The 139,931-nt window shown below is 42.6% G+C and overlaps 2 protein-coding genes and 1 long non-coding RNA gene across 6 annotated transcripts; 2 read left to right on the top strand and 1 right to left on the bottom strand.

The window, feature by feature from the left end:
* The first annotated feature begins 3,944 nt into the window (after positions 1–3,944).
* RIPK4 (receptor interacting serine/threonine kinase 4) lies at positions 3,945–27,104 on the top strand. Of its 2 annotated transcripts, none has more exons than XM_009560917.2 (8): positions 3,945–4,181; positions 12,109–12,400; positions 20,061–20,209; positions 21,004–21,053; positions 22,120–22,278; positions 23,253–23,359; positions 23,879–24,131; positions 24,976–27,104. In XM_009560917.2, exons 1-8 carry the CDS (start codon positions 3,994–3,996, stop codon positions 26,145–26,147), a joined length of 2,370 nt encoding a protein of 789 aa, XP_009559212.2. In that variant the 5' UTR covers positions 3,945–3,993; the 3' UTR covers positions 26,148–27,104. The 2 variants fall into 2 exon arrangements, with proteins under 2 accessions (XP_009559212.2, XP_053907544.1); XM_054051569.1 differs by lacking the exon at positions 3,945–4,181 and adding an exon at positions 7,327–7,473 and having other exon boundaries at positions 24,976–27,102.
* A 253-nt stretch (positions 27,105–27,357) lies between these two features.
* On the bottom strand, positions 27,358–75,681 carry LOC128849486 (uncharacterized). Of its 3 annotated transcripts, none has more exons than XR_008447412.1 (4): positions 75,546–75,681; positions 30,346–33,130; positions 29,446–29,492; positions 27,358–29,346 (listed from the first exon to the last, which is right to left on the bottom strand). It is a non-coding gene; the product is annotated as an uncharacterized LOC128849486 (long non-coding RNA). The 3 variants fall into 3 exon arrangements; XR_008447411.1 differs by lacking the exon at positions 75,546–75,681 and adding an exon at positions 68,797–68,997; XR_008447413.1 differs by lacking the exon at positions 75,546–75,681 and adding an exon at positions 68,797–68,997 and having other exon boundaries at positions 29,801–33,130.
* A 21,892-nt stretch (positions 75,682–97,573) lies between these two features.
* TMPRSS2 (transmembrane serine protease 2) lies at positions 97,574–118,251 on the top strand. The gene is made up of 15 exons (XM_054056029.1): positions 97,574–97,791; positions 103,585–103,742; positions 104,845–105,000; positions 105,841–106,033; positions 106,343–106,426; positions 107,775–107,894; positions 109,175–109,304; positions 110,343–110,453; positions 111,295–111,338; positions 112,063–112,237; positions 113,827–114,002; positions 115,019–115,114; positions 115,989–116,131; positions 116,692–116,844; positions 117,044–118,251. Exons 3-15 carry the CDS (start codon positions 104,986–104,988, stop codon positions 117,053–117,055), a joined length of 1,452 nt encoding a protein of 483 aa, XP_053912004.1. The 5' UTR covers positions 97,574–97,791; positions 103,585–103,742; positions 104,845–104,985; the 3' UTR covers positions 117,056–118,251.
* The last annotated feature ends 21,680 nt before the right edge of the window (positions 118,252–139,931 follow it).

Raw genomic sequence — 139,931 nt, forward strand, 5'->3', positions numbered from 1 at the left:
TTGCCATCTGCTATCTGATCACAGAACATAGAAGCAAAACATTTTGGCTCCAACATACAGCACAAAGGCATCCTACAACCTAGTAAATCTTCAGGTTCGTTAGCTTCAAACATCCCAAGCAACCCTTTAGAAGGATTCCATTCTAAAAGAAAAGGCATTAAACCCTGTTCTCTGAAAGGACTGAGAAATACTGCAGGACAATGAGGCAGAGTAAGAAGAGAGGGTTTTTTAGTCCTGCCCCTGCTAAGGGGTTATAGAAAACTGGTTACTTTGCCTCAAGAAGATACACTATGTTGGTTTCACATAATTTGTTCTCAATAAACCTAGTATTGAGTGTTGTTTGCCAGCCTGAGAAACTCTTAGCATGTTTTATTTATTGATTCACTTTCGGTCAGGAGCCTGACTGCTCTGGAATTCCCTTGCTACCTTCTCTTTCTGCCTCATGAAGACAAGCTCTTTTGGTGCTCTTTTCTAGCCTTCCTGCACTTACCAACTAAAAGCTCAGAGGCTGGGTAGCCACATTTAAGCGCCTTAAATGTGAATTCTATTTAGGCCTATCCCTTTTGAAAGCACTGAAGTAATTGAAATTCTCTTAGATGAGCTCTTTTCATGTTCTGTCATGAGCTCTCACTCCTTTGTTGCTGATGTTTGTTGAATTAATTCTCAAATTCTCCCAACAGTGTGGGTAGGAGGTTTACAATCTCCTTGCTTAAACTCAACTGTCAACTAAGTGCAAGTTGGGTTTTGTCTAACTCATGTAGTTTTACAACTTTCACCATCTTCCCAATACAACAGGAATTTGAATGACAATTTATTGCAAGTGGAATAAAAATACCTCTTGTGCTATTTTGCTTTTGGAACCAAAAGTTGTGCACACCTCCAGAAGATAGATTGCAAGGTCCTGGTTCTCCAAATCGCTTCAACTTAAGCAAAGCTACTTGAGAACATGACAGTCTCTCCAGTCTCTCTTCAGCCACAGCTGAAGTCCCAAATGAAAGCAAGAAACAAGTCAGGACAATAAGCAGGAGGAGGTCAGATAGAAGTGCACCGTTGGGTTACTTGGGTAGCCTCTATACACAGCTACTTCTTGTTCATGTATGTTCTCACTCAGAGTAAGCAGTTGTTTACTTTATTCTGGAGTAAATTAAGCAGAAACAAGTCCATGTAGAATGAAGTCCTGAGAACAGCCTTGGTGTCCCGTGTCTTTTGAAAGTAACTAAGTGTTTCTATAGGTTCTTTTTAAAATGGAGCTTTGTAAAGACAAGGGTGACTACTGCTGTTATCCTAGCTTTAAAATACATTGTCCTCTATCTCTTGCCCAACTCACCAGATTAAAAGGTCATACACTTACTGCGTAGAACAATCAGCTTGAGTCTGATATTCATTATAACAAACACGAGCTTTATTAACCTTTAGACATGTGATAGGTGTGAAGGTCGTGATGCAGGTTGGAATAGCCTCTTTACTGTCACGTCACCTACCAAAGGTTGCAGACTCCTTCCTTTCAATGGCAGCATTTCAGTATTAAGGTAAGACTTTTATCCATTGGTGTGAGTCCTACATGCAATTAGATCCATGAGAGGAATTGGGCACTGAAATCTGCCATTGGGGTCATCAAAGCTCCTAATCCCAGGGGCAATTAAAAAACAGAGATGTATCAGTTCTTGGCAGTACAGTTTTCCCAGAGCCTAAAAATTCTTCCTTCGGAGCTGTGTCCAGACAGATTCCGGCCTCTACTTCCTGTAGCAGGCTGGCCTGAGTGTCTCTGACCTGAGCAGGATGCACAGGTGAAAGGCTCATCCTCCTTCGCTAAAGGGATGAGAAAGGAATCATAGACTCATAATCATAGAATGGTTTGGGCTGGAAGGGACCTCAAAGACCACCCAGTTCCAACCTCCTGCCATGGGCAAGGACACGTTCCACTGGATTATGTTGCTCAAATCCTCATCCAACCTGGCCTTGAACACCTCCAGGGATGGAGCATCCATGACTTCCCTAGGCAACCTGTTCCAGTGCCTCACCACCCTAACTGTAAAAACTTCCTTCCTAAGAGCGAACCAAAATGTCCCCTTTTTCAGCTTAAAACCGTTCCTCCTTGTCCTATCACTGTCCTTCCCTTTATTTAACAGCTAACTTTGTCACAGCTCGACAGTGTGTACAGTGCTTCCCTTCTGCCCGAGAAGCTCTGGACGTGCCTGCTGCACCCCACTGCTAGGCTTCGGGGCTGCTGCGATCCAGGAGCTGCCCTGCTCCCTGGAATGGGACCTTGCAGGGTGCCTGGGAGAGAAGACATCCTGCCTGGCTAGGGGTAGGACACAGGATGGGACTGCCCTTTGTAGAATCCTAGAATCAGACTAGACTTTGTAGACTCAGAATCATAGAATGGTTTGAATTGGAAGGGACCTTAAAGATTAACCAGTTCCACTCCCTCTGCGATGGGCAGGGACATCTCCCACCAGATCAGGCTGCTCAAAGCCCCATCCAGCCTGGCCTTGAACACCTCCAGGGATGGGGCATCCACAGCTTCCCTGGGCAACCTATGCCAGTTCCTCACCACTCTCACGGTGAAGAAATTCTTCCTAATGTCTAGTCTAAATCTGCCCCTCTCCAGTTTACACCCATTGCCCCTCATCCTATCACTACAAGCCTTTGTAAACTGTCCCTCCCCAGCTTTCCTGCAGCCCCTGTCAGGTACTGGAAGGCCGCGCTATAAGATCTCCGCAGAGCCTTCTCTTTTCCAGCCTGAACAACCCCAACTCTCTCAGCTTGTCCTTGTATGGGAGGTACTCCAGCCCTCTGATCAACTTTGTAGCCCTCCTCTGGTCCTGTTCCAACAGCTCCATATCCTTCTTATGCTGAGGATTCCAGAACTGGACACAACACTCCAGATGAGGTCTCACAAGAGAGGAATAGAGGGGCCGAATCACCTCCTTTGACCTGCTGGCCACACTTCTTTTGATGCAGCCCAGGATACAGTTGGCCTTCTAGGCTGCAAGCACACATTGCTGGCTCATGTTAAGCTCTTCATCAACCAGCACCCCCAAATCCTTCTCTGCAGCGCTGCTCTCAATCACATCACTGGTTTCAGTTTAAAACCATTCCCCCTTGTCCTACAGGCCTTACAGGTCCTGCTAAAAGATTTTTCCCCATCCTTCTTATATGCCCCCTTTAAGTATTCAAAGAATCATAGAATCACCAGATTGGAAAACACATCTTGGATCATTGAGTCCAACCATTCCTATCTGCCACTAAACCATGTCCCTGAGCACCTCGTCTACCCGTCTTTTAAATATCTCCAGGGATGGTGACTCCACCACCTCCCTGGGCAGCCTCTGCCAGTGCCTCATGAACCTTTCTGGGAAAATTTTTTTCCTGATATCCAGTCTGAATCTCCCCTGGCGCAGCTTGAGGCCATTCCCCTTGTCCTGTCCCCTGTCACTTGGGAGAAGAGGCCAGCTCCCTCCTCTCCACAACCTCCTTTCAGGTAGTTGTAGAGAGCAATGAGGTCTCCCCTCAGCCTCCTCTTCTCCAGGCTAAACAACCCGTTCCCTCAGCCGCTCCTCTTGTTTTCGAGCCCCTTCACCAGCTTCGTTGCTCTTCTCTGGACACGCTCCAGGGCCTCAATGTCTTTCTCACAGCGAGGGGCCCAGGGCTGAACACAGCACTCGAGGTGCGGCCCCTCCAGTGCCGAGCACAGGGGCAGAATCACCCCCCTGGACCCTCTGGCCACGCCGTTTGCTACAAGGTCCTAATTAGCGTCTCCCCGGCAGAGGTGTGGGGAGAGGCAAGGGCTGAGCCCCCCGCCTTGCCCCCGCCCCGGGGACAGCCCAGGAGGTGTCTGTGCAGGTCCCCCCGGAGGCACCGCTCTGTCCCCGGGGCGGTGCGGGGGGCGTGCCCGTCCCAGGAAGTGACGGCGCACCTGTCCCCCCCCCGCACACCTGACTCAGCCGCGCGGGCGGCGCCGCAGCCGGGAGCAGCCGGAGCCGCAGCAGCATGAGCGCCGCTCGGGAAGGCGGCTCCCCCTGGGCCATGGGGCTGCTGAAAACCTTCGAGGAGAGCGAGTTCAGCAGCTGGGAGAAGATCGGCTCCGGAGGGTTCGGGCAGGTGTACAAAGTGCGACACCTCCACTGGAAGACCTGGCTCGCCATCAAGTGTTCGCCCAGTCTCCATGTGGACGAGAAGTAAGGGGAGACGGGGATGGGAAGGGAGGGTTGGGATGCGGCTCTCCCCGCAGCAGAGAAACTCTCTGGGTGACCTGGAGCCCTCCGTCTGCGGGAGTCATGGGAAGATTTTCCAGGACCTGAAGGGGCTGCAGGAAAACTGGGGAGGGACTGTTTACAGAGGGTTGTAGTGATAGGACAAGGGGCAGTGGCACTAGACTGGAGAGGGGCAGATTTAGACTAGACATTAGGAAGAATTTCTTCACCGTGAGAGTGGTGAGGCACTGGCACAGGTTGCCCACGGAAGTTGTGGATGCCCCATCCCTGGAGGTGTTCAGGGCTAGGTTGGATGGGGCCTTGGGCAGCCTGATCCAGTGGTTCATGTCCCTGCCTATCACAGTGGGTTGGAACTGGATGATCTTTAAGGTCCCTTCCAACCCAAACCATTCTGTGATTCTATGATTCTAAGACTGAGGGCTCCCCTTCCACAGCCCTGGCCTGCTGTCAGGTCCTTGGGGATGTCTTTGAGAAACAAACGCAGTGATACAGAGTTAACAGATCTTGAGAGGGTGCATGAAATGAAGAAACCAACCCAGCCCCACGCCAAGAGCGCTGTAGCTGCCGCCTGTCTCGCTGCCCTGTATAGCAACAGCAGCGACAGGGAAGAAGGTCTGGCTAAATGCAGCAAAGAGGGCTGCACGGTTAAATATTCCCACGGTAAACGTGACATTTGTCACACTTATAGGAAGCCCAGACCAACACCTTTAGTTATATCGTACATAATGGCGCTGGCCTCTCTCAAAGAATAAGCTACATCGCTTGGCAGCTGGGAAAGAGCCACCACTCGACTGCGCTGTAGATCTTGCCTATTCCCTGAGATCCATTCGGAAAGCATTTTTGCCCTGCCCTGGTCGAGTGTGTATTGGCTTGTGCTAAAGTGCTACGCCTGCTGCAGCTCCAAAGGTCGTTGCAGTCAGTCGCGAACGGGAAATGTAGGAGAACTGGAATGGGATCCGGGGGTTTCTCAGGCCTGCTATGTCTCACTCCTGTCAGTTCCCACACCGTGAGAAAAGCCAGCCCTTTAGCCGGCGTTTGCAGATGCATTTGTTGTGACACCTGTTTGGTAGGTGCTGGCGGGGTGAGCAGTAGGCTCGGCGTGGGGGACATTGGGGTGCAGGCATTGCAGATGTGGACGTGCTGTCTTTTGGGACTGAGTGCTGAAAGGAGACTTGCTGGAAAATAGATTCTCCAACTTCAGTTCAGGGTCAGAGCTTCTCCCTGCATATGCCCAAGATGAGTCCTCACTGGGTAGTCCAGTTTGGGACTGTATTTTATTGTAGGTAAAGATACCACATGGTGAGAAACTCCTTCCAGATCATCTGCCCTCTGTAGATATCTGTGCCCCATGGTGGAGGGTGGTCAGCTACACTGTACTCACACGGTCTCTGTGTGGTGGGGGGTTGTCGAGTGCAGCTCTTCTGGGAGCAGAGGGCTGTCAGATACATCCTAGAAGTATTTCTAGTAGTGATTTCCCAGCAGGTCAGCATCTGTGCGGAGGGAGATGAATATGGCTAAGTTGTGTTCGTGGAGTTTTCCAGCTCCACCTGGGTCTGCAGTATCTCAGCCAACTCATAAGCTGATTCTGCAGTTCATTTTTTTGAGATGTGGGTTTGTTCAGTAACAAAGGTTTCCTTTGTTGCAGTTCCTGCAGGAGGAGGGAGATAAGTTGGGCCAAGATTTAAAACATTTGTGAGCCCATCTTCTACAAGATGACTAGGGCAGTGAGACATCTTGCCCATTATCTGAATTGCTGACTTTGCTGTAGGCATGGCTTATATAGCATAGCAAATAAGATAAAAATGTTCATCCTTTAAAAGGGGGGAAGGAAGGTTTAAGGTATGCATAAGGTAACTGCTGTCTGGGAGTAAAAGGGATAAGACCTCAAAATTGCCAAGTGTTTCATTGGGTTAACCCGCAAACCCTCCTACCGTTAAAACTTCGAAGCAAATTTCAGACTTGATGCTTATTGAGGCCCTATCAAAACTGCATTGTAGCTGACTAATTTTGCCATTTAAATTAAAGCATCTCTTAAAAAATATGATAGAAAATTTGTTATACTTTTCATTTGCAGAATGCATTTAGAAATTTACTCAGAAGTTTTCGGTCAGAGACAAAGGATGCTGCCACCTACTGTAACAAAGACAATTAATTTTGAGAGCTGCTACCAAATCTCTATATTAATATTTCCAATAAACAGTAGAGAACTGACTGTCCCTCAGTTGCTATGAAGTGTGTATATACTGGAGAGACTACACAAACATGCAGTGCCGTAAACAAAAATGCTTTGAGAATTTGAGATCTTTGTGGGCACAGGGCTCCTGCAGCTCCTGGTTAATTTACATAATTCAGTCCTTGAAACACTAATTTGTTAGTTTTACTGCAGAATTTATTCTTCAGGTGTTTAAGAGAATCATTAATTAGAAGCTGAAGGGTCCCTGGCCTTTGAAAAGTCTATTTCAGCAAAATTAAAGCTAAGATGAATATGTATATTCTTCTTTGGTTCTAGGCTGCTCTACCAAACCCCTTTCAGTAGATGGTAACACTGCCACCCCACCACTAAAGAGACTTTTCACCTGAAACTTTTCTTAGAAAAGTTGTGCTGTTCTAATGTTGGAATGGGGGTCACAGACAAAATAAAACACTATCTCTTTAGTTCACAGGTTGAAACAAGCCTATGTAATTAGATTGTTAATCCAGGAGATTAACGTGACTAGCTGTGTCTTGGAACCCTGAGAAGCAGTAGAGTTAGAAGAATTACCTGTGGTATCAGAAACATTAAATGAAAAAGAGGGCATTTTTCATTTGTTTGCTTCGTACGGCATTAAAACCTCATTTGTGCAACCTTGTCACAGAGGTGGTGATACTCTGGAGCCTCTCTTATTGTGTTTCTGCAGACAGTAAGAGATTTGAAGTAATTCCCTTGGCAATTATCACCATTTAGAGCCAAGTGGTCTTAAGCAGAAGGAAAACTAAATGTGCAGTCAGAAGTGGTTTTACCTTAAAGTCCAAGCCCTCTCAGGCAATCGAGCCAAATTCCATTCCTATCTCCTTATTTGCGCCTACTTTCTGTCTCCTGAGATCACATTTCCCATGTGTGACTCAAGATGGGGAGGTTCAATGGAAGCCTGAAAGAAAGTGTGTGACCCAGAAAGGTGGATGGGAATCTCCCCCAGGACTCACAGTGGAGAGTGCAAAGTCTCTTCTCCTTACCCTTGTTGGCCAGGATGGAAGCATGGACTGAAGAAAAAGGATGGTGAGCTCAGAGAGTACAACCTGAAGGCCTTTGTGGATTTCTTATAGGTGAACATAAATGTACTGAATGTTAAGGATTATGAGCGATGTTAACGGTTCACAGAGAGGACCTTTCGCTGGAGGCTGTAGCCAGTGGGGCTGGCTACAGGGTGTGGAGGTGGAAAGGTCTGCCTTTTTAATTGGAAAAACTGAAAATGAACAGAGTCTTCATATACCTCTCCATGCAGGTCCTGGATTTGGGAATGGAGTAGAATGTAGAAATTTAGGATGTTTTAGAAATGCCTTGCTCTTAGCAAATTCTGTATTATTTAGGTGACAGAGGTGAATGTATGTTTGTTCTGGTGGTTTCTGGATGAGTAGGTAGAACTTAATGCTCGCCTTGTGCTCCCTAAAGAGCAGAGGTGAGCCTAGCTGCCTGGATAACCCGTAGTCCTCTTGTATCAGGGAAATACAGCAGAGGTCTGTTAGCAGGGCTAAGACCTGTGTTAACCTGAAAGAAGGGATTTTCTTCCTTCCCTTCCCCACCCCTAACGTATTCTGCCATGTAGTGTTTTTTTCTTCTTGTTCATATTCTTTTCTTAGAGTGAAGGTTATTAAAGAGTAGAGGTCACTGTATGCTGTTAAACATCTGCTGTAATGTGTGCAGGATTTCCTGAAAAAATCGGTGTTGTATTTTTGTGGGTCCCATCTGCACCACCAGCGGTTTGTAAAGAGAGAACTTGCATTCCTCATTGCTCAGAAGCATGGCTCTGCAGGGCAGGATCTCTCTCCCCTGGGTTTGGAGAAGCCTGGCTGCTCTGCTTCTGGAGCTGGTTCACACAAATGGCCCCGTTACTAGTTTCAGGGCTATCTGAGTTTCTCTGAAGTAACATTAACTGCTCTGTCTCAGACTCCTTAAAAGAACTGTGGTGGGAGAATATAAAACTGCAAGGACTTTTTTGTGCTTTTAAAGTTGTACTTTTATAACGCAGTATTATCTTTAGGGCATAAAGATTGGATACATGCAAATGCATATATAGTTATAATTCTTGCTGTTCTTGTGGCAGGGTTTGTGGTACAAAGGTTGGGTCCTGGTCCCTGGGGGTGAGGCAGTATGAAGGAGTAAGTCCCTTGTGTCTCCAAGAGAATCCAAAGAATGCAGCCCTGTCTATTTGGGGGTCTGACTTTGAGTGGCAGCAGAAAGCTGGTTTGGGGATGTCTGAGATCCCCCATTTTTGTAATATTTCCAATGCCTTTGAAAATGGCTGATCTGTCATGGGCTTTCTCACTACAGAGATGCTGTTTGGCACTGAACCTAGATCTGAATATCTTGATGCATGTATCCCTGTCCCCTAATACTTGGTAAAGTGTATGCACCCTATTATTTACACGACCTCAGTGTCCCGTGTGCAAGCTTTTTCTTTTATTTTCATTTTTTAAAGAAATTTTTATTCCCATCATGTTCTGATACAGTGCTTGAGGGGGAGGGGAATGGAGCCAAAGTGCTTAGACAAGATAATTCTGATTCTGTAATTGTAAAGGTGTTGAATAACAAACTCCATTATAACAGAGACTAGTCTCATGCCTCTTGACTGAGGAACCTCAAATGGAGCTTTTCTTTTCCTCTGTTTCGGAGGGTGGTGTTTCTTGGTGATACAGCAGAATAATTTCTAAGTACTAGGAGTAAATGAGCAGCATACCACCCTGTTTCCTTTGATCTGTTAAATGTGAACTTAAAGGAGACCTACAGCATCCTTTCTTGCAGCCTTGGCACTTGGGTTTTGAGGTGATGGGTGCGTTGAGTACACCTGAGACTGTGCTGAGTGCCAGTAGCACCTTGGCTAAGGGCAAAGGAAAGGGAAAGACCTTTCATCTTTGACTGATGGAGATCTTGCTTTAATGAGCTGTTTGTGTTAGTACTTAATGCAAGTACGATCCAGCATTTGGCTAATGAGTTGTACTTTGTTTCTTTATTTCTTTTGTCTTCATTCCTTTTCTGTTTTCTGAAGGTGACAAGGTCCTATATTTGAAAACTGACATATCTTGCTAGCTATACCACCGGTGGATTCAGTTTTGAAGCTCTGGGCATGGGAAGATGCTAAAGGTGGCAATTGTCATACGAGGGTTTTATTTAAACAGGCAAATTAGATGAAGGGCACTTGCCTGTTAATTAGTCAGTTAATTCAGTCAGCTAACTAGATCTAGTCTAAGCAGAAAAGAAAGCTTTTAAAATTTTGTTGAAACTAGAAATTCTCTCTCCATTGGGGAAAGTGCCCCATTTTGAGCAGCTGATGCCTGTGATTCTGGTGGTGCTTTCTGAGGCTATTGTTAACCCAGGAACCTCCTCCCCAGGAGTCTAGTGGTTCTTGTTAGGCTTTAGGTGTTGCTGGGTTCTTGCCTTGCCTTGGAGGGCTCAGACAGCTATTTTACATCCCTGACTCCAGAGCTCAGCCCGCCGAAGCCTGGTGAATTATGCTGGCTATGCATGTGGCTTAGGGGCAAGGAGTTGGTTGTGTTATTCATAGGCGCTCCCTTCCAGCGTGCCAAAGAGCAAACTAGGTACTTGTCTACAAAGGCAATTATTTCACAAGAAAGTTGCTTTAGGGAGCAGCAGGAGCCAACATGGTTAACAGAGAAAAGATTTCCCATATCTTTTTTTTTTTTTTTTTCCTCCCAGCATGTACCTCCCTCTTAAACTTTTTCAGCCTGATCATGCCTCTCAGATAGGTCTGATTCTTCTTGCTAGGCTAGACTCACCCCTAATGTGAAATGTTAACTGCATGGGGTTATTGCAGGCTGCTGCTGCTGGTGAGGAACAAGCAGCAGACTGCATTCCCAGCCTTGTCTGGACAAACATCAAATCTGCACTTCCTGCAGCAGGTGAAGCAGATGGAAAAGGGATGAGGTCGCAAGAGTGTCCTAATGTGGAGTCTAAGGGCTCCACAGCACCTGAAATTGGTCCTCCATGGGAGTGCTGAGGGTACCTTGCAGGCTGTGTTTCATAATGAGTGGTGCATGTTGACCCCTTGGTCATCCAGACATTGAGGTCGGGGAGACACACACTTGAAGGGGAGACTTCACTGTGCTAGGATTGGACTTGGCATTTGCTTTTGAGGATCAAAGAGTGCTTCTAGTTGCGATTTAAAAAAAAATCAGCAGTCTGATTGAGGCGATAGAGGCTCCCACAGTGGCAACTGGCACCACTTGTTAGTGGCACATGGCACAAACTGTGATTGGGTCAGGATTGGTCCCAGGGTGTTTTCCAGCTCTCAGGGACTGGCAAAGGAGGCAGGCGACAGAGCTTTCTGCCTTGCAGAGTGCATGAGCATCCTTCTTCTGATTAGTTGTTGTGGCTGCTGTGAATGTGCTTGCTTAATTTTAAATATAAACCCTGATGTCTTGCAGGAGAGCGGGTCATCTCAGATTGCCGTCATGGGGTGAGGGAAGTGTCAAAACAATGTGTTTTTTTCTTTTAAAGTAGGACTCTGTTTACCAGGGTTCTGCATTAAAACTTTGTCCTATTTCTTCAGGTACTGTTCTCTGTTTAATAGTATACACATCTTGGGGACATTACAAGAGCTGTCATGTAATAAGAGAGGGTCTGTTCAGGAAATATTATCTATCTGACCTCCCCATGTCCTCTTTTGCGAATTGGTGGGTGGCAGCAACAGTGATACATCATCACCTGTGGCCCAGAGCCACTCTAGTTACATCCTATTGTCACTAATAATATAGTTTTTGACAGACTGGAGGGGTTTTTTTACCTATTATGTGTGGCTCCTCTTTGTGAGTGCAGTCCACCTGGGGAGAGGACCCTTGTTTCAGCTTTACAACTCAGTGCCCAGTGGGACCTGACTGAAGGCAAGGCCACGTGTGAGATGCAGAAGGAGGGCATAGCAATTAAGGGTCTTGACCTGGGAGGCTGCAGCTTGGACTTGAGTAATGCTTAGCACTCTGCGGGGTCAGGCTAAAGTGACCTGTCAACAACCCATGGGTGCTCATTACATGTGCCAGTTCTGGGCCTGTTACATCACTGAAAATGGAGTGCTGGGAATTTTCAGGATCTCCTGGAGCCGAGTGAGCATAGTGTTGGAGTTGCCAAATCAGGGTTCTGAGAACAAGCAGACTCTTGCTGTGTCCCCCAGCTACAGCTTGCTCCCCTTCATGGCCAGGGATTCCTCTCCTAAGGCCTGGGTCTGCCTACTGGCAGTCTGTGCCAGCAGTGCGGCTGAAGCAATACTGTCTCTGCTCACTCCTGATTAATGCAGTCTTATGACTCACAAAACATTAATGACTTTAGCCCAAGGAGTTACAGTGGTGGTAAATGTGGGTACTACATGTATCGTCCTCATTTTGAGCAGCGCAGCATAAACATCAAAGTGGGAAGTTGGGCTGTATGCTAGGGGTATTTGTGCTGTTGAAGTGTACACCTTGCCTGTGGTTCAGTAGCTCAGAGCTGCCTACCATTAGAAGCATAAAACAAAGTTAAGAGATGTGGAAATGTGCCTGGAATACAGGCTGGTGAGATGTAGCATGGTTCAGCCAGACAGTGATCTCAAAGTGTCTTGTTCGGTTTCATAGGAAATTATGTATTTTATGCATTTTTGCAGAGGGAAGAAACAGCTACTCCATCCTTCATCTGTCCTCTTTTACCTAGGGAGCGCATGGAATTATTGGAAGAAGCTAGGAAGATGGAAATGGCAAAGTTTCGCTACATCCTTCCTGTTTATGGCATCTGTAAAGAGCCAGTTGGCTTGGTTATGGAATACATGGAAACAGGATCTCTGGAAAAGCTCCTGGCTTCTGAACCTCTGCCCTGGGAATTGCGCTTCCGCATCATCCATGAGACGGCTGTGGGGATGAACTTCTTGCACTGCATGTCCCCTCCACTGCTCCACCTGGACCTCAAGCCTGCAAACATCCTGCTTGATGCCCACTACCATGTCAAGGTATGCATTGGGCACTCTGCCAGGGACCTACCTTTTGATATCCTTGCATGGCCCCTGCCTAACTCAAAGGCCTGAGAGAAATCAGCAGCATTCCTTCTGAATTAGAAAAACGCTTAACTCAACACCTCTGGCCCCCAAACTTGTCTACCTAATTTATGGACCGTTTTGGTACATAAGTAGAGGGAGTGAGGGAGTTCGTGAGAACTCTCATAAAGTTTTATAGAAGGATGCTAGTTTTGCGACCTGATGGGTCTTGCTATAAATTTTCTTGTAGCAGAGTCATGTGATGTGGCAGACTAGAACAGGAAGAAAAAAGTAGTGTGAACCTCTAAATCATCTATGGTGCTTCTACAGCTTCCAGTGGTGACTTTGTTCAGTCTAGGTCCTCCTGGTTTTGTAATAAATACTCAAATCTCATTTATGGCAGGAGTCCAGAGAAGCCTTCCTAGAGGCAACTAATTTTCTTCTTTTATTTGGTCAGAGCATATGCAGTGAAAAATTGTCTCTGTCCTGGCTGTGTATGCATTCCAGAGGTCACTTAGGGCAGTATTTGTAGCTGTATCAGCATGAAATTCTTTTTGTTATCCATTTCCAGAGCAAGCTAGCAAACTTGCTGGCCTTCTCTCTTTATCTGTTTTGACAGCTGGACTGAAGAGCTTGTGCTTGCTTTCTGATCCTTCCTTTTGGAGAGGAAGGAGATTGAAGTACATATTGTTCCTGATTTTCTTTTTTATTTTATTTTTTTTCCAAATCAGTGGTCAGACTCTTAACCGTAGAACTGCAGGATTAATCATGCTGGCTTGCTGATAAAACTCAGTACAAGTAGTCATAGTTTTTTTTATCAGTGCCATCATCTCTCTGCTCCCTGTTTTCCTGTCCCACTCCAAATGGCCAAATGGCATTGGTCTTGCTGTAGCATTCTAAAATTAAAGTTTTTGTTAAATGAAAACATCTCTCCTGAGGTTATGAGAGAGTTGGAGCCATCATAGGTGTGTGCCTCTCATGAAATCACACCTGTGACACTCAGCTTTTTCACTAGACCTCTTAGTGTTCTATTTCTTAGAAGGATTTTGTTTGTGATATAGGAAACTTCTAAATGTGGTTCATGCTGTTATGACCAGAACATCAGGACCTGAACTGTTGCAAGTATATTCTCACGCATTGGTGGCGAGAGGCCTTTGCTAAGTATTTATTTACCTAAAGTTTATGCTTGCTTGCATAACTTCTTAAATTCCTAATTCTTGACTCATCCATGAGCCAAGATATGAAGGCTGTATTTTTCTCACTGCTTCAGGAGATTGAAATGCTGCCTGATATTCTGCCTGCTATATAGCCTGTGTCTGGGTGGTGATGCAATACAAGGGGGCAAAGTGTAGAATTTACAAAAAAAAAATAAATGTTTCTGGTAAGGTTGTTGCTGACATCCATAAACTGTTGCTCCTGGCTGTGCGTATGAAACACATGAAGGTCTTCAGATCCTTTCCATTAAGTCCAGAAGAGAATGGTTTCATCAAAACCTTTTTCCAGCCAGCGGTCTTTTACACCTGCAGGCATCTTGGAAACCTTTCCAAGGAGCAAAGCAGACATAGAAACCTATATGCAAAATAAGAGATGTACCTATTCTGTGAGGCGCCTCCACTTTAAAACTGTGGCCCCAAACCTTCTTTTTGTGTGATATGAAACTTTTAATTAAATTTCAGACCCTGCAGCTTGATTTAATGTGCATTTTCTTGCTGGAGGGCTAATGGAGCTGATGATTGAAGTGTTTTTGCGTTTTAAATGTTAGCATTAATTTAGTAGGTGACCTGTCCCACATAGAATCCTAAAGTGAGTGAAGAGATATTGCAGACTGCAAAAGAAGTGTTTGGAGGTAGGGACAACTCTTATAAACTGTTTGCCCTTGAGCCAGGAAACAGACGGTCTTCCAGTGGAGCACATTAGAAATGCTTCTGTGCCGTATTCCTAGTTAAATGGAAACACCCTTCTTTTACGAGCACAATGCTTACTGTAAAAACCCCAAGTAAGGATGATGACTAATGCAGTAAGTAGTGTTGTACAGAACTTATCATCAAATGGGTGCCTCCATATCATAAAGACATCTCCTGCGTATTACATAAGTGTGTGCTGAATTTTGTTCTTGAGAGGATAATTAAGAAGATGGGATTAGTCTGAGCACTGAGCAAGGCTATAGATAGACAGATATTAACTTTTTCAAAGGCATGTTGGGAGATTCCTAGGTGATTTTAAATATATGTATATTATATGTACAATGCAATGTAAGGCTTTGCTATTTTTTGAAGCATGGACGCATGCACCCATGCATGCCTCTTCCCTTACTGGTGGTAGAACTTCGTACTGACAGGAACTTCAGCAGGGAGCTCCGTTCTCTGCCGTGTCCTGCTCCATCTTGGTTGCCTTAAACACTGGTTAACCTGGGGAGAATTATTCCATACCCAGGCAGGCTTTGCTGGCAGGGAGCAGCCTGCATTTTTTTTTTCCTTAATGTCAACCTATTACTTCTATTTGTACCAACAAGATCCTTCTTGCCTCTTTCTCCAGTGTTCCATATATGCAGCCTTCCAGTACTTACTGGCTGTCTGACATCTAAATTGTTGCTTGACTGGACAATGTCTTATGAGCTGCTTCAGCTCTCCTGCCCTCTGTAAGCATTCTGCATGTCTCCCCTGAGCTCCCTGTGATGTGGCAATCCCTTGCAGGGAGCTGGTGCTGGGGAAGCAATGCCACATTCCAACACTACCCTTGCCTGCTGTTAGTTTGCTGGTTCCCTGCTCTGATCTGATCTCTCCCTAGGGCCCTCGTTAGGAGAATGCACTCCCCTCTCCTGATGCAGTAATCTCATATGCTAGCTTGTTGTCAGCTATCATGCCCACGTTCCATCTTTTGCCGTGTCCCAGGTTTCCTATCTTCAATATCTCATGGTTAAGAGTGTTATTTTTTGGTCAGGTATTTAAAATGAAGTCAGCCTGCAACTTAAAACCTCTAGGCAAAAGCCTTATTTGTAAGTTTTTGTTTCTGTTACTATCCAGCCTGGTTTTTGCAGCTCCTCATCTTGTCATATATATGTGTATATATACACACATGTGCCTGTATACATGCGTGGGTATACATACGTACACAGAGGCAAATCCCACCAGTTATTTTTTATCTCACAGATTTTGTTTTTGAAGATCTTGAAGCGGGATGAGCTGGTCTGAGCTGTGCACTTTAAGCTCCTTGAAGTTGCTTTTATCCCCTCCTCCTCCGTGTTTCAGTTTAAACCAGTGTGAAAAGTGAAGTTTGCTACTGTGTTGTGCTGCACTGATGGTCTTACATAGGTGGCCGCTGTAGTCTTCGCCTTTATTTGCTTTGGCTGAAGAAGAGGCTGCAGAATTTCTAAGTGTGGAGTTAGAAACCTACTCAGACACAAATTAATTTATCAGAAAGCCTAATGTAGGTTGTTAACTGTAGGTCAAAGTAATACCCAGAGGCCAGGCTTGGTAAAGAGCTGTTGTCTCTTTTTATTAGACTACCTGATGTAGTTAACACAGACACTTTTTTTCTTTTTTTTTTTGATTAGCTGCAAATGATCTCCTCTTGTTAGAAATAAGAACAGGCTTTTTTTTGTGTGTGTCCTTTTCCCTGTTTCCCGTGCTCCTGATCACTCCTGTTGGGCAGTTGTTACATGACTTTTTTTTTAATTCCAACCAACAAAACTCATTTTCAGCTGGATCAGTTCTCTAATTGATCTAATTATGGTGGCACTGGGGAGGGAACAAGACCATCCCTGTTACAGAAACGCAAATTTATGATGGATTAAAATGAATGTTTGACGGCTGCTTTGGTTTCTGCTGCTTTCAAAGACAGTGTTAGAAGCATCACACCTTGAAGCATCACACTTTTGAGGAGTTAAGTTTTTAGGGCAGGTGGGAAAAGGATGGAAATACAGTTTGTTTCAGAAATACTTCTTTTAGTAGCTAATGGAAGTGTGTTTGTGAACCTTGAAGTAAAGGAAGATGTTTGAAGTGCAGGTGCTTGTTGTTTCTACACTTATTCCTAATTTTTAGTAGTCCAAACCTGTGACCCATGTAAGTCTCTTAAAAAAAAATTCTAGCATTTCAGAAAGAACAAAATTGAAACAACAGTCTTTTTCCCCTGCTCCCAGAAAAACAGACAAGACCACTGAGCACCCAAAAACCCAACTGAAAAATGTGGTGGTACTCTTAATATCTAAGTGCACAGAGACTTTGGACAGAGGCAAATACGAGATGTGCCAGCAGAGATTAAAAATTAATCTCATAGCATTGTTACCTCTTTGATGAAGAAAATCTTTTGGTGAGCTCGGTCCCCGAGTCCATTGCAGTGGGTTCTTGAGTCTTACTTGCAGAGAAATAACATGCAGCATCAGAAGCTAAATGCACACTTCAGGGTGACCTCTCAGGAATTACCAATGAAAGCACTCTCCAAGCACTAATATTGTTCCTGGGAGCTAGATCCCTGCGGTGTTTAGGAATAGCTGACTTTAGTAACTGTTGTAGTTACATGCGTGTATGTACAAGTTTTTGGGTTTTTTTTAAAAAAGAGTTCAAAATATAACTTCATAAACTCAAAGCACCTAAAACTTTGCAAGGGAGTGGTTTTTACAAACTTGAATGGAAACACTGACCAATGACAGAAGCAGAGAGGGGCTTGTGTAGACAGTATGCTCAATTTAAAACAAGCCAAACTAAAAAAAAAAAAAAGAAAAGGAAAAAAAGATGATCTTCAGATCTTGGAATCTCTTAGTAAAGTAAGTGTTACTGGGAAGTGGGCAGGAAAGCATAAGCAGCTCCCCTCCCCTCTTTCTACTCGTGTTTGTTCTCATGCAGACCTTTAAAGAGCAGAGACTAAGCGAGCTGTCTGAACACGAACAATCCCACTGTCTGCGTGGGCTTTGGCCAATGTTTTTTCCCTTCTTCCTACCTCTTTGCCGCGTGTTTTGCATGAAACAGTCTGTCGCCTCCATGTCTCCTCTTAACTCTGCTGATATTACATATGCTTTTGAAGGATAGTAGGACCCACTTGAAATAACTGATGTGAAGAGTGAGATTATGGGTTCTGTCAGATTGTGGGGCAGGACAGATCCTGGGGTGGGCTGCAGGGGCTAGCGGGGATGTGGAGGAAGAAGGTGGGGAGAGGTTCTCCACTTTCACTACCTTGGAGGAAGAAGTGGGAAAGGTTCTCCACTTTCACTACCTTCACCAGCAAAGGTTCTTTGTATTGCAGAACTAGGTACCTGGCAAGCAATTTAAAGGCAAAATAGGTAAGTTAAATGACTGTATCTTCCACCCACTGCACAGTTCCCACTGATGTTTAAAGAAACCGCAGGACTAAATACACCATGCAGTGTGGAAAATTTACCCTAAAGGAACTACTAAAAGCCACAAAATGCTGTCTGCAGAATCTTATGATTCTGTTGCAGCCTGGAAGATAACAATTCGTCAATTTCCAGTGCTTTCTGCAGAATTTGTTACGATTTAAACTCTGCTCTACAGATGGATTTCCTAATAATAGGTAGAAAACCTAGTCCTTCACAGTACGTAGTGTCAAGTTCACAAGGTAAGGTTCTTCCTAGCCTGAGAGGGAGGCATATGATGTTCCTTAGCTGTCTGTTGGTTTGTAGGCTGCAACTGAAACCTTTTCTATCTAGTGTGCTTAGCCTTCTGTCTTAGCCCCTAGCCTTAGATTCACATAACATAGCTGGTGGCTCTTTATGCAGGAGTGTCACTGTGCTGTCTGTATTCATCTGTATTTCTTAACTTACACAGTAGGAAACCTGGTATTGTTTAGACAAAGAGGAAAGTGTATTACTTTAATTATGCCTGCATGCTATATGGATTTCTTGAGGTGTGTACAAGCCTCTGCTTCACATTAATCAAAGGATAGCAGTGCTTTGCCAAGTTGGATCTGTTCAGACTTGCAGCAGTCTGTTCATTTATTAACCTGTCACCACTGGCTTGTGTGATGTTTGGGTTGTGCTTTTGTTCTCCTGTGGAGCATTAAGTGCCCCAAACTCATGCAGCACTTCCTGGGGTGGAAAATTCAGCTCTTCCCAGGGTAAGCAGGCTTGGAAACCTGGGTTTCTTGACTACTTACTGCTTTGCTGGTCTCCAGTGCTTGTCTTGCTCAGGCGGCCAACGCTCTCCTTCTGAGAATGTAGCCCTACAAGCATGAGGAACTATTCTTCCAGATGGCTTTGCTTTTTGCCCTTATCCTCACATTACCGTACGGATTTAAGATGCAGACAGACAACAGGTTGGCTATACCCGTGTACTAGGATACAAGACTTTTTCAGCTCTTAAGAAAGCTTCTCTAGAGATCTTTGTCTCTGGAAGAAGTTCTTCCTGAAGCTGTGTGGGTTGCTTTGTTCGTTTTATGTCAAAAGGAGTTTCCTAGCATTTGAAGACTGATGGCTGTGTAGTCTGCCTGTTTTCCAGGAGACTGAAGCTGGCAGTAGTTTTCTCCCTTTCCAATAATGGTTTCATGTTATGACTAGCTTTATGGTATCTTTAGACAGAAGCTTCTGAAAGTGTAAAGTTTGAGCCTGTTTAAAAAAAAAAACAACTTTTTTTTTAGTTATGCTTGTTGTTTTTGGGGAGAACTTACTCGAAGGAGAAGCTATAAAGATCAAAAAGATGCTAGGGTAATGAGTCATTGAAAAACCTGGGCATTTATTAGATAAAAAGAATGTATAAGTCTGTTGTGAGGAGGAAATCTTATGTAACATGTAGACACAAATCAGTCAGCTGAGTGGTCCTAAAAAGCTTTGCTTTCAATTTCCACATAGCATTATAGACATTTTTGACCAGTGGGAAAATAAGTAAGACAAAGGAAATTCCTTGTTTATCTGTTTGCTTGATGATTGGTATGCCTTTGAGAGCAAATGAATGCATATTTGTTTGACACTTCAAATTAAAGTGGAGGTGTATTTTCCTTTCTATAAACTTGCTGTCACTTGTCTTGTTCATTTCAGCTGTGTTCAGTGCGTCACTGCACCAACTTGCCATATCTCCTAGTTGCCAAAAAGAATTCCCTGTGTGGGTTTTTGATGTGTGTGTGTGTGTGTTTTGCTTTGAGTTTGGTTTTTTATAACACTTGGTGCCTCTGGTGTTTGGCTCAGTACTTGTTGGCATGATCAGTATAACAGAGATATCTGAGAGAGCAGTTGTCGTTCACTCATCGTAGAGCTCATGGTCTGAAAACAGGTTCTCAAAATACTTGAACATAGCATGCAACATGAGGTTACACGGGGAAAGGGCTGGCAGGACCAATAATTATGTTAGAGTAGTTTGCACTAGCTAAATTTGGCAGTTTTAAATTACAATAAATTGTCTTGACTCTTTGTTGTGTTTGCTATGTAATGGGATAACATGCTGCTGCCTGCAAAAAAACACTTGCTTTTTGTTCTTTTTTAACTTAGCCATGAAGAAAAGCATGCCATAATATAAGGCTTCCAGAGAGAGATGTTTTCTTAGCTTAGTATTTCTCAATGGCAGCTTGCTATATTTTCTTGGGTCATCCTGTTACATCTATCATTCTTTACAGAAATTTTCGTGTTAGTGCCTCCGAAGTCTAATGGCAGTATGCACTTCTCTTACCCTCTTCCTCCTCCACTTTTTCACAGATTTCCGACTTTGGGCTTGCAAAGTGCAATGGCTTGTCCCATTCCCATGACATCAGCATGGACGGCTTGTGTGGAACAATTGCTTACCTTCCTCCAGAGCGCATTAAAGAGAAAAACAGGTGTTTTGACACGAAACATGATGTGTACAGGTCAGTTAACTATGAAAACACTTACAAGCACTTAAAGTAGTACTGTAAAATGAGCCCTCTTTTTCTGGTTATAAAACCTAATTGTGTGTGAAACCCCTAAATCTGCTTTGAGCCTTGTCTTGCAAAGGCTCAGATTTGCTTTGCTGTTTTCTACGTTTTTATAGGATAGAGGCTTTTTAGCAAACTGCAGACGATCCTGTGTCTTGTGAGTTATCACTCCAAGTAACGCTTATTTGTTAGCAGCTTGAATGGGAGGCACTCTGCCCACCTTTAATTTCCCCATCAAAAGGTACATCCTGACCTAGTTCTTGAGTTGGACAAAATTCTTATTTATCTTCAGTTGATTTAATCACTAGGCCTTTGGTTCTTCTTTCATGGTAAGGTTATTAGGAAAAGGAAAGCTGTAGATTAGAAGATATGTCATATTCTGAACGGAGTGCATTTTTTTAAAGTCGTATTGTAGGATAGAAGTATTAAATAAAATCCACAGTAATGCTTCACTGCTCCCTTATTTTGTTGGTATGGAGTAGTTTGTAAATGTTACCAAGAACTCAGCAGCCTCCAGCAAGTTTCTTATGTTTGGTGCCTCAGGTTCTTTCCTGCAACAACTAGAATTTCAAATAGCGATTCTTGGCTGCCTCTTGCTGTGTAGGCAGATGCAGAAGTGAAGGACAAGGAAAGGGAACTTAGGAAAATAAATTATACTTCTGTGAGGTTTTGGCTTTTTTGTTGTTAGTTTACTTTGGTTTTTTAAAGCTTTTCTATAAGTAACTATTTTTTGCATTTATTTGTAGCTTTGCCATTGTGGTTTGGGGAGTTCTTACACAGAAGAAGCCCTTTGCAGGTAAGTTTGATATATATATAGTGGGTTGTGTTGGATTTTTTTTGCTTTCTCCCATTGATATGCGCACTTCCTGCCCCACCAGCCCTGGATTACATGCATGTCCTCCAAATTTCTATAGTCTTGTGTGGTAGACACTTCTAAGCTTTCAAATTCTGATCACAAATATTAAGTCCTCTTTTGTCCTACATCATGAAAGCAGAACACATACTGCCACGGGGCGGGGGCTCATCTGCACCTTTTTGCTTCTGCTGGAGTCTGCTGTACAGATGCAGATTAGTGTGTGGCTTGTGCAGACTTCTGACATGTTTGCAGCCAACGAGGAACAGTGCAGAGCAATGCCAACTGGCAGGCAACTGTGCTGTTTTCAGAAACAGCTTCCCTGTAGAGAGGTTCTGTAGTTTATTTGTAGATTGTGGGTAAAGATTTGTTCTTAAAAAAAAAACCAAAAAAGCAAAACAGCTGTGAGAATAAGCCTTGTTCTACCCCACAGTAAATATACTAATCAACAGGCAGCTATTTATTCTCTATGACTTTTCCTGTGTGTATGACTAGCCTATGCGTAGCAAACATGTGTGAACAAGTTCCAGTCTACTATTAATACCTCTCCAAGTGAGAGAGCCCATTTAGCCCAACGGTTGACTTCATAGTCAAGAGCCACTTGATTGTGTTCTTCCTTCACCTTTATGAAGAGTTCAGGTCCCTGCTCTAAACAAAAGCTGTGGTTCAGTTTTCTTACAGCAGATATCCAAAGAGAGGTAGCAAAGAAATGTTTGAGGTTTTTTTTTCCTTTGCTTCTGTGTCTTTTAAGGGTAGAAAAAGAGCACAGTCACTCTCTGACAATTGTTTTTAACGGATATGTGGGAAGTAGGTGTTACAGCATTGATGAATGTACTATGGGAGAATAAGACCATTTCTTTCTCCCTGTTCATATAAGAAAGAACTCTAAATCTAGAAAAAAAAATGCATGAAAACATATTTTCAGCCTAATACACTGTTAATAATCTTAGACAAAACCAAATTGTTCATTTTGCTGGGATATTTTAATTTGTGTGCTTTTTCTTTACAGAAGAAAACAACATTTTACATATTATGGTTAAAGTAGTTAAAGGCCACCGCCCAGAGCTACCTGCTGTTTCCAAATCCAGACCTCATTCATGTAATAACTTGATCAAACTGATGCAAAAATGTTGGCAAGATGATCCTGGTGAACGGCCAACATTTCAAGGTAAGATTTCCTCGTAACTTGGCTGCCCATTTATTCTTTTATGAGTCACGTTATTGCTCAGGACTCTGTTAATCCTTGGGGTAAATGCTGTGAACTTTTGTGACAGAATAAATAGAGCACATTGTAAGGTAAAGGCAATGATGGAGGCCACTTTTTCACTTGTGGAGGAAGGGATTATCTGGGGACAAGTCTGACCATGACAGTGTTATGTAAACATGTAAGCAATAAGACCTGTACTGAACCAAATTGATGAGCGAAAGCAGACAGGGAAGTTGGGATCATTTTGGGTTATAGGGTTTAATTCCACAAAAAAAGTCGATCCCTTTAGCCAGAACTTACATTTGTTTCTGGTTGTGTGTATCAGGGCATAATGCGAAGCTGGAGTTTTCAGTGCGATTTTCACTATACCGAAGCGTTGAAGGCCCTGGCTCTTGATATTTAGAGTTGTATGCTGAGAAACTGGAGAACAGTTTTTGTTGTCAGTTTTCTGCCAATAAGAGGCAGTTCTGGTTAAAGGCTTGAATTCACCCAAAGCACCTGTTATGAATTTAAATGTGCAGAAGGATCTAGCAAGTGGTATCTCCAGGTAGCTTCATTTAACATTAATGGGAGAGATTTGCCTCTTCCCTCTTTTCCTGCCCAAACAAGGTATGGGGACTGTGAGAGAAGAGGGATCCCATCTTTTTAAAAACGTATGTCTAAATCTGCCAGCAGCAGACTGGTTCCCATTTCACGTTTCTGCAGCATAGCCACCATATAACATGAGTCTGGTCTGCATGTCAGCCCTATGCGCTCTTTGCTTAGCCACACACTTGCACCTGCTGATGAGGTGCTACATGGAGTAGTCAAAATTGGAGTCCTCCTCCCACAATATCTCAAAGCTGTTAAGATCTAATGATGGAGAAAGGCAGCAGGACACCTCAGAAGAGTCTCCTATTAAAAAAACAAAACCCCCTCTCTTGCTTTCTTCAAAGAAATCACTTCAGAAACAGAAGCCCTTTGTGAGAAACCAGAAGATGAAACAAAAGAAATGATAACTCGGGACTTGGACACCAAGAATTCCTCGGAGCAGCAGTCTGAGGTATTTTTCTTTTCCACCTCATGTTCAAGTGCACCAGGTTTTGAGAGGAACAGGTTCCTCTGTGACCTTTAGCTTCCCAAGCAACTTTCTTTTTGCTGCTTTTGAGCACCTTCCTGCCTGGTAGAAGTGGGTCTTCAAAGGACTGGAATGCAAAAGTGACAGCGGATGTTTGGGTGTACTCAGGAAAACCTAGCATGGGCCTTAGACTCTTGAGGGAGAGCAGGACAGTTAGGAAATAACGGCTGGAACTATGTTGGTGTGACTGATCTTAAAAAGCACTGTAGGCAGAAGAGCCATGTAGCTTTAGTGGCTGTGTAAATACTGTGGAAAGCTGCTGTCCTGCATCTGAAAATGCAGGAGACCGAAAATTTTCAGAGACCTTTTTCATAGGTTTCATTTATTAAGAACAATGCTTCAAGGTTGCCTGCTAACTAGCAAACTTACTCTTCTTCCTGCAGGGCCTCATTCTCCATTTTTTTTTATTGACCATTCTAAAATGCTTGTGTGCTTCTCTTGAAGGGAATGTCTGCGTTGTACACACCAAAACAGGAGCCTGCTCTACCATCAGTTAAGGATTACAGCCTCTCAGAGTTGTTGTCTCAGCTGGATTCAGGGATCTCACAGACTATGGAAGGCCCTGAGGATCTCAGTCGCAGCTCTTCTGAGTCGAAACTTGCTGCCAGTGACAAGCGGCTTTCAGGAGTTTCATCTGTAGATTCAGCTTTTTCATCCAGAGGCTCCCTTTCCCTCTCCTTTGAAAGGGAGAGTTCAGGTAATGGTTCCATTTTTCTTTTTGTTTAGTGGGTTTTTTTTGTTTTGGATTGTGTTTTTTTGTAGTTGTTTGGACTGGATATGGGACTTGGTGTGTTAGAGAGTGGTCATATAAAGAAAAGCATTCTGGAAATCACTGTTAGCTTTACTTTCATTTGCCATCAGTACTACAGATTTCTTTACTAGAGCTAGTTATTTTAAAAAAAAATTTTAAAAAGTGGTAGTTCCCAAACATGATCTAGTGAGAAATAATAAATCATGTTTACTTTTGGAAAGAAGTGACCTGAATTCTCATCAAAGCAATTACAGAATCAATCATGTAAAGGTTTGTTGGAAGGGAGGTCACGTAGTCCAGTGTCTTGCTCAAAGCAGGACTAATGCCAATGGCCAGTCAGGTCAGTTGAGTTTGTGGCTTTTTCAGTTATACGAAGCCCAAGTCTGAGCACCATTTTTATCTATTTTTTTGTAAATTACTCAAGCCACTTTCTGAGTAGCCCCCATGAACGCTGTAATAAAGACCTCCCCTGCTGTGCATATACCCCTCTGTTTTCAGTCCAGTGCTGCAAAAATAGACCTCTGTTTTCCAGTTAGGCAAACAATGATTAGTACAGAGAGGACAGACACAGCATCCTTTGTTCTTCATTTGACAAGAAAGGGAATAAGTGCAAGCAGGCTCCAAATCTGACCTGAAATTTTACAGAAACCACTGCAGGGTGGGGAGGAGTGTGAGGATGCATGTGGATTTCCTTGCGGTCAAGTCATTGTTGGCAACACCAGATAGGCTAGCCATGGGCAAGTGAGGTTTGACAGGTGTCAGAATTGTGATGGTGTCTTTTTCCATCTAGATATTGGTACTACAGACATACAGAAGAGGAAATTAACAGAGGCCATTTTATCTGGAGATACTAGCAAACTGATGAAGATCCTCCAGCCTCAGGATGTTGATATTGTTTTAGATGGGAACTCCAGCCTTTTGCACTTGGCTGTTGAAGCTGGTCAAGAAGAATGTGTCAAATGGCTCCTCCTGTACAATGCTAACCCTAACCTCACCAACAAGAAAGGATCCACCCCACTTCACATAGCCATTGAGAAGAAATTTAAAAGCATTGTGGAGCTGATTATGGCAAGGAAAATCAATGTTAATGCTAAAGATGAGGATCAGTGGACTGCTCTTCACTTTGCTGCCCAAAACGGGGATGATTTCAGCACCAAAATGCTGCTTGATAAGAATGCATCCTTAAACGAGGTAGATTTTGAAGGCAGAGCTCCCATCCACATAGCCTGTCAGTATGGCCAAGAGACTATTGTGCGGATCCTGCTGAGAAGAGGTGTTAATGTGAACATCAAAGGAAAGGATGACTGGGTGCCACTGCATTATGCTGCCTGGCAAGGTCATCTCCCTATTGTAAAGCTTCTGGCCAAACAGCGGGGTGCAAATGTGAATGTGCAGACTGTGGATGGAAGAACCTCACTACACTTGGCTGCTCAACGAGGACATTACCGCGTTGCTCGCCTTCTCATCGATCTCGAGTCGGATGTCAACATACAGAATGCACTCTTGCAGACTGCTCTCCACATAGCTGCTGAAACTGGCCACACAAGCACGTCGAGGCTGCTCCTTAAACATGGTGCAGACATTGAGGCAGCAACAGCAGAAGGATACACTGCTCTGCATTTGTCATCTCGCAGCGGCCATTTAGCAACAACAAAGTTGCTCATCGATGAAGGGGCAAGTGTTGTAGCCAGAGGACCTTTAAATAGGACACCATTACATCTTGCTGCAGAAAACGGGCACTCTGAAGTAGTAGAAGAGCTTGTTAGTTCAGAAAATGTTAAAGTTTCTGACAGCGAAGGTTTGACAGCTCTTCATTTAGCTGCACAAGGAGGGCATACAAAAACAGTCGAGGTTCTTCTGAAGCATGGGGTGTACACAGACATGCAAAGATCCACATGTCAGGCCTTGCTACAGCTTGCTCCAAGCAGTAATAGCTCAGCTACTGTGTTAAGTGAGACTTAAGCAAAAGATACAGAACTTGCTTCCTTTTTGCCTGGTGTGAAGGCTGCTGGAGCTTGAGTCATGTGGGCCTTCTCCAGTTGTGCAGTGACCTGCTCGTCAGGGGTGTCAGCTGTTGGACTGAAGGGTGCAGTCAGCAGAAGTGACTTGTGTTTAAGTGCTCAAGTAAGACTTCACATAGACTAAGGGCAGTTGTAAGGCTAAAAGCTGGAGTCTGCCATGCCACCGTCTGTATCAGTCATTCTGCGTGTGCCTGCCCTGTCTGTATATTGACATTCCCTTCCCAAGGATGTTGAGAGAGAAGAATGCAATGTGTGGGTTCCCCCCTGCTTTTTTTAATGTGCCAAACTAATTTAAGAACTAACATTCTGCTTTTTCGTTTTCCAAAAAAAAAAAAAAAAAAGTAGATTCCTGGTTGCCGTGATCTATATTTGGGCTGAAAGCTTCCAGCGTAAAATAAACACAACACAAATCTGCTTGAGATTAACGCAAGAGATGATGAAAGGGCTATTTAAGATATAGTTAATCACATTTCAGTGTCAGAAAGTACTCTGTTTACTGGAGACATTGATTACAGATTTCTATGTACTCAAAATTTATGAGTCAGTCTTATTCACAAGGCAGGATCCCAAAAACACATGAGCAGAAGTAAAAGCTTAACAGTGGTATCTTCATATACAGTACCATCTTATAAGTATTCTAAGATCAATAAGCTGAACTAGGTACTTAGTGGTTTGTCTTAAATGAAACAGTCAAAAGCTAAAATTCATACTGGACTATAACTGGATGGTATGTTCTAACACCATTATACCAATTTGCAAAACTATGTTTGGACGGACTTGATGACTAGACTAATATACTGTGTATATAATATTTCTACCTGTTGTATGCTTTTTTCTACTGAAGAAAATAGATTGCTTAGAGTGGGTATGTTTTAATACACCTTTTAATTTCACATGTTTTGAAGTTCAAATGTGATGTTATTAATAAAAGATTGGGTTCCATATCTGTCTGTATTTTTTAGTTGCTAAAGCAACTGAAAACCCACTGACCAGCAGCAGCACACAACACAATTTTAATGTCTTTTATGGTGTTGAAGCCTGAACCGTTGACATGCAAGGCTGTCTTCAGTTTTACATTCCCCCTAACTTTTACATGGAAAGTAAAGATCTTGAATGAATTGGAGGTGTTATTTACAGAGTAAATTTATAGAATAAATCCCCACATAGCCCAGCCTTTATGGGCGTAACAAGTTGCTGTCTAGCTGGGGATGTGTTCCTCGTATGCTGTAGCTGTTCAGGGAGTTTAGTTTTTCTCCCCATCCTGAAGCCAAGTCAAATGCTTTTGCCTTTTCCCTGTTGACTGCTGGGCTGCTGCCTGGGCAGGTACCTCACCTCTCCTTGGTGGTGTGTTCCTACTCTGCATGCCACAGCGCTAGCAGCAGCGCTAGCTTTGCTCCCACTTCTTCTGGCAGGAAAGCTACTCCTGCTCGAGACCTTTTTTGCACAGACCTGATGGCAGAGATATGAATGCTAGTGCTACCTCAGTGTGTGCTTTTCGGAGTCAAAGTGCCCCTGTTGGAATTTAGCTCTATGAAAGTCAATACTTTCTTAAAAACAAAAAATCAGAGCCCTGTTATTGGAGATGGCAGTGGCTGAAGGTGATAACCCAAAGAGGAAGGGTGCTTGCAGAACGGGCAGGGGTCCTGCTGCTGTTTAATGCTGTTCCTGGCTCCAAGTAGGTATACCTCTTATGCAGCTGTGTGGAACTCCCCTAGTTCAGTTTCTTGAATTTCCAGACAGTTCACTGACTGCCTAATGAAACTGTATTAAAAGATAAATGGTAAAGCCATGCTTATGCCAAAATATGGAGGTTACAAAGCAATATACGTTTTCACAGTGTATGGCAGTCACGGCAAGCTTCCTAAAGGTGCTGACAATGAAACTTCTCATTAAACAAAACTGTAATTTTCTTACTGCTTCCTTCAACATCTTTTGAGACCAAAAACGTTGTCAGGTTTCATTAAGCTGTACTTAATCAGTCTCTCTTCATAGCAAATTCAACCGCAGACCACTTAGTCTCTCAAGTCCTGTGCCACTGATTAAACACTTGGCCTAGCCTAGCACACAACATACCCTTCTATTTCAAAGTTTTCCAAACACTGAGATTTGGGATACTTTCCAGTGGTATTTGCCTGAACTGTAGAAGACCTGTAAGACCAGGTAAAGCTGTCTTGTGCCTCCTAACAGGGGAGATGCATGCCAGCTAGGCAAGGGGAAAGTATGCTTATAAAATGATTTTAAAACAGCTCAAGCACTGCTTCACCAGTAAATTCATTCAGTGCCTAATAATAATGGCACATTAGCGTCTAATTAAACATTAGGCCACAGTGATGAGTCCTTATTTTCCATGCAGTCTTTCACAATAACATAGGAGGCAACACAACAGGCACTGGAGGAAAAAAAAAACCAACTCAAAAATGACAAAGGGATTGCATGATATTCTGCCAGCAGTGGAGTGGGTATTTGTCCCTGTGAACCAGCCTTTCTTGAGGGCAGGAGGGGTGAATGAGGGCTGCTAATTTAGCACTAAGGCAACAATTATGATTACTGTTCTGTAAAGGTCTCCTGCAGGTGACTTTCCTGGTCAGCTGCATGCTGCTGAAGTCCCGTCTGAACTGCTGCTTTGAAGCTTACAGGCATTTCTTTGCCTCTAGCTAATCTTAACTATGTTATTTTAAAAAATACCTGAAAAATATACAGAACAACCTAATGGCAATGTCACACTTTGTTGCTACTTCCCCCCCCAAAAAAAAGCCTCTAACACAAGAAAAAAGAAATCCCCAGACCCTACGATAAATGGCACACTCAGTATCACTTGACTGCTTTTCCCTAGCTGAGTTGGCAGGTTAAACTCAGCTGCCCAAGTCTGAAAGGAAATTTGTTCCCCACACCACTTTCTGACAGCTTCCTTCCCTAGACTTTAGCTCATGCCATGATGGAAACCAAGGCAACACTGTGAACCAGCTTCTAAGCCGCAGGCTCTGCCCTCTCACCAGCCAGCTCCAGCACCCACAAAACTCCCTAAAATATGCACAACCCCCTGCATACCTGGGAAGTGGGTGTGAGAGGTGGTGTGAAGGCACTGAGGGCTCCAAGGAGCTGAGCCTTGCTTCAGGTCCCCCATGCTGCCCAACTGCTCCCTGGGAGAAGAAAGGGTTATGAGACAAACATAAGCTCTGCTTGCTTGCCTCCAACATTGGTTCGAGTTTGCTTGCAGGATTCCTGCATACATCACTCACCTGCTTCCTTAGGGCTTCTGACTATGGCCCCAGGTGGCTATTTCAGCCTAAGGAGTAACAAAGGCAGAAGAAAAAAAAAAGATACAGTGAAACAGTATTAGGGACCATAAGCTTCACCTTTTCATCTCTAGACGTGATTTTTCAAGCAGGTCTATGTCTGCAGTACTGTAGTCTGGGTTTCTGCCAGCAGACACTGGTGCTGGCTCCCCGTGCAGGAGCCCCAGCTGCAGGGAAGGTGCCTCACACCATCCTCATTCCTCGCTCCTCCATCCCAGCCTCCAGGGGATAACGCAGCCCCTGATGCATTACCTGTCTTCCCAACAGTTTGTTCCCAGCACCCAGTAGCTTTATTTACCTGCTACTTAGCATGAGGCGCTGCAGTGCCGTGTTTCTACAGGTCTTGAGAAGACTCGACAGGCCTGTGGTTCAAACATGCTAGGCAGCGAGGGGAGAGAATTGCTGGGTGATTGCAAAGAGGCCCGGAGGCAAACCTCAACCCTTTCATTCCTGCCTCCTCTCTTGCACCACCTTGGCTCTACACAACAAGGTTGTAAGAAAAACAAGGCGTGTGGGAGCTGCTCTGCGAGGTCTCCTTTAGCAGAGAGGTCTGGAGGGGAACACATCTGCTCTCCTCCATGCTCTTTTAACCCCAGGCTGTGTGGTGTAACGTGCAGTCCTCCCTGAAAACGCAGAGAAAGCCTTTGGGTGCTGTGGTGCTCTGCTGCTGAGTTGCAAACCTGCATTACCTCCCTGTCTACCCCTGGGCCCAGCAGCTGACCTGATCCTGCCACCCCTGCACCTTGGGGATCCAGCCAGGACCCCAGCTGCCTTTCCTCTTCCCTCCCCATCTCAGATAGGGAGGGCTTTCTTAAAACGGTGTTGATTTTGAAGGAGACTCACACAAGCAACAAAGAGAGTGCTGGGCTTCTTCACATGCCAGTCCTGCAGCCAGCGGCTTGAGATGATAAGGTGTCAGGAGCACTTATCCCATCCTGCTCCTTGGCCAAAGCCACCTCCACACGCGCCCAGGTCTCTGCCTGAAGCCTTCAACTGCTTTTGCCACACTAGCTCAGTACATATTGTGTATTGGCACTACTCCGCTCCTCTTCCTCTCCCTGCTTTTGGGGCGCACTTGAAGCCGGCGGCTGTGACAAAACGCTGAACACCAGCACTCCTGTCACCAACCCAAGCAAGGGAGAGGTTCACAACCCAAAGTGAGTGCTGATTAAACAGAGCAGCGTAACAGCACAGGAAGCTCTTTCAAGAGGCGAGGCAGCAGCAGGCAGATCCCAACATGTTGGGCTCTTGCAGTTGCTCGGCGGCTGAGCATCAGGGACTGCTGGCAGCATGTTGCAGCATGGCTGTTGCTGGGAAGAACTTGCTCCTGCACCAGGAATGTCCTGAGCTTTGTAGGGAACCACATGGCAGGCATTTGAGCAAAACCAGGGTTTAAAATCACTGCTGCCACCACCTTATCTTCCTTGTGCTTTCAAAATGCCATGGGGGAGGCTTCAGGCTTTTCTCTGCAGTTATGTAGAGCGAAGACCATTTGAAAGCTAACAAAGAGCAACCAAGAATCTTCACAGATACATCTTGCTCCGTGAGGCTCAAGTAGAAACATGCAGAAGATAGGTACTGCAGCTGTGGCAATGGCAAGGGAAAAGTTGCTCTACACTCTTCCCTGGAAGAGCAGAGAAGGGCCTGTTTGCAGGCACGGCTCCCTGGGGCAAGTTCTGCCCCATGGGCAGAGAGTTACCCTTGACCACAGCAGGAATAAGGGCCCACAGGCTGCAGACTCACAACACGCACGAGAGACAAATTTGCCTGACGAGTCCCCCCCAGTCTTCGTCACCTGATCAGATCAGAGGAAATAAATGCTGGCAGATCCAGTTTTCATAGGAGGTCACACCCTGACTCTGCCTCAATAGGGACCAGGTCCAATACATTTCCTTTTTATCTATCTAAATATAATTGCTTTTCTTAGACCACTGACAGGCAAAACATGCCAAGTCCTGTGCTGCCATTACCGATTTCTGCCACGTGTTTTAAAACCCTTGGTGAGGCTGGTTTTGTCCAAGTATCGTCTTGCTCTTTGCAAAGATGCTTAGGTAGGGGCATCATAGGAGGTTAAACAGCCCACAGTTATAGTAGACACTGGGAACACTTATTACAGAAGCTATATCCAAAGGGACATGTGCGGTGGAGTTTAGACATTTGCAAAATTGAAGTCCAGAAGTCTGCATGTGGTGATGATGAAGGCTGATTTCAGCCTAACCTGAAGTCCTTCTGCCAGCCTCTGGAGCTCACAAAAATCTCCAACATTTTCCTTTAAAATAAATAAAAAAATAAATAAATTTAAAGTCTAATCAGCAGCAGTCCATCCCAGTTTGAGGATTATGTTAGATGCTTCAGAAAAGCCTTTATTCCCCAACATCTTCACACTTGATTCCAGTTCCTGAACTCAGCAGCATCCCTGTGCTTGGCACAGCTAGAGTGCAACTTGTATAGTACCCTAAGTGGGAGATACCAGGATTTCTCCTCCTGTTGAAGCTCCTTTTCTTTTTTGACACAGAGACACACAAGTCTGTGCCCTAATTGATCTTCTCTGCAGGGAGCAGTAGGGAAAAAGAGGAGAAGGAAGCTGCACTGCACGGCTGCTGCTACAGCGGTAGCTATGGCCTGGGGGAACAGAGCAGCACAGGGCCACTGACCACTGAAGAGCAGCCAGGACTTCCTGTTTCCACTTGATCTAAACCCAGATTTGGATGGTGGTTTATTAAGTACAGGTGGTGCTGCTCCATTGCTCTCCAAGTCAAAGCACTTTCAGGACCACCCATGTTCTTCCCTCGCCCTTTGGGCTCCTGACACATTTCTCAGCGCACCAATTGTCAGGGAAGAAGTTGGCTTTAGTGCAGCAAACCAGCGCAGACACAGTCAAGCTTTCTGGCCACAGCTACAACCTGCAGCATGTATCACCTTCCCTTTTACCACGGCAGTGTCTTCTCTTCTGAATGGGTCCCAGCTCTGAGACACTTTCAAAGCAAAAATCTTTGCAGAGTTGGAAATGAGCAGCTCATTTCTCATTCTTGGCTCTGGCAGCTTTGGGGAAAGAGAGAGGTACAGAACTGCTCCTGGCATTCCTTTCCCGGTGCCACGGCAGTGCTAAGGATATGGCCCAGGACGTGCTTTCAGCAGAGCATCCCTTTGTCTTCCTCCTCGTGGGCCTGCTGGGAACTAGGCTGCTCCCCAGCAGCCCTTTGCCCTGAGCGGTGAGCAAATCCAGGCAGTTTGCACAGCATGTGCCGGCACGCACCACGGTACAGGTAGCTCCAGCTAACTGCCGCCTGCATTTCCACTGCAGGAGTCTCCTGCCCAGACAAGGCTGGCTGAGGTTTTCCAGATGGCTTTCTGTCAGGGAGGCAGTATTACAGATGCCACTGGACTTTCTCCGTTCGTTTCTGCCCCATTAGTAACCAAAACAACTGCTCCGGCCTTAATTCAGGGTAAAGCCCATTGGTGAAGGCAGCAGTAATTAGCTGTGCTGGCAGCACACTCAGCAAAGCAAAATGGCTAGGTAGTCATCACATCCCATAGCCAGACAGTGCCAGTGGGGAAGTCGAGGAGTCCCTGATCCCCTCCTCCCTTCCTCTGCGCTTTCCTTGACTGTCGATCAATTGCTCCCTTCCTAGAGGAATTAAAAGAAAAAATAAACTTAAAGGCTAACAAACGCAGAGGAACACACAGGCTTCTTCCCGTTAGTGGAGATGTGTGCCTGAATGGGGGAATCCCACTTCCCCCACTACTGGGGTGCATGCTGGCAGCCAAAAGGTGAAGTGGGGCTGGCTTGGGGTCAGGCAGAGGGTACAGCTCTCTAGTGACAGCACAGCTAGCCAAGCTCACCCTCAGAGGAAGACTGCTCTGTTATGTGCTGTTTTGGAGGCTGTGGGATTGTGCCAGTTCCCAGTCAGAGTCTCTCCGGGGTGGAATGAGTCTAGGAAAAGCTGCTCTGGGGGATGCTGTCATTCCCTTAACAACAGCAACCCACCTACAAGGGAGTTTTACGCATCTAATTCCCATTAAAACCAGAGGGATACTGATCTAAGTGACTTGGCTGGTGTTGTACTTGATGCCTGCAGGCATCTGGGATTGCTCCTTCAGATGCTATCTCCTGTGCTCCCTCCTGCCTCATGCAGGGGCCAGGTTGGGGGAATGCACTAGGACACCCTGCAGTTTTCCTTCAACTAACAGCCCTGTGAACGTGTTAAGGCACCCAGGAAAAGCCCCACAGTGCTTAAAGGCAGACTTGTTTCTGTGTTAGTTTACCAGAACTGTGCTCCGAGTTGTGCCATGAAGAGCCCTCATGCACACCAGCAATGTGTCCCCTTTGGAAGCGCAGTGGCAGAGTGCTCCCTCAGCCCCTCTGCTCAACCGCTCTGAAGCAGACGGTGTCACAGGCTGGCATGAGCATCACAACGAAGTGGCACAGCTTATGGGAGAAAGACCCGATCTGGTGATCAGCCCTGTGGCAAACACACAGCAACCCTGGCTGCTCCTGCATCCCTGCTGCTGTTTGCGAGCAATTAACAGGGACGTGGGACAGGGTGAGGCTGGGTGAGGTCGGAGGCCAGAGGCAATAAGGATGGGATGTCAAGCTATTTTGGCTTTTTAATGTGGCTCTTTCTTAACTGTGATCACAGGGATGGTTGGGTGCCCATGCATGTGTACCTACCTACACAGGCACACGCGCTTGCCTACCTGCACAAGCAGCCTTATAGGCGCACACGTGCCTGCTCTCTGCCTGCACACACACAGGCATGTGTCTTCACACACACTTTCACAAATGCAATATTCATTTCTTATTTTCATGGTAAAAAGTAGCCACTTTTCAAGGCAGGGAGCTCTCAGACAACCCAACTCACCCTTGTCCAAACCACAAGCAGGGTTTTAATTCTTCGTTTTCGGAAACAGACCACAAAAAATACAAAGGAGATCGCAGTAATGCATCGCTGCTTGTGCGCTGCTTTGCTAATATAATCCCACTGACCACTCAGTACCAGAGCAGTTTACAACTTTCCCCTTTCGCTACTGCATCCCAGGTTCCTATGGTCTATCAGGACATCCAGATGGCTAAAAGCTGCCTCAGGGCATATCCGATGAGGCTGGCTACAAGTTTGAGTAAGACACATCACAGCACTCCTGCAACCCTGTAATCCACTCCTGTGATATACTGCTGCTGTCAGGAAGAAATCAAATCCCAGCTGCAGAAGAAATAGGAAGAAACACCCACTCATTGAGCCACGAACACTGGTACATTTGTTCCCATTCAGGTATTCCCAGCCCAGTAAACACCATATGGATCAAGCTAGCTTTCATGAAATTCAGTGTTTTGCTTCAGAGTTTCCCATATTAAACGATGAAGGAAGAATCAAAACATAATCCTGCTTTAAGCAGCTAGGAAATAAAGAGTTCCTAAGGAAAATGCCTTTCACATCCTAGTCAGTCATCACATTGTTCACATTGCCTGTAATATATATGTAAATATCTCCAGAATCCTACACTGTTCTTAAAAGTTACCCTTTTTAAAAAAAGTATTTCATGGAATCACAGAATGTCCTGAGTTGGAAGAGACCCATAAGGATCGAGTCCAACTTCTGTCCCTGCACAGGACAATACCGTAATTCACACTGTGTGTCTGAGGGCCTTAACCAAATGCTTCTTGAATATTGTTAGGCTTGGTGCCATGACTGCTTCCCTGGGGAGCCTGTTCTAGTGTCCCACAGCCCTCTGAACGAAGGACCTTTTCCTAACATCCAACCTAAATCTCTCCTGGCACATCTTCCTGCTATTTCCTCAGGTCCCGTTTATGCATACATAAATATTTTATGTATATAAATATTATATTCATATATATATGTATGCATACTTATATATGTGAAAAACCTTGAAAGCATGTATTTGATCAGTCTAAAGACATGCTGCCTTTGGATTCTGCTTCTGCCTTCTGTTGTGGCAGAGTAAGTTGTCTTCTAGCAGCCACATGAGATATGGGATACAAACTCCATAGTTATTTATTGACAACAGCTCCAAACCCATCCCATCCTAACAATCCAAAGCCAAACCCAGCAGCAGTGACTTGGGTTCAAAACGGTACATGCAGCTGCAGCTGCTGCTCCTGCATCACCAAAAACTGGAGGAGCTGGAGTAACTTATTTACTTTAGACATTATATCTTTGCAGTCGTGTGCTCCTCCACATGTACCCCAGCTGCCTTCTTCAACATATTTTTTAAAAACTGTCTCTGCTGTTGCAGTCATAGCCTCAGGTTGACACTAAAGGGCAGCCTTTGTCCCAGAGAGAAGGTATTTACCAAGTATTTCTTACATCCATTGCAGACTTATGCATACCTACACAGAGTCAGTGGTCAGTCTCAGTGCTAGACTCTTTTTACAAGCAGCAATGTATCCAAAGCTCCTCCTGCCCTTTTGCTTGTTCCCCAAGCTCTGTTTGTTTTCCTGGGTTTGCTTCAGGTCCTAAATACATTCCACACTAACAAAATTTACTGGAAACCAAGATGCAAGGGGCAAAAATTTCCAATCAGGGAGATCATGGCCCCCGACAAAGCTAGGTTATTTATCTCAGCTAAAAATGTCCCCTTGCCCTGTCCCAATATCTGGTGTGTGCTGAAGTCTCCATATTGAGCCCTGACTACTCCCCACTTGCCATACAGGGAGAGGCAGCTGCACCCTATCAGCATGTCAGAGGATTATGACTTCCTTGAAGATCTCCCGACTGGTTTTAATTACCTTACTTGATCAGATATCGAAGCTCCTCTGCCAATAGTAGGTGAAAGGAGCAGTCCCAGATGGGGACAAAATGAGTTCCTGGACAAGGCTGTCACTGAGCCTCCAGGCAGTGCTGCCTGCAAGAGGAGCAAGCCCCAGCACCTTAATTTCTGGAGACGCCTGTTTTGTGGAAAGCAGCAGGTCAGCCCTTGCAAGATGCTGGGCTTTGGGAGCAGCTCTGCTGCTCCTCGCAAGAGGATGGAAGGTGGGCGAGACAGAGGAGGAAAGTCATTGCTGTTGCTGTTGGAGCTGCCAGAAGCCCAGAGCCAGCCTCAGGTTTTGGGTTTCCCCCCTGCCTCATGCTTTTAACTCCTTAATGACCTTTCCGAAAAAACAACCCGATCCTCCTATTTTGCCCAAAAGGCTTTTGGCCAACAGTAGTGAAATTAACATGTCAGTACAAATATGTCTGTTGCCAGCAGAATTGTGACATGGTTAATATGTAATGAGGTATTAATATTATATTATGACATACTTAAGATCACCAGGTTTCCACTGAATATGTAATTGTTGAGGAGAAGCCAAGAAATAATCCTTTAACTATGCATTAAATTTAGTCCTATTTGGTATCCCATCCCTCACTCAAGCCTATGAAAGAGCCTAGGCCAGGAAGCTATCCTTGTTCCTAACCAGAAATGGTCACATACAGCAGTGATATTTGTCCAACATATAATCAAATAAGAAGTTTTGAGTCTCTCCAAGGAATGTCTGCTGCAAAACAGAGCCCACTTTGTGCCTAGGTTACATTAGATGACATTCCCTTGTCTTAAAAGGTCTGTGAACATGTCTGTCCTCCCTTATCTTGATGTCACTCTTGACTGCAAACTTAACCCAGCAGATTTAAAGACAGCTCCTAGATGCCTACAATTGCTTGTTCTGGAAAGCAGCAAGTGCCGGGAGTGCTGCCACCACAGGGTGACTTGGCTGTGCCTTCTGGTGTGTAGGTGTGCCTACAGCTCCCACACATGCCAACAGCCCAATCTGCCCTTCTTTTCCCTATATCATCGAATCATAGAATTATAGAATGGCTTGGGTTGGAAGGGACCTCAAAGATCATCCAGTTCCCACCCCCTGTGATGGGCAGGGACACCTCCCGCTAGATCAGGCTGCCCAAGGCCCAGTCCAGCCTGGCCTTGAACACCTCTAGGGATGAGGCCGCCACAGCTTCCCTGGGCAACCTGTGCCAGTGCCTCACCACCCTCATGGTGAAGAAATTCCTCCTTATATGTAGTCTAAACTTGCCCCTAACCAACTTGTAGGCATTCGCCCTTGTCTTATCACTACATGCCTCTGTAAGAATTCCCTCCCGAGCTTTCTTGTACACCCCCTTCAGGCACTGGAAGGTCACTGTAAGGTGTCTTCGGAGCCTTCTCTTCTCCAGGGTGAACAACCCAAACTCTCTTAGTATGTCCTCCTATGGGAGGTGCTCCAGCCCTCTGATCATCCTTGTAGCCTTCCTCTGGACCTGTTCCAACAGTTCCATTTCCGTCTTACACTGAGGATTCTAAAACTGGATGCAATACTCCAGATGAGGTCTCACAAGAGAGGAACAGAAGGGCAGAATCACCTCCCTTGACCTGCTGCCCATGCTTCTTTTGATGCAGTCCAGGATATGGTTGGCCTTCTGACTTGCGAACGCACATTGACGGCTCATGTTGAGCTTCTCATCAACCAGCACTGCAAGTCCTTCTCTGCAGGGCTGCTCTCAATCACATCATCCCACATTCCTGTATTGCAACGGCGGATTGCCCTGACCCAGGTGCAGGACCTTGCACTTGGCCTTATTGAGCCTTATGAGATTCACACAGGCCCCCTTCTCCAGCTTGTTCAGGTCCCTCTGGGTGACATCCCATCCTGCCGGTGTGGCAACTACACCACTCACCTTGGTGTCATCTGCAAACTTGCTGAGGGTGCACTTGATCTCACTGTCTGTATCATTGACAAAGATATTAAATAGCACTGGTCCCAGTATGGACCGCTGAGGGACACCACTTGTCACAGATATCTTATCTGGACATCAAGCTGTTGACCACTGCTCTCTCAATATGACCTTTGAGCCAATTTCTTATTCACTGAACAGTCCATCCATCAAATCAATATCTCTCCAATTTAGGGAGAAGGATCTTGTTGGGGACCGTGTCAGAGGCCTTACAGAAGTCCGGATAGATCACATCTGTTGGTTTTGCTGTGTCCACTGCTGTGGTTACCCCATCATAGAAAGCCACTAGGTTGGTCATACAGGACTTGCCCCTGGTGAAGGCATGCTTCCAGCTGCCCCTGGAAGAGTGTTTAAGCCTGCTATCTTCATCTCCTGGTCCTCTTCTGGGTCTTGCCCTTTGAGTTGTCGGTGACTGAACACAGGTGAAACCTCAATGACTCATGGGGGCAGAGGACAATGAACACAAGGGGTGTTTCAGCCCCTGGTGCAGGTTTTTCCTCCCCCCTGTATCCTGCAGGGCGGTGTGCTCTGAGGATTGGAGGCATTAAGTGTCTGTTGCTCCAGAGAAGATGTTGCAGCATTTTGCAGGAGTACAGCTGCCAACAACCTCTGTAACTCAGTTTACCTGTAACTCAGCCCAGTCACTGCAGTATTCCCTCCTTCTCCGTGCGGACTTTCTCCTTTTCTTCTCTGCCACCTATGATGAAGGTACCCACAGATCCTTCCTTTACTTCCTCCTGCCATGTCTGGGCCAGGTTATTAAGGAACTCGCTCTAGCAGCAGTGAAATGGGGTGACACACTGGAAACATTAATTCAATGAAAAATAAAGCAAACAACTCCTGAAACAGAAATGTGGAGGAGGAAGAGAAGAGGGAAAAAAAAATCCAGCAAGCAGCTGGGAGAGAAAAGCACATTGTGGAATTATGCAGCATCTCTGTAACAAAATCAGTTATTCAACTCCCTGTGAGGGCACCTATTTTCATTAGTCATAGGGTATTAATTACACAAGTCAGGGGGTTTTTTTGAGTCTTTGAGATTACAGCTCAACATCTGCAGCAGGTAGCTCAGCAGTGCTTTGCTGCCTCCACTGCCCCCAACACAGCCTATTCAATTTTCTCCTCCTATCTAATTATGACAATTACTTTCTTTATTTCCCTTTACTTCCATTGTTTGAGTGGCTATTACAGCTTTAATGTTCTCTCTTGTAACAAAGTTATTCTCTGCAAAGACCCCACCCAAGATGGCACCATGATATCAAGCCGGTATCAGGTAACAGCACTGCAGCTGAAATCAGCTCTCCACCAGGTGTTTTTCTGACAGCTCCTAAGAAAAAGGAGTTTGTGGGTTTGTTTTGTTTTCCTCTGATGGCTGCATCTCTCTGTAGTCCGCTCTTCCATGCCTTCCTGCTCAGCACGTGTTGGATGAACATGGATGTGTGGTCTCAGGCATTTTTTTCCAGAAGTGACAGGTGTCGTGGGGAAGGGCTTGACCAGCTGCCTGAGCACAGCATTCCAGGTCATCAAAGCTGAAATCCATGGCACCAACTGTCTAAATATCTCTAAGGACTTGTTGCCTACAGCCCTCCTGCAGCAGGACCAGGCAGGCACTGCCTCATGGGCTCCCTTCCCACACATCCCAGATTACAATGCAGGGGCATGGATGCAAACCACAGCAGGTAATGTGCTTATTAATTAATTACTGAGAGTGCCAACAAAGAACCAAATGAACGCATTTGCAACTGCTGAAATACCAAGTCAGAGACTAATAAAATAGGGGGAATAAGGCTAGGCAGGAACACTCGATCACAGTTACTTAGGTTATTCATTAAATATGAATTTTCCTAGCCAGGTGAGATGTAGCAGACCCAGCTTTAGGTCTCTAATACGCTGCGTGTAAAAGCTTCCTCAGCAGTCAGTGGAGAGAAAAAGAAGAAAGCACAGAGGTTTGTTTGTTTATTTATTTATTTATTTATTGATCCATCCCACCTTCCTTGGACACCAGCCTATGTCTCTGGGTGAGCTGAGTGCCCTGCACTGACCAGAGCAGGAGAGCAGACTGCCCAGGCTAACCCTGGCAAACCAGGCCAGCCAAAGTAAGGAAAGCCGAATCCCACCGAGGCTACCTTGTTGTTAAAACAGTCCCAGGAAAGGCTTGACAAACCTGATTGCCTTCTACAACAAAGTAACTTGCTCGGTTGATGTAAGGTGAGTGGTGGATGATGTCTAGGTGGATTTCTCCAAGGCTTTTGATATAGTTACTCATAGCCTCCTCCTAGAGAAACTAATGCATAACGATCTAGACAGGGGATTTGTGTGGTGGGTTGGGAACTGGCTGACAGGTCAACCCAAAAAGGGGTGATAAACAGCTTCTTTTCAAACTGGCAACCTGTCACAAGTGAGGTCCCCCAGGAGTCAATATTGGGCCCAATGCTGTTTAATATCTTCATAAGTGATCCGGATGATGCGACCAAGTGTACCTCGATGAATTTTGCTGATGATACCAAACTGAATAAGGAAATGGACACTTTGGAATTGAGAGCCACCCTGCAGGAAGGCCTTGATAGGCTGCAAGAGTGGGCTAAAAAGAACCTTATAAATTCAACAAGGACAAGTGTAAGGTCTCACACCTAGGAAAATAAAATCCAGGAGTGCAGCACAGATTGGATGTACCTGGCTGGGGGGAGTTTCTGTGGAAAGGAACAGTGGGAGTCCTAGTGGCCAACAAGCTCAGTATGAGTGAGCAGTGTGCTGGTGCAGGAAAGAAAGCCAACAGGATGCTGGGTTGCCTCAAGGACATCACCAGCAGAGATAAAGAAGTTGTTATCTCACTCTACTCAGCACTTTTCAGGCCATATCTAGAATACTGAGTTCAGTTTCAGCCCCCGCTATAGAAAAAATATGTGGAAAGGCTAAAAGAACTGGGTTTGCTCAGTCTTCAGAAAAGGCTTAGGGGAGATGTTATCACCATATTATGGTATTTAAAGGGTGGCTACAAAGAACATGGAGACTCCCTTTTTACAAGGAGTCATATGGAAAAACAAGAGGTAAGTGGGTACAAGTCAGTCCTCAGAAGATTCTGACTGGGCAGAAGAGGAAAATTTCTTAAATCAAAATAATCAGCCATTGAAATAACCGACCCAGGGAAGTGGTATACTCCCTAACATTGGACATTTTTAAGATTCAGCTGGACAGAATTCAGAATTGTCTAGACCATGCTTCTGCCAAGAAAGGTTGGACCACATGATCCTTGAAGTCCCTTCCAACCTGATATTCTATTATCCTATGAAGATGATCGGGGGTACATGGGCAAGGAGGCGGGTTTCTGAAGGTGTGTAGATAATTCTGAAATTGGCTGAGGGTGCCTAAATGTAGAGAAGGTCATGGCTAGAGGGATAGGTTGAATGATCTTTTGGTATAGGTGGGTCTGAGGAAGTTCAGAACTGAATTAAATGCAGCCTGAAGACAGGGGACAAGGCAAGGTGCCAGCGGGGATTATCAGCATGTGCTTTGCATTGGGCTATTCTGCAAAGGCCAGAGACAGGGTTAAGAACCACAGGATTGAAAGAAATTACCTGAACAATGTTGCCTAGAAGGTGAATGCAAATAACACAGCTATTCCCATTCATCCTAGACAAAGATAATTCATCCAGTGTTTCTGGCACCAGTCTCACATTTAGTGATCAGCCAAGCTTGCCACTCACTTCTCTTCACAATGAGGATATCTTATGCTTTTCTGAGACCTAACATCTGTCTTGCCTCTGGCTAGGCCACAATTCCTTCCATCTTTACACTGCAGTTTCTTGTACAATAAGTGCAAACAAAGATACCTGTTCAATGAGTTGAATCTGGCCTAGAATAATCAGAGAATAATCAACACTGAACTCACATCAGGAAGCACTGGCTCTCATTTTAGCCTTACAGAAAAATCTCACCCCACTTCTGAGCAAATCAAAGCCAATTTGCCTCCACAAGATGCAACCCTTATCTTAGCCAGACAGGCTTTGCAGATACTAATATCAAGCTCTTCAGCTTCTGCTGTTAACTCTCCAGTCCCGTGATGCTCATCTGAACCTAAATGAACTCTTTTGCCTCAGATGATACAAACTCTTACATGAGTTTTACGGGACTTCAAGAAACAATGAGAAATTACAGCTCTTTGTGAAATGGTGTGATTCCTAACCATGGGCTTGACATCTTTACTTACAGATCCTGAGCTGGTACAAAATGAAAGAGGACTTTCACCCACATGGTAGCTATGCTGCTTTTAAACATGTAGTAGGATCCAACAGAACAGTGCACAAAGCCCAAGGTAAATTAAGCCCATGCTAAGCCAAACCCTAATTATCACGCCTTCTGCCTTGTTTTTTTTCAAATGCACCTTAGCTAACCAAAGATCAATGTTTTCCCTCAGGTTACCACCCTTACTTTTACTTGTTTAGCCTTGGGAACATGCACATAGTAACCTACACAGTTTTTTAGACCCTTCCCTTTCCATGTGGCCCCTCAGACACAGGAACTACAAACCCCCACCCACATGGCACCAGCAGTAATCAAAGCCCAAAAGCATTGGAAATGCTCTAGATAGCTTAGGGCAGGGCCAGGAATTCAATCAACAGGAGCTGAGAAGTTTCCTGTTTTACCATGAGGTAAATCCAAGGGCCAGGAATAAGAGTCTGCACTGTCCTCAAGGGCATAATTGTTTTTCATAAGATGAGCTCCCAGAGGTCCTGTGCTAAGATGAAGGCCAGGATTAGGAATAGAAGGATTTGAGGAGGAGGACTGGCATTAAAAAGAACAAATGACTTCTGGACTCTTTTGGGATGAGGCAGGGACTCCTACATATGTGTCTATGGGCACACATTTTATGTTTGGATTGGAAGATCCTGTTTTCTGCTGTAATTGTCCCAGAGGGAAGGCAGGATGGGAGCTGGACGGGAGCTCTTCTCACCATCTAAGTGAGCACTATCTGGCCAAACTCAGCATCAGTTCCACCTGCAGGGCCTTCCCAGCTCCAGCAGCACATCTTTTTCAGGCCATGCTGACTCTACCCCAGCCTGATGCCAACATGCAGCTCCAGCAACTGGTGTCTCCTAACCATCTTTTGGCAAACAGCAGCTACCCACCAGTGCCAGCAGTGCTTTATTACATATCAAAGGAGGAGGACTGGGCAGGATTAGGGATCAAAACAATGCAGAACTTAGTCTGCTTCTGGATGATTCAATGCTTCCAGGCTAGGATTAGAGATGGTGCCAGTGGAAGCCAATAGCTCCTGCTTTTTTTTCTGGGGCAGGGAGACTATGCTGGGATACAACTCCATGGCATGGTAGTTTTTAAATATAGGGTTGGTACTTTGGCCCAAACTCTACGCCAAATGATAAATCCTACAGATTTGCATAAATACTGGTGTCAAGTCTGGAGGGCTTCTACGTTAACTGTGAGGCATCTGTGGTTCTCCTGGATATACAATAGCAGAAGCAAATAACTTAATAGGTCTGTTGTGAGTAAAGCCTGCTTCAGAGACTGGAGTTGAAGTCCTTATTAAGAAAACCAAAGGATGAAGAGCTAAGCCGATTTACACATTTTGCAGCACCTCCCAAGGTAGAACAACTGCTGCTGGTAATAGCAGCAAGAATCTCCTCATTTGTTTTGGGGCACAAATTGTTCTCCAGGGGAACATAGGCAAGCCTAGGACTGGACTTAATATTAGGAAAAGAGACAACAGGGACTGAAGACCTCTTTATTGTTTTCTCTTAAGCTTGGAGCATTACAGTGGATGCTGCCCTGGCAGGTTACTGATATGTTCAGAGCTCAGTGCCTGGCTCGTGCTCTGGGTCGTTCAGAGTGTTGTGGTCAGCACTCAAGCACTGGAATGGAATGAACAATCTTTTCGCTTAGGCTTAGGAGGTCCACATGGGTTATTTCAGGTTTGCACCAGCAGAGTCACCTGCCTTCAGCAGGCTACCTAGCACTATCTTTGCTCCTCAGCTCTAGCATGCTGAACCATCTAGGCATAAACCCCCCCTCGACTCCAATGGCACCACCCAGCCAGGCTTTTTGCCTCTTGCTCCTACTTCCTTTTTTACTCTATGCTATTCTGCAGCCCGATGTGTCCTGAGACTCACTAGACAAGACTATATCATATGCAGAGAACAGAGACAAATCATTGGGGAAATTGCTTGGAAGCTATAACTTTCAGATTCCACACACTGTCATTCCCCCCACCCTCCCCCTTCCCTAGTAGCAGATGTTAGCCTAGATGATCTCTCTGAATTTTCCATTTCCAATTAATTCATTTCATAAGTCTACCTTTTCTTTTAAGTTAAAAAGAAGAGAAAGCTTCTATTAGTAAGATTATTGTTACCTATTAGATTTGGAGAACCTCTTTTGACTCTTGGAACAATTGCCCTTCTGCTTCAGGTTAGCATTATTGGAAAGGCTGTTGAAGCACATGCCTAACGTGAAGCAATACGAGCTATGGTTTATAAATTAACATTTTATTGCAGTAATCTTTCACAAGATGTAGCTCTGCCTCATTTATGTACCCCTTTCCACCTTAATGTGCAAATGTAATGCTCATGAATTTTAATAGATATTGGCAATGTTCACTGGAGTGAGACCAGACTCTTTTCACTGGCCACAAACACACTATGATGGCACTAACATTTTTTCCTACCCTGCTCATTTTTTGATCCTGGCTTCTTATTTAATAACAGACCAGGCTATGAATACATTGACTCATCTCTTGTTTTTTCAAAATAGTGAGAAGTTTTATTTATTTTTTTAATCAGTAACTACTTGAGAGAAAGGAATGCCTCACAAGATAAAGGCATTTAATTAGTTTGTTTGCTGGTAGGAAAAATATGTAGGTGGATGTGGGCTAAATGCCAAGCCAAAGTGGTCTGGCTCTACTGACAGTTCAGCAAAAGAAAAAGATTAGACGTCATGGAAAAATTACTCCCTGAACAGGAAAAGCTGGACACGGCACATATTTCTGTTCATGATCTAGCTTTGTAACAGTAAAAAGAACCACTAGCATTAGCTAACAGAACATCCTTAGGGTGTAAAAGGGCTACAAAACAATAGAAGTGTAACCAAATCGGAGCACTTAGCCAATGACACAAGATTTCTTTCAAATACCTCATTTTTCATTATTGTTATTAAGTTTGTTGTAGCAAAAGTGCGTATTCCCTCATGTCCCCCAGACTGCACGAAGGCCAACACATCTGCATTGTTTAAGGGTACTGTGATTTGGCTACACTATGTACCTTTCAGAGCAGACTCAGACATCATGCTACTTTGATTTATAATTCAGAGTGTGCTACAAAGCAGAATACCTTTTGTAACCAGGTTAGCAAACAAACAGCACTATATCAGCCATCCTAATCTTGATTTTAATGCTTTTCACATTCCTGTGGATGAGAAACACTCAAGATACAACGTGCTGGAATCCCAAAACACAAACAAACTCAGAGAGCCCATAGCAGAGCACAAGCCTACTTAGGGTTTGACCATTCTTGCTGACGGCCACATTTGCACTGCAACTGAACATCCATTGTACTCTGTTCACAAATGGATCCTTTTGCTCTACTGCTGCCAAGGGGTTGCCTACACTTGAGTTTGTGCCACATTCTGAACCAGGAGTGTACCTGCCTTTGCAGGGCTCCTCTCCAGGGACTGCAGGGCATTTCAGACAAGGCTTTCCAGCTGGCTGCTACATTAGGAAAGTCTACCAGTGTGTTTTGGATACAGTATCTTATTGCCAGTCATCCTTTAACCTTTAGACTTTTGCCCCAGATAACAACCAACCAGCTCCATACCTTTCCTGAAATCCACGATTCTTATCATAGTGACCTGGCTTATTTTATGATCAATTAACTCCCACCCTTAGACTTTTAAATCAGTTTCTGTGAACCAGGTCAGGTACTGAAATAGCCAGTCCATTATTGACTGCATCCCATTTCTGATATGAGTTGTTTCTACTGTGTTGGAGGAACCTAGTCTCTTCTCCAAGAGACCTTTAGAAGAGGGAGATGTTTGTTTACCTCAAGGTCCCACCCCTCAGGCAGTCATGATAGCTGCCTTTAAAAGAAAGTCATCTCCATCCTTTCCCATACTGTAGGGGTCTGTTACAGACCCGCCTATGATATTAACCTGATTTTTCCATTTTATAATTGGAGGGTTTGTGCGCATGACTGCATGATTGTTTGTAAGAAACTCCATGAGACAGCTTCTTCACAGCCACCCACCACTCAATCCAGCTGTGTGCTTAGGACAAGCTTGTACACAAGTCTCCATAACAAATCGAGTCCAATGGGAGAAATCTAGTATTAAAGAGCAGACCTGACATTTCCAGTAGCTGCTAGTGATGGCACAGGGACATGATGAATGAGAGAGGACAGAAATATGAACAGAGAACAGGAACTTACATCATGCCAAAGACTGAAGCATGAACAGATCAGAAGTTAAAAGAAATTCACAGGTGGATGGGTGGTCTGCTCCCTAACCATCAGAGACAATCTGTATTCTTCCAGAGGATCTTCCCTTGCACACACTTCTATCATTACAACTTCCACTTCCCCCACACCCCAGCAAGGCTTCCAGCTTGTGCCCTTACGCAACTCCAATTTCCTTGGGAGACAGGCAGGGAACTCTACCTAAGTAGACAGCAACTGTCTCAGCACTTCTTGCTGCTGAGCCAGTAACACCAAAGGCAATGCCCATACCACAGGCTAAAAGGGTGCAACTGCTGCCTGGGAAGCCACAGCCTGGGCATCAGCGGCAGCTTCTGTCCCTTAGCACAGCACCAGCAATCTTCCATGCTCCCAGGCAGGGTTTGCAACTTGTTATTTTATCCCATATTGTCATTGCATCAGGACTGGAGTCAGACACTTTAAACCTCAGCTGGTTACTTTTCCTTTCTAGGATGTCAAAGGCTGGGGGTTGGGGGTGTGTAAGAACAAGATTAGCTCCGAATTTTCGCCTCCAAGAGAAATTAAGCCCTACGTTAATAAATGTGTATTTTAGCCAATCCTGCCCTGTAGAACGCGGCTAAAGGCAACAAGTTCTACTACACAAGCCCTCCACATGGCTTGGCCAGCTGCTGTCCTCCCAAGGAACAAGGGCTCCTCTGAGTTAATGTATTCCTTCATATTTTGCATCATCTTCCCTAGGTCACATCCCCTCTGGCAGGATGACACAACTGTCATGTTGCAACATGCTACCTGTACACACACCGGTATGGACCTCTTTCCTCTCCTGCCATTACCCTCCCCAAACTGATGAACTTCTCCCTCTACTACAACTACAGCTAATTTTCACCAGGGAACATACCTGTGCATGTACAGCTCCCATCACACATGACTAGAGCCGAATTGTTTCCTTGCTAGACTGATTCTTTAGCACAGAAGTGGGAAACCTCCATCCAAAAGACAACATCCCTGGCACAGCCAGGTACCCTGTGAAGTCCCATGTCTGTTCCCCATTCCTTCTGCTAACCTTTTTTCCAGTCTCTATTTCCAACCCTTTGTCCCAAAGGATGCTCTGGGACTCCTGCTTCCTAGCTTCACACGGGTCAATGCCCGGTTCCAGGCAGCTCAGTGCCACAGCATAGCTGGACTGCCCCAAGCTTGGCAATCTGAAGAAATCTGATACTGTGGGGTGGGAAGTGTTGGGCAAGAAGGGCACACAGCCCACTTACTGTAGCTATGTTCATATCACAGGTCTGTGGGTACTGTACAGGGCAGGTTTGTGCAATAAAGAAAGAGATTGGTGTGTGCTACTACAAGAGTTACTGTTACAGTACCCAAGAGCCCTCTGTGGCCCCCGGTAAGGAAAAGGTTTCTCTCCCTTCCACTTTAGTTTCTGTGCTTTCCATAGTCAGCCCAGCTTAAACTTCACTGAACACACGTGCAGTATTTAGACATGTGATTAAGCCTTTGTAGACTGCACCAGACACACACCACCTTATGTGAAAAATGTAGGAATTAATGTATTTTTTAAATATGGAACAGTCTCCAGCATCAATTAAACACTTAAAGTAAAAGGTATGCATGAAGAACTGGGCAAACAGTTCTTCAAAGAATATGAATTTCTGGTTAAGTTAAAAAAAAAAAGAATCAAGAGGGAAAGCCTCAAAAAAGTTTCCATTATGTAAAATCATATTTTTATCTTGAAGAACCTTAATTAAACAAACTGGATGACTAGATGTAGGAAATTAACAGAGAGAAAGGAAGAGTCAAAAAGCGGGAGGAAACATTAAAGAGAACATGTTTCTGTTTGCCATTATACAAAGCTGGATATATATCAAAAGTTCCAACTAAAAATGAAACAGGAATGAGGATTTCATTTTTTTTTAAATGCATATTGACATGAGTATAAATTCTGAGCAAATTAGTTTTGCCCATAAGATAACCACCCCGAACCCACTGCAAAAAATGTAAACCGCAGCTCCTCACATCTTCATTCAACATTTTTCCTCTTCCTCCCCATCAAAAATGTGGAGGAGAATGGTGAATTTCCTGGCCAGAAGAGACGTGGGCACTGTTTTAAATGTATAAGGAAGATCAGTTGGAGGTGCACTGCTGATGGAATGAGAGAGGTGAGAAGACATGAAAATATATCCCTTGAGAAAGAAAAACTGACAAGTAAAAAGAAGAATACTGTGAAACAGGAAGCTGACTTAACAGCCTGTGAGCAATGATGAATGTTTTCAATGCCTCACACTTACACTAGCAAGTTCACACTCAACTTTCAATCCTGTCTCTCTCTCTCAAGCTGAAAAAGGAGTCAGCTGATGACCTGCATATGTACCTTCCTGTAGAGTTCACTTGGGAGTAACATCATTTACTTATCAGAATATTTATTTAGATACCAAGTAATAAGCCTGTCATGTAAGTAGGTCAAAGGCATATGTATTGATCCCAAAATATCCCCTCCACAAGACTTTACAGTTAAATATTGATATATAGGAAAGAATCTAGATGTGGTATATTTTTCATTCCTTAAGTTGCATCCAGTGATTTTCATCCTTTATATCACTTTCTCACTGTCATTCAGGTATACTTTTTTTTTGCAGCTCATCTTTTGTATTTTAAGGCAGCTTGATTTCTCTTGTCTGTTCATACGTTGGTTGAAGACAAGACTCTGTATTATCCTCTGTTTCCTACAGATATTCAGTGGAGGGCTGTGCTGCATCCACTGACTGGCAGACAACAAAAACCTTCTTCCCATCCACTGCAGATAGGCAAAGAGCATGATGTGAGCCCACTCCCCTACATGTACCCAGCCTGGGTTTTGAGGAAGAAAAAGAAGACAGAGAGAAAAGCAGCTATCATGAGGACAGAGCACAATGGCACTTGGAGAAGATGGTTCATTTCAAAATTTTGCAGAACAGGGCCAGTTTGGGTGCCAAGCTCTTTGAAGCAAGGGTCAGCTTTACGGGATCGCCTTTCACAAAGCCAAGTATAGAGAGGGAGAGGAATCCTGAGCCACAATTCAATCGCATCAGAAATCCACAATACCACCAACAGTGGCTCAATAAAACCCCTTAACACCAACAGAAATATCTCCAAGTTCCACCTTGCTCCAGGTCTGGGTGGGAATGGTAGCAGCGGGCAGCCCTGCTGTCTCTGCATGCACATGTGTGCATGCACACAGACGCTGATTCGTCATCAAATGTGTGTGAGCAGTTCTCACCAAGGACAGCTTATCAGCAAGACAGCTATGAGAAAATGATAAAGACCAATATAATTACACCTGCTCATCTCACTGCTGGGCAAATATTGTGAGAGTCATGTTGAGGAGGGCCAAGCCCCTTAAAATTCATCCAAAGTCATCCTGCATCTCTCAGGATCTGAAAAACCAGACACATATACTAAATAAACCTGACTAAAACATCTGAGGGAAGATTCTTCTATTAAAAGAAGAAAAAAAAATACATTTTAATAGAAGCAAGACATGGTTTGATATATGTGTTTTCAAGAAAGAGACTAAACAAAATTTTGGGTTAACAAAATAAAATTAATGTTTTTTTATAAGGCAATTTTTTGTTATTGTTTTCTGTGTTCTCTCTATTAAAATATGTTTACCTGTTTAAAAGTAAAGCTAAGATATCTATAGTATCAAAATGAAAGTAATCTGGGAAATTCTCATTAGGAATAACTGCGTTTTATTTTGCAAAAAAATGTAGACCCCTTGTACCCACACAGGATTTAAATACTGGTCTTCAGAACAGAGGTACTAATTTCTCAGGAGCTCCACGACTAAATACATGCTTTCCCTGACTAAGTTTAATGGTAACTCCTGTAATAAAGGCAAGAGCCAGAAAAAGATACCTTCCCTCAAGAAGAGAGGGAAATCTCTAACTCATACTTGCTTGGAAAAGAGTTAAAGATAAAAAGATCTTTCCACAGTGTCATATTCCTTAGAGTGGACAGAACCCATCAAAAAAGTACACAGAAAAATCGTGTAACACATATACAAAACAATCTCTCACTTTCCCACAGAGAAAATTGGCTATTGGGTGTTTTCATCTCCAAGTCATTACATCCAAACCACTCATATGATAAACTTCAGCTAATTAGATCCCAGTCTCCCAGGTTTTACTCCTTGAATATCATTTCAAATTTACATGACAACACCAAAAGCTCCTCTACACCAACAGCTTAATTTGCTGTCACTGATCGCCCCACTGCCACTTTAATCAGATAGGCTGCAGTGTCAGAGACCCACTGAATTAGCTACCTGTGGTGTAATCTTGGGTGCGTAACACTGCGTTTTATATTAATAAAGGCTGATATCACGATGATGCACTCCTGAGGCAGATAGGCGATGCTGAAATGAGTGGAGTGATGAAGAACCCCACCCTTTCCATATATACTTGTTAATGACTGGTTTCCCTTAATAAGTGTCTTCTAAAGGACAGGCCTTTTCCTTCCCAGCAGCCATACATAATACCCACATAAGCATAAATGGAGACATTTCCTTCCAAAGAGTTGCTATTAAACAATATCAAAAGGTATATCTCCATCAAGCCAGGGGCACATAAAGAGAAAACCAATATTAAGCATAAGAAAACAAAATCAGAGCAGGAACTCTCCTGTCTGTGGACTGGACAGCCCTCATAGACAAGACATACTTCTTCAAAGGCTATTTCTTCTCAGAAGAGGGGGTGGAAAATGGCTTATGCTCTGACCCTGCACCTCCTTGGGTTCACAGCATCTTAGTGCAATCCCATCATCATTACTTATTTCATGAACTGGGCTGGACAATAAGGAGCAGCAGCTGGGCTGTAAGTCCTTCTGCCCTCAGAGCTGCCTCACTGCAGACACCAACCTGCAGTAGAGAGGCAGAGCACAGAAAGGGACAAACAGCCACAGCTGCATCTCCCAGAGCTCTTCTCCTGCCACCCTTGGTCCGACACCTAATGCTCACAAGCAATAAAGGAATCAAGGAGAAAATCTGCACATTTTATGTCTTTATCATTAATTTCTTGCTAACTGGCCTAGAAGTCCACTTTGCAGCCTGCTTTTACTGTAAATCAAACATTTTTTTCTTTTTTTTCTTCGCTGTTGCCACAGAGCATGACATTTTCTCTCAGGCCTCTTCCTCTCCTTTTTGCTGTGCTAGCTTGCATTTAAGCTAATTGGAGAGAGATCATCAGCCAAGTGAAGTAAGGTCTGGGAACAGCTGTGTGTCATATCTCTCCTTCTGTCTATATGATAAAGCTGGGTGGAGCCCAGGGAGGAAAAGAGCAGAGGGGACCTGGCATGAAAGATCCATGAGGGAAACTCACAGTATGGGAGGGGGTGAGATAAATGCAGCTCCTTGCCCAGTGTGGTGAATGAAGAGCAATGGGAGGATAACAAGAGTTCCTGGTATACAAACTAGGCACGCAGTGCATCTCTGCAGAGAGAGAGCAGAGTCAGGGGAGAGGGCTGCAGGGGTCTGAAAGTTCCTGAAATAGAGGGAACAGCATGACACAGTTCATGCCTAGCAGTGGTCATACAACTGACATTCAGGACTACCCAGGCTACTAAAAGAACTGTAGTCATAACAGAGTCCTACCCCTCAAGAAAGAAAAGCACCCATCATCTCCTTCCATCTGTATATAAAAAAGTTTGGTCCAGTTCCTGAAAGCTGACTCACAATAAGGGGGCCAGATCAACCCCAGGGACCCCAAGAGAGACCAATAAGGCTCAGGATAGGCTCTGAAGGTGGCCCTTGAGGAGTAACACTGATTTGTGGAGACATGAATGAAGAGCCTGATACATTCCTGCAGATCAGATGCAGATGAAAGGACTCAAGCTGGAGACAGAGGGCACCAGGGCAGTGAAGAAGCCCTTCTGCAAATGAACTAAAGCATCCAGAAACTGCACAGCTCTACCATTAATGATCTTGAGTGAGCAGAGGAAGAGCTACAGGTGCACACAAGCCTCAAGCCTCAAACCTGTACAAACAGAGCAAGACATACACTTGCCTCCAGGAGACTGCAACACGAGGCTGGGGGCTGAGGCAGCACATGGCTCCTGCAGGGCTGGCAGCACGCGACCCGATGCCAGGTGAACCTGTGCCCAGGCACCAGCACTCCTCTCTGACTGCCCAGTTGGGTGAAAAAGCCCAGCAGGGCTTTTGGGGAAGAATGGGTGAAGGGCATGGCCCTAATTGTCTCCAGTTAGCCTGCCCACTAATATGGAAAGGCAGGGAAGAAGAAATAAAGGGATAATGAGGACAAATCATTTGTGATCATTTCAACAACCTCCATGCAGCATTACATAATCACTGTGGCAATTTCAGTAATGTGGCATAGGGGTAGGGGGGATTGCAGAAGAACAACATGCCAAAGCCCACAAGGTTTTCACTCCTCTCTGGGAGGATGGGTGATGTCCAGGTGCCATGCCAAGCCTTGTCTTGACTCAGCAAAGCAGTGAGCACGAGACATGCACCCAAGCTGAGGTCAGAAAGTGCCTTGTGCTCTTCACACGCAAAGCACTATGGCAACTGGAGGGAAACACAGGAGGGCCAGATCCTGAGGTAATTACTCAGTGGGAATTTTGCCTGAACAACAACTGAGTAATGACTTTGCGTGTTGGCACACATATAACACATCACTGTGTTTTACATGGGAGTTGTCTATATTTCTAATTAGTTTGCACTTGTCCTGGTTGTATTTTGAAAAAATAGCACTAGACAAGCCGATTTTCTTCTACCTCCACCTGTATTTAATAGCATCTATGATGCACTTAGAAAACACCTGTGGAGGCCAAGTGCCATGCTGCAACCTGAGCATAGCTATAAGGCACCCAAGTGCAAACTTACTGCAGGCTTTGGGCATGCTCCAGGGACGGTGGCAGGGAAAGCCCAGTTCTGCTTTGGACAGTATGGACAAGAGCTTTTCCACCAGGCACAGCTACCAACACTGTTGTGCACAGCTGGACTTTATTTACCTCCTCTCCTGTAAAGTGCTGCAACCATACCAACTGCGTGCAAAGATGTCACCCTGTACCATCCTTGCTGAAAGCTATGGGAACAGCTGTGGTTTGTGGGGCAACGAAAACACTTTAACACCATCTGCTCATCCCAACTTCAGCTCTCTCCAGAAGCAGACTTTTACCGTGTAGAGTGCAGGACACTAAGCACTTCTCTGTTCAGCTCTCAAGACAATCCACACCAGCACTGAGCGCAGGTTTACAGATGCTTCATCCCATCTGTGGTTTGATGTTTTTCCACCACTAGCACATCGAGGAAGAAAACCCAAAGCAGCAGGGTCTCTGATCTGGCTCTGCTCCAAGACTCAGAGGCTGCCCAACTTGTTCCCCACTGCAAGCAGCCACACACCCTGATGTAGACCTGACCCATGATGACTGTTCTCCCCAGCTCAATTTCCTGGTCAAAGTTCTCTAGCTCCTCTGAGCACACATTTAAGTTATTATATAACATATTCCAAGTGCTGTGAAGTTTTTCAACTTCACTGAAACACCACTTCTGAAGATGAAAAATAAAACCCCATCATTCCCACAAATATGTGTCACCAAATGTTATTGGAGAATTCATTCTGGTTGAGGTTGAAAGAACAAGAGTACATTGTAAGTTTTACAAGATGGTTTTTATTTCCTTGAGCAGAAAACAAGTTTCCCCTTGTACACACCTGCAATTCTATTTGTAAACCCAAAGGAAGATGCCTGTGTATAATTGTGCAGCAACGTGCTTTCAAAGTCAGGGATTTAATAGTAAGACACAGAAAAGAAAACCACCATATATATCAAACTAAATGCTGTCCTTATGAAACATAGCAATAGTAACAGAAGATACCAAAGATAACAGTGCTGACCAACCCAGAGACCGGAGTACAATGTGTACTCCAAACAGCTCAAAAAGTCACCCTGTACAGTGGGAAGGTTTACATCCCTCCCACAGCCCCACTGAAGTTTATGGGAGCACATAAAGCAGTTGAGTCCAACATCCCGTTCAGTCTGAAATCTCCACCTGTTGTGACAAGCGTGTTGTTACAGCAGATACAATGGAAGCATCTGGCATCTTTAAAATCTATTATGACCCTCAGATAAGATCAGTTTACCAAAACAAGCTCAGAAATTGCAAAGGTCTTGCTACCTACATAAAGGACAGCAGTTCCAGAAAAGCTTTTAAGGGCAGAGGTCAGTCATGCAATACCAATTTTAATAGCAGCAATTTAGGATGCTGCTACCTGTTAAGCTATTTGTAACCCAGGCCTTTGCACTGCCCAGCCAGCCACCACCAAGGCAGTAAAACAGACCATGTGCCAGGACCTCGTCCTCACCAGGGCTGAGCTCACAGACTAGCTCAGACCCTGTTATGAGCAATCACTTGGCACAAAGAAAAAGCCAGAGCACATGTGCATGATCTCTCTGCCCCCAAAGGCAGACTTCTGCTGCTGAGAGCCAGTTTGCCCTTAATCCACCACAGACACTTGTGCTCCGAATGCATTTAACCTAATTTTACTGTTTAACTAGCACAATTAGCAGTGTATTCAAATAAATAAATGGAGATGGAAGCACCCAAAATCAGACTGGCATATAACTCCTGAAGGGTTCCTTTCCAAAACATGGAGGAACTCAGACATCAAAACTGATCAAATAAATTCAGCTTAAGACTCCTGCTAATTTTGAACAGTGGCATACTTTCCTGTCCAGCTTGAGTATAGGGTTTCTAACACCCCTCCAGCCTCTTTGGAGATAGGTTTTGGCACTGGTCTCACAGAACTTGCTCTGTAATCTGGCATTTTACTGAATAAGTACGTGGATGTACCTAACTATCCTTAACTGGCAAGGAAGTTCACACTATTTTTGAAGTTACCACACAGGGTAACTCACCCACTTTGCAACAGGATATATAAATCCCCACATGCATAAACATTTAAGAAAAAAAAAACATTAGTCACTTGGATTTTGTCATTTTATGACGGCTTTACAGGCTACATACAGGAGACAACAAATGTACGTGCATAGTTCCAAAGAAGTGTCTCTGTCATTTTCATATGCAATCAAAGACACAAAAACTTGAGTTTCCTAATAAAAATATTTTTGAATTAAAAACTACTCTGACTTCAGAATTTATATTTTTTGGTTCGTGGAGTTTCAGTTTTGTCCTGAGCAGCTTCACACCACCTTTCTAAGATCAGTCACACAACGCAGAAATTCAGGTATACCATGCCCTTATTGTTTTCTGCTGAGGTAAACTCCTTAGAACAGTAAGGGTTTTTTGATGTATTTTCTACCCACACAGTATTTCCTCAATGGAGATGTTTTTCAGCATAGAAGCTTGAACCTATAAGAAGATAGGACATGACATGCCCTAATTTCAGCTCTGATTGGGCACATACAAATACAGTAGCAGCAACGAACAGGCTTCTGTTGGAAGCATTTCTGGACCAATTTTCTGTTTTGTTTTGTATTCAGCATAATAACCTCTAAACCTCTAAATAGATAGTAATTCCAAGTTTCATTCATCTGTACATACCTACTTATCTGTTCATATCTCTAGAGATACAGAATAGTCAACTTCTCTAAGCAGACACCTGCAGGTTTTTTTCAAGACATTTCTGTGCTGACAATAAACTTCTGCGTATATGAAAGGCTCCCTTTGTTTCATGGTTTTACACAATCTGGTACCACTGATAATCAAACACTATGATTAAAAAAGACTCCCCTCCCCTGAAAAATCCCAAGTATTTTAAGCGTGGATGAGTACTTTGTCTGGGAAGCAGGAAGACTATGTCAACAGACAAGTTACCATACAAAAGCATTAATGTTTAGGGCAGAAAAACAGATGTGGCAATAAAAGTCTTTTGAGGGCAATTAATTCTTGAAATTAATCTGAGACACTTGTCAGCTGATGGATCTGCTTAGTGTGAGTCGTCTCCTTTCCTTAAAGAAATTTCAGCATGAAGAAGAAAAAAAATGCACGAGAATGTAACAAAATGATCTCCTAAAAGCACACCTCACAGAAGTATTTCCTTCCGTTACTAGTTGAAAAAGTGTCCTGCTACAGATTTCTTACTTTTTATATACGTACATTTTTTTCCTCGCTGTTGGTTGGCACTGAAGTAAAGAATTTCTCCAGAGTGAGGTTCAGGAAACAATGGGGAGGAGGAGTGTCTTGTTTGGAAACATAATGACACAGCCAGACACACTCAATGTCAACAGAGATTTCAATGCACTTGCACAAGAAGATATTATGGGAGAGGTCTGTGCTGTAAGTGGGTGAAATACTTCTCCTTGTATCAATAATGTATCATGATTATGATGCAGATCAGTCTATATCAGGTTTTACCTTATGGCATTGGGACAGACATTCATTATGATGCCACCCTTGGTCATGAGAAACAAGAGGTCAATTTCTTTCAGCACCCTATTAGTGACCTGTCTACAAATACCTGAATTCTCAGCTCCAGCTTACAGCTGGCATAACAGCCTTAGAAAGGATTACTTCATTTAAGAAGAAAAAGTAAACTGTCTATTAATTAGACTTCTATGTTGAAAGATACTATTTAAAAATCTATGTATTTCACGAAAGTTACAGAAGGTTGTTCCTGACAGACTTTTATATGTGCGTATATACATGCACACACATTTATAGAAGCAAAACTTCCCCCTCCCCACACCCCTGCCACATTGGTTTTGAAATAATTGTCCTGCTCCCTTTCCTCTCTTCTTCCCTCCTCCCTCTCCCTGGCCCCCCAAGAAACCTGGTAACTGGAAAATTATTTCTTTAATTAAGGATTGGAAGGTATTTCGAATCATACTCTGAAATCAAAGTAAGAAAGCCTCAAGAAGAAAATATAGACTATTTCAGATTCTTTCAAATTAAAAATTCTAATTGTCAGTATTTGTGAGGATAATTTCTGTTGCCCCATTAACTCAAATTAAAGTTTTTTATTGACCTTCACTTCTTTACTTTTTCTCTTTGCTCTCTGCACTGCTACCTTCCTAAGACTTTCTCTTCTTCCCCCACGAACAATCTTGCCATAGACTTTTTCACCTGCTCTACCAGGCCAAAAACTGGCACCTCCTCCCAGGCCCTGTGGTGCAGTCCAGGGTCATGCCTCAGCTTTTGCCTCAGTTCCATCCCCACCACCGCCAGCAGGGTGACTGCTGCCTCTGCCTTGTATTCCCTGCCCTGCTCCGAGGTAAGAGTTCATGTCAAGGCTAAGTAACTCGTTGCTACCAGAAGTGGAAGCTCCTGCTCTCCCTCCCTCCTTCCTTCCTCCTCCTCCCTCCAACCACCGCATGGGAGGTAGAGGACAGTGTGCAGAGGAAGGGCAAGGGAGGATAGTCACCTCTTCCTCTGCTTCCTTAATATACACCTGACCTACTCTGTGCTTTTTCTTTTCATGAGAAGCCCAAGGGTCACTTAAACAACTTCTAGAATTATTTAAGCACCATGTTCATCTTTGTAGAACCTGATCTTGCTACCAGCTCTGGTGGGAGCTGACTCAAGTGTTTAAATAAATTATTTTAATGCTATAAGAGGAATATCTGCAAATGTAACATAGCTTCTTGCTCAGTCCCGTCCCCCACCCACCTTGCATAACTAAATCCATGGCTGGACTTTTTTTTTTGCTTTAGAATCCACTCCATATGCAAAGCAATTCCAAACTTTACAGAAATGTAGATAATTTACACAGCTATTAAGACTTAGCTGGCTATCTAAATAAGAATCTCAGTGCTACTCCTGACCTGTAGATCCAGCCTTCTCGTCACAAAAGCAGAAGAGAAGCTTCAAAAAACTTGGGACATGTCCCTGCAGAAAGGCAGCAGAGTGTGAGGTGTGTAAGCCTGGTTTGCTCTGAGTAGAAATCCAGTAACTAAGTGTGTGTTTAGAGGGTTGGTTTGTTTTCATTGTTTTACAATGGACAAGACTCTAGCCTTCATTTGTCACAGGAGAGGCCTGCCAAGAAAAAAAGAACCAAGCAGAGATAGTCACGCAAGCCCAAGCTTGCAGAAGTCCCCAAACAATGACTCAGCGACCAGACCTTTCTTGGCCATCTCACAGCAGCCTCAACACAGCAGAGTAACAGCGATGACAGTTCAATGTCAGCATTAGTTCTTCAACAGTTGATCTTTTCTGTAGATTAAGCAAAGGCCATGGTAGGTGTGAAGATGATAAAGAGGTTTGAAACTCTACAGGGAGGGAAATCCAACAAGAGGGAAAGACACAAGAATGGAAATAAGAGGGCCAGGGCAGAAGGAGACAGCAGAGTCTGACAAGTCAGAAGTAGTAGCAACCTGAAGGGATTTTGTGAATAAACCATTAAAAAACCCTGCTAATTAAAGGCCAGAGAAAAAATTACATCCTTGCTCCTGGTATACAAGCTTCTTGACAGCAGGGATTCTTCTACAGGGATCAAAAAAACAAAGACCAGACTTCAGAGCTAGTTATTCCCATAAAGGAGCTACAAATAGATCTACTTCCCACAAGACCAAAGAGAAGTCTTCAGGCTGAGAACCCCTCAAAACCACCAGCACTGCAGCTGAGGGAGAGCAGCCACAGCACACCTTGTCTTCCTGAAAAGCTGCCTTGTCTTGCAGAAGAGCAAGTGCCTTGGACATAACATGCATTTTGAAGGTAGGTGACGTGCCAACCTCCTCAGCTAGTGCAATCAGCTGCAAGCCACCTCAAGGCTGCCTGCCTCCCAGCAGGAATCACTGCTGAGCTTTCTGCTCCAACCTGGTATTTGCCAAGGACTTTCAAAACATCCAGAAATGTGATAAATTATTTAATTCTCCCTAACATAGGTCATCTCCCCTCCCATCTCACAATACCCCAAAGGCACAATTAAAGCCCTCCTGAATAACGTGGAACACTACCTGGAGTGCTAATCAGCCAGGAAGATTGTTGGAGCATTTAGAATCGTAAAGCTTATCTTTGTGCCATACAAAGGGGGATCTGCTTCTGCAGACATCCTAATCTGCGAGATTCTATTTAAATTTCAGCTAATTCCCATTCCCACACTGGGAATAAGAAAAAGCTGATTAGAAGCTGGATGAATCAATATATGCTGAATAGCCTAGAGAGGTAGGAACATTCATTTTGCCACTAATAAAACTGGGAAAGCTGTGGGTGGATGACTAAAAGGAACAAAGTGCTGCTTAACAGCGTTGAGCTAGGGTAAAAAGGCCAGGAAGAAAAGCACTCATAAAATTTTATGACTAAGATCAGATTGAGATGAGAAATACATGGGAAGAAGTGCTGGATCAGGAAACAGTGCCGCTCAAAACCTATAGAGAGTCATCTGGACCCCTGCCTTTTAGGATGGGAGGCCTGCCTTGCTGAAAGGGTCAAGTTCCCCTCTTTCAGTCCCCTCATGAAATGGCTGGTGTCCTGTGATTTCATGTGACTACTCAGGGGAGATCTAACCTGACATTTCAAAGCAAGATAAGCAAAAAGCACTGGAGCCGCCTGTTATTTGAAAGTTGTATTAAGATAATCAGCATTAGAAAGAGGGGGAGAAATTACCCAGAGGGGGTTACAGGGCAACAGATGTGCCCTAAAGGACTTGAAACAAGGAGAAAGAGCAACAGCTTCAGCCTTTGGGAAGAGAGGACAAGCATTCAACCAAGCCGGAAATGGGGCAACCTGGGGCCAATGTTACAGCACTTTGTCAGGGCTTGTATTTCTTCTGCCCTTGCTTTATTTGCCCCTTGGCTATACAGGGAACTTTGTCCTCCAAAGTTGTCAATTTGCAAGTCTCATGAGTTTTTAACTCACTTAATAATCTGGGTTTTGCTAATGTATATTTTGAACTGCAGTCTCTGTTCATTAAAAACAATTTTCTTCTACAAGTATAGAATGGTTTCAATATTTTGAAACAGCAACATGCGAGGTCCCATGGACAGCTAGTGTTCGGACTTATTAAAAAGATTACCGAAACATTCAAGTAAGATTGTTTTTTGTTCTATTTCTATAGCAGTATTCAATATTAAAACAAATAGAGCACTGGGATAGATATCTAAAGGTACTTGGATTTGTGCCTTGATTGCCTTCTAATAGTTCTACCTTCTCTTCCCAACCCCCTCACTCAAACCTGCAATCCAACAACATTTGGCACTGATTTGTTGTAGACTAGAAACAACATTCAGCACAGATGTGCAATTCCAAGCTTTGTTATAAGGTCACTATGTCCCTCACACAGCTTTGGTCCAGATTTTGATTATTTTTAAATATTATTTTCAATACTCATTAGGAACACTAGCAGAAGTCTGCTGAAGCTACACAGAAAACAGCCAGTGGGATATTGAGGTCTTTATATTTAGTAAGGCTAAATTTAAGTTTCAAACACTGAACCACAGTCCTTGAGAACATGCTAACTTTCTGCCTGAAAGACTTCAATATCTTTCCTTTCTACGGAGATTTTGAACTTCTGCTATCAAGACAGTCCCAAGGACAATGAACAGGAAGAAATAGATTCAGCAAAGCAGAGATGCACTTGAGTGCTATCTGCACTTCCCACCATCTCCGTGAGAGTGAAGGGAGAGATGCAGGACATTAGTAGGAAGCAGTGCTTGGAGTGTCCTCACCTCTACTGTAAAAAAAAAAAAACTGTACAAAAGACTCAGAAGAAAGTCTTCTGTTTTCCAGATTACCTTCATAGACTCAAGAGGTTTTCAAGTTCAGGTAAAATTTAGTTGCACTCATATATGTTTGAATATTTTCAAACTAATACTGAAAAATACTGAGGTTCCTTGATTGTTCAAGTTAATTGATTATAACAGACCTACTTATGTTCAAATGAATATATAACTCAAAACCATTCTTTAATCTGGTACTTAAGATGTATACAGTGGCCCTGTCTGCATGTGCTTGCAAGTAGACAGCATGTCTTTAGTGTATGTCAGGATGAATTCAGAAGAACACGCTCACTTCCTTACATTCAAAGGCATCTCGTTGTAGCACGGAAACACTGATGAATGCTTTGCTACTGACACAGGTATGGTCTCAGGACCAGAAGTGACTTTCAATGGTGTTTTGTGGGTATGTAGAGGAGGAGGAGGAAGCCTGCAGCCTTCCAAACCGCATTAGGCTGCTCCAGCTTTTTTTTCCCACACCGGAGACTTCAACTCTCCTAAGAGAAACTGTAACTTCTCAAGTCAAATTACAGACTGAGGGCACCTAGTGGGGTTTTGCTTAAATAGCAACACTACAAAAACTATCAGAACGATTTATTAAGTATCATTATTACCGTTAAATCCTCTTAAGAAAAAAAAACACAAACCACCAAACAAACAAAAACAAAACACAAACAAAAAACTCAAAAAATGCAATTTTTTTTTTTTAATATTCAGTTACTGATGCTATGGAAAAAAAAATCCCAGTCTATTTTCACAAATGTTTTCTAAGCTTGGTCATGGCACCACACACTGCTTCAGTTTCTTTTCCTTTCCACATTCTTTGCTTAAACTGACATTTCTCAGAGTTCGAGGTCGACAGGCCACTGTCATATTTTGAAAGTGTTTCATGGACCTAAACCCACCAGCAAAGTCAATCAGCACTAGCAAGCTCATCAGCATTACTGTTTAGAAGGCCTCAATGGACTCAAACTAACAGCAGAGTTCCAAACTGCAAGATGGCAATCAATAATTCAAACTGAGGCAGGCAGAACTTCTAATTTTTACACATTTGTAATAACTAGAGCATTATCCTGACAACAGTAAAATAAGTAAATGCTTGCCTAACTCTGGTTTTGTTGCATTATGAGTATATTGAGCACAAATAGGCTACTGATGCAGCTGGCAGAGTTTTTACAGAGGACACTGAGAAAATCAGTTCAGGATTTCTATCTTTTTTGGAGCAGGAATAACAAGATGAAGATATTTTAGGATGTAAACTGATCCTCAACAGATATTTTTATGGGCTAAAGCATTTCTATTGTTTGGTTTTCTCTAAGCAGAGCACTTTTGTTTTGGATTAATGCAGCTATGTGAGAGGTTTTTTAAAAAGCCAAAGTTAAATGCTGCGTGTCACTTTGGGATTCTCAGTGCATCTTCTGCTTTAGTACTGGAACTGAGCTCTTATTAAATTTTTGCTCAGGAAAAGTGATTTCCTGTTCTCAGCTCCTCCAGAGTGTTGATTTAGAGCACTATCTGAAACAGTAAGGCATAAGTAGGTAAACTAATAACTTTATCTACTTCATTGTAGATTTATTTTTTTTTAAAAAATAAGCCCCAGGCAGCCCCTCTTCAATACCTGATTGGTATGTGCTGAGCACCCACACTATACTTTCACCTCATCAGGTAGATCATGCAATGATTGATAACTCAGCCTGTGCTCCAGCCTGCCCCTTAATTGCCTTAAATACCTGTTTCATCATATTCTCTGTTGGTTCCCATGTTTGAGAGGCATATACGAAGCTAGGCAATGAAGATGTTTGATGGCTTCAAAGTAAAATTGAGGCAAACAGAGACAGGAGAACCTCTTCCCACCCCTCCCAGTCGAAGCTAAACATGCTTCTGAAACATACTTCAGTTAAAGAGTGGATTGACTGGGGAGGGCCATTCCTCCTCTCTCTCCAACAATAACACAAAGCCAACAGCTCCCTAAAGAAGAACGTACCAGCCTGAAATGCATCTGAGCACCATGGGGTGAGCAGAGATTGGGGGAGGTATGAATGTAGAAGCAGCTCTAACGTAATCTAATGACGGAATTCATAATGGAAAAGGCAGGATAATTTCAGATCTCTTCCCAGTATGAAAAATACAAGGAAAATTGGTAACTGGACCCCTCTTCAGTCCCTTGGCGAATCCATCCCAATGTGCAGGATAATTCACTGATACAACAAAGTACTCCTGTTTTTATTGTGTGAAATCAAATTGCCTTCATTTTCAGTGCTGAGTATAGGGAGGGTACAAGAGCATACATACGTACTGAACATAGCAGTATGAGGAAGCGAATAAGGTGGTGGGATGAGCCACCACCATGGCTTGCACACCAAAGCCCTATGGCTAAAAAAGCAGGGTCACGGCCTTAACTACAAAGCATATGCAAGATAACAACACTGTTACTTCAGGGAGTTGAAGGATGACACATTTTCCACTCACTTGAGTGCTAGGTCAGCCTTTCTGAACCAGAAGATTTCCTTTCTGCCTACACTGTATTTAGTGCTGTCTTACTGAATGAAGTTCCATTATCAGGTACTGATAAGAGCAGGATGTAGGCTTCATCATTACATTAATTAAACACATAGTCTGTGCTAGGAGAACATCAGTCTAAGGCCATCCATTCAGAATAACAAGCTATGAAATTCAGAACTTTGATAAAAAAAGTGGAGGTAAGATAAGCTCATCAGAGCATGAACTAATCACAGAATCACAGAATCACAAGGTTGGAAAGGACCCATTGGATCATCGAGTCCAACCATTCCTAACACTCCCTAAACCATGTCCCTAAGCACTTCATCCACCCGTTCCTTAAACACCTCCAGGGAAGGCGACTCGACCACCTCCCTGGGCAGCCTGTTCCAGTGCCTAATGACTCTTACTGTGAAGAATTTTTTTCTGATATCCAACCTGAACCTCCCCTGACGGAGCTTCAGGCCATTCCCTCTTGTCCTGTCCCCTGTCACTTGGGAGAAGAGGCCAGCTCCCTCCTCTCAGAGTCTGTGTTGGCACTACCCTGGCTCTGCAAAGTGCATGCGCTCCAAACATGTATCGTAAGGCAAGATTATCAACAGATCAGGAGCTGCGGAGTGGGGAGGTTTAGCCTAGCAAAGACCATGAATACAGGGCGGTCCTGATGGCTGAAGATGCACATTTCCAGGGGCAGAGGTGACCTATGATATCCCCTCTGCACCTTCTGGGCACTGCAGCCATCTCTCCACAATCCCATAAGGTTTTGTCTTCAGGAAAGTCTCTTGACAGTCACGCTATTTTCTTCTCCTTTGCAATACTTCCCTACCTGGCTTAGAAATTCAAATGCGTTGCCAGTTCTTATGATTTTATCATAACTGTCCCACATTGTTGTTTTTTTAATTACAACCTGAACTTCCAAAGGCAAGCAACTATGCAGGAATCTCAGGTTTCAGTACCAAACCCCCCATGTTTCCAGGCTTCAGAAATGCTAAGGGAAACCTCGAAAATGAAAAAAAAAAAAAAAAAACCAACATTGTAAAGGTTAAAAATGTAGAATAAAACACAGAAAACTGAAGTTTTGGCTTTTTAAATGAGATCGATTTTTTTAAAATAATTTTTCTCTGACCTAGAAGGAAAAGAAAAGGGATGGGGAACAAAGGAGGGGATGAAGCTTGAATTAGTTTTCATTGTCTGGAATTACTAACAATGAATCTTACTGTTAATTTAACAAAAAAAAACCAAATCAGATTAATCTAAAAAGGCCAAATAACACAAGGAGGAAGGTATATTATAAAAATTATTTATTGTTCTAATCCCTGTTATGAATGTCTCAGATTAATTTAAAATTAATACTGCTTTGGATTTGCTATTGTTTACACAGCACTAAGGGAACATCAGACACCTTATAAACACTAGAGGCTGACTTAACTGAAATATGAATACACAGCCTTTATGAGGGATGGAAGCTAAGGGTTCTTTAATTATGTTTTCTGACTGGTCCTAGGCTGTACCATTTGCTAAACTGAATAACATTAAAGGTACCAAATACATACTTTGTGCTGTGATGGCTCCAGAGGAAGACAGGGAGATTTAAGTCCACAATAGCTTTCCTGCTCCTACAGGACAGCTAGTGTCTTCGTGAGAAAAAAGCTGAAATATCATTGATTTCTGGCATGTCTCTCTGCTTTGTTACAGCCATATAAGCTCTCACACAAGTGCACTGCTTAGATTACCTCACCTGATGGACTCCTTCAAAGAGTTCATTTATTACTACCTTAGAGAGGCACTAGGAACCTTCAGGCGAGGACACCATTATACAAGGCACCATCTAAACAAGCAGCACATAGACATGCCCTTCCACAGAGCAGCCAAAGTTCACAGCCTCAAATTTGTACAACGATATCCCAGGCAAGAAAGTGGACAAACAGGACTAGGTGGAGAGAGTATGTTCATACCAGTTTACACATAATAGAGTAGCTACCAAGGAGTCTGCAGCTTTATTTATGTATTTATTAAATGAGATCCACTGAAGTGATGTATTTGCAAACTACCAGAAGACCTGAACCTCTTCAGCTCTGTAGCAATGGAATTCACTATTTCTAGGTGTAATATCCAAAGAAGCAAGCACAAATCTGGACAGATCAGAATCAGGCTCTCAAACTGTGACTTGGTCAAAGGGAATTCTCATCCAAGAACTTCCTGAATGAGACGCAATTACAGCCTCGGTCATGTATTTGTTGGGGATAAAGTGGTTTCAATATTCTATTTCCCTATTAAGCAGTCATACACTAACGCGTGAATGTCAGGCACTTAATGACAAAGGTACTTTGTAAACGTGCAACATCTGTACTCCTAGTATCCTTGTTGCAACTTTTTTTAAAAAAAATTTTCTCCAATCTATGCAATTTAAAACGAAAAAGTGGAAGAAAAACTCTTTGTAGCCAGAGCCTGGATTGCTGTTTGCTCCAAAGGCCGCCCCAGCCCAAGAAGACTGTAGCTCATGTGTACTACTCAAGGAGGAAAAAAAAAGAAAAAGCCCCGAGTAAGTAGGAATTTCCTTCATACGGATTAATGGCAGACAACAATATTTTTGTGGTAGTTACTCCGGTTTCCACTGCACCTTTACCTCACCCCCACGTGCTGCGCAGAGCTGACTGCAGCAGAAAGCACAGCGCCTCTGGCAGTGGGTCCGTAGGGACAGGAGTCCCTGTGCCTCAAGCAGACCCCCTCGGGGGGAAAGGCTGGGAAGCCAGGGCACACATGACAGCTCCTGAAGGGCACAGAAGCTCACCCCTCCCTGCCCGCCAGGCCCTCTAAGGAGCAGCCACTTCCCTCAGGGAAGGGAGCAGCACCTCCGCTTTCCCACCCACATCACCTCACCCTCATCTGCGAAGGGCCAGGCTCATTGTGAGGGGCTGCAGGGAGTCAGGCTGCTCTCAAAGAGATAATGCCACTTACTAACAAAGCCTGAAATACGAGGTTTATAGTTCAGAGAATGTTTTGTATTGAAAGGGACCTGTGAAGGTCATCGACTCCAATCCCCTCGCAGTGAGCACGGGAATCTTCAACTCAATCAGGTTGCTCAGTGCCCCATCCAACCTGAATTTGAATAGAGATTTGGCTTCTACCACCTCTCTGGGCAACCTGTGCGCCGTTTTATCACTCTCATTGCTAAAAACGTCTTCCTTAAATCCAGTCTAAATCTGACCTCTTTTAGTTCAAAACCATTGCTCTTTGCCCTGTCTCTACCTGCCCTCGCTAAAAAGTCTGTCCCCAGCTTTCCTGTAGCCCCTTCAGGTACTGGAAGCTGCTCTAAGGTCTCCCCAGAGCCTTCTCTTCTCCAGGCTGAACAACCCCAACTCTCTCAGCCTGCCTTCAACTCAGCCGCCCAACTCTGATCCACCAAACAGTCCACCCATCAAACCTGTGTCTCCCCTATTTGGAGAGAAAGACCTTGCGGGGACCGTATCAAAGACCTTACAGTTTAGTATTTGTGGGAGGTTTTCAATATTTTTTCCTCTTTATTTATTTATTTATTTATTTATTTATTTTTATTTTTCACTGCCCAGTCAGGGTGCCGCTCTCGTCCCTCCCGCGCCCCTGTCCCATCCCCATCCCAGGGCCGGCGGCGCCCTCTGCCGGCCTCATCCCTCCCCGCGCCCTGGGGATCATAGAATCGCCAGGTTGGAAAAGACCTTTGAGATCATCAAGCCCAACCGTACCTGTCCACTATTAAATCATACCCCTAAGCACTTCACCTACCCGCCTTTTAAACACCTCCAGGGATGGTGACTCCACCACGTCCCTGGGTCCCTGGACAGCCTCTGACAATGCCTGGTAACCCTTCTGGTGAAGAAATTTTTCCTTATGTCTAACTTGAACCTTCCCTGGAGCAGCTTAAGACCATTCCCTTTCATCCTATCACCTGTCACTTGGGAGAAGAGACCAACACCCTCCTCTCTACAACCTCCTTTCAGGTAGTTGTAGAGAGCGATAAGGTTTCCACTCAGCCTCCTCTTCACAAGGCTAAACAACCCCAGTTCCCTCAGCTGCTCCCCATAACACTTGTTCTCCAGCCCCTTCACCAGCTTCATTGCCCTTCTCTGGACACATTCCAGGACCTCAATGCTCTTCTTGAGCTGAAGGGCCCAAAACTGAATGCAGGATTCAAGGTGCATCTTCACCAGGGCCAAGTACAGGAGTAGAATCTTTTCCCTGGTCCTGCTAGCCACACTGTTTCCGATACGGGCCAAGGCGCTGTTAGCCTTCTTGGGAAGGGTGGCAGGGCTGGGTGAGGGGTTGGTATAGGCTCACAGAGCAGTGCCTGGAGGTAGGGGCACCCCCACTACACTTCTCTTAAACACTGACATAGGCGAGCTGCTACAAGGAAATGAGGATGCCCCTCCCTACTGTCCCACACCGAAGATACAAATTAAATTTACTCCTTGGAAACAAAGGATTGTGATGCATCACAGCCAACCATGCTCCAAAGCCGACCTACAGGAACCCTGTAGGCTCCCTGCCAGAGCCTCATCTTTGCAAATCAAGTAATGCCAAAATAGCTGGTCAGAGTTTGAATCTCAAGTCTATCTGCACAAAGCACTTCTGTATGGTATTTCTGTTCAATTTACCCGAGTTGGTGGATTCACCAAGCTTTGCATCTGCATCTCTCACACTGAGTCAACTAATGCTCCATATTAGAGCAGGGAGGCAGAATGCCCTCATTCCAATTGCTTACTTTCTTTTGCCTACAGCTCCCCCTTTCCTGCAGCTACTCACAGGCAGGCAAAGTCATCAGCCAGATCACCAAAACCAAGCAATTTCTTTTTACTAAAGCAAAACTCAACCCTTTCATCCACCCTATTGTTTTGAAAGGAAGGCATCCACAGGCAGATTTGGGGTGAAAAGACAAAAAAAGCAAGATCAAGCAAACAAGAAAGAGAATAACCATAAGCTGCTTTCATTCTCACCTGCTGTCTCATGGACTACAGCTCCAAGATGAGGTTTCTCCTGACAGAGGGAAAGTTGCAAGAATTGCATGCCTTAGCCTAAAAGAGACATTGTCTTTTGTAAAACAACAGTGTGCACAGCCAAAAACAGCAAAAAAGGAAGGTCCTGGAGCCTGCTCACTCCCAATGTTACACAGATGCTGCAAGCATTCAAAGGAAAATGCAAACCACCATGCAAAAGGAAGCTTTTAAAACATCACAGCTGCCAGGAACTTTCTCACGTGATTGAACTATAAAGGTCTGGCTCTGCAGAACAAAATGTTTCCAGCTGTATATCAAGGCAAGTCACAAGGCTGGTTTTGCATAGCAGTTTTATTCTTCTGCAGTGACAAGGATGGACCTTTTGCAGTAAAGGAACAAGTCAAAACAGTTTTCAGGATTGTCCAAACTAGCATATGCAGATGCAACAAGCGTCCCCTCCACACTCACTGCTCCAGTACAGGATTTCTCTTGATGAAGCAATTAACAGAACTTGGCTTGTGCAAAAAGATAACGGAGTGGCTAAGAATTTTCTGTGGTGAGCAACTGGTGTGATGTGGCATTACAACTTGCTCTGCTGCTTCCAGGCAAATCTTTTAAAGCAGGAGGGCTGTGATTGCTTCCAAATGAATGAAATGTTTCCCAAAGTGAGAGAGACAGTGGGAGGTAATGATTCCCAAATAGCAAACTGCATCTAACTGGACATCATAATGCCCCGTAAAAAGTCACAGATGTTTGGTTTTTTTGTCTAGCTGAAGACTGGGGTCAATTATGCTTGACGAAGTATTCAGTCTATATCTTTTCAGCATGCATAGGTCAAATAGTCCCCTTGTTTGAGAACAGTCCTGCCGTGGGCAATGGCTTAATTCCTCCGTTTCAAACCTACTCAAGATGGAGCCATTTCAGTCTCTTGTTGTATGCTTCCTTGTCCTCTGCATTGCTTTGCAGCCACGCTGTTTTACAAACACATCCATTTCTGGTTTCTTTCTCCTTTAAAGCACCTCTCTTTCAATTCACATGCTGTTCCTCCACACGGCCACCCGACAAACAACTTTGCTCCCTTTGAATATTTCTCCTGGCCTTCAGACAAAACTTGCTACCTGACCCTCTACCCTCTCTGTTGTTTCAAGCCTCTCAGCCTCCAATTCCCATTCTTTCCTACTCTCTTTGCAGTACCTGTGAAACTAAAATACACAGGGCACAAACTAATATGTGTAACTGAATAGGGTACTCCACAGTTTAAGAGATCAGATAACTAGATTTTAGTCAGATGAGGGCAGTGTAACAAAACAGGTTGGTTCCCAGTACCACACTTCACTGCTTCTCCTTCCAGTGCAACGACTTACCTCTCAGGTTTGCATTCTGAAATGATCTAGGCTGAGAAGAAATAAGTTAAAAAAAAAAAGAAAAAAAAAAAAGAGTGATTTATGCCAAATAATTTCATAGATCCAGTTTACAGCAGGGCCACATTGACATTTCTGCAGAGGAGGCAGCAGATGCTGTGGCCAGAAAGTGAGCAGCCAAGGACAGGAAGAATTTCTCAAGCAGAACTTCTGTGCCAAAGGCAACACATTGATGCAGTCAAAGATTTCTGCACTTCTTCTTAATCCTGAAATTTGAAATTGGATTGATTTGGCCCCTAGGGATCACCGGAGCTACATTGTACATACATCACTCTTTTTTACTCTCTAACCCCTTTCCCTTACTCCTCCAAAAACCGGTTGCCACAAATCCTTGGACCTACCATAGAGTGGTAATTTATTTCTTTGAATAGGCAAGTGACAAACATGACGATTCCTGCCTCAGTACAGAGATAGACATCAACCTCTCGCATACAGTACATGTAAAAAATATCTAATGGACTTACCTTAGGAGGAGAGGGAGTAGGACAATGGAAAGTCCCCTCATCAAATCTAACTGAAAGCAGTCTTTGCTGAGCTAGAAGTAAAGGCATGTGTGTATTCAGGAGCATTTCTTTCTGCAAAAGCCCCTTATGACTTAGAGTTCCCTTTCAGTGTGCTACACTGAGAAGCAGTCAAAGGACAAAGCATGGCTTTCTGTCACCTGTTGGAAGCACTGAGCACTAATGTGGCTTGTTCAATAGTGTTCCTTGCACCAATACTTATTAATTGGGCTAGGATGGCATGATTAGCTGATTTAATGAATAGCTTGGCCTCTTAGATAAAGCCCTTACTCTTCCCCTTTCTCCCTTTTGCCTTTATGCCTAGCCATGTGCTTCAAAAGTCAGTCTCAGTCCAGGGAAGCAATTGGTGCTCTAGATTTTGGCAGATGTTCGATAAGTTTACCTTAATATCAAACAGTGTGCTTTTTCTTACACGACAGCAGCTACTGAATGCTATTCCCCTGCAATTCAAATACCTTAACATATAAAATGTATATGATTAATATTAACACAAATATGAAATTAAATAAATATTTGTTAATCAGAGGAAGTTTTGCGTACTAGTTTACCTGAAAGCAGAAAATGGTATCTGCAAATTATGAACAGGCAATCGATTAACAATATCTCCTGTGTGAAAAACAATATTAAGATAATTTCTCATCCATTTGTCAGATAGTGGCCTGTTTGCATCGGTGATGGCTCCAAAGGCTGCCCAGCACCTCTGCAGTTGCTAGGGAACAATGCTGTAACTTAGAGGAGTACAGCCCTAGCTATTGTTGTGCTGTCATTTACCTGCACAGTGACATCATTTGGGGTTTATAAACATTCATGTAGTTTGTGTACTTTCAGAAGAACAATTATCAGTTGAATACTGTTTGGTCTACAGATTGACTCTAGGTTATGTACATCAAAGGAATAAAAATGAGCGTGCTTTTGGATGCAAAAACCTAAAGTGATGCTGAAACTGCATACATTGATACACTTCAGAAGTGGTTACTAGAATTGGTAATTTCCACAGAAGTTACCCCATATAAATTCATAGACACTGCCTGTGAAATGCCCTTTGTACTGGAAAATGTCAATTCTTTTCCTAAATCAAGATCAGCTGTATTTAGATCACCTTTGACAGATGTCAAGGAGCTGGGATCCCTGTCTAGGAAAGTGGGCATTGATAAGATGATCGGAAGAGGCAGATGAGCCCTCAGCTTCTGCAGGCAACTCCTAGCAGGTGTGAAGGACAGGTATTCCTTCAAGAAAGATACTATATGCCACCCAGGCAAGTGGACCACCTTGGAGAGATGTGTCCAGTATCTGAGGGAATTATCAGTGCAGGACCTGATTTATTCTGTCCTGGACAACCTGCAGTCACCTAAAGACCCAGATGAAGTCCAATGTATCAGACTCATATGGCAGAAGTTTATACAAGGGTGTTATCATCATATGCCAATTCATTGGCAACACTGGACTGGAAAGAACAAGTGGTACCAACAGTGAATGCAGTGGCTAACCAATTCTGGCAATATGAAGAACAATCTCTGTTCTTCCCTATGGCCCTGCATCTTGGCTGAGGAAAGATTGTCAGAAATATCAAAAGAACTGTTTGAAAAACTGTTCAAAAAATTGCCCTGGGAGTTCCAGCAACTCAAATAGGACAGGTCCTTCTCCCCATCTGTAAAGACCAGTATCTCAGCTATTAGGAGAAATCCAGTTCCACTGCTCAGGATATGTGGTACACACCACAGGGCACCATGTGGTTTTACCGTGCGTGACCATTTAAAGGACATGAGGAGGTGGGATAGAAAAACTACCTCCACCCTGGACAAGTGAGGTCATCAGTGACCTCAAGATTGGAGGCAGCCTGGGCTGCAGTGATCATGCACTGGTGGAGTTCAAGGTCCTGAGGGATATGGAACACTCGAGGAGTATAGTCAGGAGCCTAAATTTTAGGAAAGTAAACTTCCAGCTCCTCAAGGAATTAGTAGGACTCCCTGGGACATGGTCCTCAGGGGCAAGGGAGCAGAGGAGAGCTGGCAAATATTTAAGGATGCTTTCCAAGAAGCACAAGGGCGCTCAGTTCCCAGATGTAGGAAAACAGGCAAAGAAGGGAAGGGACCAGCGTGGCTGAGTTGAGAACTGCTGGTCAAACTCAAGACCAAGAGGGAGCTGCATAGGCCGTGCAGGCAGGGACTGAGAACCTGGGAAGAGCATAGGGACGCTGCCCAGTTGTGTAGGGATGGGGTCAGGAAGGCCAAGGCGCAGCTGTAGCTGAACTGGGCAAGGAAAGCAAAGAATAACAAGAAGAGTTTCTACAGGTATGTCAACCAGTAAAAGAGGATTAAAGAAAACGTACCGCACTGGTGACTGAAAATGGTGACTTCATATCAACAGACGAGAAGAAAGCTGAGGTACTCAACAGATTTTTTGCCTCAGTCTTCACTGGTAACCACTCTCCTCACCCCTCCTGGGTCAATGGGCAACAAGATAAAGACCAGGGTAAAGCCCCTCTGAATGCAGGGGAAAATCAGGTTCATGACCCCCTGAGAATCCTGAACATATGTAAATCTATGGAGTCTGATGAGATTCATCCCAGAGTCCTGAGGGAATTAGCAGATGTGGTTGCTAAGCCCCTCTCCATGATACTTGAGAAATCATGGCAGTCAGAGGAAGTGCCTTGTGACTGCAAGAAGGGCAACATTGTGCCCATTTTTAAAAGGGTAGAAAGGATGACCCTGAGAACTATGGATCTGTCAGCCTCCTGTCTGTGCCTTGGAAGATCATGGGACAGATCATCCCAGAAGCTATGCTAAATTACATGGAGGACGGGGAGGTGATTCAAGACAGCCAGCGTGGCTTCACCAGGGGCAAGTCCTACCTGACCAGCCTTGTGGCTTTCCCACTCTACTCTGCTCCTGTGTGACCCCACCTGGAGTTCTGTGTTCGGTTCTGGAATCCACAACATAAGAAGGGTGTGGAACTGTTGGAATGGGTCCAGAGGAGGGTTAAAAAGATGAAGAAAGGGCTGGAGCACCTCCTGTATAAGAACAGGCTGAGACAGTTGGGGTTGTTCAGCCTGGAGAGAAGAATGCTCTGGGGAGACCTTATAGTGACCTACCAGTACCTGAAGAGGGCCTACAGAAAAGATGGGGAGGGACTATTTACAGGGGCATGCAGTGATAGGACAAGGGGGAATGGCTTTAAATTGGAACGGGGAAGATTTAGATTAGACATTAGGAAGAAATTCTTCACGATGAGGATACTGAGGCACTGGAACAGGTTGCCCAGGGAAGCTGAAGATACTCCCTCCCTGGAAGTATTCAAGGTCAGATTGGATGGAGTCTTGAGCAGCCTGATCTAGTGGGAGGTGTCCCTGCCCATGGCAGGGGGCTTGCAACTGGATGATCCTTAAGGTCTTTTCCAACCCAAACCATTCTATGATTCTATGGAGCCTAAAGTGATGGGCTAAATGAACTCAATGGACTTTTTGGAGGGATGGCCTATGGACTACAGGGATGATATCGCTGTATGTGTATATATGTACATATATATTTTAAAGACAGAATAAGTGGTGGTGATTAATTGGAATGTACTGGAAAATTTGGGCATGACATAGACGGCATAGAACAAGGGGTAGTGTCCTGGTTTTGGCTGTGATAGAGTTAATTTTCTGCCCAGTAGCTGCTACATTTTAAAGTTAGAGTAGGAGAATGTTGATCCATTATATATACATCATATATAATTACACTCCCCCTCAACTTCATCTGCTTTAACTTAAACAAAAGTACTGTATTTCCTTGGAAGTCCCAGGAGGGAGGTTTTGCTACTGATCTTTCTCTCTGCTCTCATCTGGGCTGTCTTTAAATGCATAGATCCATTCCTGAGATGTTAAACCCAAAATTTCAGCCTTGTCAGTGATAAAACAGGGAGGAAGAATTCCTTGCTCCGTTTGCAAGTGATCCTCTTATTTATACTTCCAGACTGCTTTTTTGTTTTGGTTTGTTTTTTTTCACAAAAACATGACATTGCTGACTGATGCTCAGCTTTTGACATTCTGTAGTCCTAGAAGCCTTTTCTACAGAATTTACCACCATTTTGACAGTGAACCACTAAAAGCTGCTCTCAGGTCATTGCTGCCCAAGCCAGTATTCACTGTCATTCTGCAGGAGTAGCTTTATCAAGATGAAAATATTTCACTGACTTACCTACAGAAACGTAATCAAATAAATAGTTAACAATAATGCAAATATGAAATAAAATTGTCACCAAAAAAAAAAAAGCTGTATTTCTGTTACCCTAAAGCAAGATATTACCCCTAAAAAATAAGGAAATAAGAAAAATCATAGCATTCAAAACTGATTTTAAAAGCCTTACTCAGATTAGGAGAGAGTGCCAAAAGAAGGGAATCAGCCCCAAATGAAGGTGTCTTAAGCTCACATTATTGACTAGGTCTCCACTATACAATGAGCAGTACTGGAGTGACAATCTCATCCTAATATAGAAGCTTAACTCATATGAAATCATCCACACTCCACGAACCTAGAGTTAGGCATTTGTATCTGGAGTCCTGTCCTATTCCTGTCATTCTGTCTGTCTCTATCTCTCTGTCTACCTTTTCTGTACAAAGCCTGTTCCCTAATTACAGAAGGCAATCAGGCAAATTTGCCATGCAAATCATATCAGATTTGCTAAATTGAAGGGTAGGGTTATTTCCTAAAACACAATCTTATTCCCTTAGAATACCAAAGCAAACTAAGCCAGTATGAGCCAGAAAAAAACACAAAACCGGCACAAAAACCACCAGGAGCTGTCATGTTTTTATTTATGAACTTACCACCTTCATTCTTCTTGCTGAAGACACTGCCTTTTGTTCAAACCTGGAGCAGACGCAAAGGGGTGCACTGTGAAGGCAGGGGAGAAGGTAGAGAAATGTAAATCCCCAGTGAACTGTCTTCTCTGGTTAGTGCTGCTAGAAGAGGGAGAAGGGGGAGCGAAGAGGCTGTGTAAGTTAGAGCAGGAAGCAGGATTTATCACCTCAGCTAGGATTTAATTCCATTAACCATTAGCTAAGAGGAGAATCCAAGCACCTCCCTTGGCTATAGGAGCTCTCCAGAACCATAGAAAGAGGGAAAACATGGATCCCAACATAGTTACATCTCCAAAGTGCACAGATACAGCTCCACGCACAGTTGAGCAGAATCAAGAAAAAAACGGCATTTCACAAATTTTATATGTTTTTAAATAATATTTCCATGTTATTGTTCATTTATAGCTAATATTTGCAGCTGGTTTTATAGCTAGCCTTCAGTTTAAGATAACATGTTTTACTCATTCTTACACTTCCGAGATTATTAACCATGCTACTTGTTCTCCCAGTTGTGACCGGAAAACTGAGCAACACAACAGGAAAGGGAGGAAAATGGAGCAGATCCAAAAAGGCTGATGCCAACAGTACAAATGCATGTGATAAATTATAGCAAGATATCCCTAAGCTTTTATACCCATTCTCCCACGCATCAATTTAGATTAAAATATAGCGCAAAGCAAATCTTGATGGATATCCCATTCTCTTGAGAGAGAGCACTGCCTGTACAGCATTTCTGCGTGAGAGGTGCCAACACGTGCTGTTGGTCAATAACTGCTTGTTGGCAGACTGGGCATTTTGGTGCCATGCCAATATCACAGCACACGTTTGTGTAACACGCATGTAGTGCTGGCTGTGTACATTGCTAGGCCAAGAGAAGACAAATTTCTTCACTCCCCATCTTTCCTTTCTTCATTGTTTTTTTTTTTTTTTTCCCTGAGAAGACCTAGCTGTTCCTTCTTTGTGTAAAATATAAACTACCTTCCCTATATGGCTGTCTAGATGCTGTATTTATTGCGTCTATCCTTGCAAAACCAGGCAGGCAACTACTGTCTCCTTCCATTTAACAACTGAAGAAGGAAGCCAAGAAAAAATAAGGTCAAATCTTGTAGAGCTAGGTACTTAAATCCCAATGTATAACACCACTGAAGCTCCTCCAGCTCTGTCAGCTGATGTCTATCCCTCTGTACCTCTTAGCTCTGTTACCTGGAGCCCTTGGTCATGTCAAACTGCAGACATGCCCTGGGGCTCTCCGGCCAGACTTGCACAACCCAGCATGTGTTCCCTGGGCCAGACTGCAGTCTTGCAGACAATCCCATCCAGCAAATGGCTTCTCCCAGTCACTGAGGTGGGTCACAGGCAGGAAAACACTAGGTGGGACATGGACAGGGAACAGAACTTCAGTCCCCTTCTCATTTGATTTATGGCCATAACTTGAAAGTGGTTCTTCCCCGTGCCAGGATGGTGATTACTCCATGGGTATGAGAGACGTCCATCCTCATATTAATGACCTTTCTTAGGGACATCGTTACTCTCCTGCTGTATTTCTTTCCTTTAGATTCCTGCAGAGTGCAGAAGATTCCAGTTGTTCTTACCTTCCTTCCTGGTTTCCTATGAAAATTAAGATAAGTGGTAAGGAGAAAAGAACGCTCAGGCCTTACCTTAGACCGCTGTGGAGAAGTACCTTGACACACGAACCCACTCCTAGATTTGTCTCCAAATATGCAATCCTGTGTTTTCTGCTTATACTTGTAAATCCATTTGAATACGTTATGTCCTTCTAGTAACTATTTCCAGGAGCCCTTTGTTTAAAACGCTTGCTGTACGTTAAATTGGTTCTGTGTAACTTGAACTCCTGAGAGTCCCAAACCCCAGCATGTGATAGGCACAACCTGCTGGCTACGTGCCAGAGAGGAACAGAGTTGTGCAACTACTAATTATAAGATTATAAAATAATAGCACTCTAGTAGCAAAACAGCCCAGTGGAAATGTTACTATTCAAAGTTTTAACTTATTCCTATTATGAGGCACCACTGGGCACCTTCAGCTTTATGGGCACAGCTTGATGTTTAATCGTTAATATCCTTTATCATTCTATGGTAATTCCTCAGGCAACCAAGCAGATGCAAAAAACAAATTCCTTTTCTTGTGACTGACAGTGGAATTGCAGTTTCTGACATCAAACTTCAAACAAAAAGATTGTATTGTCATAATAATATGCAAAATAGTTCTGCTGTAGGTTTTTGTTTAACTTTGTGCCAAACCCAGGCTGCTAGGTGCGTTTCCTTCTTCATTAAATTAATTCGGGTAGAAAATGGAACAGAAAGAAAAGCTCTGGAAAGACTATATGCTAAAACAAGAACTGCTTAGATCCTAAAAAAAATAATAAAGGAAACATGGAGAAATAGACCTGATATTCCTTCTGACGCGGGTTAGGTTTTCCTCCTCCCATTACACTCCACAGATATGTCCTAGCACCAAACCATGCAAGTAACTCCTGTCCAGGCCTTTGGTACTCTTTTGTCTTAGAATTGTTTCAAATTTGTGTTCACATGGCTATGTTAATGGCAAAAAGTGACACACTATTTGGACATCCCAAAATACAGGAAGAATCATTAGGATCACAGAACAGCTGAGGATAGAAGGAGGCCATTGAATGCTAACAGCTGCTCATAACAGGACCAGTTAGCTGAGGCTGCTCAGGGCTTGTGCAACAGTATCTCCAGGGATGGGGAACCCACAGCCCCTCTGGGCCTCACTTTCAAAGTCTGGCAAGCCTCATGATGATAGTTTTTTTCCTAGTATCTAACCAGATTTTCCCATGTTTCAACCTGTGCCCAACCTGTCCCGTCACCCTGCACTTCTGACAAGAGCCTGGCTTCATCTTCTCTGCAACCTCTCACTAGCTGGGTCCAGGCAGTGATAAATTACCCTTTGAACCCTCTCTTCTCCAAGCTGAACATTCCCAGCTCTCTCCATCTCTCCTTGTATGTCCTGTGCTCCAGCCCCTTGACCATTTTGGTGGCCACATGCTGGACTTGCTCCTGTAAGTCTGTATCTTTCATGTACTAGGAGCCCCAAAATGGACACAGCACTCAAGATGTGGCCTCACCAGTGCTGAGCAGAGGGGAAGAACTATCTCCCCGAACTTGCTAGCTACACCTTTGCCAAGGTCCTTCTGAATAGCAGCCCTGCTCTCCAGTGTATTGACTGCGCCTGCAAGTGGAAACTTGTAGTACCTGCTGTCCCATTGTCTCGGTCATTAATAATGGCAGAATACACTACTGTTTCTAGTATTGATCCATGAGGCACACTGCTGGTAACTGGTTGCCAGCTGGACTTTGTACCACTAGCAGATTACAAACAATTTTCTAGGCCAGCAGTCCAGCCAATTTTCCACCCCCCTTATCATCCACTTATTCAGCCCATATCTCAGTAGTCTGGCAATAAAGATATTAAAGAAAAGAGTGTCAAAGGCATTGCTGGAGTCTAGGAATATGACATCCACTTCTCTTCTTTTCATCCACAGACCCAGTCCTGTCATCACAGAAAGCGTTCAGGCTGGAAGGGCAAAATTAGTGCATGGTAAATGCATGTTGGCTGTTCGAAGTCAACTTCTTGTCCTTCCTTTGTTTGGAAATGGGTTGTGAGAGCATTTGCTCTGCCACTTGCCCAGGGACTGAGCTGGAGCTAACCAGCCTCTAGCTCCTCAGTTCACATTTCTTGCCTTCCTTAAGGCTGGGCATGACATTTGCCTTTTTCAGTCATCGGAAACCTCCACTGTCACCAGTGATAGACTGTGGCCTTGCATGACATGGACCAGTTTCCATAGCTCCCTAGATGCCTTCCATCTGATCCCATGGTCTTGTCTATAGCCAATTACCCCAAGCTCTCACTAACTCTATCTCCCTCTTCTCTGATCATGGTTTCACTCCCACAGGCTCTGCTAGGAGCCTCAGACACCTCAGAGGCCAGAGGGCAAACCTGGCCAGTGAAAAATAAGGCAAAAAAGGCAATGAGTATCTCAGTATTTTTTATCCTTAGCCATGAAGTCCCCAGCTCCATTGAACAGCAGGCCTACATTTTTCTTAGCCTTCATTTTGCTGCAAATAGATTTTCAGAAACCCCTCTTGTTGTCCCTCACATCCTTTGCTAGATTTCAGCTGAGCTTTAGTTTTGCTAATCTTATTCCTGCATCCCCAGGCAATGCCACCATGCACCTCCCAGGTAGCGGGTCCCTGCTCTCTCCTTCTGTATAGCCGCTTTTTGTTTCTGCTCTCTCCTTGAATTGGGACCGCTCTACTAATAGAGCTTTAGACTATGTTACACAGGCATCCCACTGCAATTCAAGTAGTCAAGAGACCCTTTTCATTCCAAGTTCCTTTAGAAGTAAAGTTTTCTGATTTTTTTCCATTCTGATTACTTCCCATCTTAATTTCATTCTATTATTTTTAGCTCATGTTTTCACTTTCTCTAAGTCTTCTAATATCACCTCTGCCCGATTTGTGCTGACACCAACTCCAGATTTAAAGTTCATTGACATTTTGTTAACGTAACATCTATATATCACCTTGAATCTATGTTGAACCAGTGTAATTGTGAGGGATTGAAAAAAATGTATGTATAATATGCGCTAAGTAAATCCTTGTATGATTACATTGCCTTTCATTAGTTGCAGCTGGGGTCCATTTCATCTAGTTTCTGACAATATGAACTTACTACATTTAACTGGATACATCAGTATGAATAAATAAATATTTTTAAAAGCTTATGATGCTGTCCAATCCGATAAAGTCTTTACCAGCTGCATTTTGTTATATAGTAAAGGCTTTTGGGACAAGGCACATACATCTGTATTTTCATATGCATCAGGCTAATAAATGAGATTTTGCACATTCAGTCTTTTAAATAAAAAAAAAATACCATGTAGATATTCCATTTATTTTCCCTAACTTGGAGTTAATGAGGTGACTTACAGATTTGGCTAAAAAACCCCAAACGACAGTGGGCAGCTACTCAGAATAGGTTTTTTTAGCTGAGCCAAGCCATATCCATGTCCACTAAGACTAAGTGGACCTTCATACTCTTGGTAGCCTTGGAAGGAAGGAAACTGGTCCAGGGAGCTTGTCTTGTCATCACAGAAGCAGGAGAGCAATGCCTCTTACAGAAAGGACCAGAGAATTCAGCAGGATTGCTCAGCGTGGTTACTCATGTACATCAAGGTTTGCAGTTTTTGCCTTATAATCCTACTGAGTTTCTGATCACTCTATAAAATGCAGGTTTTGGGGGTAGCAGGAAGTCCAAGTTAGACCCCCTTCTCCAAAACTCCCATTTCATTGTCCTCTCACACACCCATCAAACTAAAGCAAACGCTATTATCAGTATTGTGTACAATTGTTATTATTCTGATGCTTGTGAATCATTCAGTTTACTCATGCAATAGCATGTACATGCATTTGAAATTTAAATATACTGCTCTTAAAAAAACCTAAAACTCTTTCTTGCTAAGTTGAGGAGTTATTGCCAAGCAAAGGACCTACAACAATAGGAATGGTAATATGCACTGCTCTTTATGCATACAGTTATATTTTCAAATAACCATAAACAGTGTACATAACAATGAAAGTAAAACTGAATAATAAACAAGAAAATTCCCACCTCTTGCTGTCATTTTGAACATTAATTTCTATTAGCTATCAGGAACCAGGGGGAAGCAAACCCACATGCTTTCATCCTTTCAGTTTTCTTTAGCAGAATACCAGCTTTAACAAAGTATATATTACAAAGTACACAGTACAAGGTATAAAATATGGTTGCATATATTTTTTCACCTTTGTGCAGGAAAGCTCTTTCACTAAGTAGTATTGAACAATTAAAATAGCAACACTTTTTGCAGCAGACCCACACACAATTTTTCTTCAGAAATGTGGATCTGTCTATGTACCTATTCATGCATCTATTTATCTATCTTGGAGTCAAACATGTAAGTCATTTGTCCTCTCTATAGCACTTTCTCATATGCAGCAAAATCAATTGACTTCATTTAACTTTGGTTTTTAATAGCTTTTCAGTTTCTACTCCCTTTGAGTTCTTTTTAAAAACTTTTCTCACCTTAGGTAAACCTCAGTACTGATAGGTCAATCGAGGAAGAAATAAATTCTACAGAGAAAAAATTAGAAAAAATCTCACAGTGTTTTTTCAATATTTAGGAATTATCTACATCCTAATAAAAATATTACATTTCCCTATTACCTGTTTAGGTTTTGGATTAAAGGGGGAAGATAAGACTTTCTGAAAGTCATGTTTTTAAGAGCTGAATCAATCTTAAGAATTTTGGCCAGAAAACAAAGGGGAGGTTGGAAAAAAAAATGAATTGAAAGTTCTTAATTTTCCAAGTCAGTATTTTCCTTGTAACAACTGAGTCAAAATACTTTTCTGAAGAAGACTTAAAACTCATAAATAGCCTGATTTATTTGTTGTGGCTTTACTTGAGATACCTCCCTCCCAGATCATTGATCTAACCCCTTAAATTCCCAGCTACACTTTGATTTGGGCCTTTTAATGGTCATTCATTGTGTCCCCAACAGTGATTTTGGTTTGAACACCTGTGGATTTTTGCATATGCTCATGATATGAAAAACAAAGGCCATCAGTCTTCTGTACACTACAAGTCTATAGCTTAATGTAAGTGTACCCTTGAGCAGCACAATGCGGGTACAATCCCACCATGCCTGGAAGGTCTCCCAGCTCCAGTCCCAGGAATGTCTGGGCCCTTATCTATGCTGTGAAAAAATGCCTGAGGTTAGAAAGCAGAGGTCTCTCCAGGCTCACTTTATTGTTGTCTGCATTCCCCATCCACCACAGAAGGAGTTCTCACTGCAGCAAAGGTTTTCGTAGTGGAGTATGCATCTAGGGCAGCTTCCCCAGCAAGGGACCTTCGGCTCAGAGCCTGTGTTTGGTCTTAGAAATTTCAGATCTTAAAACTGATAGCCAGGGCCACATTGCAGGTATTAACTGTACTTCACCTGTGTTGCAAACAAGGGCAAAAATGTGCCTTTGCAATCTTACACTTGTGCTTTTAAGCAAGATGTTCTACAAGATTAACTGCAAGAGGAAACAGTTAGTTATAAGCCATGCATACCTGTCTAAACTGAACTATATAAGGTCAGCTTTTTTGATAAGGATGAAGGTACATTGTATTCCTTTAAAGATGCGGTATATTACTTAGGGTACCATGAAGAAACAAACTAGATTTTGAAAGAGCTGGCTACTGCAATCTATTTCCAATATATTAATTTTTGTCATTTCAGCACAGTCTATGAGAAGCTGAAGGCACATTGCAGTTTTATAGTTGATCATACGAATGATCTCTAAGATATAATATGAAGATGTTTTTATGTAGCAATAAAAGGGGACTTAGCAGAAGGTCATGACAAAATGCAAGCGAAGCGGGTTTGTTTTGCAAGAAAAGCAAAAGATGGATGTGGACCACACAGTCGGGCACACATGGAGTTGAGGCAGTTGTTCAGGTCAGCAAGTTTCTCACACCCACCTCTAATCAACTCCTGCCAGCACATCTCAACCTCTGTTAAAATGACTAAAGCAATTCCCAGACTGCTCACTTCAACAATGTAGGAAGGAAGAAACAGCTGACCAGCGTGACAAATGTACACTTATTTGCTGCTTGGGTCTTTGTAATGGTGACACTCCATCAAGCAAGCTCCACCTCACACCAGTCAGGTCTTGCTTTTTAATCTGATTAAAAATCACCCTGCAGGGTGGTAAGAACAACCTGAAGGAAAACATGAAGTGAATTGTAGTTTAAGTTTCTAGAGCTGAACAGAACAGGCAGAGGTATGCCAGCAGCAGCACCTCTTATGAGACACAAACCACACAGCACTGTGTCACTTTGTGTATTAGGGATGAAATCCTGGCTTTATTCTAGCTTTTACAGAAATAAATTTGTAGAATCAATTTAAGGAATTTTTAATTGCAGGGGTTTTAATTTTACTTTTTTTTTTATTCTTAGAAATTAACATTTTGGTGAGTGATGATATTTCTATATATATGGATCATGTCATCATCTAGCTCAGCAAAAACCTCAATTCTTTTGAAGACAAAATAGCTCTCACCCTTACAGGAGGGGGAACATGAAATAATAGAATACTTTTTGTTAAGAAAAGGGAAGGAAGAAAGCAGCAGCTAACTAACAGAGGCATGAATATGGGAGCCTCTTTTTCTAAAGAAACCAACAAGGACGGCTGGGAGAAATAAGGGAAGCAGAGGGCAGGAATGCAGTCTCCAAGAGCAAACCAAATCAGATCCTTGGATGAATGAAGAGCATACCTTGAATCCACTATTACAATGTATCAGTACTTTTTCCAAGGCTGTAACTTCTTTATTTATGTGTGGCTCTCTTTTCAATACACTTGCATGCAGGTCCTTGAAGTCCCCAAAGCATCTAGAAATTCTAGTTTTTTCTTTAAAAAAACCCCATTTGTAGCCCAATTTTTAATTATCTTGTTATCCAGAGAAGGTCTCGGTCCAGAAGCTATATGTAGCTCATCAGGCCAGTCTTTTTCAGTAGGTTGAAAGAACTGCTTACCATGAGGCTTGACGCTGAGATTAGCTGCTGTACTGGTCACAGTATAGTCCATGGCTCTACTGGAGGCCTGTAAATAGGTAAATCCTTTTCCTCTTCTGCCTCAGTCTCTGAAAAGAGAACAGCCAACAATGCACTTTGCTCCTCCAACATGGGCTTTCACAGGAAAGCCAAGGCATGCCTCCTGTAGTTCCAGTTAGGAATAAGTGAGCGCTACTTACAGTGCAGTACATTTAGGGATAATTATTGATGCATTTATTATTTCAACTTGAGTAACAGAGGCAATCAGTGGTGGGGCATGAACATGAGTTAGTCTACTGTGGTGTGTGAAATGCTGCATTAGATCTGAGTTCTTCTAGTTCCCCCTAAGGGATGCATGACATTAAAAACATGCAAAGAACAAAAATGTGTGCAGGTACCAGTAGTATATGTTGTCCTAGCATCTCATGCCATGGGCAAAAGTGTCTGAGGAAAACGTGTGAAAAAATGTGTGCTGAAACTTTGACTTATGTTTAGGAGAATAGGCAAGGTATGCATTATTTTCAGAAGCACAAAAGAGCACCTTCTAGCTTTAGATTTCCTAATCCACATAAAAAAACCCAAACAAACAAACAGAAAAAATCTAACAAAATAGCTGTTTTCCTCTTTGTTTCTCACAGAGCTCTACTGAAACCAGTCTTTCAAGCCATCTTGCAGCATATTGTTTTACGCAATACTCCATTAAATCTTTGTTAGATGAGGGTTGTTTCTACATCCTGTTTTTTCTGAAGCCAATGCACTCTAGCGTGAAAACCCTGTTCCGATTATCTGCCTGTTTGAGGCTGACAGAGTGAGGCTGCCTCCCCAGGAGGATATCTGTCTATCAGTTGGTCTCTGGAGAATACGGATGGGTTTTTGTAGCAAACTCTTTATCTTCCACCTCTCAAACCATCCTGCAGGAGCCCTATTCCCTAATTTGGCCCTTGTATGTTGCTTTGAGTTCAGATGACCTGGGACAAAGCCAGACAGAGGACACATTTGATACAGGCAGTGTCACAGAGTCAGCAGCGCTCTTCCCTGAAAAAAAAAGCTTGTTTTATTCAGAAGCCCAGGACAAAATCAGTCCCCTGAGCAGGTCCTAGTGGAGCAGTTCAAAGAGACTGCAGCAACAGATGAACAGCTTCCGAGGACCGAAGTGCAGGGATCTGCTCCAATCCCACTCAGACCCCTTCTTATTGAGAGCCGCTGCTACTTTGCTGCAGGGTGGGATGTGCAGGCTAACGGGATTATTTACCAGAGAGGCACAGATGTTTTTCCTGCAAGATCCTGAAAGGCTTATTTGTTTGTAGCGGTACCCTTTCTGGAGTCTGTCACTGCAGCTGTGGAAAACAGCACAACGTGAGATGGACCATCTGTAAATAGCCATGCAGAAAACAGAGGAACATACTCGCCTGTTTAACCTGAGACTGAAACAAGACAACCGCTTTGACAAACACTAGGCTGCACTTGGCAGTGCCCTTCAGGAGAGCTTGGACACTGGCTAGTAGTGCACTCGAGCAGGCAGAAGCCCTTATTTTGCAGTGAGTGTAGCATAGTCATCAGAAGCTACAGGTAGGACTCACAGTGCTGTAGGTGACCACATCACTTAAGCAAGTGGAAGAATACCAAGAATAAGTTGTTAGGATGAGGTACATTGATCTCAGACTTACCTGTGGGTCTCTACACACTGAATAGCACCTGGGAGGAGAAGAATTTCAGAAGATCTCTTCATTAAGATAGGGATCATATCATAGAATCATAGAATCACAGAATCATAGAACTATAGAATAATTTGGATTGGAAGGGACCTTAAAGATCATCCAGTTCCAACCCTCCTGCCATGGGCAGGAACATCCCACTAGATCAGGATGCCCAAGGCCCCATCCAACCTGGCTTTGAACACCTCTAGGAATGGGGCAGCCACAAGTTCCCTGGGTAACCCGTGCCAGTGCCTCACCACTCTCATTGTGAAGAAATTCCTCCTCATGTCAAGCCTGAATCTGCCCCTCTCCAGTTTATACCCATTCCCTCTTGTCCTATTGCTACAAGTCTTTGTGAACAGTCCTTGCCCAGCTTTCTTGTAGGCCCTTTCAGGTACTGGAAGATCGCTATAAGATCTCCTCAGAGCTTTCTTTTTTCCAGGCTGAACAAGCCCAACTGTCTCAGCCCGTCATGGGAGGTGCTCCAGCCCTCTGATCATCTTTGTAGCTCTCCTGTGGACCCATTCCAACAGTTCCATATCCTTCTTATGTTGAGGATTCCAGAACTGGACACAGTACTCCAGGTGAGGTCTCACAAGAGAGGAATAGAGGGGTAGAATCACCTCCCTCACCCTGCTGGCCACACTTCTTTTGATGCAGCCCAGGGTACAGTTGGCCTTCTGGGCTGCAAGCACGGCATACCTGGCCTGTCTCAGGCATTTTAGTAACTTCTTGAGATAGGCCTCAATAAATATCAAGCTGGCATATGGTATAGACATTTCTGAAGAGGATGGAGAAGCAAGCCCAAGGATGGAGATGTTAGCTTTGCCCTTGTACTCCTGTTGGCAACAGCTCATGAAGAAGAAGAACTAGCTTTTGAGAAGCAAAAGCACAATTTGTAAGCATGATCTTTAAATTAGGAGCTGGGAACTTAAGTAAACCAAGAAGTTCCAAGTCAGCAATTTAGGAATACTGAGACAGGAATTAGGAGGAGACCAGGAGGAGATCAGGAGGGGTTTTGGAGGAGATGACAGATAGATAAACTTGGCAAGCAACTTTTGGAGGGCAACACTATTAAACCACCACCAGATACCACTGAAGACCCCTTTGGAGCACGTATAGAAGATGCTGTGAATGACTTGGCATTATTATAATCATATGTAAATATGGGATAACATACATGATGAATAATGTATAACTTTATGTAACTTTGTGTATAAATGAAGATGAAAAACCTCTTGAGGTGAGCTTGGTTTGAGGGAAATCTCCAAGCACCCGGGATTTACACACATCTGAATAAAATAATGACACTCTCGGTGATGTAGTTGTTGGCTTAGTGCACACTGGGTAATGAATCCATATTTTGGACAACACACTGACTTAATATAGCTCTTTGTTTCTGGAAATACTTCCTAAAAAGCCTGAGGGGCTTTACAGTCTACATTTCATGCTAGCTCAGAGCATTTCTGGATGCAGTAACAAAAATATTGACAAAGGTTTCACAAAGTACAATGAGTACTCGCTCTGCACCAGGAAGAAGAATCAGCTCCTTCTTCATGGCATTGATTTGTTGTTGTCTTCAATAGGTTATATGTATTTTTTTTCCAGGCAGGGTTTCAGTAAGTAACATAAGATATTTGGCAAGGTTCTTTTAAGGTGACTTATGAGCTGACATAAGCCTGCATGGACCATATGAGGTGAACAGAAATTAGGGGAAAGCTCTTGACTTCAGGCTTAAATTTCAGCTGACTCTAAGCTCTCCCATAACACTTCCATTGGCTAAACTAGGCCAGTTTCAGGAGTGTTTCACAGGTCTCCTCACCTCCTGCACTAGGACACTGAATGTCCCGCAGTACAACACGATATGAAACTTTCCTAGCTGCGGACAGAACTGTTGCTCCTGGGAGGGAGAGACTGTTTTAGGTGTATACACTAGCTCTTTGCAGAGCTTTGCAAGGTTGCTTTCCTTTCTGAATTAACAGATCTTTCTGCATCTCTGTGTGTTTATCCTTCTGAGAGTCCTTTGAGGATGATGGTGAAGTGCCTTCATGCAGAAACACTAGCGCTAGGCTTTCCTGGTCACGGGCAAAGTGTGAAATCTCACTACAGTCAAAACCTGCTGTTCTTGCCCCATTTGGAGCCTGAGAGGTAGACTGGGCGTCCCATCTAGGTAACAGTCTAGGCAAAGAGCCCTATTGCCCAGGAGACTGTTAGGACAGGATTATCCCTTTCTCATGGGACAGGAGATGTGCCTTTATAGTGTTTCCTTCTGTCACTGGTTTGGTTTAGGGTTTTTTTTTAGCAACTTTTGTATCACCATCATATAGCACTACCATTTTTGGATTGGTACAGAGGGGCTGCATTCAAAATACGCATGATCAATCTGTTCTGCGTGCACAGGATGCTGGAGACCCTGTGGCCTCCTTGAAGTCTTATAAGTGACTAACTGAATGTTTCAAGATCAATGTTTGTGCTGAATGGACTAATGGGCAGCTGGGCTAATTTGTATACTTTAGCATACCTAAGACAAAAATTCCAAGTCTTCACAGACAGGGCTCAAACAAGTAGTTTCTTGCCGAAGCGCAGGCACTCTCCTGAGTCACTAGCTCTATATCTGCCCTCCTAGGGCATATCATTAATGGGCTGCTAAAGGTCTGGCCATTTTGTGGATTCTTTGCCTTAAGGTCATCTACTAGTTCCCAACACCTACAGGGCAACTTCCTCACTGAGTCATAACTAATCTCTGCAAGGATACCAGGAAAATCATGTTTTCTGGGTGGAATCCCACAGTTCTTGTTTTAAACACAGTCCAGTGTTAAAAGATTTTGTACTGACTAGGCTTTTCTAACAAATCTGACTGGTATCAAGACTCGTGAACAAGAACAAAATAACTTTATATTTTTAAGAGGATTATTTTGTATATACAAGCCATAGGAAAAATATGTTAAACCTCCCTCTCTGTTATCTAGTCCACCCAAGTGTTGCCGACATCTATGACATTCACTGTGGCGAGGTGGCCACCTTAACTGTTCCTGCTGCTCTTTGAGACATTATTGGGCTACCCAACTATCACCTTTGAATTAATTTCCAGGGTCCAAACCTTCACGTGTTTACCAGCTGGCCCAGTTTCTGTGATCACACCCTCTGGAATAAGCCTGTCTTCTCAGCAAGAAGCCTGGAGAACTCAGGATGGGGCAGGACACAAAGGCACCATACTCACGCACCACTTGTGGAGAACCCACTCACTCCTGAGCAGCAATCTTAAATTCTCTCTCTCTGGCTTCAGCACAACCAGTTTAAGCCAGTTAACTCCTTGTTTTCATACAATGGGCAGCTTGCAGAGTTTTTGCCGTGTTCAAAGGTGTGAAAATCCTCTTTATCAGACAGGGCTGGTTCACATGGCAAGGATTCTTTTGTGTTGGAGATGCAACAACAGGAAAGAAAATTAAACAAGGTAATGTTTTCGCTTATTGTAGAGGTAATACTAACTGTTGCAACATGTACATAGACACAAGTAGAAATTAAACAAAACCAGAGGCATTAGTAAAGGGGAAAATAAATGAAAATAATAATTAAAAAATCATTAGATATTTACAAACTTCCTGCCACAAAATCTGAATAAGGGAGGATGGTCTTGAAGTAAACTTTAAAAAATAAAACAGAAAATGGCAATACAACTCTCCCAGAACAATTACAACCAAGGTGATTCAGATACTTGTTATCTATGAGATTTGGTAGCAGTGTCAGAGCAAAAAATATTGGCAATATTAATCCAGACCAGATACAGGTGCATCTTGTCTCATAGCCAATATTTTTACTCTTTGAAGAAATGTTCTTGTAATATTTCATGTGTTCCTGAGTACTGCAGTACCCATATCTCTGCATGGTTTTCCAGCTATGCAGTCAATAGCTTTATGAAGGCAGGAGCAATAGATTAGTACTACTGGAGAGGGGATGCTTTGCATACAGTAGGACTAAGCGAATATAATCATGTGAAAAGTGGAATCTGCCTACAAACACAAAAAGGTGGAAAATACTTGTTTGAATGATAGAAAAAATTGGAAGGAAGGGAAATTCAGTCTAGCACAACAGACACATAAGCAAATGGTAGAACAAAGTCTGGGAACATGGCAAACTGTCCCAGACAGTGCTTTTTTTCTTGGCAAATGGACTGAGTAACGTAATTTTTCATGCCTTTTTCCGCCCTAACTTCTCTGTGGGTAATAAGAATACACAGTCTGAAATCTTGTTTAGTAGAACTAGCTAAGGAGTTACTATAATGCAAACCAATTGCTTGCTTTTAACAATTTTCAATACAAAAATGTTACAGAAAAATATGAATTGGCGGGAAGTAACTAAACTTTCAAACATATACAGCTTGACAACTTCAAAGCAACCTGAATTTTGATCAGTCAATTACTGTAAAGGTAATTACTTAATACACATAAAGACACCGCAGGAGAGTTGTATTTCCAAGTATCTCACATATTTACCAGTTCCTGCAGCTTGTATAGCTTTCCAAAATAATACTTACTCTGTTTTTTTTCATATTATCATTTCAGTTCCAGCATTCATGTGGCTCTACTGATATTGGGAAAGAAAATTAGTACAGACAAAACATGTTAATAACATTAACTCTCAGTTGATCTCCTTCCATTGCCTGCCTTCCATCTATGCTATATATTATGGGTTTTTTTTCTTCAAAGCCTGTGCAGACAGACGGTAAGATAGTCAGTATTTTCCAAAGAAATCCTGTAAGGCTTACTTGGTCAATGTCAGAAATAGTAATAAGCATAAGTTTTGTCAGCTTTGGATATTTATGAAAACATTGATTTCCCAAGGCCGTTTTCTACAGTGTGCATGCAATGCTGTCTAAGTGTTTTGTATTTTGCAGTTAAAACTTCTGACATCTTAAATCAAAACAGCAGTGAAGATAACAATCCTGGTTGGTGTTTGTTTTATGAGGACTGTTGCTGTTGCTGCTACATAAGTCTTTAGGAAAAGAGCTCCATCACCAGCAAAAACTCGTATTAACCGGCTTGTACTCCTTTCTCAGGATAGGTTCAAATTACCTTTTGAAACCTACTCACTGGATGGTTGTACAGCAGATTGATGACCTATGTCAAATCAGTCTCAGAGAAAACAAGTACTTCCAGCTGGCTTCTTTTGGCTTCATGTGAAATTTTTACATGTTTCAGTGTGGTTGGAATTGATTCTAAAGGTGATATAGAACCAGCAAGGAAAAGGTCAGTAATCAAGCAGTTAAACCAGCAAAAGAATTTCCTGTTCAAAAAGTTTTTTGCTTAATGCCAAAGTATTGGCAATTAAGTAGAGGTAGAATTGAAGCATCAATCTTTCACTTCTTAAAGGAAGACAGTAATGCCACATTTCTCATTATTCACCAGAAATGTTCTCTTTCCTCTTGCCACCTTCTCTAAAGATAAGAAATATTTTGGCTTTGTTTAATTTGCGCTTTCAAACACAAGACTTTACATAGGCAGCAGGCAAACAAACAGTTCTTTCTCAAGAATTTAATGTAGCCACTGAACCAGAATAAACCAATGAAGAGTCTGACCTAAATTAAGAACCATGAAAGAAGATGAAGAAATGTAAACACTTCAGTTATTAACGAGCAAACTGTAGTAAGCAGTAAGAGTTCCGTGTGTGTGATGTTTTACCACAGGTTAATAACTTTCATATGCATAGCTTCCTGAATGACAAGGAACTGCCAAAGTCCCCTTATTAGAAGTGTTTGTTCAGAAATACAATAATAGTTACTGAAATCTTCTATTTACATATGCAAACAGCTCTTTCTCATAATTGAAATTAAATATTTTTTTTTCTTGAGTTAATTGCTGGCTTGCTGAAGAATATCAACAGGTGAAAACTGAACTGCATTTTCACTTGCTTACAGCATGCCTGATTCAGTGAACTGGATCAGTATTTCGTTTGCGACCAATCAGTGATTAACAGTTTTCTGACTTCACCTGCACAGTTTATCATGGAATTAAAACAATGCCCAATTGTTGACAGAAATCAAGTACTCATACCTGCTGCAGGAACAGATCATAAAATCTTGCCTAGCTGCAGGTAAACATAAAAAGGACACTTTATTTTTACACTTTTATAAGAGATTAATCAACAAGAATCTAAGCACTTTTACAAATACTTGGTTAAATGTGAAAATAGCTGTACTCCTGATAATGCATACAACTAATGCCCCTTTACAGAGCATGAAATGGAGGCAGTTAGAAACAAGTTCACCAGTTATACAGCAAAGCTGGAGCTGAGCAAGTACTGAAAGTGAAAAAAACCCTAACTCCTTATTATTCAGACAAACAAAAGGCAATTCTTTTTGGATACTATTTATCTCTGGTTATCTCATGCAGGTATTCAGAAAGTTCAGCTGTTCAAAAGGTCTTGTTACTTTTTATTCCCTTCTGCTGCATAGAGTTATTACTGCATTAATGAATACCAGTGGTCTTCCTGAATCTATAAAAATGTTGCTAGTGAATATAAGATGTAATGAGGAATGTTGAATGTTTTGAAAAGTTCTAATAATTAAACTCTCAGTTGAGAAGATCTGTGTCCACAAAATCAAACTTAATTTTGCCCAAGATTGCATTTGGATTCAAAACATCACTTTTGGTTTCTATTAGAGAAAAAAAAAATCTTAATTTAAAGTTTATTGTCGTTTGTTTCTCTTTATTTTCCCAATCAGTATTTTTCTTTATGCATTGGCAAACTAAAAATATTTTATTTTAAATTCTACTGAAACACAGTTCTGCCACTAATTGTTTAAAACCAATTGCATAAGAATTGAGTCACTTCCCTTTTGCAAATTGATATTAAATAAAGTATTTTAAATGCAATTAAAAGTGTATTTGTGTAATTCATTTTATAAAAACAATGAGATAATCTGCATTGAAACCCAGATTCAGTGATGCAGTCTAGTTGCTCTAGGCCTGTTTGTTGGCACAAGAGTAACTATAAACCTGGTTTAACTGGCTGAGTAATTTGAATTTATGGCTGCTTTTTGTTACAAATTCAAGAGAAAGCTAACAATGAGATCTGTGAAAAACAAAAAAAAATCCCAAGTATTAGGAAAAACCCTGTACCATACACTGAAGTCGTCATTCCATCTCTGTGCCACAAAAGTAGCATTATTTTACTGCAGATAGCAGGTCAAATTATGTTCTGATGTAGGAAAATGCAGCTGTATTTGCATGGTAAACCCAGAAAAATCCAACAAACAGCAGTATTTGAATTTTTATTCTCTCGTTTTATGATAACAGAAAAGAAACCCACTGGAAAAAAAAATACATCTAAAATGAAGTTAAGCTCACTTATTCCTGACAGCTTCTTCCTCCTAGGAGAAAGCAAATAATTTCATAACTCTGAAACTTCTCTGTCCCTATACTAGAAAGCTAAATGGGACGACAAAAAAAAATATGACAACCAAGAAGAACTATTTGTGTAAGGCTTGAAATTCCTAAAAAAAAGTTACTGAAAGCCTGAGAAATAAGTGAGAATGTTCACGGGGACACACCTTTCTAATCTGCAGGCACTGAGACCCTGTCCTAGTTCCCAGATAACATGGTAATTGGTTTAAGGATTTGTGGCTTTTCAGCATATTTAGTTAATACTCTAACAAAGGAGTCCCTCCTGTTTCACAGGCATACAACAGTTAGGAAAAAAGATGACTTTTGAAGATGTCTGCCCATTTATTTTGATTTTCAAATATATCTGCAGCAAATGAATTTGTGTGTATTCTTGGTAATACCAGGAGATGCAAATATACTTCCAAAGTCAACACACATTTTGTTTATGTTTAGTTATTAAATGACTAATTAAGTTCTCAGGTTTGATGTAGTTTTATGGTGAGCGCATAACTGTCGTAATGTGTCAACTGCAAGAGCTCTCTCTCATGGTATCAACAAAAAAAATTGCGTAGAGGACTCCACCGCAGTAGGGCATAACGAGATCCCTGGTACTTAAAGCTGGGCTATGAAAACAAAGTAAGTGCTGAGTTGGGTGAGCCAGTTCCTCATCTGAATGTTGGACTTTTTTCAGTTGTGAGTTTTAGCACTGAGTTTCCCTGGAGACACTTCCAATTCTAGTTCTGTTGGTGTGGTAAAAGGAAGTCTTGTACTGTATTCCCAAAGTGGCAAGCGTAAGCTCATCCTGATATGCTTTGAGTAAGTACGTTCCGGTTTGGCTTTAGAGAGACCTTATCTCCCACTTCCCCGGGCTTTTTTGCATAGACTCTACACACAGAGGAGAAATTTCAAAAGTATGAAAGACAATGGAGCAAATGACATGTTGGGTATTAACAGAATAGGAAATGAACTGTGATGACAAAATGCCACAGAAGCAAAGCAAGTTATGATTAATGAGTGGGCAGAGTTATCTTAAAGAATAGAGTAAAGGAGGTGTCATAAGAAGCCGAAGATATCATGTGGTAGGATATACAATAGTAGGTAATGCCAGACACTTAAAAAAGATGGGTTTATTTTACTTGCTGAAATTCAGATGCTTAGCACTAGTCTACAATTTACTTATATACCTGGAAAAAAACCAAAAGAGAACATCCAAACATCCTCCCCCCTCCCCTGTACACACATAAATATGGGGGAGGAAGTGCCTTACCAAGCATTTAAACTATTAATATTTAAGTGAGAAAAAGATGTTTGAAGTAAGTGTGGGGATGAGCAGTGTTAGGCTGGGCTTTGTTAAAGTTCTCAGACACCTGGAATTTCAGGCAGTGAACTCTAGACTCCTCAGCAAGAGAAAATCCCTCTCCAGCAGAAGACTCTTTTGCCCTTCCCAAAGCATGGAACCACTCTGAAAAACAAGTCCCTGTCCTGATGTCTCCTTTAAAGGTTGCTTATAACCCATTAAACAAATGAATACTCAGCATCCGGTTACGCAAAAGCCAGCTTGCATTATTAAAACATAATAATATATATATACAACTATTTTGGAAGAGATTACAGGGCCACAAGGTAGCCCTCGACTGGCTGGACAGACCTGATAGCTTTTGCTGCCAAGAGGAAATAGTGTCCCCCTTCCCACCTCTGTTGCTCCTGCTTTCCTGTACTTTTGACCTTTGTTAGCAAGCTCAGTTAACCTTGGCGAATATTAACCCAGTAGAAAAAAAAGAAGTTTTTATTACCTTAGAGACCTGAAAGGCCAACCCTTTAGTGAGACAGACACAGGCTGAAGGAAGGGAGGAAAGAACTGGGGGGAAGAGAGTAGGAATGCACTGTTCACGGACCAGCTCATCCCTCTCTGAGAAGAAAAGGTGTTAATAGGAGTAATCAACAAGCTGCTGGCGTATGCCCAGATCTTCAAGTCTGTAACTAAGCAGAGCCTATTTGGTTTAATGGAGCTGCACTGAATCCTCCCCCCACAGCAGGTCTGGTGTTGTTTCATAGTGTATAAACCAATGAGGGTCCTTCCAAAGAGTTTAAAGCTTCTCTGGCAGAGGAGTACACTGCTCCCCAGCACAGCGTATTTGTTACCTGTTACTGTGTCCTTTGGCCCTTTTTCTTTTTTTTTTTTTTTTTTTTTTTTTTTTTTTTTTTTACAACACTGGAAATGAAGTAATACCTTAGAAGTGGTTACATATAGACAGAATCAACTTACAGAGGAACCAGCCTATATATTTTACATCTCCCTTTCTCCTTATGTGTAGCCGTTGTGCAAGACATTTGGATAAATCCAAAGTGAGATTGAGGATACTGTTGGAACGGGTCCAGAGGAGGACCACAAAGATGATCCAAGGGCTGGAGCACCTCCCATACAAGGACAGGCTGAGAGAGTTGGGCTTGTCCAGCCTGGAGAAGAGAAGGCTCCGGGAAGACCTTATAGTAGCCTTCAAGTATGTGAAGTAGGTCTACAAGAAAGCAGGGGAGGGACTTTTTACAAGCGCATGTATTAATAGGATGAGGGGGGAATGGCTTTAAATTGGAAGAGGGAAGATTTATATTAGACATTAGGAAGAAATCCTTTATGAGGGTGGTAAGGCACTGGATCAAGTTGTCCAGGGAAGTTGTGGATGCCCCATCCCTGAAAGCACTCAACACCAAGGTTGGGTGGGGCCTTGGGCAGCCACAATTAGTGGGAGGTGTCCCTGCCCATGGCAGGGGGGTTGGAAGTGGATGATCTTTAAGGTCACTTCCAATCCAAAACATTCTATGATTCTATGAAATTCATAAGCTCAAAACCTTTTGAAACATAGTTAGGTATCCTAAAACTAAGTAAGCTTTGTCTTGAGAGAGGAACCAGAGATAATCAGTATGGGAGTATGTAGCCTCCAAACAACTTTAAGACTAAAAATATGCAAATTTCCAAAACAGAGGAATGTTCAGGTACTCCTATAGAGCAGAACAGATCTTGAGGGATCTCTCCTTGTGGTCATGATACTAAACTAAAATTTGCAGGGTCGTTTATCTTTGTCTTGGTAAGGAAACTTAACAGGGAAACCTTGTAACCAGGTGCTCTGCTTTAAATCTGAAATATCTCTAAGCTCTGAAGAGCATTGACAGAGTTGCTGTATATTAAAGGTAGAGACATGCCATGCAGGCAGAAGCTTTAGAGAACCACAGAGGTGACAATGCAGTGTGTTTTGGTTGTGACTTGGGACGATCTTACGTTTTACTTCACATGAAATTTGAGATCTGATTCCTTCAACTGAACCCACACTGGAAAATTACCGAACCTCACTGATTCCTTTGGGGGAGAGCGTGAGCAGAAATAGCACTACAAAAAGGTTCAGCCAAAAAGCCCAATATAATGTTTAAAGATGTTCCAACCAATGCTCCTTCTGTTTTCGTACTAAAGGCTCTGAAGATACGTAGCTGTCTTTGAAAAAATACATAGAGCTGGAAAAATACTGAAGGTATGATTTTGGCTTCTTGGTACACTTGATATAGTGTATGATTGCATTTGAAAACACAATTAAAACTCAAACACTTGTCATGCCAATCTTGTGTACTTTACTTATCTATAGTCTTAGTACAGAGATGTTAAGTGTAGCATGCAGCAATACTGTACCCGATTTCAAACTATTATGAGAAGTGAGTGAAATTTATTCACTTTTCCAGTTGTACTCTGAGATTTTGGAATGTAAGTTCACCTTTTTTTTTTTTTTTTTTTTTTTTTTTTTTTTTTTTTTGTAGTGGGGCTCAGCTTTAGCAGAGAAAAACCTCACTCATTTGTAGATGTGCTTTACAGGAGAGCTACTACCAGTCACCTCAGCGTTATAAGCAACACAACTGAGATTGTGGTTTGTTATTTTTTTCAGAATGCCCCTAACTAGCAAAAGAAAGGAAGTAATTTCCCTGGGCTGTGTATTTAGCAGCAACCTTTATCAGCTCCTCACCTGCCCTGTTTAGGGAAGCGTTGTGGCTTCTTATTTCCTTGCAACACCCTGAAACGGAGGTTAAAGAAGACTGTTGTTTAAGTTCGAAAAAAAGGCACACTTGGAAGGGGCAGCAAACGCAAACCTTGGGACGGGACCGCCCGGAGGAGTCGCGGCATCTCCGCCCGCGGGCGGGACCTGCGCACCCGGAAAGGTGTTAACGCTCGGGGTGCCCTTTCCTGGGGGCTCCTTTGGCTTGCCTCCAGCTTGTTTGGTTTGCAAACGCCCGTGGGAGGTGGAGGAGGAGGAGGTGGAGGAGAAGGGTTACGGGGAAGGGGGAAGAGGTGCAGCGCCCTCCTCCCCGGCGGCAGTGGGAGGAAGGGGCCGGGCTGCGCATCCACCTGGCGGCACCTGCCCCTTCCCCGCCGCTCCCCTCGCCGGCTAAACTCCTCCCTGGCGGCCGCAGCGGCTGCTCCCGGCTCGGTGAGCCGCGTTCCATCCCGTCCCATCCCGCTCCCGGCTCCGCTCCAGGTAAGCGCGGCGCTGGGCGCCCGGAGCCGCGGCTCCCGCGGGAGGACGGAGGTGGGGGTGGTGTCCCGGGCGTTTCGAATTCCGCCTGCGGATTTGGGCTTTTGATAAAGGCACTTCGGCTCTTCTTTGGGGACTCCAGAGGTATCTACAAGTCCCCGTCCGGCGGGGTTAGCGGCCGGGGTCCCGCTGGGCTGGGGGTCGGAGCGATGCCCGGGGCTGGTGGCAGCCCAGGCGGCGTCTGCCGAGAGGCGCCGGCTGATACAATCGAAGGGACACTTAAGGTGGCCTCTTTCGGCGGTGCTTCCCTCAGCTTCACCCGCTTGTCCCCTTTCTGCAAGGCCAGGTGATTCCCCCGCGGGGAGATGGGGAAGGCGAATCGGGGGCTAAAGCAGCGCAGAAAAGGTGAACTGGGGAATAATAGATGGGAATAACGCGATCCCACGAGGTACCGGCGGCGAGGTGAGTGCTGCTCCGGGCACGCCAACGCCGTCCCACCTCGCACCTCTGCAGGTGGGGGTTATCCAGTTTTTTGCCGGGGTGGTGGAGGAAAACGAGATGCTGCGAGGTTAGGCAGCTTTGGTTTAGTTTTTTTTCAAGGTCACGGAGTTAGTAGTTGCTCATAAAGAACAATAAACTAGAGCGCCGGTTAGTTCTGGGCCTCTTCGTTGTGTATTACAGTCGCCGCTGTTTTGATTTATTGCGAGAAGGCTCATTTTGTGGCTACGGGTGTTCCGACTGCTCCAGTAATTTCAGAAGAGAAACTTTGTTGCCAAGTCTTCCCACGGGAGACCCACCATGGAGGTTTAGAGGCCAGAGCTTCGAATGCCGAAACCAACCCCACCCCTCACCTCCTCTCAGGTGCCTCTACTGGCGATCGTAGCTCACTTGGACTTCGAACTTCACCTCGGGTTTCTGGGTGGGTGGGTGGGTGGATGTCACTGAATTTGAGAGGCCGTTCTCCCATGGCGCCATTGTCCTAAATGTCCCTGTTTGTGCCGGGTAGAGTGACGTTAATGACTTCAGCGCTTTAGAGAGAACAATGAAAGAGGCTTCACCCCTGAAAGGTCATTTGCATCAACTAAGGCAGTGTTAAGTGGGGGAAGAGATGGACATTTTGCGTGTGTCACAGGTCAATGGAACTGGGAAATGATTGAGGTTGTGGCTGCTACCCACAGGTATCAGTGTAAATGTAAAGCCAAAAGACAGGTGGACAAAGGCAAAAGTTGACGTCAAAGTAGGACTTAGCATGTCTTTTTTTTCCCATTTTCCTTTCATTTTTATACTGTTAAAAATTATACTGGCATATAGGGAAGTCAGCCTAGGACAAACCTGTCATGGTTAGTCTAGCTTGAAAATGGAAATAAGTTGAAGCTGTGTTCCTGTTGGTGGAAAAACAAAGCAGAACGGTATTCTAGGATGCTAGTGAAAATATTTAGGAGTTGCCACTCCTGGGCATACGGGCTCTTCCTCCTATTTGTACGGTCTGTATCAGCCAAAGACTGATCCAGTACTGATACCAGTACTGTGTTGGTAGCTCAGCTGTGTCCATGTTACTACATCAGTACTTCCCCATGTTTTTTGATATGTGGATCCGTAAACCTGTCTCTGACAATTCGAGTCTCCCCATGGAGTAAATGAAAACCTCCTGCTAGCAGGCTTTCTTTTCTTTCTTATCTGCCATATACCCCTTGGAAGTGGTTTACAGCTCAAGATCTGTAGTTCACAGGTTGAAAGCAGCTGACCTGGAGAAATAGCTAAATAAGCCTGATTTGTTAACTTTGCTAGGTTTTTTTTTTTTTCTTTTTTTTTCTGCAGAGCGTGACCTACCGGTGTTCTATTCACACAATATTAATTTACAAATTGAATACGGTAAACAAGTATTCTTGAGAGCTGTTTTTTCTCTGCCAGACTCTCAGTGCTGTAGAGGGAGGCTTGAATTTTACTGTGGGAATTTAATTTACTTCTGTCATGGAAGAAGAGGGGCAGAGGCAGAACCAGGGGTGTAGCGTAGGGGAAGAAAGGGCCCAAATGCCGGCCTGGTTGTTGCTGCATCCTCTAGCAACACAGTCATCTGGGTGCCTGGGCTCATGGGTGCCGTGGGCAATGTCTACCTCTGCAGTTGTAGCCTGACCAATAGGTCCATCTCCTACCATCATGCTGGCAAATCTAGTTCTTCTGAGCTCTTTCTGTTTCAGAAATGGGTTTTTTTGTTTGGTTTTGGGTTTTCTTTTTTTTTTTTTTTTTTGCAGTCTTCTGCCACTGATCATCCACTTAACTAGGCAACAGCTTTTCAGCCTCCTTCCCTATCACACCTTTCCTAAGAAAGGTGTGTGATGTAGTTGTAGTGGTCTGAGTTTCATGGTAACGTTTGTTTTCGGAGAAGACAGGCAATTTTTCATAGTATGAATAAAGGGTCTTAAAATTGTTTAAAATGAGACTGCTGTGCTCAGAGGTTTTTAATGCCTTTTTTTTGTTCATTTTTTGGCACTTGGAACTAGTAGTAATCTTGGATTGCTGGCCTTGGGAATACTGCTGTGGACTATGTTTGAATTGCTGGTAGTGCTTATGAAGAGGCACTTGTTGATGCTTGTTGATAAGTAGTTCTACAGCTTAAGGATATTTTTGGGAGCTAATCTAGAATAGCTTCTAAGCTATTTCTTAGGAGATCTAAGAATGCCAAGGCTCAATTTGTGGCAGCCTTTCATACAAATATTTACATAGTCTTATATAGTTCTGTGCAAGATACGTCATGTTGCTGCATAGGCACATGGAGTAGAGCTGACCGCTATTGAAAGGGTTTAACTGAAATGCCAGGACATTGGAAGGACCTGTTATGATTCATTCAGTTGCTGAGACATTCAGTTGCTTGTCGATTTGTCTTTGGACCCCTTCCAGAGGGTAAATTTTATCCTGTGGTATAGGTTACACTCACTTTTTTCCAACATCACAATAATAATATTCAATACTACTTCCTGAAGAAGTATTACGGAAATCTTGATAATGAAGTTAGTTGAAAGTCCTTATCTATTTACTTTCCTTTTTTTTTCCCTATGTAATTGGATATTTTTTTAGTCTTTCTAGACCTCATTTTTAAGTCATGATATTTTCTAGTGTTGCTTGTTAAACAAGGAGATCTTGATCGTCTTTTTTTTCTCTTTTGCAAGTAGCAGAGGCAGGAATTGCACAGTATGTGAAAAGATCATGTAGGTGAATCACCTCTTTGCTTGTTTTTTCTTTTATGTTTTTTATTTCCTCTCATTGCTTTCCTCCCCACCTTTGTTTTATGGTTATATTGCATTTAAGATTACACTACTGAAACTTCTAGGTGGTCATACAATGGTTAGGAATAAAAATATAAAAGCGTACTTCCTTTGCAGTGCCGTCAATAAAAGCCACAATTTTTTGGCTTGCTCCTTCTTTGCAGTTGAGCTTTACACTGGAGTCACTCTTTTGCTATCTTTATGAGTTTTGCCAATTTGTTCATTTGCACATGCTGTAATTTCATTATCTGGATAAAAGGAACTACTGATTTTTTGTATGTGGCGCTGTGTTAATGTTGGTCATTGTTCATATAGGCTGTTTGGATGTGTTTAGGCTTCTGTTATTTAGAAGCTGAACTTGAATTTAATGCATGTGGCTTTTAACTGTTCTGTCCTCTCCCTTCTTCCTTGTTTGTCTTGGGATATCTGAAGGTAACTATTCCATCTATTAACTTATGAGTCTAGGCATGGCAACAACATAAAATAATGTCTATATAAAAGCTTGTGGAAACTAATATAGCTAGTGATACTTATGGAACTGTACACCTCCAACGCATGATACTGCTCTTAAGAAATAATTAAATCATGACGTGTGATAAGGAAGTATCATTATTATTTCTTGCATAGAGTTTTATGGTAAAAGCCAGCAAGTCTAGTTTCATTAATAAAATCGTAGTTAAATCTTCAGGGTTTCTTTGCCTTTCCCTCTTTCTGTTGTCTTTTGGAGGTGTTGACTTCTGGTTAGCAAAGGACATGTGCAGTATAAACATGACTTGATGCTGCTGGTAAGGAGGTAAAAGTGTAAGCTCACTTTTATGGAGCCGTAGCCAGGTGAGGGACTTAGGATGTAGTGGTGACGACCACTTACAGTTGAGCAGCATGACTCTGCTCAGTGTTTTTCCTGTCCAAGGGAGAGAGCAGCTGTCACTGTGGTAGGGAAAAGGTCTAGCAGTTAAGTGGTATGTTATCAAATGAACTAGAAACCTGCCACTTTTACTTAAATATAAAGATTTGATTTTCAGAAATCCGCAGAAAACCTAAAAAACCTGTCAAATTAAATTTGTTTTGAATGTAATATTTTCAGTTTTTATCATTGTATTTTGTTTGTTTTCATTCTGACAACTTTTATTGGAAAAATGATGCATTTTTTTAATATTAATGACCCACGACAGAATTCAATTATGAGACTCCTAAGGTCTATATGAGCAGAAGCTAGTATATTTCAAGTAACAGCTGCAAGCTGTGAGGCAGTACATTTCAGTGAATTCATCAGTACACTGTGTTGGATGGCTTTAGGTTTTATACTGTTGTTGCCCGTCATTAGAAACAGTAGCATCATTTCTTTACTTTCAGACTTATGAAACAAAAGCAGTCTTGATTTTGCACCTTCTGTGTTGCTGAAGGTCCAAATGCTGGTTCTGCTCCACATTGGAGTAAACTGAAGTTTTTGAAATTCAGGGTCTTGACTACGTATGAGTGATGGGTCCCATTCATTACTTGGATATACTTTTTCTAAAGCTAGAAGGTGCTGGCAAGCCAGCCTGCAAAGCTCTGGCTCCCAGGTCCCTGTTTCTTGTTCCTTCAAGCCTGCTGGAGCTTGGTGATCTCCGTCGCTATTTCCTTGCCTGGGGATCTCTGTACACTTTAACTCCACCAGCTCACTCAAAAGGACTCTTTGAAGTTTATTTCTTCAGATATACTCAGTAAGGTGCCATTATAATTCAGCAGACATCAGGAGGAATGACTGGCAGTGAGAGGAAAGACAGTTGTATGTTTGCACTATGCTCTTCTGCACTAGAGTCGGTTTATGATACTTTTATGTGTGATCTTTCTAAATCTGTCTGATGTGTGAGGTGAGTTAAAGGGCAAAGTATTGGACTGAGATAAGACAGACCAATCTCTTCTAGCTCTCTCGTTGTTGGGATGGGGAGCGTTTGACAGATCAGTTTGTTTCTCCATGGTGCAGCTTCTTCATCTGTGAATGTTGCAGTACCCTTGATATATTTGTAAAATATGTTGAAGTGTGGCAGTGATGCATATTTAAGAAAACTAAATTATATCATTATTGGATGTTGCACATAAATATTTACTTGAAATATTTGCGAACTGTCAGGAGCCCAGTGGATTTGTTTGATCTGTTTTTAATACCCTGGCAAATATCCATGTGTAATACCATGGAACACTGTATGTACCTATGTCTTCCCTGTGTTTTGTGGTTTGATAATGGATAACTGTTGTTAATCAGAAGTTGGATGAGAAATAGATTAACAAGAACTAAATAGGGAGTGATGATTGAAAGCCAGTTAAGAAACAGTTCTTTTTTCCTCAATTCATTTTAAAAAATAATAACAAAAAATGAATGAAGTTGACTGTCTTCTGCCAATTGGCAAAACCTTACAAACTGTAATGTAAAAAATATTTGGGTTTTTCTTTGGTCATAGTATCTGTTGGCTTACCTCAGAATCACCACCCAGTATTCTTCTGTCTACTATCACTAAGCTTCCAAATATTTTGTTTTCCCTTTCATTTTCAGAGGACAAGGAACAAAAATATCTTCCTGCGACTTGGTACTTGTCCTCTAAGTCTGGGCAGAATTACACTTCCTGACTTGGTTGTGAAGAGGTTGGTAAGAATGGATGCGACATAAAGCAGAAGTCCTGAAGCCTTAGTCATCAATCTGATGGACTTACTGTAAGTAGGAGTAAGACTTGTTTTTCCCCTGTTTGCCATGCAAATAAGAGTTCAACAGTGCGTTGTTATTAACTTTTTTTTTTTTGCCAGCACTAATAAGCAAATACCAGAATCATCCTTCCTAAGCTGTCAAAAAGTACTGGCACACTCAAGGTGCCAAGCTGCTCTTGAAATCATCAATGACATTTGCAGTTCAGTTTTGGTGAGATAACAACTAGGTATGGGTTCTGAAAGATAAACTTATACCTAGGGCCTAATTATGCTCTGCCTCGATATAACTGCTGTTTACATCAGAGGCCGTGGCAGTGTGCCTGTGTGCAGGGTACTGCTTTGCAAGCTGGAGAAAGCTATTTCTCAGTGCATAACTGAGGCATTTCCTCAGCTTTTTTGATGTAATGTGATGAGAAGACTCCATAGATTAAATTATTTCTTAAAATGTTTGCTTGTGGAGGTATTTAACTGTCTATTCTAGAACTGCGGCAGCAAACATTTTGTTTCTTGTGTCTTTGCTAATCTGTGGTTTTACTTAATGTTAATGTTTAACTTTAAAATAAACTGCTATATGCTTGAAACAGTGGATGTAGCTTCTTTCTTCTATTCTTTTGAAAAACTTCATATTGGTGTGGCATGTTATTTTCCTGCCATGCTTCTCTCCTTGTTTTTGGTGTGGTGGCTACAGCATACAACCAAAGAAGCAACTGTTTGCAGTGCAGAAGAGTCAAAAAGATGTGGCTTATGGGGCTCCTAGCTATGATGTTATAAAATAAGTTAGTTGAATTTGTATTTCCTGATGCTCTGTTGGTGTTCTTGCTTCTGTGTTACAAACCTCAGAGTGATACATGAGTAAGTGTTGAGAGAGGCAGGAGGACCTGAACTTGGTACTGACACCATGTGGGTTGTTGCCAGGATATATTTTAACTCTCATTCTGTCAGTGAGAGTGAGCACTAACTTAATCTTCGTGGTTTGTGTGGCACTCGTGTTAATGAATAGTTGCCACTGTATAATTCTCAAGGTTGTATTGAGAGGCGATTGAGATCCGATTTCGTGCTGCACCTTAATTTGTACCCTCCCTTGAAATACTTCCGTATTTTTTTTCCCCAGATTTGGCACTTTTCCAAGGGAATATCCAACAAGAAAGGCGGATAAAGCTTCGGGTTGTGATTGTTTTCTGTTTTTTAGTATATAGGTTCATGCTTTATTTCCTAATACTTGAAAATTTTTGGTATTGCTGACAAAGGAAAGATGACCTCTATTGCAGTAAGTAAACAAAATATTCAAAATATTCAAAATATTCCTCTCTGATTTTTTTAATGAGGTTTTATTTCTTTACAAGTAGCAGCCTATTGAGTAATGTTCTGCTTAACAAATCTTTTAAAATATGGAGTATTTGTTGTGTTTTCTTTTCTTCAAAAAGAGAAAGATATATTGTGAGGCAGGTGTGAGAGGCTTGAATTAACTATCATTTCAAGTTCTCAGATACTCCTGGGAGACATTTATGCTTTTAAAGCTTATTTTGGATAGAAATGGCTTTTAACTAGTTCTGAAGGTTCTTCCAAGGGACATATTCCATGTAGGCCAGTGCATTTCAGAAGTAGCTTAGGTGTATGTAATGTTGATAGTAGGACAAAATGGGGAATGAGCGTTTATCCTAGACCTGGACAACTGCTCACAAAGGCTGTTGCTTGTCAGCATTTCTTTTGGTGACGTAACTGCCTAAAACTGTCCTTGCTGCTTATTTCTGCCCCATTACATGTTATATTGCAATGGTTTGTGTGGCCAGCTGGAAGGCTGGGCTCAACGATCTTTAGTAGTCTGAGTTACTTTGGGTCGGAAAACTGATCACTTCATATGCCTTCTACCCTCATACTGTTATTTTTTTATTCAAAGTGTGAGGTATTGGGTGTGTACTGTAAATCTCTTTCTTCCTGTAAATTGGAGTCACTAATATGTGTATACATGCATAGTGTATTTCTGCGTTGGCAGAATTACTTGGTGGAGTTCTGAATGTAAGTGGTATCTGAAACTTTATCATAATTGCAGTCTTGCCTCTTGTTTTTAATTTTCTCCTGTTTCCTTCTCTTGAACATTGTCATTTAGAGTGCACCGCCATACTATGAAAATCATGGCTTTCAGCCAGAAAACATCTATGCCGCCAGGCAGCCAGTAGGTGCTAACCCATATCCGTCCTTCTCAACAAGTGTTCCATCAGTGCCAAGCTATGTCCCAAGTGTTGTTACCCATCAGTCAAGCAGGCCAGTTGCACGTTCATCTGGGACAACATGTGCATCAAGTGAGTTTTGTAGAGATTTCTTCCAGTTTTAGACTTAGTCTTCTAAGTAAGATGAAAAATAAAAGGGATTTTCCCTTCCATCTCCTGTATTGAAGGAGCCACATCCCCATGGATGAAGAAATAATGGGTGGCTGAGAGACTAGTGTAACTGCACGGGAACCTGGATGATTTGGAGGAAGGGTGGTGGAATGGAGAGAAGTCTGGCTGGCACAAAAAGTCTGCTTTTAATGTCAAGAAAATATTGCTGGTGGCTGGAAATTGCCTTATTTGTGAGCCTAATTTCTCTTTTTCTCCTTGCTTTAATTTTAGATGTAAAGAAAATCATAATCATCATATTATCCATTTTACTAGTCATTTGTTGTGCAATTGCTGCTTTCTTCATCTGGTATTTTGGTAAGATTTTTTGGTTATTTTATTTTCTTTCAGAATATATTAAATTTTTAAAGTTGGAAATATACATTCTTATCTTCCGTTTTATGCTGAATTAAGGACAGGAAAGTCTTTGTTACCTGTCTTGTGAGAGATGAACTAATATTGCTTCCTGATGACTAAGTTTGATTTGTGGTTTTCTCTTTAATGAATTATGCTAAATATATTTTTTATGTTAAGTGATGTCATCAGCTTTTTGATTCTTCTGGGGTGGCTTTTTCAGCTGAGTTCTCTGGAAATCTCCAATCTGTGTGGCAAAAGCTGGTGCAATACAACTCTGCAGTGTTGTAGCTCTTAGTGGTTTGACCTCTTGCACGAGTTTTTGCACCGGGGGATAGCTGGAATGTGACTCTGCATGGCCAACACATTCTGCCACGCATTTCATTAGGGAAGTCACAGCTGTGCAATCTCTCTGAAATGGAACTGTTCCAAATCTTAACTTCATTTAATTTCAAATGAAGGAAGAAGACTGAAGTGAATTTGTATACCTTAACTGCAAGACTGTAAACGGTCAAGATATATTTTATTTTGGTAAAATGGGATCTCTGTTGGGGTAGAAGTAATTCATGTCCACTTATTTGTTTCTGTGAGGGTTTTACTGTGAAAGTGTTCTAATGTTGTGTGAGCCCAGCCTGCCTCACCACAGTAAGCCATACCACAGATGACAGGTTTGCCTTAGAAGTCATCCCCAACCAGGGTGAATTGAGCTCTGATTGCCTTAGGTGAAGTTTGTCTTATCCTGTCTTAGTTTCCCTTTCAATGAAAGCCACTTTTCAAAGGAAACTGAAAAACAGTTTGCTGTTTTTAGGAGCCTCTCCTTTTTGTTCTTTGCAGGGAAAGAAAGGAAGAGAGAAGGGAGTTAATTTAACTATTAGGACGACACTAAGCGTTCTTAAGGGCTTTTTTACTTACTGAGGTATACAGGGTGAGAATGTAATCTTATTTTAAATGGCAGCAAAAGGATGTAATTGGAGTAATCACTTTCTTCCTCCTTTTCTGTTTATAAGTGTTATCCTTCCTCGGTGTAAAGCTGACTCCTTTTAGGCAACTTAATGGTGCTTGCTTACTCAGGGGAGGCAGTGGACAAAAATCCAATTAGCTGCACCAGTGACTTAACCTGACAAAGGCTGTAAAGGACAGAGCAATACATCTTCTGTTGTGTCAGGCTAAGTCTCCTCACATCTCTGAGTTTAAGAGCTCTTTGATGTTTTGCTCTATCAAAATGGAATACTCCTTAAGATGAAAGCTGACAGTAGTCACCTGAGGCCAAGCTGATGTTCAGCCTAACAGCTCTGTTGTGCTCTCCCTGCAGTAGAGAATCGCTGTCTTGGCTCCTTAATAGAGTGTGGATCTTCAGGAGTGTGCATGCCACCCTCGAAGTGGTGTGATGGAGTGAGCCACTGCCCCAAAGGGGAGGATGAAACCCGGTGTGGTGAGTGTTGACAGTCAAGGAGGGGACCTTCAGCCAACTGCAGGAGTTATTCAGCAAATTGCCTCGTCCAAAGCTTGCCTGAGTTACAGGAGGGCCATTGTAGCCCAAGTTATATCTCTAAATTGGTTTAGGATGTTTGAGCACTTTGAAGCCTATATGTAGGTACTCAGTTTGCTTCCAGTCTGATTGAAAATCTGAAATAAAAGCACTGGTTTAGGAGTTAGAGCTAGCTTAACTTTGAATTGGAAGTTTTTGCAAAACTGAATGTAGCATTATCTCTGGAATGAATAGTTGGTGATGGCTTCTTAGTAGAACTTCAGGTATCAACGCAAACCTAGTTTTCTTCAGTCTGGCTTGTCTTTTTCCACATATTTTGCATTCCTTGTTTTCCCAATAATGCTTCAACTACTTCATAAGTCCTTTGTGTAAGATAGCCAGATCTGATCAGTGTTTCCAGCTGAGAAGATGCCAAGGGAAACTTTAATGCAGACCTGAAAGTGGAAGCATCATTGATTTGTCCTTTCCAAAGGTGTGGTTGCTTCTAACACCTGTGTTGTGCCAGTGCCACTCTGAAAAGCTCCAGCTGTGCTCTTACTCTCTCTGTGGGAACTTTCCATTATGCCCACTCCTTATGCAAGGTATATGCTCATTTACTGGTATATGCTCTGAAGGTGTTCCTCTCCATTTGGTTATATAATGCATTCTTGGAGAAGCTTGCTCAATCTGTCCTTTTGCTCAAACTGTTTTATATTAATTTCTTGTGAAAATAAATACAAAATTGGGCATGGAATGACAGAACTAATTTTTGCTTATTGCATTCTTGCTCTGCAAGTACTTCTCCGAAGAAAATTGGTGTATTAAGATATACAGAATAGTACAATATATTTCATCTATACACTCTATGTAATATATTTAGAAATATGTGGTTGCTTAGATAAAAGATAAGAAGATGGACTATTGTAAACTTTTTTTTTTGGTAGAACGTGAAAGAGTTTTGAGCACAAAAGATGAAATGAAAAGATGAACACTATCTTGTGCACTTGCATTTTTAAACTGGTAGTTCTTTTAAATTGTCTTACACATAAGAATTAAATCATTGCAGTGTTTCTGTCTGCTTGATATTTACTCAGAATTTGAGTAGAAGGCATCATTAAATTAACACCAGTTCATATATACAAGCTAATGTTACAGGTAACGATACTTCTAAATAGAGAAAGAACACTAATATAGCATGTGGTGTTCTTGGTTTCTTTTTTTTTCCCTTCTTCCTTTTCTGGCAGTTAGACTATTTGGACCAGACTTTATCCTGCAAGTTTATTCACCTGTCAGCAAGTCCTGGTATCCTGTTTGTCAAGATGACTGGAATGACAATTATGGGAAGATTGCATGTAAAGATATGGGCTACAATGTGTAAGTCTACCTTTTGTCAGCTTTTGCATGTACGTAGAAAGGTTAAACTTTCCCTCGCCATTTTTAAGAATGCATATCTGAAACAAAAAACAGTTGGCAATCTAGTTTTTGTGAACCCAGGTGGGTCTGATTTTAATGATGGTAGCTGTTAAAGAATTGAAATGCAATGTTGCTGCAAGAGGTGATGGTCTGGCATGCATGCAGTGGTTATTCATTGGGGTCACTTGTATCCAATACGTTTGCTCACAACTGTCTTCCCGAGCTTTATTCAGATCATCGTAATTTCTCAGTAACATCCAGTCTGACTTAACCTGTCATCAACCTGCCTTGATCTTTCTGAGGACATAGGTAACACCAGGTTGTATAGAAGATCGTGGTCCAGAGTGCTGCCCGTGTTCTCGCCACATAATGCCATAGCCTAAGTTTTTCTGCCGTTGAAATGCTTGATTTTGCCTCTCTTTGATACAGTTGGCAAATGCTGTCTTTTGGTATGCATGCAATAATGGAGTGAATTTATTGCCCACGCAGGTAGAACTTGCGTGTGCCCACGCTGTGTCATCCTGCTCTAAATTACGGTCTCTGAACCAGCAGTGACCCTAGTAGTTCCAGGTCCAGTAAGACAGCCCAGCAGCAACTACACAGAGGTGGTTTTCAGCTAGAAATCTTGGTGGAACAGCAGCACTTGCTACTCTCGTTGTCCCACAGAAATGTGACTGTCACGACTTATTGGACCTGAACTCTGCTATGCTGTGTAAATGTACCAGCAAAGCCATCTCTTCCTCATGTTCTGTTTCATGAGGCTGAAGATTCCTACTATGTATGCGTATTATTTTAATCTAGTAACTGTTTGATGGGAAATGAGGCTTGACAAATGTTTAATGAATCTGAGACTCTGGCACTGTATTTCAACACTGGCATTTAATTAAAAAACTAATAATTTTAAAAATGTTGTTCATATCATAAACTATCTTGGCACAGTTTATTCCTTGTTTGAAAAGTGAAACTACTGGATTTCATAATGGACTTTCTGTTTGGCAGAGATACGTATTACTACAGTCAAGGAGTAACAACTGAAGGCAGCTTTAAAAGCTACATGAAGCTGAACACAAGTGCTGGGGATATAGACCTGTACAAAAAGCTGTATAGCAGGTATCTTTGTTTAGTACAAACTTCTTTCCTTTTATCGAGGATCTTTTTAGCTGTTGTAAAAAGTATAGCTTTCTGCATGTAGCGTAATGTAAGCACATCTTTCAACAGGGATTGTTAGAGGGAAAGAGACTGTGTCTTTAATCTGATTGCAGCAACTGCTCTTCCTTCTGTTTAAAAACAGCTGTCATTTTCCCATCCTTTCTCTTCTCTTTTAAAAGAAGATGTCCTGTCCTGTTCACTCTGCTGTCTAGAAGGTTGCCATGTCAAAGATAGTTTTCTAAGGCTCTTTGACCATCCACAGGTGTTTCTGTATAGTCACAATAGCTATGAGCTACGCATTCACAGCAGCTAGTACAGCTTTTTTCAGTCACATCAACACACAGCATGGAAAATGCATCTTCCACTGTGGAAAGTATTATTTTTATTCTCATTAAATAACTCTGAATTGTCTAGTTTCTAAACCAGTAGACTGCTCTACCGGCATAGCTCCTGTGGCTCCCTTGTTTAGGTGGTTCTTCAACTACTTCATCAATCAGCTCAACTTTTTTCTCATGCTGCTCTTCATCTTGTTCCTCAGTAGGCTTACAAACCTTTTATACTGGAGGCTGCAGTCTTCCACATGACAGTTTTGGTGAATACAAGAAGTGGTGGAGGACAGATGGGTGCTGGTAGATTAGCTTGAGAGAGAAAGGAGGGAACCCTCAGCAGGAAGAGGAGGTTGAAGGCAGGGTACGTAGCTGGAAAGGGTAGGCAGCAGCTACATACCCAGCAGTGAACTTGGTCCACCATTTGCTTCACTGCGTGCCTGAAATCCCGTTTGTTTGCTTTTTTCCTATTACAGTGATTCTTGTGCATCAGGAAAAGTGGTTTCTCTGCGCTGCATAGGTAAGTGACAGCGTTTCTCAAGCTCTGAGCTTGTTCATTCTTTGAAATGCTCTGCCTGGAAAATATTTTTGAATGTGTATAAATAATTGCCGTCTTTTAATGGGCAGATGATTTAACTGTTGTTCCCAAGTTTCAAATGGTGCAGTTTAAGGAGCAGGGTGGGAAAGGAGACAAGACATGTTAGATCCCCAGTTGCTTTTGTCTTTGATACCACTGTTCCTTTAAATGACTTGCCTGCAGCAATGCTCTGTAGCACTTGCCTAGCTGCCATGGTGGAACATGTATGGTGCATCTGCTCTCTGACGTGGGGTGATAGGGTGGGTGGTGTGTTCCTGACGGTGATGGCTGTCATGAGGTAGCTTCTGGCTGTTGACTGTTTTGTTGCACAAAACAAAGGCATGTGTTTGTGTGGCTCACCAGAGATGCTTGAGTACCACACTCGGAAGTGTAATGAACCACTGGTTTATGGTGGTTGGTGAATCGAGAGCAGCAATTACCAAATGTGTAGCTTTATATTTGCAATGTGAAAGGGGTCTAGGCTACAGGAGCTTCAAGATCTTGGCATATAGGGCAGGGGCTCAGACTGCAGCATATCAAAGACAACAGTGCAGAGGTCAGATGTTGTCTGAGCTCCCCTCTGCTAGCAAAGCCTAAGCTGCAGAATCATCTCCCAGACAATCTCCCTCATTAACTAACACCAGTATGTGTGTGATTGACTCCTTAGACTGTGGCCTATCTTCTAGAAACCTAAACATTATGAGCAGAATCGTGGGTGGCAGCGAGGCAGTGCTGGGGCAGTGGCCATGGCAGGTCAGCCTCCATGTACAGGGCATCCATGTCTGCGGGGGCTCCATCATCACCCGGCAGTGGATAGTGACGGCGGCACACTGTGTGGAAGGGTGAGTCTCATGTGGGCAGCAGAGGTGACTGGCTCGCTCATTCATCTCTCGAATGGCAATTTTTGTTGCTTCAGACTGACATGCGCAAATTTACTAAAGTCTTCCAATTTTCTGCTTTAAAACTGAATTAAATACCATTTTCCCCCTGCCCTGTATTGAATGCAGGTGCTAGATACGTTATTTTAGCTATGTAACAATATGGTTTTCAAATATTAAGAGAAAACTTGTCCTGGAGGAGGTCAGCTGGAGATCATCTGTTTGCTTTCTGCAATAAGAAAATCTGATTTTACTTGTTAAAGATGGAAATTAAGTTGACAGGCAGAGATACACACTCATAGCAAGAGGTAAATTCAAGGCTATCATGAAGATGTTGAATTACACTTTGAGAAAAAAACAAAGAGGAAAAAAATTGTACCAAACCCTCAAATATTGCACAACGGTAGATATAATCAATTTAAAGATGCCTGTACCATTTATTTCCTTATGTCGTCATATACAAGGTAGTAAAGCCCAAGTCAATATTAAAAGTAGATTTGTACTTAACTGAGGAACACTTTATGTAGACATTAACAAGAAAAGTAGATGGTGCTTTGTATATTTTTAACACATGAAGGATAGGTGAGAATTGTGATACCTCGCGTTGGCAGAATATGTTTAAAAGGTGGCCATTTCTTTTGGAGGGAAAACTCATGAAGCAATAACATTTTAATGGTTGGTTGGCTGGATCACAGTCTCAGGCTAAGCCAAGGAAAAATAACTTTTGTCCTTAGCCTTGAGAAAGGAATGCAAGTGTTTATGTGGAGATCTTATCCCTTTTTTTTTTTTTTTCTGATTTGAACTCTGTAGTATGTAGCTTTAGGAATGGCAAACAAGCTGTAGCTGGTGCAAAACTGGTTTTCAGTCTTGGTTTTCTTTTTTTTTTCTTTTTTTTTTGAGGGCGAACAACCTGCAAGCACTACTGAATTGGCAGTTCTCATGGAGGGCAGTTTTAACACTTGCGTTCCAGCATGGTTTGCAAATACTGAATAGAAAACTTCCCACAAGAAACTACTTAAATCACATCTAGTGAGCATGCTTAACATTTTAAAAATGCCACCAAAACTCAAAACCAAACACTTTCCCCTGCCCCTCCAGCACTTTCAAGATAGTGAAATTCTTTAACTAGATCATATTTTTATTAATTCTGGCTTCTGCTGCCTTTGTGTGCTTTGGATAGTACACACAAGTGATACTGCTGGCATGTGAAACCTCAAAATTAACTTCTTGATCCCTCTGCCATGGAAATCAATAGGCTTCAGTGTTGCAGTCTCAGGCTAGAATTTGCTGTGATGAGTGACTAAGGGGATAGAGAGTGATGCTTAACCCATTTCAAAGACTTTTTGATACAGTTATGAAATTGGAGTCAAGCTTTCCCAAAGTCAGATGTCTTGCAGTTTGTTTACCTTCTTCTTAGAAATGGTAGTCAGATGGGCGTGTGTTCTTGCTCACACATGCATTTGACCACCATTTTGAAAGACAATTTTTTGAAAGTCATAATCCACAACTCGTAACCAGAGAGGCAAACCTTCTAACCTTTCTTTTTTCTGTAGACGATTTTCGGACCCATACAGCTGGAGAGTTTATGCTGGGATTTTGAACCAGAATGAAATGTTTTTACGAGATGGGTACAGAGTGCAGCAGATAATTTCCCATCCAGATTATGATACAGATTCTAAAGACAATGACATTGCCCTAATGAAATTAGAGACACCACTGACTTTTACGGGTATGTATTCTGTTCTTCTTAAGGTAAAAATCCAATGGCAGTAAGCACATCTTTTAAAGTTTAAGTTCAAGAAATCTTTGTAGATACTTACCCACACTTTGTGTTCTTCCTGTAAAGACACCTTAGAGACAGGGTAGAGGGAGAGACAGAGGGCCCACCCTCTGATTTTCTGAGTAGGGTTTATTTAGATCTAGTAAGGGAGTTTGGTTTCATCTCAATAATGTACTTTTACCCCAGAATGCTGGACAGTACTTAAATATTGTAACTCCTATATGTGCAGACACAGGATGTAGTGGTGGGGAGCAAATGACTAAACCCTAAACCAAGTTCTGTCAAATAACTGGGGAAAAGACCAACCAAACAAAAAAGCTCAACAAATCAAACCCAAATGTTACAAGAAATTCCATTCTTAAAAGTAGATGTCAGTTGTTTGTAAGCAAGCAGTGAAAACTAGCAGAGAAAGGATTATTTCAACTTAGTGCTTTATGTGTACAGGCACTCTGTACAGGTCCTTTGTGTTATATTTCAGTGCATCAGCTTAATGCTACTAGAAGTAGTCTGGAGGGGGTTCTTATGCTGCTGAAAGTAGGGTTGTCTGGTTTTGTGTTTCACACTTCTTGTATACAGGCATTGAATCCTGGCATTTTGATTATTTTCAGCAGGGTTTTGCAAAGGGAATGCAGAGAGGTAGTTGTCAGAGGTTTTTCTTCTTTGTCCTGTTCAGAAGAGTTGATGTTAATTTTTCTAGTTAGCCTGATGAGCTAGAACCATTAACTGTGCTTGTTCCTCGCTTTGAGGTGAAGATTAGGTAGCCATCTGCCACAAGGCAGCTGGTAAGATGTCTGCTGCTGCTTGTGTTGCACAGTATTGCTTCTCAGCACAGTAGGTAAAGTACAGAGAAAATGCATGGTGTGTATGGATTTAAGTGGTAATCATGCTGAGATATTTCATATGCATTTATTTTTAATTATGTCTGGACATCTGGGGTTACAGATGTTACTATATTTGTTTTGTAGATACTATACGGCCAGTTTGTCTGCCTAATCCAGGGATGATGTTCCAACTTAATCAGCAGTGCTGGATATCTGGGTGGGGAGCAGAGTACCAAGGAGGTAAGAGTGTCTCTGGAATATTTTGGTCTTCTATGTATACTAGTCCTCTTCAGTCCACAAACAACTGTTACCTGGGCTGCTTGGGCAGTTTGAGTGTGATCTGTTGATATGCTATTTTTTTCACCTATTTTACAGCCCCTAATATTTGCACAGGGCATTCTGTCTCAAAGCAGGTTGTGATGTGTTGCATTCAGTGGAAAGCAATGGAGCTTCAAGTCAGTATTGGGGGCTAAAAATACACAGGAAACAATTCTGTACCCCTGCTCATAGGGCCACTTCGGTGCCTGTATACCCTGTCATGTTACAAGGGTAGCTGTATGCCAAGCCAGTCCTCTGTGGATATGGGAAAGGGCAGGACCGCGTCCTTTCCACCACCTGGAGCTAAAATAGTGTGATGCAAATAAATTTGTAAGAAGTGAGGAGGAAAGGGAGGGAAGGTTTCTTTCAATATGAGAAAGTAATATGTGGGGAGGGAGGAGTTGGGGAAGCCGGTTCCTGAGTATAGGAATTGCTGGCTGCTTGTGCATGAAACTGTGGGGAGATCCTTTTTGCCGTCTGCAGACTTCATGTGCTTTTAATAGCCCTGCATGTGACATTCGATTTGGGGCTGGAGTAGGCAGGGAGATGCCATGTTCTCTTGCTTTACAGTTCACTGACAGTAAAGCAGGGTAACTCACTTACCTCTTGGAAGGGAGGTTTAATGTCATGGTTGTCTCAGTGTGATGGACCCGTACACCTTATCATCCTGATGTTTCTAGTAAGTTAAATTCATCTTGAACAGTGTTAGCTGCTGGGATATGTAATAGCAATATAATATGATGCTTATTCTAATTTTGTCTTTGTATGTGTATTCTTGTGTGTATTTCAATTTTAGGTAAAACATCGAATAACTTGAATTACGTTATGGTGCCATTAATAGAACGTTCTAGATGTAATTCTGTCTATGTCTACAATGGCATGATTTTGCCTACAATGATCTGTGCTGGGTATCTAGGAGGAGGAATTGATTCCTGTCAGGTAATTATTCCTAATCAACACCTAAAAATGATCTGATTATTTTTATGTCCTTACTATTAGGCTTTTTTAATCATCTATTAATTACAAACTGATCCCACTGAAAAAAAAGAACAAAAAGAGCAACATTTTAGTTGGTTTCTTAGTTCCTTTTGTGGTGTATCCCTTTAAAAGGGAAAGCTTTTATTTCATCTTCTGAGTTGCTGCCAGTGCCAAGTTCTTGCTAAATACCCAGAGTCCTTTTTAATGCTTCAAGGATGTGTTGTTGTCTGGTACTTGAAAGTGAAAGAATGCTCTTCATAATCATGGTGATGCCCTAGAGTTATGCTTGTGAACAAGAAAGTCAATAATGCCCATCTCATTTAGTGCTTTGGGCAAACAATTTTCATGCCTCTTGCAAGCAGTCATCATGTAATACTGCAATTGCTGTCACATTTTGTTTCAGTGACTGCCTTAGAATGGTGATTAACTTTTTTTGAAACCTAATCTGTACTCCTGAAGTTAAATGGATTATGTCTTTCCTGGTGGCCAGGTCACTAATGATATGCTTGTGTTTTGTGCAGGGTGACAGTGGAGGTCCTTTGGTAACTAACAAAAACTCCGTGTGGTGGCTGGTTGGAGATACCAGCTGGGGAACTGGCTGTGCTAGTCCCAATAGACCTGGTGTGTATGGGAATATGACTGTGTTTACAGATTGGATTTATAAAAACATGCAGGTAAAATTATTTGGCTGTTTTTAATAATTTTGAATGTACTAAATCCTGGAATATGACTTTGTTTATAAAAATAGATAAATGTGATTTGTCTGCTAATGGAGCTATTCTGTTGAGAAGCATCCAAGTTATTGGTAAGATAACCAAGTCTGTGAGCAGATCTTGAACCTTTGTTTTTTGTTTTATTTTGTTTTTCAAACAGGCAAACAGATGACAACACTGTCTGTCTCTGCTGATTGATGTTTCTGAGAACAAGAATACATGAAGCCATTGGTGCCTGGGATATTTATTCACTTTGCAATTTTTTTTTTTTTTTCTCTTTGAGTTTTCTTTTTAAAAACAACATGAAGGATTGCACACTCGGTTCTGTGCTGGCTACAGTGACTGATCTTAATCAGTGAAGGATTATCACAATGAGCACCTTTCTTGTGGTGTTGGCTGGCAGAAAGTTTTTCTGTCAATTGCTTGCTGAAATGTCTCTGTTTAGTTGAGTAACTTTCACTTGATAATCAGGTGCAGGCTTATAGTGGCAATTTTAATCAAAATTTAACTTAAGATTTTTGTAGTAGGATGCTGAGACAATCGGTTTAGTAGTGTTTTAAATTTAATGTTGAGTAACTGGAGTGTTGAATCTCTGAGCTGCTGGCTGGCAATTTAAAAAGAAGTGAATGGTTTTTAGTATATATGAAGGGAAGCTTTAATGCACTACAGTAGAGGCAGAGGAAAAAGATACTGTATATTCAAGTAGTTAAATACCCTCAGGATCTCAACACAGCAGTCATCCAAGTCAGATTGCTTGAAGTGAAACCGGTCAGTAATTAAGTGCCATTCTGCCTTAAGCTGCCCTAAATCCAAAAAGGGCAAGACCTGCCATCACTGAATGCGGGCTACAGAGAGGGATGCTCTGGAGCTTTAGCAGGAAGCAGTGAGTGGAGTGTCCTGATGGTGATGTTCCTGGCTGTGGACATCAACTTTGACTTTTGAACTCTCCCTGCTGTGAAAGGCACAGGGCAAAGCTTTTCAGTGAGGCTGTGTTGCAAGCAATAGACCTCCAATTGCAGATGCATGTACAGAGAATGGATGTTTTATACAAAGAAACCCAAATCTGCATTTCTGCCTAACCAGGTGAACTACCTCGTTTATTAAATTTGGCTTTTAATTTCTTAGAGCTCTCCTTTATGTATCTGCTTGTATGCTTTTAGCAAAATGTAATTAATAACAGAGTGCCACCTCAACTAGGATTTTGAAAATAATTTTTATAATCATAGTACAGAGGATCAAAAAGCCATACCAAGTCACTTTCGTTAAGAAGGATAAATCTTTTGAATGAAATGACTCTACTAGTCTTGTTTTCTCTTTTGGTACTGAAATGCAATTATCTTGCATATAAACATTACATCAAATAAATTTTTTTTTTTCCTTTTTTTACCAAATACTTGTCCTTAGTAGCGGTTTATATCTGTTTGCCTGGATTTTTTTGGAAGCAGTTGCTGGATTCAGTGTCTGGTGTGCTCTGAGAATCTGATTTTAAACAGTCTTCACCTCACCTGCCCCAAAAAACACAAACCTCACAAAAAATCCTACTCAAAGCAAAAGAAAAACAACTCAAAAGGATGATCCAAGAGATTACTTTACTTTCCGTATTTCAAGTCCATGAACAAGCCCAGAGGAAGAGAGCTGGGTGTCTGGGAATGCTGGATGTCTTTAGTGACTGGGTCTGATTAAATCACTCTGACTTGTGGAAATTGATTAAATAAGGAAGTTTAGCCTAAAGGCAGTCACACCCTATTTTGATATTGCATCTCATGCTGCCTGAAGCAATGTAAGCAATGTGTAGCTGCCTCTCTTCTCTAGGTGTGAGACAGGGTGTTTTCAATAGCACACCAGCATCAAGTGTGCCTAGAGCAATACCTGAAGTAGTCAACAAGTTCAATGTACTTTCGAAATGGAAATCAAATATATTTAGTTGTAATGGTATCAGGCTTCTGTACGACTTCTGACCTGTAGTAATGCAAGCCTGTGGTAGCAAAACAGTTTACTGAAAAGTGGAAAACTGGCTGTGGTGTTAAACAGGGTTCCAAAAGCTATATGCTGTATTGGGGTGAATGACGTAGCACAGAAGTCAGCTATCTGCTGCTGCAGTTTTATGTCAGAGGATCAAACACCTTTTATGATTTCTAGCCTGAGGTGAAGGCTTCTCTTATAAGCATCTTGAAAATTACTACATCACACTGATACAAGAACACTTTTTTTTTTTCTTAGTTGACTGCAGACATGGCTTTTGCTACACAGAGAACAGCTATGCCAGTTAAAATAAATCCTCCATATGAAAGATGTCACAAATACAGGATGCAGTATTATATTTTGCACTGGTTTCCATGAAATGAAAGAGCTTTTGGAAAGGTGGTTCTTGCCCTGGGGAGGGGAAGGAGGAAGGCAGCAAGCCACATGCTGAGACACCCTTCCTATGCTTAACGTCTTGAGTGATTTAATCCCTTTTGGACATCCAAATCCTGCCATCTAATAAATGAGCCATCAGCCTGAAAATTTCAGGTAGTGCTCCAGGCATCCAAAAGAAAAAGCCTCTTAGGCCTTCTCTACAAGTCAAAGAACTGAAAAATGAGAACAGGTCCAAAAGCAGCCTTTGGATGTACTCATCAGATGAAATTAACTTTCTTTTCCCCCAGGCTACAACTGTTTCGTGTCCACCATGTGAACCCTCTCTACTTACTTGCCTGGGTCTTAACAGTGAGGACACCTTGCAATGGCAGGGAAGACAATGACCACAGCTAGGCAAAACTACAAAGGGAAGCAGAGGATCGTGAGGGTTGTACAATAAGCTTTGTCTAGGAAAGTTAGTTAGATGATTTGATTTCTAGTTTGTGAGTTATACAACTGAAAGCCTTCATCCTCATTTAAAAAAACAAAAAAAAGACCCCAAACCACCCAACAAAATGCAACCCTTTGAGCTTTAGCTAGGTAATCTATTAAGAAGCACAAGCACATTTTTAAAATCATAGAATCAGAGAATGGTTTGGGTTGGAAGGGATCTTGAAGATCATCTACTTTCAACCCCCCTGCCGTGGGAAGGGACATCTTCCACTAGATCGTGTTGCTCAAAGCCTTATCCAATCTGGCCTTGAACAACTTCAAGGTGTCGTATTGGGTTACTGTTCAAGAAGTAAGTGTTTCTAGGAACTAAAAAACGTTTGTCTTTGGTCTTCTTTGTGCCTAAAGATCTAAAAAGTAAGAGCTTTGGCAATGTTAGCTGTTGCTTTTTTTCCCTCAGCAAACTAAACCCAAGGCAGGCTGTTCCCTGCTTAGATCTGCCAGCTATTTTTGGTAAGAGTTATATCAGGATGAATAGTACTTGTGAACAATTTCTAGCATCAAAACTGTCTTCTCTGCACACCACCAATCCATTATGGTACGGGAAATCAAATAGTGATTTTTCACCAAAGGTGGTAAATTCCTGTATTTACATGGTATTTCTGACATAGTTGTTATTTTCTAAGTGTAGGAGAGCTCTGGAGTAAGCTTTAGCTTTAAGCAACAGAGAGACTAGACTGTGCCTATATCACAATGAGATAATTTTCTTCTTAACCTAACAAACTAACTGGTCTAGTTATTTATGCAAATCGAAACAGATTGACCTAGAAGAGCACATGAGTTCCTTTCCCCAGAGACGGCCGCAGGGCTTGTGAGCTTAGCTGGTGCTCTTGGGAAACGGGAACTTCAAATCTCCTCAAATACTGGGAGGGAGCTGCCCCCAGACCTCCTGGTGCTAGGTGAGCACTTAGGCCAACTGCAATTAGGACAGGTGCTGTCATCTTTTCTTTGTGGCATCTTAGTTGAAAATAACAGTGGGGAGACCAAGTAGAGGCACATTTGATTTGTAGGTCCTGTATGATTTAGGCAGCCTGTTTCCAGAGAATTCTAAGGTATTTCTGGCTTTAGATACCTCTGGAGCTCAGTGGCAGCAAATCTTTCACGTACAAGCATGAGGCTGAGCTTAAGCTGAAAAATACCTAAGACTAGATGTGGCATGGGGCTGTGTAGGCAGCAGGGAGTACCCCCTTCTCCATGAAAGTCTGGAGGAGGGTGAGAAGAGGACTTGCCTGCCAATGGCACATTCCTAGAGCAAGAAGCAGCTGCAGCAGGGACCCATGCCAGGCTCGGGGGTGTAGCTAACAAATAGTTTAGGAGCCAGCTGTCATTTTAACAACCTGCAGGCTTTTCTAATCTCCATAGCCTGCAGTGTGAAACTACTTCTCACAGTGACTGTGCTAACACAGCCCATCAGATCAGCTTTGTCCTGGCATTTTCATCAGTGGTCAAAAGGTCTGATTAATTCATACAGAAGCTGTGTGTGTACCTGGACAAGACACTTCCAGCCTCTGGCTACTATTCCCTGCATAATAGTTGTGTTGCATGAAAGAATATTGATTACAGTAAAATCTGGACAAGGGGTATATGCTATAGCATTCAGGGTGCAGAAGAACTGCTGTTTTATAGTCTGTAAACTTACATTGAAATAGGCTTTCGTGAGAGAAACCATTTCCTCAACAGAGGAGGGCTCTTTCTTTGAAAATCTTAGAAACTGCAACTCTTTCACATCACCAGTTTTGGTACTGTTTTCTGCCTGAACAGACTTTAGATTTTTAATGTAAATGTTATCCTGGCAGTATATGAGTCTTTCCATTTTAAACTGGGTCCAGATATATCTTTCAGCCTCCACTGCTTGTTTCTCTCTAATGTCTTCAATTCTGGTCTAGGTGAGAAAAGAACAAGTTCTCAGACATTTGCTTCCTTTGCAAAGGGGCCAGTACTTAGCAGTGTCCCCAGAGAATGACAAAGTGGGGACAGTGTTCATCAGTCCTTGCTGCAGCACTGCCTAATCCCAGACTGGCTCTTGAGAATGTGGAGTAATGCCTTAGCTTCTGGTTTCTCTGCAGTTCAAGAGCAGAAAAACATGGTGGTTTTGTCCCCTCCTTAAACACGAATTGGATCAGTCAAAACCTGGTGCTTGGACCCTGAAGGAAAATACAGGGTTGACCGGAACAAGTAGCAACGGCTAGCCATGAGTTCAGCCTACAGCCTGTCCTCGGTTTTTGTGTGCGTTTTGTTTGCATCTCCCTCTTGCAGTAGACAGTGACAACAGGTACTGATGTGAGCTCCATTGCACCTCCTGCTATTCTGAAAAACTGCAGTCTTCTATTTGTTGTCAGCAAACTAACCCTGTCTGACCCTTCACTGTCTGGTTCTTTTATTGCAGTAATCCGACACTTTCTGTTCTTTTTGATAATTCCACCTACAGGTTTGGGGGCAGCAAAGTTACCTTAGTCATCTTTAAATTCCCATAAAATGCATCCCTCAGAAAGTATCCCAACTTTTTTCTCAGCTTCAGAGTCTATCAGGACTTTCTCCATCTTCATTGCTCTCACCATGTTATGCATAAAGATGCTCACTAAACACCTCTGTGTTTGGCTGAAATAGCTTATTTGTCAGTAGGGTTTGGCCGTGCAGGTTAAGTGGCAAACAGTCTCTTTTACTCACATTTGCCTTTGAGTTTCTGTTCTAAGCAGTACCCTATGAGTGACTCTGCTTCCTGGCTGTCCAGCATTGCTTCTCATCTCTTCCTTAAAGCTCTTTCTGAGAAAAGGCCTTCAATAACATCCATATCATTTAACTCCAAAATATACAATCCCCCAAATAGTGAACAGTCATCCTCTAACAGTCATCCTCATAGCTGAACTGTGTTTGGCTTGATTGTTGCTGTTCCCTTTTATCAAAGATGAGATTCCTGCACTGGCTAACACGCTGGCTTGCCTTTCAGAGAGGGAAAAGCAGCATTTAGCACTCTGAGGCTACCCACACACTTACAAATCATTGCAGGACTTAAATTTTAAATTAATTACAAACTCTTCAAGGCAGCCATACCAGGTTTTCTTTGCATTGTGTGGTATGCATCAAGAATGTGACCAAAATGAATGCAGAATGTATGTTTTAGATCTTGTCAGTGTGGTATCGAAAGACACAATGTCCTTCCATTAGTGCCACTCTAAACATGCTATCATTTTCAGGCTTTTCCTTATTTTATAAAAACCGTAGGCCTACAAGGAATTCCATGCTTGCATAAGGGTAACGCAGTGGGATAGGTACAGTAAGCATGGCAGTATTTACAAATACCATTCTCTGCTGCTCTTGTCTTATCTCAAGTTATAGGTAGTGTCTCACCTTAGCAGCACTCTTTAGAATGTGAAAATTACCAAAACACCTTTTAGTGAGTTTGAGAAATTTCTCTTTAAACAGTTCTAAGGGAAGAACAGACAGAAACACGAGTCAGCTAAGCAAGTGAGATTTTAAAGCTATTATTAATATGAGACTTGGGAAAACTGCTCACTTTCTGTATTCATCTAGAAATAGCTGAGCAAGTCAGATTGAATGTGAATACGTCACAATTTACCTTCTCTTCTTGCCTTCTCCACCTCAGAGGCATTCTGAACATCTATACTCGTGGTAACAGATTTTCCCTTTCCATGCCTCAGTAGCAGGTACTCTTTTCAGTATAAGTTCCAAGGGACATCGAGTGACAATACCTACAGCAGTTCCAAAGACAGAGATAACTCTCAGTAGTTGTTATGCATGATACACAGCCATGGACTGTGTGATGTACACAGGGTTGCCTAATTCTTTGCATAGAGACACAGAAGTGTTAGAAGAGACATTGCCAAAGGGTTCTTGTCTGACTTCCCGCTTAGAGTAGGACTGTCATTGGCACTAGCTGAGATGAATATGTCTCTGTCCATATGCATCTTGTCTTGCAAACCTCCAAGGATGGAGATGTGCACCTCTCTGAGTGATCTATTTCAGTGCTGCATCTACACACTATGAAAACCTTTTCCTCAAGTCCAGACTCAGAGAATAGATAGCATTGTCGTTGCCATCTTATACAGAACTTGCAGAACTTATATTTGTGTATATACACATACACACACATGCAGAACTGGAAAGTGAATCTACTTGAGTTCTACTTGAGTCTGCAACAATCTTCTCTGACTTACATAACATCCAAGGCACATGTTTGTAAGTAAAGATCGTCATACATTTTTTGCCAGAAGTAGGTATCTAAGAAAATCTTGTTAAAAAAACCCCAAAACCAAATTTCAACACCAAAGAAACAGATACACATTGCCCATTAAATTGGCTGCTAAGCTGTTGTCATTCTATTTTTTAGACCGGGATTTTTTATCCCTGCAGATTAATTGCAGGTACCTATCTTCCTAATTGCATAAATGACTGCTTGGTCCTGATCCTGAAAGTACTCTGCTTAGATCTAGCAAGTGCAGATTGTCTAAAGAGGCAAGGGAATTAATTTGGGGGCACAAAGTGAAACACAGTAGTAAGAGGGGGGAGGATCTACGCCCTCTTCTGGTATTTGCTTTACCTTGTGTTCTTTGGAATGCCGTTTGTTTAACTCTAGCTTATATGTCAGGCTTTCCCTCAGTCATGTTCTCCAACATCAGAACTTCAAGATTGAAGTGTGATTTGGGAGGTACTGCAAAAGCTTCTAAAGGTGGTTTTATTTCAGAAAGCAGTTTGAATACTCTTCTCTTGTTATCTATGGCCTGATTTTTTGGCCTACCATGTAGGTTTTCTGTAAGTGCTTCACTAAATGGTGATTCCTGTCTGGCCCAATCACTTTTTCATAAGGCTTCTGAAATTAAACATGGGGCACTGAGTAACTCAAGCTAGCAACAGAGAGAAAAATCAAACACCACTTTTATTTATTGATTCAAATCCTTGGTAGATATCAAATGGCACAGCTCTTTTCAAATCCCTGAAATTGTTCTCCAGAGGATAGACTTGAAACACTTTGCCCATCCTCTTTCCTGACTTGTTTTCAAAAAAAGAACTTACCGCAGAGTAAGCAATAATTACTTTTTTGGGAAAAAAAAAGAAATTTACGTCAGTTTTTGCAAAAAGCCAGTTTTCCTCAATGAAATATTTTGCTGAAAGATGTTTTGAGAAGCTCAGTGCGTGTGGCAGCTGGTGGACATGTTTGGAGAGAATGCTTAATGTCAGTCATGTGGGGTCAGGAGTTCAGGGCTGTGTGGCTGCACAAGGAAAGTCTACACGGTAATTAGAGCAGGACACACCAAGCCAAAGTCTGCTATGCAGCCAGCTTGCTGCTTTTGCGGTAGAAACACTTATAGAATCAGAGAATGGCTTGGGTTGGAATGGCTCTTAAAGATGATCTAGATCCCACCTCCCTGCCACGGGCAGGGACACCTTCCACTAGATCAGGCTGCTCAAAGCCTCATCCAACCTGGCCTTGAAAACCTCAAGGGGCAGGACATGCACAGCTTCTCTGGGCAACCTGTTCTGTACCTCACCACCATCACAGTAAAAGATTTATCCCTTATTTCTAAACTAAATCTCCCCTCTTTCAGCTTACAACCACTACCCCTCATCCTGTCATTGCACTTCCTGATAAAGAGCCCCTCCCCAGCTTTCCTGTAGCCCCCTTTAAGTACTGGAAGGATACTACAAAGTGTCTCCAGACCCTTCTCTTCTCTGGCCTAAAAGTCTTGTCAGAGGCAAGTTTTACTCCTATTTTAGAAAGCTCAGTATCTCAGTGCCCTCCTCTATAGCTTAAAATCCTCTCCAAAAGCAGGCTTTGTTGAAATGATGCTAGAGAACAGAGAAATAGAAGACATTTTATTTTCATATTCAGTGTTTCTCTATGTAAAAGTTTTGTTGTTTGTCCTATGGGTGACTGAAGAAACTGTTGTGAAGTTTTCCAGGGAAAGTGATTTCCAGAGAAAATTATTTAAAGAAAAAACTCCAACAGTATTTTTTTAACCTTGCCCTACCAAAACGAGATCTATTTAACTCAAACACTTGGGAAAATGAATTAGGAGAAACACATTTTTGCTTGAAATAATTTCCTGTTCTTTTAATTCTTCGGTTGCATTAAGTTTACAGGTTTTCTAATTTCAGAAAATGCCAAAACAGCATGATTAGACTCGATGTAAGCTAAACTTTCAATGTGTAGAACAAGTTTAGGAAAAAAATGATTAATGCCACATATGCTGAAAGACTGTAGTCTTTCATTTTAATAAAGCCATACATTTTTTTAAATAGATATTCCTTTTTCCTTTTATCAAAAGAAAAAATAAATTACCATGGGGAAACCTTTCAATACTGACCAGCAATAAAAAATGTCCAAACTACTTCAATTTCTTTATACATAATCATTGTACAGTTATCTCTCTCCACACATGCCCTTTCTATGAACTTTTTTTCTCTCTCTGTTAATGAATTATTAAATTTTTTTTCTGAATGAGGACTCAGTACTTTATTTGCAATAAACAAACATTCCTCATTCTCTGGCCACCAGATTAATTTATGATTTTCTATTGCTACAGGAAGTAATCTACTGATAATAATGTTTCTAGCAGTAATCCTTTCTATTGACTCTCCTATTAGCTACCTGCCCCTAAATTTAGTGGAATGAACACTTCCTACACATTTTCAATTTAATATAAATATTACCCAGGAAGAATTTTCCATCCATTTTACATTATTATTTATATTCTTTGGGCTACATACACTGATTTTAGCATATGGTGTCCTAAATATGGATACATTTCCTTTAGAAAGAGGTCATACAGCAAGCTTTAGCTACACTTACAATGAATTGGTTGAAGTGCAAAAACAGTGCAGTAAGGCAACTGGAGGGGGGTGGTTGTGGTGGTAAACAATAAGCTTGTGACATCCAGGCAACTAAGACTTCATGAGTCTGACAAAAAAAGTGACAATTTTGAAATGTTTTAGTGCAAGGACTATAACTTACCACATACCTAGACGTTTTCTTAGCTAGGTCTGCAGTGCAGACCGCAGTGGGCATACAGAGATACATAGGCTAACACAGATACCTACAGTAAGCAGTGGATTAAATCAGCATGCGTGGGATTTCTGTGGCTATCTGGCTATTCTCCACCTGGACCTGAAAAAGGTTGGACAAATTGGTGCAATCCTATACTGTGCCGTGCCAATCTAGTGATTTCTTTCTGTAGTGAGCCCTTTTTATTTACAGGCTCCACCTACACACTGTGACAAGAATCAGAAGGGAAACAGATTCTGACATGAAACAGGGCTTGCTTCATTAATCTCTCTGGAAAGGATAGTGCAATGCATTGTTTTTTTACTTTAATTTCCTTACCAGCAAACCTTTCAGAAATGAAACTCATCACAAGTTTATCCCCACTTCTGCTTCAGGTCTCTAGTTGTTTCTAAGTTTGTGCTGTTTTCTCGATGTTTCTGGGTCAAGATGTTCCTTCATCTGCTGTTTTTAATCTCCTCTCCTCACTTTTTGTGTTTTTATATGCTGTAAACCGTTAAGAAATCTCAGCTTGCTTTGTCCAGTCAGAGGCTTTGCAAATCTGATGAAGGTTCAGCCTTTATTTCTCACTCCCTCTGGTTTTGACTGCTGCCTCCATCAGTCCTGTTCTCAGTTCTTGGTGCTTTTTTCAGGGTTTCAAGCTACCTTACTGTCCATGTGTCCAACTGAACAGCACCGTGTTTGTTACAGTCAGTGCTTCTTCCTACTTTATCGTCTAGTGGTGACTCAGAGGGCTTGTTTCTGAGCTGTGGCTGCAAGCATGTAGCAGGGATTGACCCAGAGCCAGCACTGCATGGGCAGCACCACCCTCAGCGTGGGCCATGGCAAGGGACCCTAGATGGCAAGCTTTCCTGGCCTCTTCCAATGTCCCTCTTCTTGCACTCAAGTGTATAGGAGACCTTTCTGTGTGGGAATGGGCTTCTAAGTCGCCCTACTGTTTAGCTTATTAACTTTTGGTGGTGCCTTTGTTATGTGACATCCAGGGTCCTTTCCAGCAGAGGTACTCCCCAGCTGGCCAGTCCCCAGTTCACAGCACTGCAGGGATTTATTCTGTTCCAGGAGCAGGGTTTTGCATCTGTCCTTGCTGTGTGAAGAGGGACCTTCAAAAAAACACCAAATAAATTAACATCCTCAGACAATTGTTAAGAAAAACATTGCCAAAAATCCCAAACCAACTCCTGCCTATTGGGGCACTCTTAAGGTGGTACTAGCTTTTCATGTATTTACTCCTTTTCTCTTCCTTTAATCTTGTTATATTAAAAATCACTGAGATAAGCTCCTCAATTTGTGCAAATTAGCACTTTCAACAGGAAACTATATGGTAGAAGAGTATGTGGCAGAATAGTGTTGGGGAAATTTTATTGTACTCCTTGAGGTAAATGAAACACTGGTTTGTGCCTAACAGAAAGATATAACGAACAACGTATTGTGCAGAGACCTACCACCGTAAGTGGTTCTACAGAGACTATGCAAAGACATGGCACGGGCCAATTTCTTATACACACTTGCACCTGTATCCGTCAGCACAGGGTACCTCAGCGCCATGGTCCATCCCTCAACAAAAGCTCTGCTGCCCAAAGGTGTCCCCTGAGCTCTCCCAGTGTACCATTTTTGCAACACTTCTCATCTCAACACCTAGGGAAACTTCACTAGGGAACAGTCCTGTCTCTGGCACCCCTGCTTCCAGCCCTTCTTGCCCTCCATGCCAGATCATTCCTTGGTCATGAATGACCATTGCTGAGCAGTTACATTTCTAATTTCCACTTCCATAGTATATTAGCAAAACAGGTTATGAACTAAATCCATGCTGTCTCTTCACTATGAACTGTATCTATAGCTCAAGCTGTTTGAACTTCACTCCAGCAATTTAAAAGGACAGAGACCAAGCAGTGGACTCGGAAAGAATACTTTCACCACATCATGGGAATAAACACAGGTACAATAGGGGAAGGAAATCTTCATGGCTAGTTTCATATCTGAATTGTATCAGTTGTGTCTTACACATGTTCAAGTACTTCAGAAACAGCCTTTTTATAACGCATGATGTGATCGCTGACTGATCACAGTTGTTTTGTGGCTAGATTATATATAAGTGAAACAATACCTTACCCTGCAAATATCTAAATGCAAATTTCTCTGTGGAAAATCCCTGGGATATTACACATTAGCTTCAGCAGCATTAGAAAATGACTTTTGTAGTGATTTACACATAAATAAGGAGTCTTACACTCTACTGAGCAGGGTGAAGAAGCCTCCTTAGATTTCTTTAGTTTTGCTGCATCTCTAAAAAAGCTAGAGCCAGCCTTTGCAGCTAAAGGATGTATTGCATCGCTGCTGAGGTGCCCTGCAAGGAAAAATATGGGAAATTATGTCACAGAAACTCCTTGAGCCATCATTTTTAGTAAGTACAGTGCTATAAGAGTGTTGAGAACAACAGCAAAATAAAACCTTCCTTTTTGTCCATGGGGTTAGCAAAGGGAAGGGAGAGGCGTGATGCACAGTGTGCTGCGGGGCTGGACTCCATCTCCGGGGAATGTTCAGTCCAGAAGGGGAGAGTGGTGGGCAGCAGCAGGCAAATTTTCCTTTACTTCTTTGTGACAGTATCCCAGGTATTTGGGGAAGTGCAGTCTTCTAGAACAAGGTTATATGCATCAAAGTCCTGCCAGCCCTCAGCCCCTCCTCTGAAGGAGGTTCTCCACAGCACTGGTGAGATCCGTACATGGACATGGGTTTGGTGACAGGGGAGCCCATTGGGACCTGAACTTTTTTGTGTTCCTGGTCCATTTCTCGGAAATGACATAAAACAGGACCCCAGGACCCTAGAGAAGAGGGATGAAAAAGCCCTCACAATTTTTTCATATGAGCCATCAGAAGTGGGACTATCAGTAAAAGCAGAAGAGATCACTCTAGAGCAGTTGCTGAGTCTGTGCAGAATAGTCCTCAGGCCAGTGCTGTAGTCATTTAATTGAACAGGCATGTGGTATGCCCTGGCACATTTTGAGGCCCAGACACTTCACATGTCTCTCAAAATCATCACTGTGCGGAAGAAGCTCTGAGTCTACAGGAATTTTCAGTGGATAAAATCACCACACATGCCCGACTGAGCCTTTGCAGCCCTCTTGTGATGACTAGAGAACAGTATAGCTTGTGTACTTGATATAAAAAGCTACCTCAGAGAGTAACTAACACAGCCACTCAGGAGGAATCCCTCATTCAGAATAGGTATGATCCCTGTGAAAGGTCCTTTCTTATTCTGCAGCTGTGAACCTTTCAATGCGCTCAAAAAAATCAACAGATTAGCCATAACTTTAGATTAAATGTGGCCCTCATAAAAAGTCCTGTGGTCTAACAATTTTCAGGCCTAGCTGGAGGCATGTGCTGCTTCCACATGTCTGATCCATCACCTCTTTGCACTGTGCATTGAATATCCCAATATTCTTCTATATGATACACTGGATTGTCCTTGCAAACAAGTGCCAATGCAAGTGATGTTCTACTGGTACAGAATTATAAATCTTGTATGGGGCTGTAACAGCTGTTTGCCAGACACCTCTGCCTCAGCGAACATTGTGTACTGTGGGAGCAGTCCTACACACGGAGAGACTACCCACCGAAAGCAGCAAAGTTCCTGTTCTTACACGTAGGGAATTATTTTTCTTTTTAAAAACAGAAAGAGGAAATTACCATGAGTGAATGGGAGGAAAAGACCTTGCCCTGCATTGAACTCATTAACAGCTTGAGAGCCCTTACACCTGAAGAGGGCTTGGGTTTGCCACTAGTTGCATGGAGATGGGTTTTGGGTAAAAGCTGAATCCTAAAAGCCCTGTCTGCATTGCTTTTCCTAGAGACTGTAGGCAAGGTTAATTTTATCAGCTTTTCACCCCAAGCTTCCCACAGTACTGAGGCACGGGGAGGCAGGACTGTTTTGTCCAAGGGTGCATTTTACTTTGGCTCCATGACTTTTGCCTTGCTTTCGAAACAAATATTGGAATCATCCCCTGCTAAGGCATTTTGCCTCATGTCACACTGAAGACTTGGTGTATCCAAACTGGATTTCTTTTGGATGAGAGTCAGCAGATATGTACCAGGAACACACCTAATGCACCTCAGTCACTCTTGGGTGTGCAGTTCCTGAGAATAAACAAAAGGTCACCTGAAGCAACCTCCTCCTCCCTCAGGGCCTGTGTACAGTGAGGCCATCGGGGCCTCAGCAGTATGAGTATTTTGCCCAACAGATCTGCTCCTGTTGGACCATGCCGAGGGAGCTAGACATGGCCTGGGCTAGCTGAAATGGAACCAGGGCAGTATTTGTGATTGTGAGGGTAGGTCAAGTCGAGTGGGGTTCCCGGCTCTGCCAGCTTGTGGGTAGCTTTGCCCTCCCAACCTTGTCTGTCAAACTGAACTACTGGTTTTTAAGCTATAATGTACTTGCACGTGCACTTACACAATGGTAAAGAGCACTGTGCATTTTAAGTGAAGGGGATTAAGAGTCTGATCAGAAAATCCTCTGTGTCAGGAGAAAGCACTTACCACAATAAATGTTAGCTTCCTTGATCTTTAATCCCGGTCAACTGCAGAGCAATTACAGGTGGTGTCTTCAGTTACAAAATACAGACATGAAGAGTGACATGGCAGTAGCCTCCAAAGGGGAGGCAAACATTTGGTTTTCATTCTTCCTGAGGAAGAGAGTTGCTTTCTTTTTGCTTTGAACACATCAGTTACAGTGACAAAGTAAGCAAGAGGTGATTTCGTGTTCTGATTTTTTTTCTAACTCATACAAATAAATACCCCTGTAGATACTCAGACCACTGAGTACTGGGTCCCCTGTCTCTAGACCAGGATCTAATGGCTGCAAGTGGAAAGTGTATTTAGCCAAGTATGAATAGTCACTGAAATCAGGTCCTCTGTCTCCGAGATTCCAGGGACTGTGAGATTAGCTGCTGCAAGATGCTGAGCTCAGAGAGAGACAAATTGGGCTCTAGCTGGGAAGCTGGTGTATTTATAAAAGTAAAAGTTAATGTGTCCTGGTCTTTGAAGAGCTCTTTTGTGTGTAGGGGGCGGTCCCTGTAGCAGCACTGAACAGGGCAGCAATTTGTTTCACAGAAACTAGCTGAGAGTGAGGAAATAAGGGCTGTGATGTTAGCACTGAGAAAGACTACTGTGTGCTGTCATCTCCAAGTGGAGGGAAATAATTTAATTCAGTAATAACTTAATACTGCTGTTATTCTGGGAAGAAGGAGACTTTGATTAGTATTATGTGAAAAGACTTTTTTTTCTGAATGCAGGCTTGGGTTTTGTAGCCCCAGGTGGTTCTTATTTTAGGGCTTGCTCTGCACTTTTTCTTTCTTAGTTTCATTCAACCACTTAAACTATTCTCATTCCCTTTCTCTCCCTTACTGTTGAAAGAAGGAGCAGGAGAGATTCCTTTCTTGATAATAGTATCCCAGGGCTGGTGTCATCATCAGGCAAAGGCCTCTGATCACTGAGAGGGTCTTGAATTCACGTGCACATGTGTGATAAGCTTCCCTGACAGAGAGTGGCAGTTTATGCTGGTGCTGAGCTCTGGGCAAACCTGAGCCAAGCCACAAGACCTATTCACTTCAGCAGCAGACTGCTCTCTCTTTTTCTCCTCTGACTTCTCTGTCTCCTGCTCAATAGAGTTAATTTTTCTAAACATTGCTTCCACATTGCTGCTTGGAAAAACCCTAGGACAAGTAGCTCCTTCTTCGTTGCAAATATAGAGTAGATCAGTGAGGACTACATGCACGCAAGACCCTGTGAGCCCATTTGCTATTCCAAAATTATTCACATGTTGGAAAATGTTGGAAATCCTCTGACACTGCTGGCTATCTTTGCAGAACAAAAGAACTTGGACAAAGAGGGTTATAGACCGTCCCTCTATGTTATATATTTGGGGGAAGAGTGAGGAAGGGTCTAGACTCATATAGACAAGAAAGTGAGAAGGATGTCAACTGGGCTGACAAAATTGCATTTACATATTTGTTGTCATTATTTTCTGTAGGAAAAGAAAGGGTTGTGTGGGGTGTGAGTATTGAAGGAATTCCCAAACAGTCTTTCAATGGCACTTGCAAAGTCATCTGTCTAAATCAGTGGGTTACTTCCCCATCTGAACATGGAGAAGATGCATACATACTCACAATCCTGAGAATAATAACTTTATATAGATGGGGACACTCTGTATAAAATAGAGTGCTTCTGAGTCTGTAAAAACTACAGTTTATGTGGCTCCAGCTTTGAAGGAAGTTAAATGCCTGTAGTGCCATTTTGTAAATCCTCATGTTCTGCTCCTATAGATTACCTAGAGGACCTTACCTAGGCAAGATTATATCATAGACAAGAGGCTTGGTTCACACAAAGAGCAGGGGGAGGAATATCTCAGGAAGTGGAAATGGAGACATGATTAAAGCATCTGAGAAGTTTTCCCTTGCAGCTCTTAGTTGGTGGTAGAGGGGGCACAAATTTTCACTCCTGCTGGGTCACCAGAGAGAAAGTGCACTGCAAGAAGGAGATGGAGCAATGACTCAAAATATGCAATTCACTCACTCAAAAGAGGAGAACAGACTCCATATGTGCTACAGTTTAGAGCATAGGGATGTGTATAGCTGGTGTTGCTACACAGGCAGCCCTGCATTACAGCTTCCCAATCAGGGAGGTATAATCATAAAAAAGACATTTGTTCTGATAACACTTCAATAAACATGACTTATTTACAGGTTCAGTGTGTCAGATCAGAACTATCGCTACATAATGAAACAGTCAATTCTAAGCTTAGAAGGATGAGCAAAATATGCAATTCACTCACAAGAAAGAGGAGGGTACTCAATCACAGTAAGTTTCCTTGGATGGTGTCCTGATCCAAGGAAAGAGTCCCCCAACTATAGACCTGCTGTCCTGAGGAAGACTGGGTCAAAGAAGGTATCCCAGCAGGGCCCCATTTATAGCCTGAAGTTGAACCTGGTCTGTGGTCATATTTGTTCCTTATTGGCTACAGTTTCCTCCTTTTTGGGTGCATACATGACTCTAAGTCAGGCTGAGAAAGTTGGGGTTGTTCGGCCTGGAGAAGAAAAGGCTCTGAGGAGATATAGCTACCTTCCAGTACCTGAAGGGGCTACAAGAAAGCTGGAGAGGGACTTTTTACAAAGGTGTGGGGTGATAGGACTAGGGGCAATAGCTATAAATTGGAAAGGGGCAGGTTTAGACTAGACATAAGGAGGAATTTCTTCACAATGAGAGTGGTGAGGCACTGGCACAGGTTGCCCAAGGAAGCTGTGAATGCCCCATCCCTGGAAGTATTCAAAGCCAGGAAGGATGGGGCCTTGGGCAGCCTGATCTGGTGGGAGGTGTCCTTGCCCATGGCAGGGGGGGTGGAACTGGATGATCTTTAAAGTCCCTTCCAACCCAAACTATTCTATGATCTAATTACTACAGGGAAACATAGAACAATAATGCAAGTAGTGACCTCATATACAGAATAATAGCAATAATCCAATTAAAATTGTAATACACACTTCTTAGCTCACTGCTCCACTGTTTTTCTGGACCCTAAGGTCAGTGGTTTTGTACTGGTGGTGTTAATGGTGGTGATATTCCATGAGTTGTCAGCACCTGGAGTCCTTCACAGGGAAGAATACGATGTTCATGTTTTTTTTCTTTCTCTGTTCTTTTCTTTCCCCGACTCCCCTCTCTTCTTCCTTCTGTGTAGGATCACATATATATATATATATATGTATATGTTTGTTAACATATATTTACACCTTCCTCTTTCTTCATTGGTCTGCAGCTCCAAGTTATATTGGAATTTACTATGTACACATTAGATACTATTTCCTTGCTCTCTTTGCTCCCCCTAAAATCAGTTCTGTCCAGCTCCAGGTCTGCAGGTTGGGGTTTTTTGTTTGGGTTTATGTTTTGCTTTGTTTCAACTGGACATTAGTGAGTTGGCTGTAGAACATGTTCCTGTTTGCCTCTGCTATGGAGCCAGGCATGCTCAGCACATAGTACAGCTGGTGATGGTAGTGGTTGTAAATGGTGGGATTCTCAGTACTTTATGTTAAAACCTTGACAATTTGCCAGTTACTTGGAAAAAAATAATTACTGTGTTAATCACAGGACAGTGACACATGTGAGGAACTGTGGGAAAAATCAGGAAAGCTGAAGACAAAATGCCATAGCCTCTAGTAAACATCACAATTCAGATCTCAGAGGATCTAGATAAATCTCCCCTTTTATATCACTATACCATTTTGTGGAGTAAGTGATAATCAGGGATAACATTTGTACCGTGCTTCTCCAGCACTGATTAAGGCTCCAGTTCTTCAGTAAACTGCAGAGCCAGTTGCATGGTTCTGTGGTAAGTGCTGTTGCTGGGAGCTTTGCTGTGCTACAGCGCCAGAAAGCCACTAGTAAATAAGAAACTTCAGGGGATGGCTAAAAACCAATTTTGGCAGTAGTAGGGCTGGAGCAGTGTGAGGCGTGGTCTTTCTCTTGTTATAATGGGGATTTTCAACAATCAGCAATCAAAAAAGTGCTACTTTGGGACTGTTGAGCTCCTGTTCATAAGCTGCAAGAAATATTTGTTTAGCTGGTGAGTGGGCGTGGCAAGTAGAGACTGCATCAATTAACTAAACATTCAGAGATGTGGATCACTGTGATGGACACAAGTCTCACAGGAAGCAGAGCTTTGCTCCTGGACTCCAGTTCTATCCTGTAAGTTATCAGGAGGAAAATCAGTAACTAACTGTACATGGTGTTTTGTGTTCTGGCTGCAAAATCCAGAGATATGCAAGGTCTAATTCTTCCACTTCTACTCCTTTCAGGCAGTAAAATCCGATCAGGTAGCACAATGCCATTCAGTGAACCCAGATGGGAGCGAAACTAGAGTTTATAGTCAAGATAAGGCCTTGAAGAACTAATAACCCTTTGGAAAGTCTTACTTCAAGATCTCATTCCTCTTTTCAAAGACCAGGTTGTCATAGACTTTGGAGAACCAGACTTTTTCTGGTGGAGAAGGTAGAAGTTCAGTCTCATTCCTGAGAACTCTTGTTAGAGAATGCCCAGGAGACAGAAAGCAGCCATATAAAGTAGAACCACACAATATTTATATCAGAAGTAGAAGGTTGAAATACCTATTGCTTTTGGGTGAAATATAACTATTAAAAAAAGGGGGGGGAGTATTTTTAATAATACCTGCAATGGAGATTGGGCCAGCCTAAAACATCTGCCTCTATGCACTTGTCTTTGGAAGAGGGAAAAGTCAAATTAGAGCTGCTAGAGTAAATTTTGTGTTTGGAAGGGAAGAATCCACATTTTCTATGCAGCTGAAAATCACCCTTGTAAAGAAAAGAAAAAACAAACAACAAAAAAAATCCAGCAAAGAAGTGACATCAACACTTCAGAGGCCCAGGAAAAGAAGATCTGCTGTCACTCAAACGTTATTAAAACCACTCACCTTAATCCCATGAATTCTAGTCATGGCTCAGCATTTCACTTGCAGCTAGGAAGAGATCAGAGATGTGATCCTCATGTATTACTTCCCACCAGGCATTATATGTAAATGAAAGCATCAGCTTCCCTTTGCTTTTCTGAGTGGATTGCAGTTAGTGGGAGCTTTGCTTTAAGATCAGCCTGCCTGCAAAAGGGCATCTTTCACTGAAGAACCTTTTCCTTTCTTGCATTTTTCATTTAAATATAGTGGAAACTTCCCGCTTTGAGGTAGATAACATTACACAGAGAACCTGAAGAAACAGTTACAACTGAGAAATTGAAAATGCTACCTATTTCTTGATAAATATTTCCTACTGTTTCCGTTAAATTGGACTGCCAGGGATCCATGGATTTTTAAGAGATATGTCAAGACCCTGAAATGCTTTTCATTCTCTTAAATGGAGAGATAAAAAAAGGGGCTGCTGTGTTCTTTATTGGATTGTCTCCCACGTTTACACTGGAGGGAAAAGTGGGAACAATAGCTACATTTTCCAATTGCTTCTACCTAAAACATCTACCTAAATGGTCAGGGGATATGAAGGACCTAATTGAACATTTCTTGTGAGGAATGCCAGCCAGCAATCTGGTGCTGGTGGGGATACTTGAAATGGAAGCCTGCCACTGGCAAAACACAGGAAAGGAAGATCTGGCACATTAGAAGCAAAGCTGCTGACTTCCCTCCCAACCGCAAGTAAAAGGTTGGGCGACATCCATCCATGTTTGTGGCTTCCAGTGCCTGTCCGAAACAGGTAACTGCAAAGAGGTTGGATATGTCTAAAAACAGATGCAAAGCCTCTGGAAAGACACTGCTGCCACCTGCTGTGCTATTTTGCTTTTAAGTACACAACCCAAGCCTTGAGTAATGCTCCTGGCTAAAGCTAATTTTTTTCCCATTTGATTTGCCTACTAGGATTTAGAAAAAGATTAATTCCTTTACAGGTTCCAACTTCATTTCGTGGTGGTGATCCTGCATGTTGTACTAACCACTCAGAAGTATTTCATAAAGTGCAGTGAAGACCACAGCACCTACGCAGCCCAGGAGAGCACAGCAAATAGCTTCCTACCTGCTGCTTGTGGTTGACAGTGTCACCTGGTATCGACAGCGTTGACCTCCACCACTGGAGTTTGCCTGTGGTCTAGAACACATGACAGAGAAGGTAAGGGAGGAGATCTGCATTAGGGATCCTACACCCTATGGTCTTACTTCCAAGTAAAATTAAAATTAAATGTTTAACTTCATGATCTTTTGATTGTTTTTGAATCCAAAGTTATTTAACGTTTCCCCAGATTAATTTTTCAGGATTACAGTTCCATGAAGAAGCTTTTCACTCCTTCTTAGAAGGTAGTTAATTTAAAGTGTTCGAGTGTGCAATGTTGAAAGCCCACTTATAAACCAAATCTCTGTAAGTTTGCTTCTGCTTTGAGAAGTATTGAAAAAGTGGTACCTCTTTTTCTCAGGTGACCACTTTTCCATGATTGCTTGCTTGAGATCAGAGAGTTATCAAAGTACTTGAGGCTCCTCTGCCTGCCTTATTTAAACACTGGCATGAGCAAAGAAAAACAAATCTGATGTCAGAACTGTGAATTCTTAACACCCTTGTCTCCATGACTCAACTGCTTCTCTGGAAAAGTAAAAACCTGATGGAAATGAAGAACATTTTGCTGGAACTTGTGCTGTGAAAGGTCCTTGGCAGTTTGATCTGTGATTCAGTTTAGAGTTATACACCTTTTACTGTTGACCATTTGTAAAGAATGGAGTACTTGCACAGTGTGAAGAACAGAATACTTGTAAAGAATGAAGTACTTGCATATTTCATGGTAACTGCTAAACAAAAACCGATGTAAAATTTAATTGTAATTAATGTAAGATTAATTGTGGCCTAGAGTAGAAAGCAATGACTCAGATTGCACCGTCTGAGGACTGTGTCAGAACTTGGCACTCTGAGGATTGCCCGCAGTTATTACTTTAATGATGTTATTTTTATAATTCAGGCATGTAACAAAGGGTGATTACAACGTAAAGGAATAAACCTTCTGCCAGTAACATGAAAACCGCCTGAATAAATTATTGGTGACACGAAGCTGTACTCTTAAGAAAATAAACATACACAAGCCATACATCTCATCTTGCATTGATCAGGATTACAGGAATACTAATATACTGTTGGCTAGGTCACTTTATCTGAAGCACAGGAGAGGTTTGATTTCAGTGCAATGCTATAGTATCCCATAATATCCCTAGGAAGCACATAAAAGGCACCTGGACCCCACTGCTTTAAACCTCCCATGGAATAAGCACTGAAGTATCTGCACAGAAGCTTTGCCCCACACAGGCTCACACGGAAGCTAGACACCTATGACAGCTCTCCCATCTTGCTAAAATACGTGTGTAAGGAACAGTAGCAGATGCAGAGAGAAGTTTTCTTAACTGCAAAGTAGTCTGCAGCAGCTAGAAAACCTTGGCTTTTCCATCCAAATCCCTAAGTTTCAAGGATGAGGCCAAGTTCAGTATGTGCTGCAACAGTTTGCATGCGTTTACCACTAGATGCGTAAAAGCAATGTACACAACTTGTAGGATGAACAAGCAAAAAGAACAAAAAAAGAATGACCTAGATATAGAGAAATATTGAAACAGCTATTTAAGTACTCAATTTGTAACCACCTCATCAGGAGCAAAGTGAGAAGCAGCAACCGTTGTGAGTCTGCCAAAGTAAAATTGAGTCAAACTAATTTAACTGCTTTCTTTGGCAGCATCCCTGAGCTATGGAACAGTTTACAAACTTGTAGCAGGAAACATACCTTTAGGGACTGGTGGAGGATGCAATATCAGAAAGCTGCTGGGAATACAGCAGTGACTACAAGTAGGTAGTGGGAACTGCTACAAGGGTAGAGATCTAGAGCACTGCTGAGAGGGCTTCAACCAGGCAACGTGGAGAGCAAGAGCAGGCTGAGTCCCTGGCTGTTGGCAGCCACCATTTCAGGTCAACACTTCCCATTTATTTCTGCCAAGAGTCTAGGATGTGGGATGCTTGTAAGTAGCTGCTCAGAGTGCTGTAACCCATTCAAAGCACAGCACATCAAGAAAGTTGACACTAAATGAATGTTTTATTGTTGAGGAAAATGTAAAGAAAGAATAAATTATACCAGATAGGTTCAGTCTAGGGATGAGCAGGTTGATAAGGACAATCATCAAATACATGATAGACTAGAATAAAAGCAACAATGATGAGTGTTTCTCCATGTAATTGCCTTGGTCCTTTTAGGTTAATTCAGTATATTTGGGAAACAGAATAACAGTGAAATGCTATAGGAAGGAACTTAAGCTGTGGAATCTGCTATATGGGGGGCTTTTGAACAACAGCAGAGACAAACACCAGTCAAGAAAGGTCCAGACACACTTGATGTGTTTGAGAAAAAGGGAGATTGAAGCTTTCTTATAACCATGTGTTTGATTCTACAGTCAGCAGGAATAACAAGCTGGCATAAAGTTACATTTTTAAAAATGAATTAAACTTACAGGAAGAAAAAATAATCAAACAAAACATGTAGATTTGCAGCTTAAATTTAGTAAAATAATTCAATTAACTTGATTGTTACTTGTTAATACTGACATTCCATGTTGTCAACATCACCAAAAACAGCTCAACAAATGTCACTGCTATTTCCATACGTTTCTGAA

The sequence above is a fragment of the Cuculus canorus genome, chromosome 1 (assembly GCF_017976375.1).
Source record: "Cuculus canorus isolate bCucCan1 chromosome 1, bCucCan1.pri, whole genome shotgun sequence".
Taxonomy (NCBI): Eukaryota; Metazoa; Chordata; class Aves; order Cuculiformes; family Cuculidae; genus Cuculus; species Cuculus canorus.

Excerpts from the sequence above, each read along its gene's own strand:
- RIPK4 (XM_009560917.2), top strand. The coding sequence starts at position 3,994 with ATGAGCGCCGCTCGGGAAGGCGGCTCCCCCTGGGCCATGGGGCTGCTG. Across the intron at positions 22,279-23,252 it reads TGAACGGCCAACATTTCAAG|AAATCACTTCAGAAACAGAA; the intron begins GTAAGATTTCCT and ends CTTTCTTCAAAG. Across the intron at positions 24,132-24,975 it reads CTTTGAAAGGGAGAGTTCAG|ATATTGGTACTACAGACATA; the intron begins GTAATGGTTCCA and ends TTTTCCATCTAG.
- TMPRSS2 (XM_054056029.1), top strand. Across the intron at positions 107,895-109,174 it reads GGAGGATGAAACCCGGTGTG|TTAGACTATTTGGACCAGAC; the intron begins GTGAGTGTTGAC and ends CTTTTCTGGCAG. Across the intron at positions 116,132-116,691 it reads GAGGAATTGATTCCTGTCAG|GGTGACAGTGGAGGTCCTTT; the intron begins GTAATTATTCCT and ends TGTTTTGTGCAG.